This window comes from Onthophagus taurus, chromosome 8 (assembly GCF_036711975.1).
Source record: "Onthophagus taurus isolate NC chromosome 8, IU_Otau_3.0, whole genome shotgun sequence".
Taxonomy (NCBI): domain Eukaryota; kingdom Metazoa; phylum Arthropoda; class Insecta; order Coleoptera; family Scarabaeidae; genus Onthophagus; species Onthophagus taurus.
The window spans coordinates 13,212,466-13,356,644 of NC_091973.1; the positions used below are offsets into that span (position 1 = coordinate 13,212,466).

The window sequence follows — 144,179 nt, forward strand, 5'->3', positions numbered from 1 at the left end:
TAGTGGCGAGCTATAGATCTGGCACAGGCACCGAAAATCTTTATGAACCAAGTTTATGGTATTTTAAAGAATTAGATTTCCTCAGAAACCAAGAAAGTCAATTACCAGGGACTTCTACCATGGACGAGCCCCAAGAGACTGAAAATGAAGGCAGGGTAAGTAATCAAATCAGTTATTATTTAAATGCTGTTATTATTTTGAAATAATTTATTTAAAAAGTAATATATTTTTAAGCACAACTGTGAAAAACGGATAATTTATAGTTAAGATATAATGTTGTCCTGCCACTGAACAGCTCCAACAGTATTAAAGTAATTACAAAACTGTGCTCTTACTTCTTTTGCTGTTGTTGTACTGTTTCTCCCTTGAAGTGGTTGTAGTGTTTGTAACGTAGGATCTGCTCTCCAATCAGCATTTGTAAACTTTCCGGTATTTATATTTTCAACATCTATGCCGCCTTGGAAGTAACACTCTACATTTTTATGTCGTAAAAAGTTGTGCAAATAGCAACATGCTAATGTTATAGTAACAGCTTTTTCTGGACATAGATTAATTTGACATAAAAGAATTCTAAATCGAGAAGCTAGTGTCCCAAATGCATTTTCAATAATCCGACGGCTGCGTGACACCCTGTAGTTATAAATTTTTTCTTCCTTGGTGAGGTTTCTCTTGCTGAATGGTTTCATTAAATTCTCCAGAAGTGGGAAAGCGTCATCCCCTACGAAAACATAAGGCAGGAAGGCCCAAGTTCTTTTCTACAAGTTTTTTATAGAAGAAGGTATTTGAAAACACCCCTGCATCAGAAACACGTCCATTAGCGCCCACATCAACCATCAAGAATTCATAGTTTGCATTTACAATTCCCATTAAAACAATACTAAATGAATGCTTATAGTTGAAGTAATAGGAGCCTGTTCCGGGGGTTTAAATATGTGTATATGTTTACCGTCTATTGACCCTAAGCAAAGAGGAAAATTCCACTTCGTTTCAAAATCTTTACTTACAGCTCTCCACTCATTTTCACTTTGTGGTAGCTGAAAGAAACATATTCGTTAGTGTCATTTATAGAATTGCATCTTGAATCATGCACAATTGAAGAGCCCACTGCAAAAAAGACGAAAGATTTCTTGAAATTCCGCCTTTTTGCAGTGGACTCTTCAATTATTATTTATAGAATTGTTTAATAAAGAAAAGTAGGAATATTATAAACCCATTTTGGCCTTTTATAGGATTCTTCTCGGGACGATGGTAACCCAGAAGCAAATGCAGCAGATGAGGAAAATCCAGATAATTCTCAAGAAATAGAAATGCCGGAAGCTGCCACAGGACGTAGAGCTCCAAAATGAAAAGGGACAACCGAGGAATCTCAGACCCGAAATGAATTATTAAGAATGGCTTGCCAACATCTGCGTGGTTCCAACAATGAGGTAGACATTCTAGCGAAAAGTTGGGCACTGGAGCTAGTGAAAATGTCGCCCGAGCAGCAAATTCACGCGAAAAAGGCCATTAGCGACATCTTATATGAAGGGCGTTTAGGAACCCTTCACAGAAATTCTGTAACAATAAATGGGCCAAACTCACGTCTACTTTCATACGGATATTCACCTCATACAAGTAATAGTAGTCTATCTCAATCATACCCTCCATCTCCAGTACAAATCACCACTCTAGAGAACAGACCACAACATTCATCCCAATACGTGTACCCATCACATTCAAATAATACAAAAACTCATTACTCCCCAGCTCCGGTACAGATAGGCAGACCAGAAGACCCATATCCAGACCCAGATTTTATTTAAATATATTGTAGTAGGAGAAAGCCCAACAGTCAAATAACTTCAGTTTTTCAGGTTTTATATTACTTTGTTTATTTTTAGTTCATATTATTTGTATTGTTATTTTAATGAACGTTAATAAAGTAATAATTACTTACCTTTATATATTTCTTCAAAACCTTTATGATTGCGTCACAGGTCTCTATAATAATCTTTCCAAGTGTTTGAGCAGCTATTGCTGTTTCGAACTTTAAACCCTCGTAAGTAAGCCCAGAAGTAAGGTATCGTAAAGTTGCAAATAACCTTTGTTTGGGTGATATTGCTTCTCTCATTATAGTATGTTGTTTTTCTTTAAGTGGTGTTATCATTACCAATAATTCGCCAAAAGTAGTGGGGTCCATTCGTAAATAATTTTTGTAATCTAGTGGTGAACTCAATTGAAGTTCCTTGAGGAGATTTGCGTGGCTAAAAAGGGATCTTTTCTTCAACCACTCTTTCATCCATACTCTCCTCTTCCTCCTTCTTTTTTTAATACCAACATCCTCGGAGGTTATAGCAATTATTATAGCTAAACAGGCCGCTTCGTCAGATGGCATGTTTCCGTATGAACGCAACACATACAACTGAGGTTTGCATAAAATAGCGCACAGTGTATGGCTAACCATGTTTGTACAACACTTTGTTGCGCAACATCAGGTTGCCCAATATGTATGCAGGTGTATGGGGCCTATTAGAGTACAGCCGGTATTCTGGAGTACATCTTCTAGAAAGAATTCGTCTTTCTTTAAATTTTTGTCCTCTTTGATCACTGACTTCATCTGTTGTGGATTAAAGCCTGTAGATTCCCGTTCGTGTACGTCTTCAGTAAAAATATAATATAAATGTAAAAATCAGAGTCCCTGATGATGGCGTAAGCCGAAACCGGTAAGACCAATAATAAATTTACTGTGACCAGAAAAAGTATTGTTATTTTATTTTAATCTACATTATACATATAAAAACTGGACGATATGGATCATTCCTTTGATTAGAATTTCTTATTAAACTAAAATTAGGAAAAGGTTTAAACCTTTTCTTAAAAGACGCACGGCAAAACCCGAAAGTTTCTAGTGTTAGTTTTAGTTTTAGTTCTAATTTTAGTTTAATTCACACCGGCCGTGAAAGCCTTCGTACTTATAGAATTTGTTATGTTAAACGTTTAGAATTGTACAAGTTATAATGGTAAAAGTTTATAATTTTAAAATTTAAAATGTTAAAAGTTTGTAATTTAACTGTTTATAATGATAAAAATGTATTACTTTGTACTATGTTTATAACATTTGACTCTATCCTGAAATCTTTCCGAAAAAATCTGTGATGCTAAGCAAGTGGTGAGTCTTGCCTCACCGTAAATTAAAATCATGTCCGTTTTTTTCGTTACTTAAAACTGCAAATGGCATTTTGAACACTGAGTGCAAACACAACTTCCATATCAACTCTAGGAAAATCACACGTAAATTGAACCAAGAGAACTAGTCGTGTTCTAAGTCTTTTTTACACCTTAAATTACTTAAATCTCCATTTGACTTGTACTTGTTCAATTTTAATTTAATTTTCTCGAAGTTAACTTGATTATGAGCCCACATGGAAAGTACGTCAGAAATCGAATATGGTTTTCAAATGTTATTACCAATGTTTTAAGCCTATATTTCATCTATTCTAGTACCTAAACAAAATGACGTCGTGTCTGATGACGAATAACAATGTTCGAAATACGATGACTCGTATTGCACTCTAAGCACAGAAAACAAATAAAAATAAATTCTTTCATCATTTAAAGAGAAAAGAACTTTCTTTTTTTATTGTTTTAATTTAAATTTTATGATGAACACGGAGAAAACCATAGCATATTTTGAACCAAAGAAATAAAAGCACGTCAAAATTACACCTTTGCAGGTAGGAAAAGAAAATAATAATTCCCCGAAACGTCATTTTTGTCTTAATTATTTTCTTCACGCATTTGTTTCAATTTACAAGACAATCTCTTGGCATAAAAATTAAATAATGTTATTTCAAACATACAACGTCTTTAATCTGTTTTTAGGAATTTCCGAAAAATTTTCTGTAAACTGAACCAAATTTTTAAGAAGAATCAAAACACAAATGCCATAAGAAAAACCAGCAAACCAAAGAACAATGTCCAGTTCCAAAATTTAACAGACATTAACTTCACGGAAGACGAAACAAATTTTTTAAATAGAGGTTACAAATTTTCTTTGACATCAAAAATTAATTTACCAATCTTAGTAGAATTAGATAACATAATTAGGAACCAGCCGGAATATAATAAAATAAAGAACGACCTAATACCATATACATATAAAAGAGGCAGAAAAACGTTTTAAAAAGCTTGATTTATCTCAGGCTCAACAATGGAAAACTCTGAACAACATCGTAAAAAAAGTAAATTAAAAGAAAATAACGCTATATTTACTAAAGCTGACAAAGGGGCCGGCATTGTTATCTAACGTCAAACTTATTTAAGCAAAACCGGAAAAAAGGAAATTTGGCGTTATGTTTAGATACCAAGAAGGTATTTGACTCAGTGTGGCATAAAGGTCTTCTATTTAAACTGCCAAGAACTAACGATTCAATATCCCTAATATTATTAATAAACAGTTTTTTGTCTGATAGAACACTGTGAGTAAGAGTGAACGAAAAATAGAAATTTTTATACTAAATTTCTACCAACAGATATTGAAAATGAATTATTATTTATGGACTTTTGTACCAACATTGAAGCATGGCACAACATTTTAATATTAAAATTTTCGCTTTAGAATCAAACGAAAAATATCGCTACATGTTGATTATCCGTCAATGTATACACACATGTCATTTCTCCACTCTCTCTGGATTATGGACAGGAAATTCAAATATCCGAAGATTGGGGGTATTTATTAGACTATTCTTATACTCAAATAAGCACATTTTTTTTCAGCATGCTGCTTAAAAAATCACACATTAACTGTAAATATATTCAGGCTTTTCTAAATTTATCTACTATTGCAACTTACTTGAGGATATAGCTTTTATATCCTCAAGTAAGTTGTTAAATAAACAATTAAGAATTCAATAAGAATACAACAACAGACATAACTATAAGAAACTATTCACAACTAAAACACTTAAAAACGACTAAACTGAATATCGAAAGAAACAAGGAGAATTAGTTAAGTTAAAATTGAAGAAGCAGTCGAATGATCATAAAGAGTGTTCTAAGAAACACTATAAGTCAAGGGAGAAATGTATCAATTGTCCTCGGTACACCGATGTTTTCGCTCCTTCTTTTCAACCTCTTGGTTTTCCGTTTTCTTTTTATCCTTGTCATTATTAATATCTGTAAATCTTCGCATATTTGAATTTCCTGTCCATGATCCGGAGTGACTGGAGAAGTCACAGCTGTGTATACATTGACGGATAATCTACATGTATCGACATTCTTCGGTCGATTCTAAAGCGAAAATTTTAATATTAAAATATGCCATGTGTCATACGTCTACACGAGGTACACAAAATTGATACAAAAGTCCATAAATGATAATTAATTTTCAATATCTGTTGGTAGAAATGGCTGCAATTTAGTATAAAAAGAATTTTTTAATCTAGTTTTTTCATTAACGTCATCTCCTCTGGCTTCATCATCGAAGACATCCTGTACAAAGAAATATTACTGCTTACTTGTTACACATACTACTAATACAATATTATATTAATTTTGTTACAATAATACTGAACGTGTAGGAAAGTAGAAAGAACCAGGTATCTCTATTAGAGAGAGGGCGTTCTAAAAAGCAGTTAGTAAAAAAAAACAAAGAGAGTTGTTGTTAGTTTTAAGTCTAGTTAATCACGTTAATAGACGTAATTAAGTAATAGATAAGAAACTAGTTTTTTATTGGGATACACGTCAAATTTGGCGACGAAGTTAAAGAGAAACAAAAGAAAAGTCACGGTCAAAAATAGAAAAAAAAAGGCTTTGTGAGGTCCATTAAGCACTATGATGTAAATCATTTCGAGACTTTTGTTGAACGGCTGGAGCAATTATTAAAAATCAATGGAGTAGATAAAGGCGAGGATAATTCCTAATTGAAAAAATACTTTTTTGCATCATTTCAAGTTTTCAACAAGGGTTGGAAACAAACACACTGAAATATGCGAAACAAACCTTACTTTTGATAGCAAGCGGCTTATACTTATCTTGGAAAATACCTATAAATTTTTATTTTAGCCATAATGGTGGACGAGCAGGACAACTGCAGACAAGGGTTAAGATTATTGAAGATTTGATTTGATTTTGATTTAAAATCAACTATTTGTACTTTTGTACTGGTTTTATTATTAAATATTTCGCTTTACATGTTTCGACTTAATAAGTCATTTTCAGAAGCGCTACAATTGACAATAAGAATGACAATAAAAATTGTTATATAATTATGAAATAAAGTTAACTTACTTGTCAAACATAGATATGTCGTGCAAAAAACATCGCATAAATGTGGAAATTAGCACATCAAAACAAATTATTAAAGTGATATTTAAAACAACAATTGCAAATCTTAATTTAAAATTATGAAACTAACACGTTAAAATGTAAAAATATAAAGTTTAAAATTAAAAACAACGTTATACGAAAAATTACAAAAATAAAATGGTTGAAATTGCAAGAGCAACATCAATAACAAATGCACATGTATTAATAGTTGAAAAAGTAATATAATTTTATATATAAGGTGTTATTATATAGTGTGAAATAATAGATGAAATAAATGAATTTTCATCATAATATAAACGAGCCAACACCATAAAAAATTTTTGTTTATAGAGAATTAAAATATTGAATAATTTAAAATGATTATGCAAAATTTAATAAGTAAGGGAATGGGGTAATAACATTTGTATTCTAAATTATTAAAATATTTTGGGATTAGGAAAAAGGGTTAGGGTGTAGAAAGGAGTTGGGTATTGTCATTCTTATTGTCAACTGTAGCGCTTCTGAAGATGACTTATTAAGTCGAATTAAATGGATCCATGTTGCAAGTTCGGAAAATTTATAAAAAAGAAAATAAAAACTTCTTACTTGCTAATATTTTTAATTTATACGGGACTAGTTTTGAGCCATTAAGCTCATCCTCAGCCGAATTGTCAAAATCACTATTAAAACAGGAAAATCAATATTTGAAACATTTGCAAAATCCTTACACTACATAAATAAAATGTTTACTATTTATAATTAAAATTAAACGACACATCAAACGCACAAACAACAAGAGTTAAAATCTGAATCTGACAGATTTAGTTAAACCAGTGAGGATGTTGTTCATTAGTTTTTGAAAGCTTTCGGGTGCGTTCTTTAACCTGAAAGGCATCCGCAGGTATTTATAATGCCCGTTGTGGGTCGTAAAAGCGGTTCTAGGACTATCGTTTACAGTAGTAAAATTGGGCATGACCCAATGAGGATGATCGATCGGTTGACGATGTCCTCGATGTTTGGTAGACGATTTGCGTTAATTGTCTTCTTCTGTAAGTTGCGGTAATCTATTATTCTTCTTCTTCTTTTAGCGCTACAGCCCGGGGTGGGCTTTGGCTGGAAAATAATATTTCTATTGCAAATTTTTATTTAAATAGCCTAGTCTTTCACTTATTTCTCGTATAACTTTAACGAAAAGTGCTTTGATTTTTTCTGGCGTATTCTGATTATCTTTCTCAGCTTTTAATGTTGTCAGGATAACGTGCATAAGTGGTATAACCATAGAAATGCTGTTCTTTGAGTTACTCAATTGTTTAGTAAGTTCTTCGAAAGGTGTCAACAATTTTAACAACAGGTCAATTGTTGACAAATCATCTAGAGAAAATGATACAAATTGTTTTGTAGTTAAGTATAAAAGTAAAGAATCCTTTATTTTAACAAAACGCTCCAACATGTAAAATGTTCTGTTCCACCTGAAATTAAAATTAGTTACACAATATCTGATTTATACACAATCGTTGGCTTACCTAGTGGGACAATCTTCAATTGTTGACAATGGAAATTGCTTCATTCTTATTTCCTGTATAGCTTTTAGTTCATCTTGTGCTACTAGGGCATGATTAAAATGTGTTGAAACTTTTTTCACCTTTTCAATTATTTCTTGAACCCATTCTTTCGATAATATCACATTTTTAATACAACACTGTATTTAATGTGTTACATTCCGAAATTTTATGTTATGTGTGGGTGACTTGTTTATGTGTAATGGGTTATGAGTTGCATACATTCGGAAACTTATTTTTTTTTTATTTACTTTGTTTACATTTTGTTTGTTTATAACATTTTATTGTACTCTCTTTCAGCAACATATTCTGAGTATTCCTTTTTTTTCTGTTGATGTTATTTTGCGCAGACGTAATTTTTTTTTGATATTTTCGATATTGGGTATAAAAGACCGTTCAAGTTTCTTCTTGAGCTCTCTCTTTCTTACTATATTACCAGAGCAATACGTGTTCGAGTGTTAAAAGAAATTTTGGTTGGTTCGCCATTTTTGGTTTTGGTGTAAAATTTTGTTTCTAATCCATATTTGTGGGACTCATCACTCGAAATAAAGTTTTGGAAAAGTGTTTTTCTTTTACCAAATTGTACGGAGATTCCGGATTTCAACGTATTTCATTACATTTTCTTCTGTCCTCTGGTTAAACCTCGAACATCAGAGGTTTTTGTTGAGGGGAGCAACTTTTGGCATCTCTTATTGGAACAACTTTTTGATTGGTATTTTGGGAACCATTGTCCAAGGGTATAATTTCCATTACATCCTAAGGATTCTAATTATTTTTTTTTGAACAAAACAAAGAATATTACCTTACCTTTCCTGAGTCACCAGAATTTGTTGCTGAGGATTTATTTCGAATCGGACCGGTGATCAAGACTTGGAGTAAAGGTCAGATAGAACAACATACTATTATTTTGGTCATTGAAGAATTTGTATCATATATTTTTTAATTTTTTTTGATTTTCCTTAAGAAAATCTTTAAATTAATTAATCTTTGGAAAATCAAACTTTTTCAATTTTTTTTAAATATCATTTCATTTTTTTTGTATATTCTTGTTTGGCGATTTTTTTTTTAATTCTATTTTTGGCGTTGATTTTTTTTTTATAATTTTTGATTTCACGTTGAGCTCAACCATACGGAGTCAGACGCGGGTTAATTTTTCATTTTTTTTTGGTATTTTGATTTAAATTTCCTTTTAGTTTTGACTTTCATTTTTTTTTTAAAGCTCACAAACATCAATATAGTCTTTTTTTGTTGTTTGAACCTAAAACTTTACCGTTTTATAATTTTGTTATTAGTTTTTTTTTTTTTTTACTTACCTGTTATTTACGGGAGTTTTAATAAATTTTGTCTGCAACTTAAAACCTATTTTTTTTGAGCGTTTATGTTTTGTTGTGTTATTTGTTTATATCACCATACTCCATCATCTCACGTCACAGTTCGTGCTGTACGCGGGGTTAACTGTGTGGCGCCATATAAATACCCCTCCCTTTTTCACTGAGCCGGTCCAGGACTCGCGTACATCTCAGGGTGATAAAAACTAGTTTTGTCCTTGTTGAAAATTACGTTATTTTTTTTTGTTTTGATTTAAAATCTTTTAACGCATTTGGCGTCATAAATGAATCACTCAATTAAAATCAGTGAAACCAGATATCTGCATTGCTTTAATCATGTTGCTGCCATGATCGCGTACCACACAGTGAACAGCATCGTGTTTTACACCCCATTCTTCAAGGATGGATTCAATTTTTGTCGAAATAACTTGACCCATGTGACGTCCTTCCATTATTTCACATTTCAAAATAATTCTTACTCTTTCAAAACCTTCGTTTACACCATGAGCAGTCAAACTAACTAATAAAGTCCCAGAACTTGTATCAGACCAAACATCAGTTGTAAAGGATATTTTCTCAACATCTTTTAATAATACTTTAATTTTATTTGCCACGCTGTTATATAAATCATCACATACAAGCAACGTAAAAAACTGACGGCCCCTCAATTTATATCATGGTAGTATTGTATTGATCAATCGTCGAAAACCAGCACCTTCAACGAAGTTGAATGGCAAGTCTTCCAAAGCAATCATTTCGCCTATTAGTCACTAAAACACGACCTGTAATTCAGTTCCTAAAATAAAAATTATCTTTTTTTAAAAAATTTGTTTCTTTGAAACGAAAACGAAAGTGGCGCAGTCAGTAGGATCGTGTAAACGTCGCGATTAAGTGTTTCGATAGTAGTTTTTCAAAACTTTAGTGACGCGACGGACAAAGTGATCGTCCACGGAATTAACAAAAGAGTTGTGAAAGTGAAGAAAATTCGTGATTTGGACCCAAGGCCAAAAAAACAACCCCAAGGATTCCTATATATCCTCTAGATAGGATATCCTTTCCTATCTTCTTTCCAATCTCCGACAAAACCCGACGACTAGAATACAATTTCCCCTAGTCCAAAGGAAAAAGAAAAGTTATCTTTTATTACCTTTTATTCTTGTTTAAAAATTTCAACTTTCTGAATAAATCAACTTATCACTCCTATTGATAATCATGGTTGTTCAAAATTGTCGCATTAATAGAATCTCTGTTAGCCCTGTTCATTGAGACTCGCGAGGAGTTCATTTCTGTCCACGTCGATCTTCAAAATCAGAATAATGTCAAATTCATTTTTGTTAAAAATAATTAAAAGTAAATTCGAATGCGAAGCAAAAGGGTTAATAGCATCTCGTGAACTTAATAGTTGGAGCGATATAAAAAATTTTTTTACGACTCAATTATTCGGATCAAAGAAGTGAGGACTCTTTACTCACCGATTTGATGCAATTAACACCACAGTATAATGAGAATCCTTATTCTTTAGGAGATAGGATTAGAACCGTGTAAATTCTCACTAAATTAAAATTAACTATTAGGGATCAAGCAGAAAAACTTTGGATTTTCAAATCCGGTGTTCGAGGATTCAGTGGACTTAAAGGCTCTATTTTCAGCTGCACTGGTAGTGAAAAAATAAGAACAGCCATTTACGTGCCTAAACACGTCCAGGCCTTATGCTGTCACAACATACAGGAGGGGACATAACGAATGTTAGAATTCGTTGTACCGTCAATCGTAGGGATACGGACATCAGGTTTTCTTCAGTTTACCTTCCGTTCGAGGGCCAGGCCCCTTCCGAGGAGTTGGTGAGTCTGGCAGAGGACGCTAGATCAGGTAACTGGAATCTCGTCATAGGCTGTGATTCTAATGCGCACTCCGTGTTCTGGGGCTGTACCGAAGACAACAGCAGGAATAAGTCACTTTTAGACTTTATTTTCAGCAACAATCTTGATTTACTTAATCGGGGCTCAAAGTCAACGTTTGTTACTGCCAGAGGTCAATCAGTGAGTCACACAGGTGATCACCTTCGATCTTGGTATAAAAAAGATCGGGAAAATCCTGAAGCGCAACCCTAGGAATACTGATGTGAACAAGTTCAAGTCGGTGTTTGAGCGATATAAGGTTAATCCGGCCCAATTTGAATAGGGATGTTAAGGAACGATCAATGGTCTTGACAGATTCCCTGACAATTGTGTATAAAAAGGCTTGTCCACTGTCTGGAAGCTGATTCAGGACGTGCCACTCTGTGGTGGTGCACTGAGCTCAGGGACCTTAAGAGAGAGGTCAGAGCAGCCTTCAATTAAGCTGTAATAATTCGGGAATTATTTAATGGTTTTAGGAATAAACCATACGAATTATATATTCCTGGCGTGCAACCTTTTCCTTTTAGAAACCAAAAATCACGTCTAGCGTTTACGACCAACGTCCGGGATGGAGACCAGACGTCGTGATAAATTTTGGGCAAAATTATGTCTACGAAATTTTATGGGGAAACGTAGATAACGAAGAAGTCGTTAAAAATAAAATAGACGGTAGACAACGTAAAGTTTGATGGGTCCCACAGTTTGGAAATTATGTGATGATTTTTGGGATTAGCTAGCGGCGGATGTTATCTTCTGGCCCCGTGGTCAAAAATTGTTCCTTTCCCCAAATTCCCTCATTGGCTCAGAAAATTATTGTAAAACATCCGTCCCGTATGGATTATCCTCAGGTGTCGGGGACATCCAGGCGATAGAAACGCCTCAAGAAGGTTTTTGCACCCCTCCAACACCCGAGGTTACTTAAGAGGTTGCAAGACCTTTTTCTACGGAATGACAATCACAATCACAATCGAATCTAATTATAATCATAAAGATCATCTAAGAGATTTTTGAGTCGAAACCTCATCAGCGCTCCGTTAGACAGTAACTTAGAATTTGCTTTAATGTCAACTCTAAGTTCCGTCGCATATCGATATTCTTTGCACTTCGGGCATCCGTGTCGTGTCGGTAATTTGTGTCTCCACTGAGGATTTGCTGCGAGTGTGGTGTTGAAACCTTCTTGGTTAAATTCCGAGAAGCCACCAAAAGGGTCTAGGTTTGCGATCAACGTGCCACCGAATCGGAATACAAGTCCTGAGTAAATCTGTTTGACAGATTCCGTTATCACCTATCTGTCAACGAGAATTAGCTGTCGGCGTTAGATTCAGAAAGATCTCCTTTAAGTAACGTCGGGTCATAAATAACATAGATACATTTAAGATTCATTTTGTTTCATGTCAATTCTTTTTTTTTGTTATTTTGTTAATATAGTTTAAGTGTGGTTAGAACACTTGTCTTTTGATTTCCCTTTTACTGACAGCGCCTGAGTGCAAGAACCCACGGTTCTGAAATAGTAACGCGCTTGTCATTTAGTTTTGATTGATTTGCTAAGATCAATTAGGGGTCCTTAAGACTAAGAATTAGAAAGCGCGAAATACTGTTTCTGGTGGTAGCGCATGGATGTTTTACACTCGATGTTATTTTTATCCAAATAAATAAGTAGATGTTTATTACAAAATAAAGTTTAATTGTTTCTTTTGTGTCTAGCGCTACTTGATGTATGTATGTATGTACAGGGGTGCGTAATTTTTACGCGCACTTAGGTCCCAGTGGGCCTCTCAAGCGCTACTTGGTATTTAGATAAAAATAACATCGAATGTAAAACATTCATGCGCTACTAGATTAAAATGTTAATTTGTTTTTTGATGGAGAAAGAAATGAATTTTTAAGAAAAACAAAATACTATCGTAAAAAGAATGTTTTTAGGATGTCAATAATAAAAAAAAATTTTGGCATTCCATTTATAAAAAAAAGTTGACATTCGCCATTTTGACATAATTCGTCCAATTGAAAATATATCACCATCGTGTAGAGAATGTCCTAAAACATATTACTGAAAAATATTTTGAAAGTAGTACCCATAGAGTGGCTTAAAAAAAAATAAAGCGCTTATTCTGAATCAAGCTGTATAGTAGCTCATGGAGACATAAACCACACACCGACTGCAGAAGACTGGCTGTTAGCTGAGAAGATCTGCATGCAGGACAAAATGAGGTGGTCAATAAACAGCTTTTCACCGTTAAAAGCTCCTGGAACTGATGATATCGTACCCGCCCTACGGCAGTGGGGATTGGAAGAAATGATACCTCACCTAAGGAACATCTTTCAGGGATGCCGGGCGCTTCGCTACATTCCCAGTTGTTGGCGTGAGGTTTTGGTGAACTTCATACCTAAACCGGGTAAGCAAAGCTACTTCCTTCCGAAGTCTTTTAGACCAATCAGCATCTCCTCATTTTTATTAAAAACTTTAGAGAGACTGTGCGATCGTTACATAAGGGATATCTGTCTTGTCGATAGACCCTTAGATTCTAATCAACATGCATACACCCAAGACAAATCCACACTGACAGCTCTTCACTGTGTGACCAGCTTTGTCGGGAGGGCGTTGGACTCCAAAGAGTTCGCCTTGCGAGTATTCATAGATATAGACTTTGATAAGACGACCTTCGTTGGTATTAACGTGGCTTTGGTTGAGCATAATGTTCCTCCTACCCTCTGTGGCTGGATAGAGAACTCCCTCAGACAAAGAATCGTCAAGCTAAGGTCTGGCAATGTCACCCTTAAAAAGGCTGTAACGCGAGGATATCCTCAAGGAGGTGTTCTTTCACTACTTTTATGAAACCTCATTCTATAGAGCCTTATTAAACGCCTCAAGGAGGCTAAATTCGTTACCGTCGGCTATGCTGATGATCTAACTATCCTTGTCAGGGGAAAACATGTGGGGTGTTATTTGACAGGATACAAGAGGCTCTCAATGTAGTCGAGAAATGGTGTGAAAGACAGAAATTATCGGTTAACCCCAATAAGACTGACTTAATTCTTTTCACACGGTTGCGGAAAATGGGTAATCTTTGATTGCCCTTGTTCACTAAATGCCCACTGAGTTTGTCTAAAGAGGTTAAATATCTGGGTACTACTCTGGATAGCAAACTATCGTGGAAATCACACCTATATAATAGAGTCGAGAAGGCTAGTGTCGCTGTTGGTCAATGCCGAAGTGCAATTAGGAAGGCATGGGGTTTGTCACCCAAATCTGCCCTCTGGTCCTGATACGACCTATGCTTACTTATGGTGCAGTAGTGTGGTGGTCTAAAACCTTACAGGTCACCACCACTACCGCACTAACAGAATACAGAGACTTGTGTGTACGTATGTTACAGGTACCATGAGGACGACCTCTACATTTATACATTCAGGAGGTGGCGCTGATTGCCATGTTGCGACTACGGGAAGTAGGACTTTTCAAGGGAGAGGAAACCGGAGAAAATGCAGCGCTTTGCAGGGAGGCGTTGATAAATACACCTCTATTGGCATGCTGTACGGACTACATACCGGCTAAATTCATATTTTCAAGGAAATACCTCACCCATTGTGGTTCCACAGAAGTAGAAGGAAATAACACTCTTAAAATCTACACTGATGGTTCTTGTAGACGGACTGGTGCAGGAGCGTGAGACTTTTCTAATGATTTACGGCTACGTCTTCTCATATCAGTTGGAGAAGGCATCACCGTCAAGCAGGCGGAAATAGTCGCTATAAAATTTGCTGCTGAGTACATTGTTAGCTCTAATTACAGTGGTAAGACCTTTACAATCTTTAACGATAATAAACAATCTGTTTTAGCTCTAAGCAGGGATAAATTTACCCTTGCGGTGGATAAAAGGACACTCGACTCACTTAGGAAATAAGCACGCCGATAGGCTGGCAAAAATTGCCGCTGGGAAAGTGTCCTGTTCCCCTTTGCCGACAATTGTCCCTTCTATGGTGTCTCATATTGAATTAATTAAAAGCCTATCCCGTAAAAAGTTCTTTGACTGGTGGAATAGAGTTAAAGGGTGTCAGCAGCACAGAAATTTGTGAGGCTGGGTAAGAGCGCCTTACGGGTTATTATGGGACTTGTCACAGGTCACTGTAAGGTAAATAAACACCTTGTAACGAAGTTACATTTTTTTTTTACTCCGAAAAATTAGCAACGACCGAATATACTTTCCACATTACCCCGACCTTTTACAGTTTCCGTCCAATTTTTAAAAATCCAAAAAATTGATACCTTATCACCGCCCACTTATGCAACTTTATTCGCATTTTTGTTAATTTCCGTAATTAAACTTCAAATTTTCATAATCATTCATTTAAAACCGTTAAACCTTTTCCCGAAAACGTTTCCTGACCGAGTTTCAAATAAATAAAAGCAATTAGTGGAAATCGCCGAACGACGTAATTACCGAAAGCACATGGTTTCTAAAAATTATTATTGAAAATAATTAAACACCGCAACGAAGTAAAATACGAGGTAATCAGTGTGTTACTGTCATAGAAATATATATATATGTATATCAAAGAAATTGTATATATAGAAGCAGTTGTAACCACTAAAACTTAAAGCCAACGCAACAGGCGATTTGTTTACTAACAATTTTTGTCGAAACCAGTTGAAACAATGAACGTGCACAGATCGGACCAGCGGCTGATTATCGCCGAACATTCCCGAATATTATTGCCCCTAGAATAAGGCATGTGATTAAAATAAATAAACCTTTAATGATTAAAATCCAAATACATGAAATTCCTCTTGATTTTGTATTTATTTTATTGTTAAGTCATTTAACGTTTCGAACTATTTACATAGTTCATCATCAGAAATCACTTTGTCGAGTATCCCTATTGATTAATTTATCAATTCTATCGGTAAATTGTGTATATTTCCATAATCTTACATTTTATAAATTTTTCAAATTATAAAACATTTCAACGTGTTCGTATGGACTTAGCGACTATAAGAGGATCTTTCTTATAGTCGCTAATTCACTTTCATTACTCCAATATCTGCAGTAATGTTTATTTACAAATCCATTTAAAGAAAAAGTGCATTCATCACTAAGGCAGATATTTTTCACAAAAACGTTGTTATTATTAATAATAGTGGTCACTTCTTCACAAAACTGTATTCTCCTGTCAAAATCGTTTTCAGTTAGCTCTTGATGTATTTTCAATTTATAAGGATGGAATTTGTGAAGTTTTACAACTTTATGAACAGAACCCAAGGATATACCAGTTGCACGAGATACCTGACGCAAAGAAGTATTGGGGTTGATACCGACATGACCCAACACTTCCAGTTGAGCGGTTTCATTCAAAACTCTCGACTCATTATGTTTTATGTTGGCAACGGACCCAGTCTGAGTGAATTTCTTCATGAGATTCAGGACGTATGTATGAGATACGTTCTTATCTGGATGCCTTTCATTAAAAACTGCGGCAGTTCGTCGAGCACATTCATTTTGGGATCCATACATTAATACAATTTCAATCCTTTCCTGCAAACTGTAAACCATTATTGCTGTTTTATTTAAATAACTTTGTTAAGTGGATAACACAAAGTTGTTTAAGTAATAACCAAATAAACTTATGTTTAGAATTGCACTTTTATTTTATTCTTTTCTCGCACTGTGAGCCTGCCTATAACTCGTTTATAGAAAGAGAAAAATTTCGTCTCTTTTTTTCCTTTTTTTTTGCCATTCGAGTCAAGAGTAATTTTCATATAGGTTTTATGTAAAATACTTTCAATAAAATTTAGTTTAATTCATAATTATACGTGTTTAGTTTTCTTAAATATTTCCGATTGCTCCGAAATAATAAAGGTTTAATGGTCGTTGTAAAAACGAACATGGTAATTTAATTTTATAAATTAATAATAAAAGATTACTTATTCTTGCTTTTAAGAAGGTGATTAAAGTTTTTAATATTAATTAAAGCGGGAAATACAAAACAAAGATTTTCGCAAAAATTTCGAAAACGAATCGATCAATTTAAAAAAATAAATACTAACATGTAGTACCTTAAAAGACCTTTAAAATGAGGTATCACTTGACACCCCTTTCCATTTAAGATTTTTAAGGGGTTGGTTTCTGGCGGCGGGGGGTTGAAATGAGTGAGTCAATTTTTGCATAAAAAGTTGTCCCCCTTGGTTTTATTCTTTACCTATTTCAGCGATTCTCTTTTTAAACTTCCGGATTTACAGAAATTGAGGTGGAAAGTTTTGAAATGAACACCCTGTATACAATTTCTTTGATGTATATAGAAGTTTTACTCCCCACCATTATTTAGTTGAAATGAAATTCAGCGCCATTAGTGGAATGTACTAGTACTTCTTTCGATAAGCCGCGAAATTTAGATGGATAATTTTTATATAGTATAGTGGTTTTGTTTGTTTTTAAATATTTTTATATTTATTAATTAAATATTTTTATTTAAAATTTACTGAATATAATATATATATATATATATTATAATAATAAAAAAGAAAATTAGAAATCTAAAAAACAAAACTAATAAAAACATTACAAAAAATATATATATATTACACTATTTCTTATTAACAGTAAACTTTTTTCGTTTTAAACAAATTTTTTGCGCTTGTTCATATAAACTATTGGTGCAGTTTACTCTGGTAATTTTCCCTTTTAAAATATTATTTTTTTTTTACAAAAATTGAATAGTATAGTTTTTATAAAAATATTAAGAATATACTCTGTTATGTGGTCCTTATGCTGACAAATAAATGTAAATGTTACACTATTTTTTATAGCAGCTTTAATATATTTTAAAATGTGACATCTTTAAAAGTCAGCCTTTAACACAAAGCAAATTATGTCGTAACATTTTTTTAGTGTATCTATAAATGTTGATTTGCAAAACGTCAATTTTGCGTTTTGAAATTCTCTGTGTACAATAAATTGATTGTCAGCCCTACTCCTATCTGGACTCTTATCAATAATGTGGCTCCGACAAAACCCACAACGAAATTTTTGTACACTTTTCCGTGCCACATACCCGACAACATAAGTAAATACATTTGCTTGTATTGAGTTAATAATTTGCCCGTGCACGGAAGGTAGTTGACATTCTTCCTTCTCAAAAATAATATAATACGACTGGCTTTAGTAGTGTTCTACTTTCATCCTCTTCACAATTTGACCCAGCCAACCGAGGAGATATAATTTTCCTCACTAGCAGGGATTTAAATGAGTCCCCAAATCCCTGGAATGTGGGATTAATATTCCTCCCCCTTATTTGTCTTATTTGGCCAAAAAGGTTTTCTAGAGGGTCCTAGTTGATTTGCCTCGATACAAAATAAATAGTTTTTCTGCTTTCAATTATTACTGAAATATCTAACATTCTCTTCAATGTTAATATCCAATAATGAAGGAGGCGTTGCGTTTGTACCTTTTATTCGGTCAACAAAATACATATTATTTAACTCTCTGATGGCGTCTAAAAACAGAAAAGTTGATGAACATTGCATTTTACTATTTTATTACCATACATCTGAAAAAGTTTCGGTGTTCACTCGATTTGGTCGGAACCATCTTGAGCGGTTTGCCTTCTTTATTACTTTTTAAGGTCCCATTCACCCAGTCGAACACATTATCAAAAAATTTAAAAATTTGGGCAGTTTGACAAGCCTCTTTTGGCATAATGGCATTTTCATCCCTGCTCACTTCATCTGAAAGTACACAAACAAAAAAATTTCGTGCCATCATTGTGATGGTAGCTGCCATTGTGTGGCTCAAAACTTGAGCACAGTTTGCTACTTTCATTTTTTTAATTTTGTCTTCTACAGCACGCTCTTCTATGATTTTGCACATCTATGTGATAAGTTATTTGTATGTGGTTCCAGTCCGCCACAACCTTTTCGCTATTGTTGAGCCACACCAAATTTTTTTTTAACAGTTGATTCCTGATTCCTTTCAGTAGATATGGTGGATCATACAGCACAACAATCTCTTTATTATTGATGGTAAACGATTGGTGTTCAGCTTCATTTTTATATGGGTTCTCAAAATTGGTAAGAAGTTTGAGTGCTCCCTGATTTGAAGTACCTTGATCGCAAACCGTCACTATAATATCAAGCCCACAATTTTTCAGCCGCTGAATGACGTCGCGAATTAATTTAGCGAGGGTATTGCTGGTGATACCTCCACTGGAAAATGTATACACAATGGGTTGCTTCCATTTTTTTATAATCCCTTGAATCATAAAAACTAAGGTACGATCAGCAAATTTTGTGGTTTTATTATAACCTATGTCTTCTAACCCAACAAACGCGTCTTCTTTTGAATTATAATTGATGTTGACATCCAAAAAAACTTCGTCAAACATTAAAACTGCTACACGTTCTTCATCTTTTTTTTCTTTGACATCACACCTCAGGTTTTCAAAAATTATATCAATAAGTCCTCGTATTTGAATAGATTGTAGAAGCCTGGTAAGAGTACTATCGGCCAAACCTTATTTACTACATGGCGTAAGGGACAGAAAACAAATCCCCCGCACGGTCGCTTTGCCGAGTACGGCCGAAGAATCGAAGACTGGAGGGGCGTACTCATTTTCTCTCGAACCTTTGCTCTAGCCTTGTCGTCTCTTCAACCCTGAAGTGCCGGGCGCCCGATGCTAGCTTAAAGTCGAGCGCGCCTTGGATTCGAACAAAAATACACAATTTCGTTTTTACAATTCACATAACTGTACCAATGTTATGACGTAGTCGTTTTTAAAAATTCATAAAATAGTCAAATATATTCATTAAAATAAAATAATTGAACTTTAATAAGTGAAAAAAATTGTTTCTTAATTTTAAATACGTTTCTGTACTGTATATCTTCGTAAAGTTAAAGAATTTAGTTAAAATTCGATGTAAAAATCGTCTCTTAATTTCCATTAGTAATATTTTTTTTCTAATCTCATTTAAAATGGCATTTTAACCGTTTAATATTATAGAAAGTCTCAATAATTTCAAGCCATTTACGACCATCAATGCGTTTACGCACCGTTTCTTCACATTTTTTTGCGTATTTTTGACATAAGGCTTTTGCGAATTTTTTTTTCTTGAGTTAATATATTTTTTTTGTAATAAGTCTTAAAATTTTACAATAATTTCTCACCTTCATCGTAAATGGGTAAATAATAAACTTTTTATTTATTGTACACTTTAGTAATGTTAAAAAATTTATTACCTTATTCACATAAGGTAATATAAAATTTCTGTTGAAACTACCTGTAAACTGAATTTTATAGATTGTTATTTATGAGCATGATAATATTCCATATTATAATGAAAAACCATTTGATTTTGAGTATATAATTCATTTATTTACAAAGAAAATTTTATTAATAATAAAACATTTTATTATATATATATATATTTTTTTTTTTTGCGCAGAGGAGGCGAAAATGCCTTACGCACCCCGGCCTACTGATGGCGCCTATAGTTCGTGGGTCGGAAAAATCGTATTTCGGCCGGGAGTGTGGGACTACAATTAATTAGCCCCTGCTACCCACTAAATACCCCCCTCTGTTCTCCCGGACCACCCGGATTTCTGCGGAAGTCGTTATATCCAGGATTCAATTGCAAGAAAAAAAATATTGATGGTTACTATTAATTTTATTAAGGTTGTCTTAACTTACCGGCTTTGGAAGGGGCTCTTCATCCCACGGGATGAAGAGTTTTATCTTTTTCGTCTTGAGGACCACAGCCAGGTATGCGCTTATTGTTTCTCACTTGATATTGTCGGTCAGCATTGAAAAAATTAAAAAGATTTCATCAAATATTAAGAACAGTTTAATAATAAAAATTATACCTACTTAATAATGAATAAAATTTGTTATGTCAAAATTTAATAATGGGTGTATAACCTGTTATTATTTTGACATTCTTCTAATCGGGATGTCATTGAGCCGACCAATCGCTGACATAAATCCCCGCCACGAAGACTATCCCATTTCCGCATAACGTATTCTTCTAAAATATAATTATATATATAAAACGTTACAATAATAATAAATAAATATTAAAAAAAAAAGTATTAAAAATATATTAAAAATAGTTTATTGTAATTATTATTGTAACGTTTACTTTTGATTGAAAATTATTATTTGTCAAAATTTAACGAAATTCCTTAATTAAATCATTCATAATAAAATACAACAAAATATTTATTTTAATCCAATTCTGGGAAACATCCCCGTCTCTTTAAATGTCTCGCGGTAAGATTTTACAAAGGGTTTGCGATGGTCATAAAAAATGAGATAACGCAATTACCTAGAATTTTAATTTTTTGATGGTATTTATTCTTTTAAGTTTCGTTTGGACATCACTTTGCTTTTGGCGATCGTGAGCGGTTGTTGATAGTGTTTTGCTATTTTTTGCTGAGCGTTTTCTTCTTTATATTTGATTTTGATAGTCTTACGACTGCGTTATTTTTATATTAAGATAGTATTAATTTATTGTTATTTTTCGTAGCGGTTTCTTGTTTTTTTTTTGCTTTTGATAGTGTTAATTCATCAAATTTACAACCAAGTGAATTTGTCGGTAAGATTGAATAATTTTGAATATTATGATTATATAGTAAGCTTAATTCCGATTTTATCATCTACCAATTATAATTATTTTGACAATGTAAATACACAATAGTTTAACTTTTAATAAAATAATTTTGTGCTTTTGATCTGCCCATCAATTTTGTTTTTAGAAGGCAATAAAATCTATGTGGATTTGAAGTAAAATTTGCTCGATTTTTAATGAAACTTGGGTGTATTTTAAGGAGCTCTATAATAATCAATCTTACCGACAAATTCACTTGGTTGCAAATTTGATGAATGGGTATTCCGGCCTCGGCCAGAGCACATATTCGCAGTCTTTGCGCAAAACTACTTTCCGGTTGACCTAACACCTTCATCGTGAATACTTAACACTAAATTATCACTACCTTAATACTCTAATTTAACACTATCAAAAGCAAAAAAAAAACAAGAAACCGCTACGAAAAATAACATTAAATTAATACTATCTTAATATAAAAATAACGCAGTCGTAAGACTATCAAAATCAAATATAAAGAAGAAAACGCTCAGCAAAAAATAGCAAAACACTATCAACAACCGCTCACGATCGCCAAAAGCAAAGTGATGTCCAAACGAAACTTAAAAGAATAAATACCATCAAAAAATTAAAATTCTAGGTAATTGCGTTATCTCATTTTTTATGACCATCGCAAACCCTTTGTAAAATCTTACCGCGAGACATTTAAAGAGACGGGGATGTTTCCCAGAATTGGATTAAAATAAATATTTTGTTGTATTTTATTATGAATGATTTAATTAAGGAATTTCGTTAAATTTTGACAAATAATAATTTTCAATCAAAAGTAAACGTTACAATAATAATTACAATAAACTATTTTTAATATATTTTTAATACTTTTTTTTTTAATATTTATTTATTATTATTGTAACGTTTTATATATATAATTATATTTTAGAAGAATACGTTATGCGGAAATGGGATAGTCTTCGTGGCGGGGATTTATGTCAGCGATTGGTCGGCTCAATGACATCCCGATTAGAAGAATGTCAAAATAATAACAGGTTATACACCCATTATTAAATTTTGACATAACAAATTTTATTCATTATTAAGTAGGTATAATTTTTATTATTAAACTGTTCTTAATATTTGATGAAATCTTTTTAATTTTTTCAATGCTGACCGACAATATCAAGTGAGAAACAATAAGCGCATACCTGGCTGTGGTCCTCAAGACGAAAAAGATAAAACTCTTCATCCCGTGGGATGAAGAGCCCCTTCCAAAGCCGGTAAGTTAAGACAACCTTAATAAAATTAATAGTAACCATCAATATTTTTTTTCTTGCAATTGAATCCTGGATATAACGACTTCCGCAGAAATCCGGGTGGTCCGGGAGAACAGAGGGGGGTATTTAATGGGTAGCAGGGGCTAATTAATTGTAGTCCCACACTCCCGGCCGAAATACGATTTTTCCGACCCACGAACTATAGGCGCCATTAGTAGGCCAGGGTGCGTAAGGCATTTTCGCCTCCTCTGCGCAAAAAAAAAAAAATATATATATATATAATAAAATGTTTTATTATTAATAAAATTTTCTTTGTAAATAAATGAATTATATACTCAAAATCAAATGGTTTTTCATTATAATATGGAATATTATCATGCTCATAAATAACAATCTATAAAATTCAGTTTACAGGTAGTTTCAACAGAAATTTTATATTACCTTATGTGAATAAGGTAATAAATTTTTTAACATTACTAAAGTGTACAAAAAATAAAAAGTTTATTACTTACCCATTTACGATGAAGGTGAGAAATTATTGTAAAATTTTAAGACTTATTACAAAAAAAATATATTAACTCAAGAAAAAAAAATTCGCAAAAGCCTTATGTCAAAAATACGCAAAAAAATGTGAAGAAACGGTGCGTAAACGCATTGATGGTCGTAAATGGCTTGAAATTATTGAGACTTTCTATAATATTAAACGGTTAAAATGCCATTTTAAATGAGATTAGAAAAAAAATATTACTAATGGAAATTAAGAGACGATTTTTACATCGAATTTTAACTAAATTCTTTAACTTTACGAAGATATACAGTACAGAAACGTATTTAAAATTAAGAAACAATTTTTTTCACTTATTAAAGTTCAATTATTTTATTTTAATGAATATATTTGACTATTTTATGAATTTTTAAAAACGACTACGTCATAACATTGGTACAGTTATTTGAATTGTAAAAACGAAATTGTGTATTTTTGTTCGAATCCAAGGCGCGCTCGACTTTAAGCTAGCATCGGGCGCCCGGCACTTCAGGGATGAAGAGACGACAAGGCTAGAGCAAAGGTTCGAGAGAAAATGAGTACGCCCCTCCAGTCTTCGATTCTTCGGCCGTACTCGGCAAAGCGACCGTGCGGGGGATTTGTTTTCTGTCCCTTACGCCATGTAGTGAATAAGGTTTGGCCGATAGTACCTCGTGATGGTAGTGAGAAAAATCTGCTTAAAAATCCATAACTATTTGCAGATTGTTTGTACAATGTTAAACAAAACAATTTATCCTGTACAGAGTACCTTCGTCCTTTTTTTTTTTTATTTAGACAAATGTAATTGTGATTTACAAAAGTTTAATAATACAGGATTTAGATTTCCAACTGCACACAATGGATTGTTTAAAAACATTTCTTTAGCTTTGTGCAATCGTTGTTTTAATGTATAATTTCTTTTCCTTAGAGCAGTATTTTGCCGTTTTAAACTCTGAAGTTGACTTCTAATTTTACTTTGGTTACCAACTGAGATTATTAATTGTAATATGGAGAGCCTTAATAAATTCGGTTTCAAAACGAATTTTACACTACGAACTATTTCACACAGATGAACCCCTTACCTCCAGTGTTGAAGAGCCTTATCAAACTACATAAGGAGGATCCGTCCTATTATTACCAACATTAACACTCCCACAGAAAAAATAGCCAAACAAATTCAAAGTTTCCTGTACAACAACTTTAAAGATGTTATTAAACACAAAGTAAAAAATTCTATGGAACTCATCAAGTTACTTCAAGATGTGGATATTAGTGGAAATTCCTTGCTTCTGTCATTTGATATTAAGAATCTATATTCAAACATTCCAAGAAAAGAATCTTTAGGTATCATTGAAGCCTATATCTCCAATAACTTAAACAAGTTTAACAATGTTCAATACCAGGACGTTTTTAATTTGATATCAGTTATTAAGAAAACTTGCGAGCAAAATTTCTTTCTATTTAATAATGAATTTTATCAGATGCAGGATGGCCTTCCTATGGGCTCTCCTATTTCAGGCATCATAGCAGATATCTTTGTTAGTAATTTCGAGGATATCCTATTTTCTAATAAATACTCCTTATTTACTAATAATGTAATTTTTTACAAAAGGTATGTCGATGATATTCTCATTATTTATAACGGTAAAAAATCACATATTGCAGCCCTAAATAACATATTCAACAACATTAACAACTTAGAGTTTACCTTTGAATTAGAGAATGACAACTACATACATTTTCTCGACCTAAAAATTTCAAAAAACTCTGAAAACAACAAACTTGCTTTCGATATTTACAGGAAACCTACTACTACCAATGTCATTATTCCTAAAAGTTCTTTTTCTCCTCAACAACATAAGTATGCTGCTTTTCACTTCCTCTTTAATAAGGCCATCAACTACCTTCTCCATAATGATAGATTTAATAATGAAATTATTAACATTTTAAAAATTGGTTCTGATAAGGGATATTCCATTCCAGAACTTCAGAGTCTATACCTAAAAATACATAATTCAAAAATAAATAAACTAATCTACCCTCACGTCACAAGGAATAACTCATACATCTCCTTACCATATCACCCACACCTTCACGGTAAAATATCTAAAATCTTTAATAAATATAATGTTGATCCGGTATATTGCCGCGAACGGCCATGATTTAAGACAATGCCCCGAAAATCGGTCGTATGAAAAATGCTAACTAAGGGTTGAACACTACCGCGACCGATGATCGGCGGACATTGAGGGACAATGGGGGAAATCGCGAACCGGCCACCGTAGAGTTAAGAGTCAATTGTAGAAAGTAGTATTTGATAAACATAATTTTGGGAAATAAGTGAAGTTTAATTGTTCAACCCCGCAACAATCCATCCTATCTCATAGCCTTGTCGGAGGGTGACGACGATAAATAAAAGGGTAAGTAAGATTTTAATTATTTAATATCTACGCGATACCTTTCACAAAGAACAAAGATCAAGCGAGTAACCCCTACTGCATAAGAAACAACCCCTGAACGTAACATTTGGTGGAGGCACTTAGTGATCCAAATTTAAATTAAATTTTTTTTTAAATTCAACTGTTATAATTTTTTCATATATATTTTTTTTACGTTATGGCTCAGGAAACAGGTGCCAAACCGAAAAAGATTACCTACAGACGAGTAGCTAGTGTAGCTGATATACAGTTATAATTGGAAGACAGTGCTTTCAGTCGAAGTAGACGAACTCCTAGATCCCCCCCAGTAACAATGAGCACCCCACACTTAGAGAGCGAACCATTTTTTAGCTCAACTAGTGTGCGAAGTGAAACACAACCAATTTTTACGAGACCCCAAATCCCGCCACCACAACCACCATTAGTTTCTATTAGTAATGTCATAAGTAGTATATTGCCAGTTGAAATACCTTTTGATGATGCAGATACGTCTAGAGCTTTTAATAGAACAGTATCACAAAATTCGCCTGAACCCCCGTCTAATGTAAATGTTTATGAAACTCCAACTAGTCGGATACAAAATCCTACTAAAAGAGTTACAATAGTTTCTCCCCCTAGTAATATTACACAAATTAATTCATTTTTACCCCATAATAGTACAATCTCACAATTACAACAAAATCGCGCTCCGATCACACCAAAATTTACACAACCACCATATTTCGATCCACGTAAAGATGACCCCATCAAATTTTTAAAACAATATCACTTGACAGCTCAAGCAAATGCGTGGAATGACGACTTAAAATTAATTTATCTTAATAATTCTTTGTTGGGAACTGCGTCTGTTTGGTTCCGAAATTTTGCAAAATACAATCCAAATGCCGTTTGGGCAGATACGTTAAAAACTTTTAAATGTAAATTCATTGGACCTAATTATGAAGACAACTTAAATTATAGATTAATGACCACACGCCAAAGACCCGACGAACCCCTTTTAGAATACTATTATGCGGTGATAGATTTGTGCGACGAAATTAATCCGGGTATGCTAGAATGTGAAGTAATGCATAGAATTGTTGTTGGGTTGTTACCTTATTATAAACATATGTTTCATATTAGCCGTCCTAAAAATTTAAACGAAATGGAACAAATAATAGATACTATAGCGGAAACAGAACGGGGTAGTAATAATCATTATAATTATAATTTGCAATCAATAAGTCAATCACTTAATAATAACATAAATTTAAATCAAGAAAAAGAAATAAATTCCACAATAAGTAATATGACAACGGAAATTACGCAACTTGTGTCGAAAGAAATAAAATCAGAGTTGGCACGTATTAAACCGGATTCGTATCGATCAAATAACGAGCGAAGACCTCCAGTTAACAATAATCAGCAATTCCGTAATACACGAACAACGGATGGTCGTCCAATTTGTTATGTATGTAAAAAGCCTGGACACATTGCCGCGATTTGCAGATATCGTAATTCGAATAACCAAGGTCAAACTAACAGAAATAATTTAAACCAAAATGGACAGAGCACTCAGAGGTCCTAAACTCTGTCCTGTCAAAAAATAAGGATACTCGGACCTCCTTATCTTACCTTATTAATCAAACCGACAAATTAATGAATCATATAATACCTTCTCTGAAAAACTGCTCTATACTAACTATTAAGGGTTTTGTAAATAACATATATACAAGAATTATAATAGATACTGGCTCGGAATATAATTTAGTCAATAAAGCGTGCGTCAAAAATTTTGAACAATCAGTTCAAGTGCCCAATTTACGATCAATTGGTAATTTATTGGTTTCACCCATTGGAATTACTGATGTTACGATCATAATTTTTGGAAAAGAGATTAAAACTCCGGCTTTAGTTATAGATACCCTGCCTACATGCCTGTTATTAGATTGTAAATTCTTGAAAGATAATAACGTTAAAATTAATTTTGAAAATAATACAGTTTCAATTGGTTCCGAGAATACAATTAAAGAGCATTTACTACCGTCGAATCAGCAAATAAATGTCTTAGATGAACAAAATTCCGAGAGGTTAAGCTTCGTTATCGCGAGTCCTCTAGAAGTATGCGACCTTCCAGTAAACACAACCCGAGTAACAGCTGGGATAGTTCGAAAAGACGTTGACTTGTTTTCTTTGCCGAGAGATTGGTGTCTAATAAATACTAGTACGTCACATTTAAAAACGTGTAGTAAAAAAGATAGACAGTTCAAAAACATATTTAAAACTATTAAAAATGTAAATCGTGTGATGGATGTTGGTGATATATTAACTGCAACAAATAATAGTTTTCACATGTGTTATTTAATAATTAAAGCAACAACTCGAGATAAACTTAACAGGGAATCTTTTCAAAATTCCTTAGAAAAATTAAAACGATATTTGTTAGACAATAATTTCAGTAAAGTCGCGTTCACCACTAACTTGGGCGGTCTCAAACCAAATAAACTTGAAAAAATATTTAACGTTTTATTTTCGGATACAAGTATAGAAACAGTTATTTGTAACAATAAAAACTGCTCTACGAATCAAATTCTAGAAACCGACATAAATGTCGAAAGCAACAACACTTGCGGGTGGGATAATTTACCAAAGAATGATGTTATAGATAGTAATTATAAGAACAATATAATAAAAATAAAATTGAAGAACGATTACGTACTAAAACCTTAAAGTGAAACTTGTTGCATGGTAGAGTTTTCAGAAAACCATGAGAAAAACAATAAATTTTATACATTTGTCAGTAGATATAGTTTATTAGGAAAAAACCACTTAGAAATAGTTGATAATTTTCAAAACTTAGGGGAAGGGCATGTTAAAATTTATAATTATGGGTTAATACCACGTAAGTTAGTGAATAGGAGTGTTATTGGGTACTTAGATGGAAGTAGGAGTTCCGAACTCGAAGAATTAAATAATAATAGGGAAATAATAGATTCGTATTTAGCGATAGAGTTAAGTTCTAATATAGTTTATAACATTAATAAAGAGCTGGATAAAGCGTTGATAGATAGACTCAAAACATTACTTGACCAAAATTCTGACATAATGTCGTGTGATTCGTCGAAACTGGGGTTAACTAAGTTAACTCAGCACAAAATTGAAACTGGAAATAAACCTCCAGTGAAAACACGTCCATATAGAGTTAGCTTTAAAGAACGGGACATTATTAAAGAACAGGTAGACGAAATGCTCAAGCAAGGAGTAATAAGACCACCAGATAGTGAATATGCGTCACCTGTCGTTCTGGTAAAGAAACCAGATAATTCATACAGATTTTGTGTAGATTATAGAAAATTAAATGCTACAACTACGAAATGTTCCTATCCACTTCCGTTAATCGATGACATACTGTACTTTCTAGCAGGTCACACTTATTTTACAGTACTAGATTTAAATAGTGGGTATTGGCAGTGTGAAGTAATGGAGAGTGACAGACATAAAACTGCTTTTATAACATCAGATGGACTTTATAAATTTAATAGATTGCCTTTCGGTCTTTCCAATGCTCCAGCAACTTTCCAAAGATTGACGGACACAATTTTTAAAGACTTAAAATGGAAACAAGTGGCGATTTATCTTGACGATATAATCGTAGTTAGCAAAACTTTTGAGGAACATCTTACAAATTTAAATATCGTATTTAGTCGTATTAGAGGTGTCGGGCTAACTTTAAAAGTATCAAAATGTCACTTTTGTAATAACGAGCAAAAGATATTAGGTCACATAATCACCCAAACAGGTATTTTACCTGACAAAGCCAAGATTAATGCTATTTTAGAATTCCCAACACCCAAACGAGTTAGAGATGTTCAAAGTTTTTTGGGCCTTTGCAATTTTTACCGTAAATTTATTGAAAATTGTGCAAAATTAGCTGCATCATTGTATAAAGTAACCAGTTTAAAATCTAAATTTTATTGGGGAGAAAATCAAGATCAAGCGTTTAATAAACTTAAAGAAAAACTTGCTAAGCCTCCTCTATTACACCATTTTCGACAAGATGCTATTACTGAATTGCATATAGACGCTAGTGGAGAAGGTTTAGGGGCAATTTTGTTACAAGCCGATACAAATAACGATGACTTACATCCCGTCGCATACATTTCTCGCAACCTTACCGCTTCTGAACGAAATTACACGATCACTGAACAAGAGTGTTTAGCTGCTGTATGGGCAATTGAAAAATTACGTACCTGTCTGTGGGGTTTATCCATGTTTACTATAGTCACGGACCATCATTCGCTTTGTTGGTTACACTCATTAAAAAGTCCAAACAAGAGATTACTACGTTGGTCACTAAAGCTTATGGAGTATAACTACAACGTCATCCACAAAAAAGGAATTCACAATAAGGATGCTGATGTTCTTTCGAGATATCCGTGTAATATTGCGACAAATATCGACGAACTACAAGCCTTGGAGGTTCCAACATTTATAGCTACATCTATTGATCTACAAAAATTACAAGAAGAAGATAAAAGAATTCAAGAAATAAAGATGGCTATCTCAGACAAAAATGTTGGAGGTCCATCGATTCAAAAAGTTGCTCAAAATTACATATTAAAAGATGGAGTTCTTTATAAAAGAAATTTCAAAATACACGGTCAAGAATCATTTTTAGTAATCCCAACAAATCTTCGTGAAGAGATTCTACATACGAATCACAAGGATCCGATTAGTGGACATCTAGGATTTACACGAACATACGATAAAATCAAAAAACGCTATTATTGGGATGGTATGATGAATGACATCCGGGAGTATGTCCGCGGATGTCCTGATTGTCAAACTAGAAAGGGGCCAACCAATCAAAAACCAGCCGGTTTACTACAACCAATTCAAGTCGGACAACCATTTGAGCGAGTTGGTATTGATTTATTGGGCCCACTACATCGAAGTTCGAGTGGAAACACCTTTATAGTGGTAGCAACAGATTACGCAACACGATGGGTAGAAGCTAAGGCACTACCAAGTGGGAAGGCTGAACCGGTAGCTAAATTTATCATTGAACAAATAATCTGCAGACACGGATCCCCTAAACCATTACTCAGCGATAGAGGCACAGTCTTCATGTCCAATTTAGTGACAGAAATTTTACGACTGATGGGCACTGAAAACACATACACAACAGCATACAAACAGTCAACGAACGGTCTCACCGAGAGGTTCAACAAAACTCTCATTGATATGATCAGTTTATACACATCGACTTCTCAAAAAGACTGGGACGTTTTCCTACCTCACTGCATCTTCGCTTACAACACCGCGAAACAAGAAAGTACTAAATATAGTCCATTCAAACTAGTGTATGGTAGAGAACCGGTGTTACCAACCGACGCTCAATTAATATTGGATATGTCGACCGAATACGGGTTACAAACTCAAGACGTAATAATAAAAGTAAGACAAAATGCTAAGGACAACATTCACCGACAACAAGAAAAAGACAAACGAAGATATGATGAAAAACATCGTGACGTAAGTCTTAACGTGGGAGACATAGTTCGTGTGAGAACACCACTCAGGCAGGTTGGAAAAAGTGATAAGCTTCAACCGAAGTACTTTGGACCATACAAAATCGTAGAGAAAAGAAATAACTTGAACTATGTCATAGAATCAGGTAGCGGAAATAAGTGCAAAAGGGATGTAGTACATGTGTCGCGCTTGGCCCCGTACCATTTAAAATGGAAACCATAACTCTCAGCGTAAAGGCAAAGGTTGGATAATAAAGTATAACAAAATATATTTTGTTTCAGTTGAAGAAAAACAATTCATGTTAGATACAAAGACACCTTTATTATCCACCTTTAGACAAAATTTACGAAGTTACATTATTAAGACCAACTCACTCCTTACCTCGTATGTGTAAAAGAATTATAACTGTAGTAAATACTACTTATTTTGTGGAGGAGGGAGAGGAGAACACGTGGATATTTGTAGCCCCACGAACAGAAATTGTAACAATCAATTGTAGATCTAAGCAACCAATTAATATAAAATTGTTAGGTACTGGCCGTATCTCATTGTCCCCAAATTGTACCTACTGTACCTGCTAATTCTGAATTAGTTACTTTAACACCCGTAGCAACTAAGCAATCCAAACTGCATTCAATATTTACCGACTTGTTTAGTCTTCAAACATTCCCACAATTTAATAGTAGTAAAAAATTTATTGTTAGCGATTTAACCACAACTGATCACCAGAAATCACAATCATACTTGAATGACAGTAAAGCTATAACTCAGGATGCTAAGAGATTGGATCAGATATTAATAGAAATAAATGAACAAAATAGAAAAGAAACTGTAAGGGTTCACCAAATCGTTGAAAGCAGTTTATTATACTGTATAACTGTAGCAGTAATGATAGCCATCGGATGGGTAATAATAAAGTACATTAAAAAATGTAAAAAAGTAGAAAATACTCTAAAAGTTCGATATAATAAAGGCAATGTAAAACTGGGAACTTACGAAGAAGGAGTATTTGTATTGCCCGATGGTAGATCCTGCAAAGTAAATTTAAAACGAGCGACCGAACCCAACAATGTGTAACTAATCTTTAGCTCTTAATGTTGTAGTTATGTCCTACCAAGTAAATGACAGTTAGTTGTAATAGTTAAGTTGCTGCCGTTATGTTGTTTTATTGTTTCATGTACACCACATCGGTCGTGAGGGAACTCTCAAAACCTCCTATATTGGATGGTAGTCACTGAAGTGAAAATCACTCCGTAACGTTGAAAACCCCAGCTTGAGGATAATATGGAGGGACAATGGTACCAGATCTCGTAACTATATCACATCCTCAGCTGTGTCTACATCGAGGAGAAGCAAAGAACACTTCGGCTACTTCACCTAGTCAACTCAACACAAGACTACCTACAATAATGGGAGGAAACAGGAGGGACCGATCGACTGATGAGAATAAACTTTGTATGAGTAAACTTATGAATAACCTTGACAAAATAAAGTATGTTCGAATAATGTAAAATGTAAAATCATGCCCACCATTGTTAACCTTTTTTACAAATATGCAGGAGCATATTTGTCAGAGGGGAGGGAAATGCCGCGAACGGCCATGATTTAAGACAATGCCCCGAACATCGGTCGTATGAAAAATGCTAACTAAGGGTTTAACACTACCGCGACCGATGATCGGCGGACATTGAGGGACAATGGGGGAAATCGCGAACCGGCCACCGTAGAGTTAAGAGTCAATTGTAGAAAGTAGTATTTGATAAACATAATATTGGGAAATAAGTGAAGTTTAATTGTTCAACCAAGCAACAATCCATCCTATCTCATAGCCTTGACGGAGGGTGACGACGATAAATAAAAGGGTAAGTAAGATTTTAATTATTTAATATCTACGCGATACCTCTCACAAAGAACAAAGATCAAGCGAGTAACCCCTACTGCATAAGAAACAACCCCCGAACGTAACAATATACAACAGGCAATAAGCTTGTTCACATTTTAGTCAATAACAAGCATAGATTCGAAAAAAATCAAAAAAGCGGCATTTATAAAATTTCATGTAATAATTGTAACAAAGTGTATACAGGGTGTCTCAGCGAGACCGGTCATTAGACGTTTCTGGGGTTTTGGCCAAAATAAAAATTTGAGAATTCAGACTTAAGTATTATCAATTACGTTCTTTTCGTCTAAAATATTTTCAGATTTCGAGCACTTTCGATTATACCGGAAGTCGCCACCTACTTTATTTTTTTAAATGGAACACCCTGTATGTTTTTACATATGTGGATTTGTCTGTTTTGAAGGTTTATAAATAACTTTACTTTTTGCAATTTGATTCGGCCGTTCTCGAGTTATTCGAATTTTTCTAGAAAAATCTGCTCCAGCGGACATTTGTTCCAAAAATCATAGAACACTGGTTTTTTGAGATATCAATTTAGGATTCAGAACATGCTTAAACAACATTATGGAGTATGTTTTGGTGCCTAGAACGGCTGTCTAGATCGTTTGTTCACTTTACTATGACACGTTAATTAATTAGGGTTTTTTGAAAAATGCTCACATATCATATCGATATTGACCTAGTGTGCCATGGAAAACAAATGTTTAATGACTTATTGACAAACGTCAAAGTCTGATTTATGTTGTTTGATGCTTGTGAGTCTAAACCAGTTCAAATGGATATTAATAACGTAAATAATGTTTATACAAATGAAGAAATGCGACAAAGTTCTTAGTAGAACTTGCAGAATGTTTAATGAAAATTATCCATATTTACCTCCGATGACAAAAGGTAAATTTAGAACAATAGAAGCAAATTTATTGCATTTTGGACGAATTAATCAAGTGTTAAACTGACCAAAAAATGTAGTAGATAATGCAACGGAAGAGGTGAATACCTTGACTTATTTCGAGCCCAGTCCCAACATCTCAATTCGAGCTGCCAAAGAAGATCTGGGAATCATACTATGAACTTGGTCGCGCTTTTCATGCATAAAAAATAAATTAAGAATTTCTTGATTTGTGTAAATATTATTTTCGTTGTTGTTATCGATTTTAACTCTTTTCAGAACTAATATCAAGGGACCTAACAGATAATTATTAGCTCACATGCATCAAGTGACGTAAACAAGTGAGTCTTTGACAAGAACTCATTGAGAAGGTTTGTTTTTCATGGCACACTAGGCTAAATATCCATATGATATGTGTGCATTTTTCAAAAAACCCTAATTATCTCACAAACTATTAATGTTAGGTATGGGACATATGGGATATAAAAGATGTAGAATGAGGCACCAAAGACGATTAAGTAATAAAATATGGGGGGTGCCATTTAAAAAAATGAAGTTATGGTACTTCCAAATTTTGAAAAGTTAACGTCCCATAGTAAAGTGACCAAACGTTCTAGACAGCCGTTCTCGGCACCAAAATATACTCTATCATGTTGCTTAAGCATGTTCTGAATCCTAAATTGATATTCCAACGAACAATCGAATGTTCTCTGATTTTTTGAACAAATGTCTGCTGGAGCAGATTTTTCTAGAAAAATTCGAATAACTCGAGGACGGCCAAATCAAATTGCAAAAAGCAAAGTTATTTATAAACCTTGAAAACAGACAAATCCTAATATGTAAAAATATACAGGGTGTTCCATTTTAAAAAATAAAGTAGGTGGCAAGAAATCTGAAAATATTTTAGTCGAAGAGATCGTAATTGATAATACTTAAGTCTGAATTCTCAAATTTTTTTTTTCGCCAGAACCCCAGAAACGTCTAATGACCGGTCTCGCCGATACACTCTGTATAGGACAGACGGGGCGGAGTTTGGATGTGAGATTTAAAGAACACCTAAAAAGAACAGAATCCACAGTTTATAAACACATAAAGGAAAGTAATCATGAAATTGACATATAACGTTGCTGAAACATATCAATAAATCTAAAAGAATGGATTTATATGAAGAATATTATAATAAATCACATCTAGAATCCGACCCTGAATCTGTTTTAAATGAATTTACGGCTTTCAGTGGTAATAGGTTGTTTTCGAAGTTTATGTAGTTTGGTTTTTTGATTCTCCCACCTCACATCTTTACACGGGAAAGTTTGCTTTCTTTGTTTGTCATTCATCCGTCGATTCATTTGTAACTGGTTTTAGACTGTTTTAACCTATAAGTTGTGCGCGCCGCTAATACTGCGATAATTAGTTTTTATCATTGCTGTAAGTTTAGAGTGTTGGATGTATTGTTTGTTTTAAGTTAATGTTTTATGTATTTGATAACTTTCAGTTTTATAATTGACAATTTACTGAAGAGTATTTTTCCTCCTACATCCAAGGTCAAGGGTTTATCCTTGGCTTACTTCACGTAGTTTAACACGTTGCAGGATTTAGTCGATGTAGTATTTTCATATAATTATTTCAACTGTAACTAGTTTAGATGGACTCACCCACATGTATGACTAGGATTTCTATGATTATAACAACATTGTTCGATTAATTGACGGTAAGATTCAGTGTTCTTAGATTTAATAACTTAAATGTAACCATTTGCTAATGTTACCCGCCGATTTACTATAGTTTTTTATTGTTTTATTTTTTTACTACTTTGTAGTCGCACCTGAAGACGCTTAATAAGCAAAACATATGTCGTGCTGATTGAAAAATTAAATAAATTTTACTCGTTGTGGGCTTCTAGAGTTTCTTTAAGGTTCTCGAATTTACCTGCAAACAGAACTTTTTCACTTTTAATGGAAAATTTTATAGAATGAACGATGGTTCACTTATATCGGAAATCCTGGCCGATATATTTGTCAGCAATTTTGAAAATGCCCTTTTCTCAGATAAATATAATCTTTTTACACGCGACATCTCCTTCTACGCCAGATACGTGGACGACATTTTCATAATTTTTAAAGGTAACCCAGCTAAACTTTATGCGTTTACAACTATTTTCAACAACATCGCAAATTTAGATTTCACCACAGAAAGTGAAAATGACTCCGGTATGCTTAACTTTCATGATTTACAAATTCAAAGAGACATTAATTCCAACAAGCTTTTGTTCAACATTTTTACTAAACCTACCAATACTGATATTATGATCCCAAAAGATTCTTTTAACTGTAGACAACATAAACATGCTGGGTTTAGATTTTTATTTAATCGGTTATACAACATTCCACTTAGTGACGAAAATCTGGTTATTGAAATGAGTAGAATTGCCAAAATGGGTCTGAACGAAACTTACATAAATTCAACATTATTCCAGCCTTCATTTCTAATAATAATAAACCTTTGCTACAATTATTTAATAACAAACATAAATTTAATAGTCTAGAACTGAGTGGTATTTACAACATTCATTGTCCGGAATGCGATTTGATGTACATCGGACAGACGAGTCGTAACATTAAACTTAGATTTAAAGAACACTCCTCCAAGAAAACTTCCGCAGTTTTCAAATACATAGAAGAATCTAAACATAAAATTTCCATAGATAATGTTAAATTAATTAAGAGGGTTTGTAAATCGCGTGAGATGGATTTATACGAGGAATACCATATTAGTGCTAATAACGGCGGTTCCCGTAGGAACGAAAATATTGAACAAAATCCCTTCAGGCATTTTTTATCATTCATGTAAACATTTATTTCTCTCCCTATTTCAACCATAATTTTTTAAATAATTTTGAATTTATTATTCTTACCGCCCCCATTTTTCTTACTTCCCATCTTTTTACGCATGCTCAACTTTGTCTTACTTTCTTACCTGCAGTACAACGTAAACATGTGAAGTGTTAAGAATAAATTCATTTTTATGTTTCTTGGTAAGTTTCACCCCCATTTTTTCTTTTCTTAATTGTTGATTTTCTTTGTTTCTCTTCCAGTTTTCGTTCCATGAAGAACTTTTTCTCTTATTTTAATATACTTTAAGATTTCTTTTCACATTTTCCGGTTTTTTAGTTTTACATAAACCACTTTTGACGATGAACGTAAGTCGCCATCTGTTCTTTTTATTTCTCAAGTTTATTCCTCGTTTTATCTTTTTAAGAATTTTTATTTCTACCTAAACTCCATAATTTAGAATTATCCTTTCACTAATTTACAATAATGATCATTTATCCCTTTTCATACTCCGCTTAATTTCAACATAAAAAGCTTTTTGAGTAGTTTTTTGAAGGAATAATTAATATAAGAATATAATCTCCAGACCCCCTTTTTTAATATTTTCCCTCCTTTCTGTTTTTACCATAATGGTCCACCGCTGTTGACTTTGATGGTTTTTCATTTTTTGGACAGTTTTAGTTTTTATTATTCATCCTCGTATTCTTCCAAATTGACGGTAAATATTTATTTTGTAATTGATAGTTATATTTTTTGATATCATAGTAATTTTAATTACCTTTTGACATGTTTTTTTCTCTTTTTGTTTATTATTCTTAGTCGTGTCCGAGGAAGACAATGTACTGTCGTAACATGTAGCACCGAAATAATTTACTAAATTTAACAATTTTCATCGTCTTTTGGGAATTTCTATTATCTTTTTACGATGAACTTAAAATCAATCCTAGCCAAAAAATTCTAGAAACTAAGCATGCAAACATACCATTTAATTTACATAAACAGAAATCAAAATACAACAGAGAACCCTGACAAATTAGAAAAGTACCTACTGTCAAGAAACAAGGACAGTTTATCTTAAATCACACAAATTTATGGAAGGAGTAGAAGTTCCAAATGCAGTTGTTGAAGTCAATAATTACGAATGTTTGATAGAAATGACTAACTTCAACGAATATCCAGTTCAGATAGAGTGTGAACCAGTCGAACTTGAAGATTTGGAAACAATTCAAGATACTTCGATCGAAACTAACGAACAAGAAGTAAAAAAAATTCAAAGGGAAAACATCAACACAAAAATTAGGATAGACCATCTAAATCAAGAAGAACAGCAAATGATAAAAAGTTTACTATACCAATATCCAGAAATCATTCATTACGAACGGATACCTTTAACCTTCCATTCGCAATACAACACGAAATAAGACTAGTAGATCAAATACCGCTGTATCAGAAAGCCTATAGGAAACCTTACAACCAACAGCAAGAAATAAAAATCCAAATAAACAAGATGTTACAACAGGATATTATTAGGGCAAGTAACTCCCCTTGGGCAAGTCCGATATCGTAAGTAGCGAAAATAAGTGGCGTATTGTTATTGACTATCGGAAGCTAAATAAGAGAACGGTCCAGGATCGTTATGTATTACCAAATATAACAGAAATTCTACAGAAACTTAGTCGAGCGAATTATTTCACCAGTCTCGATTTAGCCAGCGGTTACCATCAGATTGAAATCAATGAATCCGACAGATTCAAGACAGCCTTTATAACAAACCAAGGACAATATGAATTTAATAGAATGCCGTTTGGACTTTGTAACGCACCATCAACGTTCCAACGAGCAATGAATAACATGTCGAGAGGTTTAACTGAAGAAATTTGCCATGTTTATTTGGATATCATAGTTTTTATCACATCTTTGCAGGAAAATAAGGAACGTCTAAAACAAGTTTTCGAACGACTAAAACACAACGGAGTAAAAATTTCTCTAGATAAATGTAACTTTCTAAAGAAAGAAATTAATTATTTAGGTCATACTATTACGGACCAAGGAATTAAACGTCTGTGAAGTTAGCACCTCATTTTTTTAAAACTTCAAATTTCTTGAGCTCCCATTGAGTTCTATAGCTCTCTACCATTTTTATTAAAAATTCCGCAAAAATAGGCAAAAACATCGATATCGACTTTTTGGGGTGCTAAGTTCACAAAACGAGATCACAAAATTTGCAATAACTATTAAACGAATTCACGTATCTAAAAACATTATTAAAATATCTTTTAGAACTCGTGAGGTGCTATTCAGAACTCCTGCCAGAAATCCCGGAACCTTTCAAAATTTTCACCCCTCCGGGACATTTACGAAATGTCAATGTAAACACTTAAAATCGCGCACAGTTTCTTAAATATTAGTTTTACGCCTTCGAGCTTTAATCATTTTCGTTAGAACTCGTGAGGTGCTACCTAGAACTCCTATCAGATCTCCCGGAACTTTTCAAAATTTTCACCCCTCCGGGACATTTACGATATCTCAATGTGAACACTTAAAATCGCGCACAGTTTCTTAAATATTAGTTTTACGGCTTCGAGCCTTAATCATTTTCGTTAGAACTCGTGAGGTGCTACTAAGAACTCCTATCAGAACTCCCGGAACTTTTCAAAATTTTCACCCCTCCGGTACATTTACGAAATCTCAATGTGAACACTTAAAATCGCGCACAGTTTCTTAAATATTAGTTTTACGGCTTCGAGCCTTAATCATTTTCGTTAGAACTCGTGAAGTGCTACCTAGAACTCCTATCAGAACTCCGGGAACTTTTCAAAATTTTCATACCTCCGGTACATTTACGAAATCTCAATGTGAACACTTAAAATCGCGCACAGTTTCTTAAATATTAGTTTTACGGCTTAATCAACGCCTTAATCATTTCAATGCTTATTTATAATTTTTAAACTGTAAAACGAATTTATTTATTTGTTAACGCTTTTTAGATTGATAAAAGTACAGGGTCATCCACGACGACCGTTCATTAGAACTTTACAGGGTTCTAGTCAAAACAAAAATTTGAAAATTCAGATTTAAGTATTATTAATTGCGTTCTCTTCGACTAAAATATTTTCAGATTTCTAGCACTTCCGTTTATACCGGAAGTGGCCACCTACTTTATTTTTTTAAATGGAACACCCTATATATTTTTACATATTTGGATTTATCTGTTTTCAAGGTTTATGAATAACTTTACTTTTTGCAATTTGATTCGGCCGTTCTCGAGTTATATGAAGTGGCCTTTTGAAAATTTGCAGACTTCTGATGTTTGATGCCAGCTTTTTAGTAAAACATTTTCAGGTTCCGGGTACTTGCGGTTACACCGGAAGAGGTGACAATTTTCATATTTCAAATGGAACACCCTGTATTTCATTAAATTTTTGAAATTTTTGTTCAATTTTAGGCCATTTGTGTGTTGCAGCCGACACGTATACGCAATTATTTGGTTGCGCTCTCCATAAATTATTATCACATTCAAATAATCCTCATTACTAAATTCCAAATGTGGCATTTCTTGAGAACAGATCACTACAAAAAGTAACCTAGTCATCACACCAACAGAAGTAAACCATAGCTTCAGCAAATGTCTAACTGTTTACTCTTTCCTTACTGATCCTCTGATAATACATAACCACAACAACATTCCACAACACCAAATTTTTTTACGGCGGTCAAACTAGATGATTTATAAATAATAAAAAGTAACGTTGTAGTTGACATTTTTGATTGAAAAATGTAATAAAACTTAGGGTGTTCCATTTGAAATATGAAAATTGTGACCTCTTCCGGTGTAACCACAAGTACCCGGAACCTGAAAATACTTTAGTAAAAAAGCTGGCATCAAACATCACAAGTCTACAAATTTTCAAACTTCCACTTCATCCGGTTATTCACTAGGTCGCACTAGGTATTCATGACACACTAGGTTAAATAGCGATATGTGCGTGCATTTTTCAAAAAACCCTAATTATCTCCCAAACTATAAATGTTAGGTATAGGACATATCGGATATAAAAGATGTAAAAAGAGACACCGAAGATGACTAAGTAATAAAATATGGGGGTGCCATTTAAAAGTTATGGTACTTCCAAGTTTCGAAAAAGTAACGTGCCATAGTAAAGCGACCAAACGTTCTAGACAGCCATACTCGGCACCAAAACATACTCCATCATGTTGCTTAAGCATGTTCTGAATCCTAAATTGATATCGCAAAAATCGAGTGTTCTCTGATTTTTTGAACAAATGTCTGCTGGAGCAGATTTTTCTAGAAAAATTCGAATAACTCGAGAACGGCCGAATCAAATTCCAAAAAGTAAAGTCATTCGTAAACCTTGAAAACATACAAATCCAAATATGTAAAAATATACAAGGTGTTCCATTTAAAAAAATAAAGTAGGTGGCGACTTCCGGTATAACCGGAAGTGTTAGATATCTAAAAATATTTTAGTGGAAGAGAACGCAATTGATAATACTTTAATCTGAATTTTCAAATTTTAATTTTGGTCAGAACCCTGTAAAGTTCTAATGGACGGTCGTCGTGGATGACCCTGTATAGAAATAAACAAAAAATAATAATAATAAATTTTGAATTGTAAATATTTCATAAAAAGTAGGAGTATATTATTTAAATTATTTTCGGTTCCAAAATCGATTTTTAATAACGAAATCGACCAGCCCTAATTTGACTTGTCGCCACCTATTTGTTTAGTAGACGCCAGACGCCACTGAGAACAAGTGGAGGGGAAAAATCCTCCTCTGTATATCACCTCATTTGGTTTCATATTAAGAAACGTAACGGCTTGGTCGATTTACGTTTCTGAAATATTCGTTTATTCTTTGGTTTGCATTTTTCTTTGGTTTTAAATTATACTTTTGTTTTGCGTTATTCTTTGAGTTTATAATTTCTTTCGTTCCGCATTTTTGTTTTGTTTGAATATTTCTTTGGTTTTGAGTAAATTATACTTTTATTTTGCATTATTCTTTGAGTTTACATCTTTCTTTCGTTTCGCATTTTTCTTTTGAAGCGAATCTTTAGTTGGTTTTCAATTATACTTTCGTTTTGCGTTATTCTTTGAGTTTATAATTTTTTTCGTTTCGCAGTTTTCTTTTGATTGAATATTTCTTTGGTTTTGAGTAAATTATACTTTTATTTTGCATGATTCTTTGAGTTTACATCTTTCATTCGTTTCGCATTTTTCTTTTGTTGCGAATCTTTCTTTGGTTTTAAATTATATTTTTCCTTTTGCATTATTCTGAGTTTACATACTTCTTTCATTTGGCATTTTTCTTTTGTTGTGAATTTGTCTTTGATTTTACGTATTTATTTCATTTTGTAGTTTTCGTTTAAAACAAAATGTATAATCGCGAAACCTTACTTTTAATTTTGTGTAAACAGGAATATCGGGTTGTTGACGGGAGTGGCAAAGCATATCCACCTTCCCATGAGGTGTATAAGGATATATCGAATTGCATGACAAAAGAAGGTTCTATAATCTCTGCCAAATATGTATACACAATCTTAAATACAAATAGAAATGGCATTACAGATTATGTGTTGAATGTTTTCGATGTACCAAGTAATAAAGAACTCAAAATGAATGCATCAAATGATGAATCGTTCAATATTTCTTCTGTGTCTGCTGTTACCACAGAAAATAAAAGCTTTTCTTTGGTTATCGCAAACGAAGTTTGGAAACAAATTAAACCAAAGCAGAAAACATACGGGCACAAAAAATATACGGTACTTACCCCAGGGAAATGGACGCATATATTTTCCACAAAAATTTGGGAGCAAGCAAAGCTTCTCTGTGCATTAGCATTTAAATATGCAAAAGTATTTAAGAGTAATGACAGTAAATGTCTTTAAGGCTTATTGCTCCGAATGTGGCGCAAAACTTTCGGGCCATTTGTTGCATAAACCACAAAAACATTCAGATGTTATTTTTAATTGCACTTTAAGACATTTTCAGATGCATTGTTTACATACGAAAAAAAAGGCAGTTGAAAGGGCATCTCCGTTTACAAATTGCATCAGAACTTGTTAAATGTAGAACTGATGCAAGCACCTGGCGAACAAGTCAAGCCAAAGAATTGATAACTGAAAATGATTACATCCCACCTCCAATGCTTTATAGTGCAAATGTTTTGAGAAAAGCAAAGCAACAGGAAAGGGATCGTCGTCTTGAGTTGAAACAATCTAATCCGATTCTCAATCTAAGCTTGGCTAAATACGAATCCCTTGCTTGATCCTTTTTTCTGTATGTACTGGACAGAAGAACAAAAACTATTATATAAAACAATAACAAAAAGAAATGTGCATAGCTTTTTAGCTATTGATGCAACTGGTAGCTTTGCAAAAAAAATTAAATTAATTAATAATGAAAAAAGTCCACATATTTACCTATTTGTACCATTTTGTTAACATCATAGCAAGATGGGATTGCCTTCGCGGAAAGTCTACAAAAGTTAGACAATTTTATTTGCGAAGCATTAGTCACATATACAAGATGGAGGACCTTCATGAGATAAAAACCATGCTCACATCTATAGTAACAGTTGCGTTAAGCGAAGATGTCGGCAGAGATGAAAACAATGTATGCCTGCCATATGAAAAACATTTAAAATTTATTAATGATAATATAAAAGGCACGATAATTGAAGATAATTCTGATGACAGTATAGAACTAAAGTTAACATACGCCACCACGCCACAACAATAAGAAAAATGCTGACACCGCAAAAGATAAATACCTGCCACCACAACGATAAGATGCTGACACCGCAAAATAAATAGTATATAAGTCGCGTTTATAATCAATTGTATTAAGTCTTTGTTTTAATGTAATAAAATGGGCTTCACTCTTGACTGCGAACAATAAATCGCTTTTTAAAAAATTCCCAATATTTTTGAAAGTGATAAATGGCGCAGTCAGTAGGATTTTGACAATCGTGCGTGTTATTCTGTGTTGACTCTCAAATCGTGTCAATATACGGAAAATGTGATTCATTGAACTTAGTTCTTTGTTGTGAAGACCTGCACCCGTTCAGCCGAGGATTAAGTTACAATCGCCCACATCTCTGAACAAGGAGGAACCTGCCGAGAAGCAAGCCATCTCAAAGCAACGACCGGTTTCCAGGACCTCAACCGAAACAACCGAAAGAAAGAAACAAATGAAAACAATTTGGATAACTTTACTGTAAGTACCATATTTATTTTTCGCAATCCCTTCGTGATCAACCCCTTTAAAAACCCAAAAACTGGATAACTTCAACGCATTACGTATCTCTATTGAGGCTATAGAAGAAGAAGACGTAAACATGGTGAGAGAAATTTCAAAGGTAGATCAAGACCTAATACCTGTGTTTGAAGGAGACAAAATCACCTTATCGAGGATTATTTACCAGCCGAACCGCAGAATGCGAACGAGCGAAAAATGGCGAAAAGATTGTTATTAATCTTTATGGGTAAGCTAAGAGCGAAAGCCCGAGAAGCCGTTGATGCCAACGAAACGCCCACCTCATGGCCAGAGTTGAAGAACATCTTAATCCACGCATTCGGGGATAAAAGATCGGAAGAAAATTCTTACTTGAATTGGGTTTGGACATTGGCTTCTTCAGGAGATCGAGTAAAAAACGTCGTTTTAATAACGAATAGAAAAAAATGGCTGCTGTTTATTAAAAACAAATGAATATATCAACAAAATGGCATAGCAACAAAGGCTGCTAAATGGGTTGCCTAAACATTATTCTCCACCCCAAAAAAAGAGATTTTTTTTTTAAATTGATTAACAAATGTAAAGAATGCAGAAATAAATATAACAATATAAAATCAATTAACAAGTGAACATTCATAATAAATTTCGAAAATACAATACAAAATAAATTTGTTAACGATCGATGGTATCGGTTGATCGGTAAGGGACATAGTTTAACAACAGGGCGCTGCAATCGTCCATGTTTTGTTCGGATTGTCGCTACTCTGACGATGCCATCGGGCCCGGGGTGAATTTCGAGAATACGAGCGCAATTCCATTGTAACGGAAGTGTGTTTTCATTTACCACAAGTGCCATATCGCCTACTTGCAAATTCGGAGAAGTAGTGTTCCATTTATGGCGCATCTAAATGGTATGTAAGTATTCGCTCTTCCAACGATACCAAAAATCCTGACACATTTTTTGCAGTAGCTGCCACCTATCCAATCTATTTGAAGGAATTGATGTAAGATCTGGATCTGGAACGGTCCCGTTCAAGGGCCCTAAAACCAGAAAGTGCGCCGTGGTAAGCGGCTGTAGATCATTGGGATTGCAAGGAATTGGTGATAGCGGTCGAGAGTTTAATACCGCCTCAATTTGTGTGAGGACGGTAGATAGTTCTTCAAAAGTGAGTAGTTGCTTTCCAATCACACGCAGCAAATGAGTTTTAATCGATTTCACTCCAGCCTCGGACAGTTCGTTGAAGTGAGGGCCGTCAGGAGGGTTGAATTTCCAGTTCAGGTTCAAACGGGTTCCAGCCGCTGAAGCCATCTCTTTGAGGTAATTATTAGTGCCAATGAAATTCGTTCCTTGATCACTAAACAATAAGGTACATGTACCCCGTCTGGCAACAAGTCGCCTTAAAGCAGCAATAAATGCATCTGTACTAAGATCTGAAACCAATTCAGTATGTATAGCTTTGGTAAAGGCACAAACAAAAACACAGATCTAGGATTTTACGGCTCGAGCTCCTCGACATCTTCCGGGAATGGTTAAAATCGGACCAGCAAAATCCACATCTGCCGCATTGAAAGCCTTTAAATTGGACACTCGGAACGTTGGTAAATTGCCCATAAAAGGTGCATAGGATCTTGGCTTGGCACGGAAACATTGTAGGCATCTGGATAAGACCTTATGGATGACTTATGGATTCCAATAATCCAAAACTAAGCGCAGACCGGGATGAAGAAATTTTTTATGATTGTCTTCGATAATCAATTCGCTGAAACGTGATTCCCGAGGTAAGAGTATAGAGTGTTTATGATCAAAAGGGATTTCAGCATTACGTAAACGTCCACCTACTCTTAGCAAACCATCGGTATCAACAAATACGGCTAGTTTTCGATATGGTTTGGGAATAGTTTGGTTTCTTTTAATAATTGAAAAGATATCAGAGAAAAAGCGGGTTTGAATGTGTTTAATCAAAATGCATAAAGCACTTTGGATTTCGGAAGGAGATAAGTTGGTTGTTTTATAAAATTTCTTTTGTCGATGTTGATCAATTCTTCGGACATAACAAAATTCGTTGTATTTTTAAGAAAAATGAGAAACGATTAAGTAATTTATCCAAAAAATGCTCTTCTATGTCAATAGTCTGAATAACAGATGATTTTTGTTCGGTATTAACGTCGGCGGTGTCAATTTTAGATGTACAGCATGTTGGCCAATTATTAGGAGATTCACTGAGCCAACTGGGTCCTATCCACCATCGATTGAAGGACAATAATTGTTCAGGAAGTAATCCACGTGACCCACAGTCGGCGGGATTTTCAACAGTAGGAACATATCTCCAATGAGCAATACGTAAAACCTCCTATATTTGACTTACTCTATTTGCTAGAAATACTTTCCATCTGTTTGGCATTGACGATAACCAGGCGAGAACTACTTGCGAATCCGACCAAGCAGTGATGGATTGAAAATCAATCGTTGGAATCAAAACCTTATTTATGTATTCAAATAGAGAAATTAACAGCGTAGCTCCACATAGCCCCAGACGTGGAATTGAAATAGTTTTCAATGGTGCGACTCTGGATTTGGCACAAACTAAGGAGGTTTTTACGGTTCCAGAAGTTGTCTCAGCTCTGATGTAAGCCACAGCACAGTAGCCAGTTTGAGATGCGTCACAAAATAAATGCAGCTGATATGAAGTGTTATCGTCTAAGAGGATCATGTGTGGAACACGAACATCAGATAATCGTGGTAAGTTCTGTTTAAATTTAATCCAAGTTTGAAAAATCGAAGCCGGAGGTAAATCATCCTAACCAGACTTTACTTGCCATAATAGCTGCATAAGATGTTTGGCTTTGAATATGCACGGAGTTAAAAATCCAAGAGGATCATAAATTCTGGCTATATCCGAAAGTATTGAACGCTTGGTACATGCTGATTTGCTTAATATCGCACATAAAAACGAATTTATAACATCGAAAATTCAGTAATATGTGAACAATGTCTTGTAATTTTGATTTGATGAACAGCAAATCATTTAATGATATTCCTGTGGAAGAGTCAGCAGAGGCGTCAAGAACCACTCTCAATTTGGTGGAGGAACTTTCTGGTTTCAAAACGCAATGGTGTGGAATATAATACGATGTTTGAATATGAATTTGATTTGGTGGAACCGGTGTCATGTGTCCGGAAAGCAGGTAATCTCTCATAAATTCTGTGTAACCTGAATTTAAAACAGGTGATTTTAACAGACGAGCTTCTAATGACATGAATTGTTTGAGCGCATTTTGATATGAAGTTCCAAGAAATTTTACGTCCCTGCGAAATTGCAAAGAAACCATAAATCTACCAGTTTCAGTGCGGCAATATGTTTTTTGAAAGTAATCTTCACATAATTGCTCGTCCCTATTTACTGATGATGTTTCAGGAATGGTTTCTAATTCCCAAAATTTCTGGAGTGATTGATCTAATGACAAATCAACCGTAGACAATCAAGTTGAGAGATCAGCATCTGAGGTTTAGGGCAATATTGAGCGCCCCATCAGTACCCAGCCAAAGACAGATTCAGCAGCTATAGGATCATCAGTACCTCCCATCACGCTACCACCAGTTAGTATCTGTGGATCTAATTCAGCTCCAAGTAAAAGATCAACTTCTTTAGCGTCGGAATACTGAGCATCATGGAAATTTAAGTTCTTTAGGTGACGATACGATTTAATGATAACATCAGAAGACGGTTGTTTCGAACAAATGTTAGGAGTTATTACTGCTCGGAACTCAAAAGATGGATTGCTCACATGGTATGGTTGCACCAAACAATCAACTGATCCCTTGTTGCAGACCGATTTCATTGGATTCAATCCGCTAATCTCCAATGAAGTGTTACGATGAAACAGACGAAGCCGTTTGGATAATCTTTCAGTGATGAAGTTAGTCATACTTCCAGAATCTATGAGCGCACGTACGGTTTGAAAGTTTCCATAATGGTCTTTAATTTTTATAACGGCAATTGGTAAGATAGCTGAAGTTTCTTTGATTTTAGATTCCTTTATTAAGTGAACTGATCCGACCATGGAAGATTGTGGTGTTGATCTTTGAAGATGCAGCAAAGTGTGATGATTTTGTTGGCAATGGAAACATCGACGCTGAGATGGGCATTTATGAGTGTGATGTTGACAGCTCAGACAATTACGGCAGAGATTATGTTCCCTCGCAAAGGTAGGTCTTTCTGTAGCAGATTTGCCTTTAAATGTTGGACAACGATAAATAAAATGCAATTCTGAACAAAGCAAGCATTTATCAAGCTTTAGATTTTGTTCAACTTTCAGGTTAATCATCGGTTTGACCTTTCGATTGACAGGAGATTTTTCATTCGATGTGCACTTTACCGAGTCCAAAGCTTTGGCTTGGTTTTCTAGAAAATCGACAAGTTGTTGGAAGGAAGGCAATTCTACATTACTCTGCTCTACTTCAAATTGCGTTTTGATAGTATCATTTAATTTTTGTAGAAGAATATTGAACAAAAGAAAGTCTCAGGTATCCACTGGAAATCCCAACATACGAAAGCCTTCAACATTTTCTTTAAAAGTGTCTACCAGGAGCCGTAAGTATTTAGGAGATGTTTCACTGCAAGGCTTCATTGTCATTAACTCATTGTAATAGATGGTAGCTAGATGTCTTTTATTCTGGTATCTTCTTTTTAAAGTATTATAAGCAATAACATAATTGCTGTTTGTTACGGGCAACGATTTCAAAAGATTCAGAGGTTCATCTTTTAATGAAGTCAACAAATATTGAAACTTGGCAACGTCGGACAAAGATTCGTTCTCATGAACCATCGTTCTAAACAAGTCAAAGAACATTGGCAATTCTTATAGTTGCCATCGAAGATAGGAATGATAATTTTGTTGAGTTTCGGAGAAGACTTTGGAAGAGGTGCTGAAGTAGTTGGTTTATTTTTGAATATGAGTGATTTGATGGAGAAGTAGGCAGTATCAGCCTGCTTGCGTACCTCATCATGCTGGGAAAAATCATCATCGGAAATCAACCCAATAATTTGATTATGTACCTCTTGAAACTGATCGAATGTACGGTCAAAAAATCTCTACTCGGGCGGAAAATATGCACTGATCGCCTTCGGTGACAATTTTTTGACCGCAAGTAAGAGTTTCATTCAAACGATTCGGATGACCAGTTCGCTTCAATAACAATGTTTGTATTTTTTCGGCTGCAGCTGTCATGATAGGACGGATTTGAAATTATAAAAAATAACAAATAAATCGAAGATTGAAAATCCTTTAATTGTGATGAAATGTGGACAAGGCCAATAATGAAATAAAACGATGATTTAAGGTATGTAAAACAAAAATAAATAGTTGAGTATAGGCTAAACTTATATAAGTTTGAAAAGTCAAAAATCAGGTTAACGATGATATAATTTTATTATTCGCAATTGGTGCTACAATGTTTCGACAGCTTAGCTGTCTGCTTCAGGCACGACTAAAAACGTAAAGAGAAGGTGAAGAACATCAAAATCAAAACAAAAGACAAGAAAATAATTACCGTCAGATATGTGAGGACCTTGTGAGATGTATAATGTTGAAACGATTTACTTAAAGTCACACAGTCAAAAAACATCAAAATATTGAACAAGTACTAGGTTATGTTTAAAAAAGAGGATGGTCACAAAATTTATAACGGGGTCTCATCCTCGAGATAACGTTGTTTCTTCACCTCAACTTCAACTCTTTCAAATCAAGGTCTTAAATAGAGACAAAAAACAAAAATTGAAAGGAATATACATCAAAATAGTATCACAAAGTTACAATTATTAACGAGAATTCCAACGTAAAGGGACGCCTTCATTCGTTGTAAAGATGGCCGCGTGGAAAACCCGGTTGTATTTCCAAATTAAATATTATTATTTTTCGAGAGTAAACGCTACGTCGGCGAATGTAGACTAACAATTTTTTTATTAAATTAAAACAATATAGATGTTGCAATTATGCGAAAATAGGGATCTCGAGATGCGGCGTCGGACGTCCGGATCACCTAGAGCTAATACGGAGGTATCACCAAAAGGCCCATCAACGCCCGCTGGCCAAAGACACACCTCGAGGACCTGAAGGATCCGGCTCGAAAGACAAGAAAAATTTGAAAATTCTTACTTGAATTGGGTTTGGAAATTGGCTTCTTCAGGAGATCGAGTAAAAAACGACGTTTTAATAACGAATAGAAAAAAATGGCTGCTGTTTATTAAAAACAAATGAATAAATCAACAAAATGTCACTCTACATTTCGGAAGCGCAAAGAACCCTGAAAGTGTAGCAAACATTGAAAGATTTCATTCGACACTCTTAGAACATCTTAGATGTCTAGAAGACGATCCACAAGTATCAAGCGAAAAGAGAGTTCGTATGGCAGTAATAGCGTACAATAATGCCATACACAGTGCTTTGAGTATGACACCTTTTGAAGTTCTGTATGGTCATACGAAAACCAGAAACCCAATGGACCTATTTTACGGAACAACAACCTACCAACAGTTAGTTTCTAAACATAAGGAGAAAATGGCCCTCTTATACAAAAATATACAGCAAAAGGACCAAAATCGGAAGGAAAAGACACAAGAAAAACAAAAAGTAAATGTCAAAACCACAACATGGAAAATAGGAGAACGAGTTTAAACCTTATTTTGGACCATACAAAATCATTAAACTAAATGACAACTGTTGTTAAGGCATTTATAATTGTTATAATTTTTATTGTTGTTTTGATTAAATGATTTTCCTAATTTGCATTTATATTTTTTTTTGTTGTTTTCCAATTGGTGACATGTGGTCAAAGTACGACGTTCGGGCCGTGTTATTTATAAGATGAATTTGGTAAAACCGGATATATTCGGCTTTATGCCTCAAGCAATGTAACATCGTCAAAATTATATTAAAATTTAGTAAAATAAATTTCAAGAGTTTAATTCTATCACAAAAACAAAGAATAAACGAATCAGCGATTAAACACTAACCTAAAAATGGTCCTTCGAGCCGGATATAGAGAGCGTGGATTAAGGGGAGTTATTTTTTCAATTTGCCAAAATTTTTGCAAATTATCGTTTAGTAAATTATTTGCAAAACAACAATGCGTTAAAGAAACGGACTCCGAATGATAAGGGAAATTCTGCCATTCATCCGAAAGTACAGGGTGGGCAAATTTGGGTGTTATTATAGGCTATCTCAGAAACTATAAGAGATACGAAAAAAGTAGGTGCCATGTTCCGTTCTCTTTTTTCGAGACTAATTCAATCCCGCAAACATCAAACCTCTATCTTCTTTTGTTTTTAAGTTATAGCCAAAAAGTCAAATTTTCGTGATTTCAAAAAATGCTCATATTTCGTTTATTTATCAAAATATAGGAATGGGGTTGATACGTTCTTAAGACATTTTTTAAGTGGAATATACTGCCGTTGAAAAGTTTTAAATATATTTGATGATTTTTGAGATACAACACAAAGTTGTGTTTTTTTAAATACAAACTATACTTGATTATGATGTTAAAGAACAGAGCATATTTTTAGCTTTCCAATGATGTATCGCATGTATGGTGTATTTGCAGAAAATAAGCGATAATTTTCAATTCGAAAATAGTAAGCGCTAATGTTCAAAATTTTGATTATAGTAGGCGGCTCCGGACAGTAAATACTACCTAGTGGCTATAATATATGGTTTTGCACGAATAGGACAGAATAAAGTTGGTTTTGTACCATTATTCAGGATAAGTTGGTTTTGTACCAACGAATAAAAACTTTGAATAGTTAATTTAAATTTCTCAGCATCTTATCCCTGACTTTGTTCACTAATAAAAAATGATTAGCATTTAAAGTTTGTTTATTAAAAATACAAAAAATGTATTAATTAATGAATAATTAAATATGGACAACTTCAGGAACTAAGGAGTCATAAACTGTCATCTTCTTCTACTCAACTTACTGGTTGTAAGATTAGAACAGTTCGGTATCAATGAATGAAATCTTCGGTAGTATTTTCCCAGTTTTCCCCACAACATAAGATGTAGAAGTTTTTTGATATCAGCAATCTTTTCTTTTGAAATTGGGTGAGATAGAGGAAAATTATGAATCATAAACTGGGAGCGGACTTTCCATTGAAACACCGTTTGAATGGGGATATGAAGACTTATGTATCATCTTCAAAGCGGACTCCAATGTATTCTATATTTAATTTTATCGTTTTATTTAAAGATAATGCGGAACTTCTTAAACGGGAAACTCGTTTCGCAAAATTCATGAAATGATAAGTAAACTCACGTTGCTATAGTAACTAAGTAGTATTTAGCATTTTCCTCGCCTACTATAATTAAAAATTAGAATTTTAATCTTTAATATTTTAAAAATTGAAAAATAACGCTTATTTTCCGCAGAAACATCATGCGTGCGATACATCATTGGAAAGCTAAAAATATACTCTTTTCAGTAACATCATAATAAAGTATAGTTTGTATTTAAAAAAATACAACTTTATGTTATATCTCAAAAATTATCAGCTATGTTAAAAATTTTTTAACGGCAGTATATTCTACTCAAAAAAGTGTCTTAAGAATGCATTAACCCCATTTCTCTCATTTCAAAAATAAACGAAATATGAGCATTTTTTGAAATCACTAAAATTTGACTTTTTGGCTATAACTTAAAAACAAAAGAAGATAAAGATTTGGTCTTTACGGGATTGGATTAGTCTCGGAAAAAGAGACCGGGACATGGCACCTACTTTTTTGTATCTCTTATAGTTTCTGAGATAGCCTATAATAACACCCAAATTTGCCCACCCTATACATAACCCAGCTTAGTTTTTTGCAATAATAATGACTTGTTTGGCAAACGAATTTGTCCTACACATAGCAAAGCAAAGAAATGGGAGACTCCTATTAAAATATCTATATCTCCGGATATATTAAAATTAGAATCCGCTAATTTTACATCGGGGGGAATATTTAAACATTGTTTATCAAAGGAAACTGTAGGAATCGCAGTCGTAATATTTTGTAACACTAAACAAGTTAATTTTGTTTGATAATTCGTACAATGAGAACGAATTGAAACGGTTGTGCGATTTGTAACATTAGTACAATTCGAACCTACACCTAAAATTGAGTATTTCACGGAATCGAAACTTAATTTCAGCAACTTAGCAAATCTTTCATTTATTAAATTATTCATTGAACACGAGTCCAACAAGCAACGTGCGATATGACTGTTACCGTCTGAATCAAAAACCAATACTTGGGCGGTTGAAAGTAATGTAATATTATGTTGTTTATTATTTTTAATACTACAAGCAAAACTAGGTGAAACATTTGAATTCGAAGTCGAAGGTCTATTTATTACTTCAGGTGTTACATTCTGTTCAACGTTTCTAGGTGTTCGCGGAAAATGTAACAGTGAGTGGTGAGGTTTATTCCAAGTCCTACAATTAAATTTAGAAGTACGTTTTTTCATTATTGAATGTCTTAAGCAATTAGAGCATAATTTCAAATCCTTTACCTTTTGTACGCGATCATAAACTGTAAGCGAAATAAATTCACTGCACTTATCTACGCAATGTTCACCTTTACATAAGTAACATACTGGCATTTTGTTATTCGCGGTGACTAAGGTTAATTGTTTATTTTTTAAAGGGTGTTTATTTGAAACGCTGAGTTTGTCCAGCAAACTATCAGAATCGACGTTAGTTAAAAATTGCACTCTTTCCTCCAAAAATGAAATTACATCATTTAGAGACAAAACTTTCGTAGGCTGATACTTTTTAAAGCTTTCTTTAGTATCCTGATCAACTTTATTTGAGACGGTGTAACTAATTAAAGCTGCTGCTAATTGATCATCGGTAATATTCATATTCGTTAGAGATAAAATACTCTTATTTAAATTATTTAATAATTCTTGTAAATTTGATACATTCGGCTTTGAAAAACTTTTTAAATTGAAAATATTACAAACATGTGATTGAAGAATAAGCTTTGGTTTATCATACCTAGCTGCAAGAATATCTAAAGCAATTTTATAATTATCATTAGTAGGCTGAAGGCCAGCAATATCGTTGGCAGCTTCACCCTTTAAGCAAGATCGCAAATATAAAAATTTTTGAAACGGTTGTAAATCAGTAGGATCTACGATTGATAAGAAATTTTCCTTGAAAGATAAATATTCTTGAAACGAACCGTTAAAATGCGGTAAAGACAATTTAGGTAGAAAAACATTCTTATTTTCTAAATTCGAAATATTTGAAACATTAGCAACATTCGAAACTATCGTATCATCTGTATTTTTTATAAAAGATTTTGAAAGAGCGTTCGCAGATGCTACCAGCTTCACATATTTTTTCGTGAACTCCGTAATTGAAATAAAATCGCTAACGTCTTTAACAGTTCATTATCTATATCAGTAAAATTTGGAGTTACTTCAGTCAAAAATTCCTCAAAATCGGTTAAATTCTGAATTAAAGTGGAAGCTTTACCAATAAGCGACTTTAGTTTCGACATATTTGTTATAATAAATTAAGGAAATTTGGAAAATTGAAATAGGAAATAAAGAATGCGGCCTTTTCCTTTTCTTGGCCTCGTGGTTACAATGGCGTTGAATTGGCGTTGAATTCGGCGTGGAAATTTTCTGATTTGGACCCCCCCGATCATCGAACACACCGCCTTTGGTAAAACCGGATTGTCCTTAACCTCTAGTTTTCCCAGATCGTATAAAATACTTTATTGTTATATTTACATGTACATATATATTTCATATTTACATATAATACAATTAATAGAATAGATTGGCAATTTTCTTGGAGCATAGCTTCAACGACTAGTTTTCGCTTAACCCATATTGAACTAATCTTTTCTATAGCCATTGCTCTTTCTAATTTTTACCTAGGTGTTCCATTAACAAGCGTGCGGAATGCGTAGCAACGCTATATGCCGCTCTCCTGACCATTTGCTGGAAGGCATGGTCTGTCACCCCCAGCTGCTGAACGGCTTTCTTCAGGGTTTTGTGTTCCTCTGTCTTCACCACCTCTCCCAAACTGCATACTGTAAATATGGCCATCTGCACAAGGCAATGATGTGCCGCCCTTAGTTCTTCTACTAGGTTTAAGTTGCGGGGGATTTGATCTACGTTCTTGTGGTCCACCTCCATCACTGAGTTAATGCAGTATTTTGTTCGTTTTATTTTTTCCGCAATCCCCAAATTTTGGAGGTGGGGGACGGAGACCTCGAGGATGTATATCTTCTTCTCCTTTCTCTTTCCAATCTCTTGTTCGACGAATATGTATATGTCTGGTTTGTTGTTTTGTAGCTTTTTGTCCGTAATAATCTGTTGTCCCGCTCTTAGTGAGATTATTTTTTTTTCCCATTTGTAGTCTGAATTTATTGCTGCCTTACCATATTGCAGTAACCTTACTACTTCTTCCGGGGCTTTCGTTGCTGATAGGATGGATTTCAGCAACCAGTACGCCGCATGGTCGTGTCGCGGCGTGTAAGTGTGGCCCTTGCATTTTGTGAGGACATGGTAAGCATTGTCTCTCACTCCACACCCAAACCTACATGGATCCTCCCCTCTCAACCTGTATATTTGTTCTTCTGCGGCAGCATTCAGTAGTGATAATTTGGAGGAGTCCATATAAAATGTCTCCGCTGCTGGAAATGATATTAAGTCTTTCAGTTTTATTACACTTTTTGGGTAACTCGTGGCCTTGCCCCAATTTTCCAGCCTCCATTCGGTGTCCTGATCTTTTATGCTTTTTATAACCGTTTTGATGTCTGTGATTTCCTCAATTGAGTATTTCTTCCTGATGTATTCGTAGTCTCCTAGAGGGGTTCTACAGCCCCTGCTTTTTAGGGTTTCGAACTGTTTCCTTGCCTCCGCCAGCTCCTCATGCTCGGCCAGATAATAATATCTTCGGGTATACTGGATCGCCGTTTCCACCTCGATCGATCTGAATCCCATACCGCCTAACGATGGTGTCAGGTACATACGCTGGTTCGAAGTTGTACCGCTTTTAACATTCGCGTTGACAGCAATCTTCCGGATTTCCGTGTCCAGTTTTCTGCATTTCGTCAGGGTTGACAACACAGATTCTTCCGGGTATATATTCCCCATGACGTATATGGCTGCCGGTACTACCACCGTGTTAAATAGTTTTCTCTTTTGGGATGCGTTTAGGCCTGAGTTCATTATTTGTGCCGCTTTTTCTGTAATTTTTGTTGTTAGTAATTCGTAATTATTTTGCGAGTCTCTTTCTATCTGGTGGATAAGCAAATATTTGTATGCTTTACGAATTTGTGGTATATGATCTTCATCTAGTTGCTCTTGAGTTTTCATTCCTGTATTAAGTGTACCACATTTGTTATAATTCAGCTCCAGGCCCAATTCAGCCGCACCATTTTCTACAATTCCTATCGCGGTGGCGCTTGCCTCTTTTGATGATGTCTGGATCTTAATGTCGTCCATATAAGCGATAGTTTGTATTCTGCCGTGGCATGATTTTATTAATTCCACGTTTCTATTTAGATGGTGCAGGATTCCTGACGTGGCTAAAACAAAAAGAAGTGGGCTGAGGCAGTCTCCTTGTAGGATCCTGGTGTGCCATTTAGTTATCGCCGCTGTTATGATATTTTTGAGTTTGGAATCCACCGGTAGGGCTTTAACTAGTCGACGTAGAGCGTGGTGGCTGACGGAGTCGAAGGCCTTTTTAAAATCAAACCATACCGAATAACGCTTTTATAACCTTTTCTGCAAGTTCGGCTAGCAAAACAGCACCCGAAAGCTCTAGTCGCGGCAATGTAATTGCTTTTAAAGGAGTGACTCCGCTCTTAGAACACAGTAAACGTACGTAAATTTTGTCATTTAGCAAACAGCGAATATAAAGACACGCTCCAAAAGCCCGATTACTAGCGTCGCAAAACCCGTGTAATTCTACTCGAGTATAAGTCGAAATAAATGCGCATCGGTCAATGGTTATCTTAGAAATCTCGCGTAAGTTTTTTGAGAAATGTATCCAATCTTGTTGTAAACTTAAAGGCAAACTTTCATCCCAGGATAACCTTTCTTTCCATAAGTCTTGAATTAACATTTTACCCTAATCTCTTTGGGATGCACCATCCACAAAAACTTGTTAACATCATCACCAGAATACCCAATAACCCCTCCAAATATCACCAAAACATAAGCAACATCAAGAGATGTCATTATATCGTAAGCGGCACTTTCATTTGAAGACATCGCCTTTCCAACTAACGCTATATGACTATTATTCCACGTGTTATTATCAACCAGAGTCGTCCGATTAGCCATTCCAGCTATTTGATAACCATAATCCCACCAACTCATTATGCGAGCATCATCACCAGTATTTTGAGATAACCAAAAGTAAGCTTCCCTGAAATCATCGAGAATTTGTCTCGAACCATCGCCACCATAAGATGCCAAAACGACACTTGGACTTGAATAAGCATTACTGGTAACCCAGGTACAATATACAGCAAAGAGCATTAAAAGCAACATGATTATAACCAAAATTATGCTGCGTAAATTTGGTCCAATTGCATCTGATTCGCGTTGTTGTTGCTCGTGTTTCATTTTTGGTACACGACCCGCTTTATCGTAAAGTTTACATCCAGAGCTGCTTTCTTCAACTTCTTGTCCGTCGGTTTCCGAGATAACCTCTTCTTTAAAGAACAAATCCAATAACCCAGAAAATGCAATTCCACTTAACACACAAACCACGGGTGTTAAGGTCAACATCAATCTCACCATAACCCCAGCGAAATAAACAGCGCTCAAAGCGTACAAAACAACGAATACTATTTCGTCGTTTATGTTTTTAATGCAGTACCAAAGACCGGCTGGGAAAGTAGTTACCAAAATGTGTAAATCAAAAAAAAATGAGAACCATGTTGTCGGTTGATGTTCCGAAACGGAAGCTATAATGGGAATGTGAATTTTAGCGTAACCCGTATCCCATAAGGAATAGAAACGACCACTCCAAGGAGCAATGTAACCCGCGTAAGTAAGAATGACAACCGATAAAAACACAACCCCCGCAGCGCTTAGTACACCAAAAATAAAGATGGGTTTAAATTCGGATTTTGAAAGAACGCTTTGAAGATATTTCAAGACAGCAACTGCTACTGATAAAGCAAAAACACCAGAAGCTGCCATATATTCACTTGTTCGGATTGGTTGGAATCCGACGAATCCGACGTCGTTTTAGTAATCTCTTCCTGTTCGTTAAATCACATCGTTTCGAAAGAAATATGTTCGTTAATAAATTTCACATCTCCGAAACTGAATCGAAATATTTTAAATGTTTCGAATGTGGTTGTTTTCTTAACATGGCTCCGATACGGATAATTGATAGGAAATTATTGTGCGGAAGATGTCCGACATTAAGTTCGTCGACAACAAATGTAGTTTCTGTGTTCGTACCAAAAGGGTCGAACCTAAAAACAGGTGCTGGTAAGCCAAGTAAAAAAATGAGTTTAAAATAAATGAAATTGTATTAATAAAACAAATTAAACTTATAATGTAGTTAGGTTAATGAGCAAAATTGAAAAGATAATAAAGAAAATAAAAAAAAAAAATTATACATACAGTAAATGCGGTGCGAAAGGTGCGGTATGAGAGGTGCGTGAATCGAGCGAGCGGGTAATACAGCAAAAGACCTGATATGCGCGAGCAATACATGCGGAATACCACAGAGTACACAGAGGCCGGACTCCGGCTAATAAATTGGCACTCCTATCTATCGTTGTTCAACAAATGAAAAATTCGTATGGTACTTTCTCTCTCCATAAACTGAAACTGTGTAGATGGCGCAATTGTCGCGTTACAGTAGTATTTAAACAAACCAATAGATGGCACCATTTATTTCAAAATTTTTAACTCGTAGAGTTTATTTGACTTATGGTATGCTAGAGTTTTTCATGGGTTTTCCTCTAGCCTTGAAGCAAATGCTTTACCATTGTACAAAAACGCACCCATGAGCATGAAAACGATTAAATATTTAAAAATTTATAGTTGTAAATTTTTGTCTATAAATATACATAGATTTCTTCTTCTGAAGTTTGCAGTTTTATTTAATAATATTTTATTAGTTTTTTTTAATAACAAGTCCAAAAAAATCACTGTTTTCATCTTAAAACTTGTTCAAGTTTTGAGATGACAATTTTTGCTTTTTTGGAACTTATTATTAAAAAAAAATTTAAAGAGTAATGAGATTTTTATTTAAACGAGCATTCAAATTCCCGCTCGTATTTATCGATCGACTACACTACCGCCATCTACACAGTTTGAATTCTCTAGAGAGAGATAGAATATGAGGTCCAAATGAGAGCGGTAGGAGCGGTATAAGTTAAGCATCTGGTAATCTGTGCGGAATACTTAAAATCACAAAAATTCATACAAAAATCTCGATCGATGCGCGATCGATTGCGCGTGAGCGAACAATCACCCGCCGAAAAACAATTGTTTTTAATTTACAAAAACAAACAAAAGAGAAAAAATGATACATAATGAATGTTAAATTGTACAAACTAGGGAACAGTGCAATAAAACAAGAAAATAAAGTAACAATGAAAAGTAATTAATTCTTAGCAAAAATGATCGCTAAGTCGAATGATCCGTCGATATGTCCATCGGCAACGGACATATCTTCGATACCGGCCGTTGCAGTTGACCTACAGTTGGCTTGTACCAGTTCCCATCGTGACAATCTGCTGTGTGGTACATTCTGAAAATCTACATGAGGTATTTCAGTTGTAAGGTATGACTAAGTGTTAAGTTAAATAAATGTTATTAATATTAAGTAGGTTAGGAGTAATAAGGCTATTTAATAAGGTTAGTACAACAAACATGACAAGGTTTGTTGTGCTACCAATAACAAAGGTTATTACACAGTGTTCAGTGGTGATAATAATAAGAAATGACCTTGAGATCATTAGGATCGGCGCTGAGTGGGTGAAGAGGTCGAGAATTTAAAACGGATTCAACTTGCGTGAGAAGGGTATAAAATTCCTCGAAAGTTAGTACTCTGTATATCACACATACTCTGTATATGTGATTTCACGGACTTAACTACAGCTTCGCTAAGTCCATTGAAATTAGGCGATGCAGGAGGGTTGAAGAGCCATTCGATCCCAAGTTTACCACCCGCCTCCTGTGCCAATCGATTCATTTCATTAAATGCACCAATAAAATTAGTTCCTCTGTCTGAAAAAATACGGGTACAGTAACCACGGCGTGCAATAAATCTACGAAAAGCAGCCATAAATGCTTCGGTGCTTAAATCGGAAACCAATTCTAAGTGAACGGCCTTGGTGGCAGCGCACACGAAGAGACAAACATACGATTTGAACGTCTTGGCACCACGACGTTTACGGGCGATAGTAGCGAATGGACCGGCGTAATCAATTCGAACTGTGAAAAATGGTTAGCTACTATAGCGGAGAGTGTACGAAAGCCAGGATGTAAATGCTCTTGATGCAGCTTTTCGACAATCAGTTCGCTCAATCGACACTTCTTTGGCAATAGAATGGGATGTTTAGCCTCGTAAGGTATTTCAGCATGTCGAAGGCGACCACCCACGCGAATTAAATTTTGTTGACATATAAAAGGTGATAATTTACGAAATGATTTTGTGATTATTTTACCAGTCTGGATCTGGTCTTTAAGTTGGGAAAACGATTCAGATTGTACTCGACGTGCGAGAACATAAAGAGCGGCTTGCTTTTCGCGAATTGTAATTGATAAATTGGAATGGTTATTTTCTTTTCGACAACCTGCAACAAATCTTAGAATATAAGCAATTATATTTTGTATCTTACTTAAAACGGAGAAGCGATTCATTAAGGTATGTAAAAAGTTTTCTTCTATTTGTTCTGCAACGTTTACGATAACCACTCGTTTTTCTTCTGATATGCTCTCATCCGGACATGTAGGTGGTGATTTCGATGGCCATTGCGAATGATCCTGTCCTGCCCGTTCCACCATAATTTACATCGTATCATCTCGGAAGGTAAAAGTCCTCTTGAACCAAGATCGGCGGGATTATCTTTTGATTGTACATAACGCCAACGATTTCCAGGTAAAATATCCTGAATATGACTGGTACGGTTCGCCACAAAAGTTTTCCATCGGTGAGGAGACGAATCGAGCCAGTTCAGCACCACCATTGAATCAGACCATGCGAAGATCTCAGGTTGAACGATACCGGAGATATTTGATAAGATAAATTTCGTCATATTAGCCAACAGGACGGCGCCACAGGGTTCCAGTCGAGGTAACGAAATAGTTTTTAGCGGGGCTACTCTAGACTTGGCACAAATCAAACTGATATTAATATTGTTATTAGGCAAAATGTATCGAAGGTACGCCACCGCACAGTACCCAACTGAAGATGCATCAGAAAACAGATGGAGCTCAACGTGCAAATCTTTAGCGGGAAGAATTAGCCTGGGAATCTTCAACTGTGACAACATTGGGATTTGAAACTGATATTGAGTCCAATAATTTTGAATTTCTTCGGAAGGGAGATCGTCCCAATTCAATTTTTCTAACCATAATCGTTGCATGACACATTTTGCTGCGAGAATACATGGCGTAATTAAACCAAGGGGATCAAAGATGCATGCGATATTGGATAATATAGCCCTTTTACTACAGATGTGATCACGAGGTTGATAAGAGAACCCAATATTGTCGTTATATTGCTCCCAGTGGAGACCCAGAACCTTAACGACACCATCTTCGCTATTATCTAATGATACCGGTTTTACACGAAGATCGGCACTAACGTTTTTTAATAGTTTAGGTTCGTTACTTGCCCACTTAGCTAACTTAAAACCAGTTTAACAATTGTAGATTCAATATTCATCGTTCAATATTTATAGAACTATTAAAACTCTAGGTTAACGATGAAGCTATATTTTATTAAAATTTATTTCGGTGCATGGGTTCCCCAGTTTCAGGAGTCTTAGCTGACATTTTCGTAAATAATTTTGAAACAGAACTGTTCTTAAATAAATACATTTTATTTACCAAAGAAATTGCTTTTTACGCTAGATATGTTGACGATATTTTTATTATTTTTAATGGTACCCATGCTAAATTATCCGCGTTACACAATATCTTCAATAATATAAATAATCTGCAATTCACTATTGAAAAAGAAAACAATAACACACTTAATTTTTTTGACTTTCAAATTATTAGAAACAATACAGATAATATTTTACAATACAATATTTTCCGAAAACCAACCACCTCAGATAGTATTATTTCAAATAACTCTTTTACCTGTTATCAACATAAAACAGCGAGTTTTAGATTTTTCTTTAATAGATTGTACAATGTACCCCTTAATGAGCGAGATACCATCTCAGAAATTCAAAAAATTATAAAAATAGGAATAAACAATAACTTCACTATCGCCGAAATGCAAAACATATATTTCAATGTCCACAATTCACACATTAATAAAATAGTATACCCACACAACAAATATACACAAACATTCTTATCTATACCTTATCAACCTTCTTTGACTAAATCACTTAATCGCAACTTATCTAGATATGGCATTACAGCTTCTTTTAAATCCGAAAATTTAAAAAAAAATTTACAACCACCTTTTCAATAACAAACATAAATTTGGAGAGAAAGAAATTTAGTGGCATTTATGAAATAAAATGTTCAGAATGTGACATGTTATATATTGGTCAAACGGATCGTAATATACAAACAAGATTCAAAGAACATTTAACGAAGGATAACTCAGCTGTTTACAAACATATTCACAACTTTAATCATAAAATAGATATCAATAATTTAAAACTTATCAGAAATGTCCACAAATCTAAGGAGTTAGACCTTTTAGAAGAATATTACATCAACATCAACAATTACAATAATCGCCTTATGAATGACATTAATGATTTGAATAACTTTAGATATTTCACTAAATTCATAAAATAAGCTTGTTTTCATATTCAAATTTCCCAGCTTCTTAAAAAACTCCAACGTCAACGCATGCGTTACCTCCTTTCAGATCATCTTCTCGTTCTTGTTCCAATAGTCCAAATTTATCAACCATCTGAGACAGATGGACTCCAAATAAATTTTTTCTTTTGATAAGTTTTTTATAATAATTCGACTTTTTTTAACGATGAAACACGTGAGTCATAATAACTTTTTAGAAAAAAAATTTATACTAACCTTGAAATTTTCAGAATTTATTATAAATACACCTATCCCCCGATTTACATGGTAGATACGTTCCTGAGAAAAACGTGTAAATCGAAAATTAAAAATTTTCAAGTCAAAACCGTGTAAATCGAAAAGCTTGCAGAAGATGCATAATTTTGCTATTTAACAGTTGTGATTTTTTTCAATATTTTTAGGTGTACACAGAAATAAAAATAAAATGCATTGACAGGTTAAAATATGTAATATATTTTAAGTCAGCACATAAGCTCGGGATTCCCCGTGAGATGTGTACACAGCGCACGTGTTCAATCACAGTAGCATTTAGTAAAGTGCGATAAAAACAAAAAAAAAACTTATTTGGAAAACCGTGTAAAAGCGAAAACGTGTAAAACAAGTACCGTGTAAATCGGGGGATAGGTGTATATTATAACAAGTCCTTCAGGATTTTAAATTTTTGGTTTTTAAGACAAACATTTTAAGGCTTTCGAATTTCAATTTGAATTTTTTGTTATGGTTTTGTAATATTTGTTAATTCTCCAGTTTTCAATCCGATTGTGGCTTTACAAATTCCAACTCCTTTAATTTGACAGTAACTTAAATGTATATTTTCCGTTTAATTAATTAATTAATTATACATAATGTACTTTCAGTCGTGCCTGATGAAGGAATAAGTTATTCCGAAACTTGTTGCACCGAAATAAATTTTAATAAAACATAACTTCATCGTTAACCTAGAGTTTTAATAGTTCTATAAACTTAAAACCAGCCAACAACATAATGTTTATAATTTGATTTTGTAAGTCCAACGCGTCACGAACCGAAAAACTTCCCGTTACAACATCATCAACGTACATGTCGTGTAATAATACGCGGGAAGCTTCAGGAAACTGTGCTGCATTAAGCCGCGCAAGCTCTTGGATAGTACGCAAGGCCAAGTACGGAGCAGAAGAAACTCCGTAGGTAACGGTATTTAATTGGTATTCATTAAGTTCACCACTTTTATAATCTCTCCATAAGATGCGCTGATAATCGCGATGATGGGGAACTATTAAGATTTGTCGATACATTTGTTGAATGTCACACATGAAGGCAATCGGGTAACATCGAAACTTGATTATAATTGAACTTATATCGTTTTGATGTTTGGGACCAGGCAACAAAAGATCGTTCAACGAATTTCCGGTAGAAATTTTTGCAGATTCATCAAAGACCACACGGACTTTGGCTGAGGAATTAAGGACATAATGATAAGGGATATAATAAGCGTTCTTGTTGTGGTGATCTTCTTTGCTAATCAGAGACATGTGGTTCTTTAGAAGATAATCGGTCATAAATTCTTTGTACTTCTTGAAAATTTCAGAATTTTTAATCAACCTTTTTTCTAAATATATAAAACGTCGCAGCGCCTGGGAATATGATTCACCTAATTCTAGGTTAGTATTTTTAAAGGGTAGAGCTACCATAAATCGACCATCAGCGGTACGGCTGTGCGTTGATATGAAGTGATTCTCGCTTTGAGTATCTTCTAGAGTAACTGGAGTAGTTTCCTTTATCTGTTCAAGCTCCCAAAACTTCTGAAGGCAGACGTCAGTCGATGGTTCAATCAAAAATGACAATTGAGATGTTGGAGAAGGTAAATCAGCGGATTTTCCCATTAAAAGCCATCCGAAAATTGATCCCAAAGCTGCCGGTTCATTCATGGCACCAGCACGACGATCACCAGTGAGGATATAAGGGACCAGTTCAGCTCCCAATAGCAAATCGATAGGTCCTGGCAATGTTTGGGTTTTATGAATGACGAGATCTTGTAAATGTGAATACTTAGAACCATCAACGGCTACAGTGGGATGAGTTGAGCATATGCGTTGACTTATGACAGCTGTGAATCGTAGTATAGGTTGGTACACATCGCATGGTTTAACTTAACATTCAACGGAGCCTTTATTACAAGTAGAAGACATGTTGTTCAAGCCCTCAATGGGTACAGAGTGAAAACTTCGAACAAATTGGAGTCGTTTTTGAAGGTATTCTGTGATGAAGTTGATCATGCGGCAAGAATCGATCAAAGCTCTTACTCTATGGTATCTTCCAAAACGGTCTTGGATGTCCAACTCAGCAACAGGTAGAAGAACAGTCATAAATGTATTAGTTACAGAGGCGACAGTATTTTTAGGAATTGAAGAACTGACATCAGGTGCAGTTGTATCATGTGAAGAGTTGTTAAAATGTAACAGTGTATGATGACGCCTGCGACAGACTCGACATGTTTTATTGGAGTTACATTTACTGGTAGTATGGCGATAGCCCAAGCAGTTTTTACAAAACTTATGATGGGAAATGAATTCGAATCTTTGCGAATGTGTTTTTTCTAGAAACTTTTCACATTGATATAGATTGTGATTAGATTGACATAAGATACAATTTAAATTCGATTTAATTTCAGTAGTAAAGGTTGATTGAATATGTTTCGTAATTAATTTGCTCCCTTTTGCAGAAGAAGTCACCTTAACGGAATCTAAGGCTTTCGATTGATTCTCTAAAAATTCCATTAATTGCTTATAAGTTGGAATTTCAATATTACTGTGTTCTACTTAGAATTTGGTCTTGATTGAATTATCCAATTTTTATAGGAGTATATTAAATAACATAAAATCCCAAGACTCAACCGGGAATCCTAAAGTTTTTAAACCTTCAACGTTTTCAGAGAACGTATCAATTAACAGCCGATACGCCTTTGATGAACCTTCTTGTTTTATTGTGACACATTGAATTTCGTTGTAATATAATGTAGCTAAATGTCTCTTATTTTGGTATCTCTTTTTTAAGGTGTCGAAAGCAATGGAGTAGTTTGCATCAGTCATAGGCAACCCTTTGATAAGGTGTAAGGGTTCTTCGGATAATGACGTCACAAGGTACTGATATTTCGCAACGTCGGATAAAGTATCGTTATCGTGCACCAAGGATCGGTATAAATCGTAGAAACTCGGCCAAGATTTGTAATTTCCAGCAATAATGGGAATGGTGATTTTATTTAACTTCGGTGATACAACGGATTTGACAGGATCTTGCGTGTCAGGATTGGAAGAGGTGATTTTATGTAAAGTGGCTTTGGTACGAAAGTAAGCAACTTCAGCTTTACGACGTATGGCATCATGAGTATCGAAAGCTTCTTCTTCAATGAGACCAATTATTTGATTATGAAGAGTTTTAAATTCTGTGTAAGTGTCGTCAATTTCAGAAGCGCGTGCCATAAAAACCAATTTTAAATCTGCGGATTGGTCAATGGTATAAACAGCACCCGCCGTTTCAAGGAGGCTGTTTAGAAGACCGTTACGGCATAATGTTAATCTAGTAAGCTTATCAGGTACGGCCATAATAAATTTAAAGGAAAATAATAAATCAAAAAATTTTCGAATAAAAGATTTGTATAACAACCCAAAATCGTCGATTAATTGTTTTCTGGATGGTTGTAACTGGACGGGACCTGTGCACAAGAACACCGCGCACGTGGCAGAGAGTCATCCTGCAAAAATAATCAAGCCTTTTGAAAAAATGAGGATTGATATCGATGAACCATCGGTTTATCGAAGATTATTACTACACGGTGAAAAAGTTTATGTAGCCACAATTAAAATTTCTTCGGCGAATTTATGGTATTCTGTTTTTGGTTTACATGAGCAAACAGAATATTGTAACTATAAATACGATGTTTTTTTGAATCAAGCCGATGTGACTTTTTTTCGTTCTAATCAAACTTTGGATTATCAAGATTGGTGTACATTTATTGAATCTCAACCCATAGCGAAACATGTATCACGGGCTGTTTTTTCTAAGGATGAACCTATTTATATACATTTTTCGTGCATTCGCACATCTAATTAATAACATATCAACCGGACAGTCACCACACGAACTATACCATCACGGCCAGGATGAAGTTGTTCTATTCTAGCTAACAGCCATTTACATGTAGGGGTGTTATCCGATAATAATACCATGGACCCAATCTTCAACTCTGATTCTTTTGTCGAAGACCATTTCAATCTTTTTTGAAGTTCGGGTAAAACTTTTCTTGACCATCTGTTCCAAAACTTTGCTATCAGCAACTGTTGGTATTGGTAGCGGTCCAAACGATTCGCCGGAATATTAGCCACCGAAGGTTCTGGCAATGCTGTTAAAGGTTTGCCTATCAGGAAATGGCCAGGGGTTAAAGGAAGGTAATCGTTAGGATCGCTAGATAACGGAGATAGAGGTCTTGAATTCAAGACTGATTCGATTTGTGTCAAAACAGTGAGTAGAACACACTCTTCGTAATTTAAATGGCAATCGCCCAATATTTTATTCAAATGAATTTTGGTCGATTTTATGTTAGACTCCCTCCAGAATACCTTCAAAATGAGGCGAACTTGGTGATATAAAATTCCAATTAATACCCTCGTTAGCAAAGAAATGAGAAAGTTTATTTTGTACATCTTTCGCTTGTAAAGCTACATAAAGCTCTTTTATGGTTTTAGCAGCCGAAACAAAATTTGTAGCATTGTCGCTCAACATTTTAGTGGGCTTTCCCCGGGGTCTTGAAATGAATCTTTTAACTGCATTTATGAACGCTAATGTGGATAAATTGGTTACCACCTCTAGGTGTACTGCTTTTGTTACCATACAGATGAAAAGACATATATAGGCTTTAATTAATTTAGAATTTCTGGTGCAAAACAAAGAAAATTTTTGTCACGAAGGTGAAAGAGTAAGACAATTCGTTTAACCGAATTGTCACGATTTGAAAGTTATTGAATCTCTATTTTCTTTGTTAAAAAAAAAAAATTTTTTTGTTTTGCATTCCGTTCGAAAATCAAGTTTCTTTTGTTGGTTTTTTTTTTAAATACTTTGTTATTATTTAGTATTTTTGAATAGCTTAGCTATTCCAAGGCGGCCGGTGTGTTAAGGCCTTTATAATTGTTGTTATAATTTTTATTGTTATTCCGTTTAAATGATTTTCCTAATTTGAATTTATATTTTTTCACAATCACCAGTAATCGCAATAGCATGTTTACGGAAATTAATTAATATTGAAAATAAATCATTTTGAACAACGGGACCTAACATTTGGCAATCATTTATTGAAAGAGATGTTGTGGTTTTAGCGCTACCATCAAATACTACTCGTAACTTTGTTTTTTTTTTTTTTTTTTTTTTTTTTAATAGGCCCATCGACATCTAAGGTCATTAAGGCCATCGTAGTGATTAGACGTGGATCTCACTTGTAAGATCACTCTTAAATGTAACTGTGTACATGAACAGGTGAAGTGTAAAAGGACGGACAAACAAGTAAGTAAAAATAAAAACTATAATAAATTAGCAACAAGTGTAAAAGGACGGACAAACAGGTAAGTAAAATAAAACTATAATAAATAAGCAACAAGTGTAAAAGGACGGACAAACAGGTAAGTAAAATAAAACTATAATAAATAAGCAACAAGTGTAAATGGACGGACAAACAGGTAAGTAAATAAACAAACTCTATGATAAATAAATAAATAGTTAAAAATGTAAGTGGACGGACAAACACGAAGGTAAATAAAAAGAACTCTATAGTAAATAATTTAAAGGACACAACTAGACATATAGTTAATTAATTAATTAAATTTTACTGCGCAGTCCTGCCTCTTTTATAAATGACAACACCTTTTTTATGTTTTGCGAGGATATATTGAAGGGGGCCTCGATATTTATGTTTATGCGGTTCCTCAAGTTTGTAAAACGACGACAGTTTAAAATGATGTGTGTGACGGTCAAAAACTCGTCACAGTCGTCGCATCGAGGTTGCTCCTCTCCCTTTAGAAGGTGAGAGGAGGTCAGGGCCGTGTGTCCCAGACGGAGTCGGTGGTATATAACCTGGTCCTCCCGGGACAGAGAGATTGGAAATCTCCAGCCCTCCACTTCAGGCTTTACCGCTCGAAAACCCCGGTTGCCCGTATCGTCCCACTCCTGTTGCCACTTCCACATTATTCGTTGCTTAATGTGGCTCAAAACAAATTTTAGATCAGGAGCGGGTTGTGTCTCGGGATCGACCGTCGGGACCGTCGGGACGTTCCCGGCGTCCTCGATCCAGGGCTCCGGGCCTCCCGCCTCTACAGAAGTTACCACGGGCAGGGTCCAATCCATCTCGCGCTGTAATTCGGCTAATCGCACGGCACACGGTCGGGTGACAGTCGGCCTGCGCTCGTACGGCAGCCCTACCTCAAAGATACACCCGTGAACCGGGTGGTGCGGCCGCGCGCTTATTTTCGAGGCATACGACAATAGCGCCTTTTCTCTCCTTTTCCACAGGGACGGCACGCCACACTCGCAGTATAAGCTGCTTGTGGGGGTTGTGGGAAAGGCCCCGATGGCATATCTCAGTCCCAGGTTGTGGATAGTGTCTAGCTTTTTAAGCAGGGACTGTCTCGCCGACGCGTACGCCACCGCCCCGTAGTCCAGGATCGGCAGCACGAGGGCATGGTGCAGCCTCAGCAGGACAGACGAATCCGCACCCCACCGAGTATTGGACACCATGCGCACTGTGTTCAGCGCTTTCTTGCCGCGGGCCAAAAGGTCCTCCACGTGATGCGTCCACCGTAGTCCTCTGTCGAGGATGACGCCTAAGAACCGCATCGATGGTACGCACTCGATTCGCGAGTCGGACACTCGCAAGCTAGGGTCCGTATGTTCGCGGCGTAATCTGCAGAAATGTACGGATTTGGTTTTATCTCTGGAGATTTTAAAACCTCTATAACAGGCATTTTCGTTTATTTTGTTGATCGCCGTTTGTAGCGTACGCTCCATTACCGCCATGTCACTCCCGCTGTAAAAAATGGCCAAGTCATCGACGTATAGGCACCTGCCGACGTCGGCATCCAGACCGGATGTGATGGAGTTCATGGCTACCAGGAACAACGTCACGCTCAGGGTGGAGCCTTGCGGTATACCGTTTTCTAAAGTTTTCAGTTCCGACAGACTGTTGCCTACCCGAACTCTGAAGTTTCGGTTTTCGAGGAAAGACGATACGGCCACGGGGAGTTTTCCCCGAAAACCCCAAGCGTGGAGTTGCTCGAGGATGCCGTATCGCCAGGTCATATCGTAGGCTTTTTCGATGTCGAAGAAAACGGCAACCAGATGCTCTCTCTTGAAGAAAGCGTCCTGAACGGCGCGCTCCAGGAGGACCAAGTTGTCGGTGGTAGAGCGACCCTGCCTGAAACCAAATTGATGGTCGGCGAGGAGTCGCTTACTTTCCAGCACCCACACGAATCTGGAATTCACCATTTTTTCGAACAACTTACTAAGACAACAGATAAGACTGATCGGTCTGTAGCTGTTCACCGACGTCGGATCTTTGCCCTGTTTCAAGATTGGTACGATCAACGAAGTCTTCCAGGACGGTGGAAAGGTACCGGAAGACCATACGTTATTGTATAGGTCCAGTAACAGTTCCAGCCAGTCCTCGGGAAGGTGTTTGACGAATTCGTACCGAATCCCATCTTGGCCGGCCGCAGATGGTTTTGCCGTCTTCAGAGACTCACACAGCTCTTTCATCGTGAAGGGTGAGTTATACGATATCTCACCCTCACTCCAGAAATTTAGAGGGGTTGATTCTCGAGTTCTTTTATTTCGCCGGAAATCGCCATCGTAGTTGGACGAGGAGCTCGTCCGCTCGAAATGTCGGCCCAGGGCCTCGGCGATGTCCTCTCTGTAGGTCAGAGAGTTGTCATCGTCCAGAATTTCTGATATGGGGCCGTAGTATCCGGCCCCCTTGATGGCTCCGATCTTTCTCCACACCTCGACGGGGGAGGTTTTGCCGGTCAGGGAAGAGACGAAGTTTTTCCAACTATTTCGTTTGGCCGCGAGCATAAGACGTCTCGCTTTGGCCCTCGCTTTTTTGAATTCTATCAGACGCTCAGGCGTGGATAGATTCTTAAAGCGATTGTATGCGGCTTTCTTTGCTTTAACGGCTGTTTCGATTTCGGGGTTCCACCAGGGAACGGAGCCCGTCCTCACACGTCCGCTACTGCGCGGTATCGATTCCTCTGCGGCGTTTTGAATGGCACGCGTAAAAGCGGCCACGTCGTGTTCCACGTCACCGTTGAAGGTCGGTTTCCGGAGCCGGAGCGCGAATCGCGTCCAGTCCGCCTTCTCGAGAATCCACTTTCTCGGTGTTTCGTGGTTTTCGGTTTGACCAGGAATCGATACTATTATGGGGACGTGGTCGCTAAAGGATAGATGCTCCGCCGTGCTCCAGAATAATCTTGGAGCTATCGACGGAGAAGCGATGGACAAATCGACAGCCGTTAAAGCGCCCGACCTGGCAGCCAGGTGTGTGGGATCGCCGGTATTCAACAGAACAAGTCCCTCGTCCTCCAGGAGTGTTTCGATACTGCTCCCCTGGGCGTCTCGGCGGTTGCAGCCCCACATGGGACTGTGGGCGTTGAAATCGCCCAGAAGCAAAAAGGGACGGGGAAGCTGAGCTATAAGGCTACGTAAGTCGTTTAAAGTCCATTCAGGATTTGGCAAGTAAATACAACAAACCGTGACCCGAAATGGACTCCGCAGACGGACCGCAACGACCTGTAGGTTGCTGGTGACGGCAACCGGGATCGCCACGTGCGGTCTCTTGACTAGTAGCGCCACCCCCCCTTTCGCCCGTAGGTTACGGGGGCAGTCGACGCGGAAAGTTTCGTAGCGTTTAAGATTATAGCTCTGTTCCGGTGCTAAGTGAGTCTCTTGAAGACAAACACACAAAGGGTCATACTGGTTCATTAGGGACTTTAGTTCGCAATAATGTCGAACCAATCCGTTACAGTTCCACTGAATGATGTTGGTTGTGGATTTATCGAATTTTAAAGGATTTAATTTTATTTTGAACCAGCTGACTGAGACGTATAAACAAATAAATAACAAACAAGTGTAAATAAACTATAAGAATAAATAAATAAATAAATAAGTGTATAAATAAAACTATACAAATAAATAGATAAAATAAAATAAAATGTAAAAAGACGGAAAAAACAGGAAAATAAATAATGCTCTATAATAAATAAATAAAATAAAAGTGTAAACGGACGGACAAACAGGTATGTAAATAAAAGCTCTATGAAAAATAAATAAAATAAATGTGTAAACGGACGGACAAACATGTAGATAAATAAATGTTCTATAATAAATAAATAAAAGACAAAAACAGACATTTATGTAAATAATATCTATATTAAAACAATCAACTTTCCTTTGCAGGAGAAGCTGACGGGGGACCCCCTACGGACGATCGGCGCGACGGCGTCGGTGACGCTTTCATCGCCATAGATCCGCCTGGGGGTTGTCTAGGCGGTGGCTGTGTGCCGCCACCTGCGGTTGCGTTAGGGGGCGTCGTAACGTTACGAGGCCTTCCCTTCTGCCATCCCTTCTTCTTTTTGCGATTATTGTCGGTAGAAGTTTCCGACAAATCGTCAGTCGAAGAGCTTAACGCTCCTTCACGTTTCCTCTTTTCAGACTCCGTATGGGAGAACTGACTTGAGGTTTCCACGTTGTCGGTGAGATCCACCGGCAGGGGAATTTTGAACACCCCTAGATTTCCGGAAGTGCTGGTCGAGGGTTGAACCTTCGCCTTTACTTCCGATTTAATTAGCGGCTTGATGGCGGCTACAATCGCGGGTATTAGGTCTTTAATCAGACTATCATACTTGGGCATAGAAGCGGTTGCAGACGAATACGACACTCCCTGAGTGGGCGTGCGTACCGGCGTTTGTTGGAGTTTTCGTTTTGCCTCAACGTACGATAATTTATCCTTCGTCCTTATTTCTTGTATCGCCGCTTCTTTTTTGAAGACGGGGCAGGATCTGGACCGAGCTGAATGCGGTCCACCGCAATTAACACAAACGAGGGGATCCTCGCAAGGTCGTCCCTCGTGGATAGCTTTCCCGCATACACAAATTTGTAAGGCCTCACATCGAAGGGATGTGTGACCATATCGTTGACACTTAAAGCATCTCATTGGAGCCGGTATGTATAGCCTGACATCCAATGAGTAATAAGCGGCCTTGACTTTTTTCGGCAAAATAGGGCTATTAAACGTCAGTATATGATTGGGGGTGTCGCTGAGAACACCCTCTCTTTTAGATTTGATTCTCCTCACCTCTATTACTCCTTGTGACCTCAGTTCCATCTGGATTTCTTCCACGGAGCAATTCAACAAATCAGGACAGTAAACAATGCCTTTCGAGGTATTCAAGGCTCTATGAGGGTTAACCTCCACATCAATATCTCCTATTCGCACGCTGGCCATGACTCTTTTGGCTTGTGCCGCAGACGCGGTTTCAAGCAACAAACCTTCTCTGGTTTTCTTAATAGATTTAAAATCTCCATACAAACCGTATAATTGTTTCTGTAGGATAAAGGGACTTAGTTTGTCAAAAGACAAGCCATTCAAAGCCTTGACGACAAGGAACCGGGGAGTGACCTCCTTTTCCGAGTTCGTCAAGTTGCCCGTTTTTTTAGAGGCGGGCGCCTCTTGAATGGGTTTTCTCGTAGGATTTTCCATTCTATTGGGTTCACCAGCGCTTCGTGTAGAAAGGAACGGGCTGAGGATGGTTGGGAACGGGTATACCCTCGGTTAAAGAAACCTACCCCAGTTCCCCGGGGCCCAACCCTCATTTTATCGATTCCGGATAAACACGGACGAATCGATACTCGTTCGGGGCAATGCGGATTCCGACCTCCGCATCCATTCTACACTACCTGATCAGGGCCCGAAGTGGCTGGCCTCTGACACGTACCCAGTCCCCCCTCGGCAGAGCAAGCTCACATCAGCCTCCTCCACCCCCGGCCGAGACACCGGAGGCTTCGTCAGCACTCCCAGGGTTTCCAAAATACGTGCCAATCACATAAAAACGAAAAGAAGACGAAGAACAAGAGACGTAACAAGCCGGTGCCGTGCCGGTCCTGGCAAAAAAACAGACTATAGAAGTCCGGCTGGTTGGTCCGCGTCGGGTTAACCCGATACTCGCCGAAGCGAGCGTTCCCCTATCCGCCACCTGGGGACGCGCCCGGTGGGGGTCCAGCTCCCCCGCGGGTCGTAACTTTGTTGTTAAGCTATTTGTTTTAACAATCTCGTGATGCGGCATTTGAAATCTTTACAGTCTATTTTTGACATATGGCCTAGAGCTTCATATTCTTTCATGAATGACGACTACATGTCCCTTATATCGGGTCGTCTCATCAACCTCTTTTCTAACAAAAAGAATCTGTTTATAGCTAAATCGTACCTACATTTTTTGCAAATTATCGTTTAGTAAATTATTTGCAAAACAACAATGCGTTAAAGAAGCGGATTCCGAATTATAAGGGAAATTCTGCCATTCACCCGAAAGTACATAACCCAGCTTAGTTTTTTGCAATAATAATGACTTGTTTGGTAAACGAATTTGTTCTACACATAACAAATCAAAGAAATGAGAGACTCCTATTAAAATATCTATATCTCCGGATATATTAAAATTAGAATCCGCTAATTTTGCATCGGGGGGAATATTTAAACATTCTTTATCAAAGGAAACTGTAGGAATCGCAGTCGTAATATTTTGTAACACTAAAAAGTTAATTTTGTTTGATAATTCGTACAATGAGAACGAATTGAAACGGTTGTGCGATTTGTAACATTAGTACAATTCGAACCTACACCTAAAATTGAGTATTTCACGGAATCGAAACTTAATTTCAGCAACTTAGCAAATTTTTCAGTTATTAAATTATTCATTGAACACGAGTCCAACAAACAATGTGCGATATGACTGTTACCGTCTGAATCAAAAACCAATACTTGAGCGGTTGAAAGTAATGTAATATTATGTTGTTTATTATTTTTAATACTACAAGCAAAACTAGGTGAAACATTTGAATTCGAAGTCGAAGGTCTATTTATTACTTCAGGTGTTACATTCAGTTCAACGTTTCTAGGTGTTCGCGGTGTGTATCAGGTGTTGTACATTTGGCAATCATTCATGAAAGAATATGAAACTCTAGGCCATATGTCAAAAATAGACTGTAAAGATTTCAAAAATTTCAATTTTTTGCCGCATCACGAGGTTGTTAAAACAAATAGATTAACAACAAAGTTACGACTAGTATTTGATGGTAGCGCTAAAACCACAACATCTCTTTCAATAAATGATTGCCAAATGTTAGGTCCCCTTGTTCAAAATGATTTATTTTCAATATTAATTAATTTTCGTAAACACGCTATTGCGATTACTGGTGATTGTGAAAAAATGTATCGACAAATTTTAATTAATCCATCACAGCGTAAATATCAATGCATCTTATGGAGAGAAAATCCATCTCATAATGTAAATTGTTTTAAACTAAACACGATTACGTACGGGTTGACTAGTTCTAGTTATCTAGCTACGAAGTGTCTACAAACACCTAGTGTTCAAAATAAAGATAAATTTCCTATTGCGGCTAGTAGCGTTTTAAATGATTTTTATATGGACGGCTGGATTTCAGGCGCTTCCGATTTAGAAAGTGCGTTACAATTAAAAAACATGCAAACAAACAACAAAAAATTGTCTCATTTGCTTTAGGAATAAAGCCAAGCTTTTGGAAACCCAAATGGGTGATTTGCCAGCTTTTAGGTTAAAACCATTTATGTGTAACGAATACAGGGGTCGATTACGCCGGGCCTATAGAAATTTACTGATTATATAAACAAATATTCTAAATTAGTTAATACGAAGTAATATTTATCAACTCGAAATTGTTATCGTAATTTTTCTTTGTTTATCAGAGATTCTTCTATTTTTAATTAGAACTTTATCATTAATATTGAATTCTATGTGTTTTCTGTTTTTCTTGTCTTGTTGTCTTTTTCGATACTCGGCTTTCTTTAGTAGTCTTCCTTTTATCAATGTTAACTTATTCTCCATTTGCATCCATCCATCGTCTTTCCATGGTCTTTTCATAGGATTTCCTGTCATTAAATTATAAGGACTTTCGTGATGGGAGGTATTAGGTGTATGATTTATAACTTGCTCTATCGTTCGAATTTTAGACATCCATATGTGATGATTTTCGGATAAAAGGATTCTAACGTATTTTATTACTTCTTTAATGATTCGTTCACTTGGATTACCTTGTGGGTGGCGAATGCTACTATAGATTGGTTTTATTCCTTTATTTTGTAAGTATTCTTTGTATCTTGAATTGTTAAAATATCATTTCCGGAAGTCCGAATTGATTAAAGAAATCAGTAAGGATATTTAAAGTAGTTTCTGTATCACTTCTTTTGGTTGGTATTAATTTTGTAAATTTAGTTAATACATCATATATGATAAAAATATTTTTAAAACCTTGACTATTTTTCGGGAGATTGCTTAGATAGTCTATAGCTATTATTTCTAATTTTTTAGTCGGGATTATATTTTTAAAATCACATAAGGTAATATAAAATTTCTGTTGAAACTACCTGTAAACTGAATTTTATAGATTGTTATTTATGAGCATGATAATATTCCATATTATAATGAAAAACCATTTGATTTTCAGTATATAATTCATTTATTTACAAAGAAAATTTTATTAATAATAAAACATTTTATTATATATATATTTTTTTTTTTTTTTGCGCAGAGGAGGGGAAAATGCCTTACGCACCCCGGCCTACTGATGGCGCCTATAGTTCGTGGGTCGGAAAAATCGTATTTCGGCCGGGAGTGTGGGACTACAATTAATTAGCACCTGCTACCCACTAAAAACTCTTCTCCCGGACCACCCGGTTTTCTGCGGAAGTCGTTATATCCAGGATTCAATTGCAAGAAAAAAAATATTGATGGTTAATATTAATTTTATTAAGGTTGTCTCAACTTACCGGCTTTGGAAGGGACTCTTCATCCCGCGGGATGAAGAGTTTTATCTTTTTCGTCTTGAGGACCACAGCCAGATATGCGCTTATTGTTTCTCACTTGGTTTTGTCGGTCAGCATTGAAAAAATTAAAAAGATTTCATCAAATATTAAGAACACTTTAATAATAAAAATTATACCTACTTAATAATGAATAAAATTTGTTATGTCAAAATTTAATAATGGGTGTATAACCCGTTATTATTTTGACATTCTTCTAATCGGGATGTCATTGAGCCGACCAATCGCTGACATAAATCCCCGCCACGAAGACTATCCCATTTCCGCATAACGTATTCTTCTAAAATAGCTCGGTCCCGAAATCGTTCGTCAAATTCCCACCCGCGTACCATATAACCCCACACCTCTTCAATGGGATTTAAATCGGGCGAGCGTGGAGGCCATTTTAATCGTTCTACGTTATTATTGTCTTGAAACCACTCCTCGACTAACCGAGCGGTATGAATGGGGCTGTTGTCTTGTACAAATGTTAGAACCTCCACCTCATCCTCAGGATATACTGCCCTCACACTTGGAATAAAAATTTCTTCCAAAACCCCAACATAATGCCGAGCAGTAAATGTTGGGGGCGAAACTTTAACTAACGCTCCAGGCCCGGCATCGCTGATCCAACCCCATACACCTGATAAACAGTTATTGTGGTAATTGTAGTAATTCGTCAGATATCATCATCATAGAGTAGTTACAAGGTTCTAGAGCTTACCAAGTGAGACTCGTTCACTGGTTGCCATCGTAACGACATTTTCGGCGTCATATCTCGTCCCACTACGACGCCAAACTCGCTGTTTCGAATTTTGGGATGACAAAAACGTCTTTTCATCCGAAAATATGACACCTCGCCAATCCCGGTTTATATTTTCTTCACAAAATCTCAATCTGTGCTGGGCATTCTGGGGTGACAGCTGAATTTTTTCTGCCGGTATTCTAGCCCGCAAACCTATAAAATTATTAAAATTGTTTAGTCATTCTGCTATTTTCTATGTATTACTTTAAAATACCATTCTCGTTTAAACGGTTTCGAATGGTTTGAAGGGAGCAGTCGACTATTAATTCCTGCCGGATAGCTCTTGATGGGTAAGTTGGGTGCATACGAGCATAATTGACAATTCGCTCATCTTCATCGGCAGTTGTTTTTCTTGGCACTACTCGTGTGCTCTTTAAACCCCTCTCGCCATTCAAAGCGCCTCGCCTTATCCATTTGTTTACTGTCCATCTCTACCAACAAAGCGAAAAATAGAACCACAAAGAATTTCATGTTTTCAAAAATAATTCAAGTAACCCTTTTGATTAATGTATTCCATTATTCTTGGCAAATCAAAATGATTATTATAGAGCTCCTTAAAATACACCCAAGTTTCATTTAAAATCGGGCAAATTTTACTGCAAATTCACACAGATTTTATTGCCTTCTAAAAACAAAATTGATGGGCAGATCAAAAGCACAAAATTATTTTATTAAAAGTTAAACTATTGTGTATTTACATTGTCAAAATAATTGTAATTGGTAGATGATAAAATCGGAATTAAGCTTACAATATAATCATAATATTCAAAATTATTCAATCTTACCGACAAATTCACTTGGTTGCAAATTTGATGAATGGGTATTCCGGCCTCGGCCAGAGCACATATTCGCAGTCTTTGCGCAAAACTACTTTCCGGTTGACCTAACACCTTCATCGTGAATACTTAACACTAAATTATCACTACCTTAATACTCTAATTTAACACTATCAAAAGCAAAAAAAAACAAGAAACCGCTACGAAAAATAACAATAAATTAATACTATCTTAATATAAAAATAACGCAGTCGTAAGACTATCAAAATCAAATATAAAGATGTCCAAACGAAACTTAAAAGAATAAATACCATCAAAAAATTAAAATTCTAGGTAATTGCGTTATCTCATTTTTTTATGACCATCGCAAACCCTTTGTAAAATCTTATCGCGCGACATTTAAAGAGACGGGGATGTTTCCCAGAATTGGATGGTAACAGCTGACAAACTCTAAACGAAAATTAAAATAAATATTTTGTTGTATTTTATTATGAATGATTTAATTAAGGAATTCCGTAAAATTTTGACAGATAATAATTTTCAATCAAAAGGAAACGTTACAATAATAATTACAATAAACTATTTTTAATACTTTTGTTTTAAATATTTATTATGATAATAAATAACATAAATAATAATAAATATATATATAATAAAATGTTTTATTATTAATAAAATTTTCTTTGTAAATAAATGAATTATATACTCAAAATCAAATGGTTTTTCATTATAATATGGAATATTATCATGCTCATAAATAACAATCTATAAAATTCAGTTTACAGGTAGTTTCAACAGAAATTTTATATTACCTTATGTGAATAAGGTAATAAATTTTTTAACATTACTAAAGTGTACAAAAAATAAAAAGTTTATTGTTTACCCATTTACGATGAAGGTGAGAAATTATTGTAAAATTTTAAGACTTATTACAAAAAAAATATATCAACTCAAGAAAAAAAAATTCGCAAAAGCCTTATGTCAAAAATACGCAAAAAAATGTGAAGAAACGGTGCGTAAACGCATTAATGGTCGTAAATGGCTTGAAATTATTGAGACTTTCTATAATATTAAACGGTTAAAATGCCATTTTAAATGAGATTAGAAAAAAAATATTACTAATGGAAATTAAGAGACGATTTTTACATCGAATTTTAACTAAATTCTTTAACTTTACGAAGATATACAGTACAGAAACGTATTTAAAATTAAGAAACAATTTTTTTCACTTATTAAAGTTCAATTATTTTATTTTACTGAATATATTTGACTATTTTATGAATTTTTAAAATCGACTACGTCATAACATTGGTACAGTTATTTGAATTGTAAAAACGAAATTGTTTATTTTTGTTCGAATCCAAGGCGCGCTCGACTTTAAGCTGGCATCGAGCGCCCGGCACTTCAGGGTTGAAGAGACGACAAGGCTAGAGCAAAGGTTCGAGAGAAAATGAGTACGCCCCTCCAGTCTTCGATTCTTCGGCCGTACTCGGCAAAGCGACCGTGCGGGGATTTGTTTTCTGTCCCTTACGCCATGTAGTAAATAAGGTTTGGCCGATAGTACATCAATAGTTTGTGGCATCTCAAACCCAGGTTTAATCCTTTTATTTAATTCTCTAGCATCCAAACATAATCGTAAACTATTTTCAGACTTTCTTACAATGACTATTGGGTTTATATAACACGAGGTTGATCTCTCAATGATCTGTTGTTCTATCATTTTTTCAATTTTATTATTAACTTGATCTCTATAATGGAAAGGTATAGGGTAATTCTTACATTTTAATGGTTCTTCATTATCAATTAAAATTTTATGTTGGTAATTTCTAGCGAATGTGATCTGATCGTTGAATGTAATAGAGTTTTGTAATAGAATTTCTTTTAATCTTTCTCGATACTCACTTTTCAAATCTAACAAATCTATCAGTCTATTTATTTTAATACTTTTATTTTTTTCGGTAATAACTTCTTCTGAGTTATCCCTGTCAAAATTATTTTTTATTAAATTATCTCTGTGATAATCATTCATGATATTATCATCAGAATCATAATTATTTTCAATTTTTTTATTTATACAATTAATTAATCCTTCTCTTTCACTATCTATTCTCTTTTCTTCTACTTTCTGTTGTTCTACCCCTTCAATAGTATTTTCTATTACAAAATTTTCATAGATGATTTCCTTTTCAAAATTTATTAATTCTTTATCAATTACTAATTTTTTATTCTCAAAATTCAGGATCATTTCATGCTTAACAATGTTATCTATGCCAATTAGACATTCAAAAGACATTCCTTCATATAAATAAAATTCCATTAAATAACCTTTCCCATTTATATCAACCGTTGTAAATATTTTCTTGTCAATTGTACCCATTTTCTTTTTATTTGCTGATAAAATTTCTATTTTCTTAATTTTCTCTATAATGTTATTTAAATTAGTTATCTTAGTTGCTACCGATGTATTTAAAAGTGAAATTTCTGCTGCAGTATCTAATATAGCTCTAATGGTTAAATTTTGAATCTTAATTTTTATAGTTGGTATAATATTATAAGTTGTTGGTAATTTCTCATTATAAAAATCTAAAAAATTATGTGGATTATCATAGAATTTTTTATTATTATTATGATTAATATTGAAGTAGTTTAGTGCTTTTATTATTATTTCTTGTGTTTCATCGAGGTTTTTTTTTTCCGTCTCCTCATAACTAATATCCTCGGAGGGTCTGTGAATTTCAGCTATAGTTGTCAATCGGGGTGAAAATGTATTGGATTTTCTATTCCAATCTCTTTCTTCATTAGTGGTGGTGATCATATTTAAGTATTTCTCGTATTCTCTTCTAGGTGGCGTAAATTTTAATGGGTTAGAATTATTATTTATCCATCTCTGAGGATATGAATTTGGGCCATTATTATTATTATGATTATATGGATTATGGAATCTTTCATTTCCGAATTTATTATTTCCTGACCGGTAATCTCGATTTTGGAAATGGTTGCGTTGGTTCGTATTGTTGCTATAATTTTTATTGAAGTTATCATGTTTGGGATAGTGATTATTATCCTGACCATTTTTAGGATGATTGTAAATATTATGTGTAACGTTATTGTAGTTTTTAGGTTTAGAATAGTTGTAGTCTCTGTAATATTGGTAGTTTTTATTGTTGTTATTATTATTATTAGGATTTAGTTTGGTTAAATTATTATAGGTGTCTAACCTTCGTAAGATTTCAATAAGTTCATTCATGTTTCTAACAGTTTGACACAATACAGAGTTGTTATCGGTTGTTCTGAAATGACTTAATAAGTACATTGCGATAGTATTTTCATCAAGTCCATCGATGTATTTGCATTTATTATAAAGTTTACAGGCATAATTTTCTCTACTACCACTATTATCTTTATACGTTCCCGCTAATAATTCGACTCTTAGTTGGTCTTATTGGCTTCGATTCCAAAATTGATTGATAAATTCTCGACTAAAATCTTGAAAAGTCGAACATTTCTCACTTACCATTTCGAACCATTCTAATGCTCTGTCATTGAGTGTAAGTCTTACTAGATTCATAACGGTTTTCTCATCTTGTAAATCTTGGGTAAGTTTCTGTATGTTTTGCAAGTAGGTCATGGGATGGATTTTATAATGATAACCGTTAAATTTTGGCCACATCTCAGGCTTTAAATATGGGATGGTGGATGGTGAATCTACGTTAATAACGTTATTTCTGGTTGTTTTAATTTCATTTACTAATTTTTTTACGTTTTCATAATCGTCATATTCTTTAATTTTTAAATGTTCTATATTTTCGGAATTTTGTTTATTTAACTCACAGTTACTAATGATTTCTTGATTCATTCTAGTTTGTTGTTCACTTACTTGTTTAAAATTATAGTTAGTTTGTTGTTTTACCTCTTGTATGTTGTGCATATTGTCTTTTATCTGTTCCGAATATCCATGTGTTTGTTGTTCTATAGTTGTAATTATTTGGGAATTATTTTCTTGACGTATGGTCTCAAGATTTTTGTTAACTTGTTGGGTTATTTTCCCATCTAATATTTCTGATATATCATCTAATTTTTTGTTGAGTTGTTTTTCCATTTCTTCCCGATGTTGTTTTAGTATTAGTTCATTTTCTTTTTTATAAATGTTGAAGCTTTCGATCATTAAGTTTCTATTTTCTTCATTCAATTTTCTGATATCTTCATTTCTTTTAATTTGGTTTTGTTCATCTCTCATTCTGATTTCTTCATTCATTTTTTTCATGATATCTTCATTCATTTTTTGTATTCTTTCATCTCTTGTAATCATGAATTCCATCATTTCCTTCATCGTTACTTGTCTTCCTTCAACCGTTTCTTTTTTATCACCACTGCTTGTAGTAGCTGTCGTGGTTGGTTGTATATTTAGGTCTGTGTTCTCTTCTTTTCTACTTTTAGAGACAGATCTTGATCTCGTCGTTCTTTCTGCCATTTTTTTTTAAATTGCCTTTTTTTTTGATAGTTTTTTTTTAAACCTGCCCCACGTATTGGGCGCCAAATTGTAATGTTTTTCCAAATGGACCGCAAATAGTCCCTCTTCTTTTGAAAAGAATTATTTTAATGAAAACAACATTACTGAATTTTATAATAATTTGTTTTTTTATTAAATTGAAAAAAAATTTAAATATTTAAACAGAATTGTCGAATTATCTCAGGGTTAAAGGCAGGTTCTGGTAATACTGTCAAGACAAACATGTGCACAACTTAAGGTGCAATCAAATTGATATGTTGTCGACAAAATAAACAAAATATACTGATTATATAAACAAATATTCTAAATTAGTTGATTCGAAGTAATATTTATCAACTCGGATATGTTATGGTCTTAAACAACTCGTCAAATATTAAATTAATTAGGAAATTGTAATCGTAATCTCAAAATTTATATTGAACTTATCAAGAACTTCTCGTATTGAAGGTAAGAAGAGTCTTTTTCTTTAAAAAATGTAACAACAAAAACAATAAATTATAAAAAAAAATAACTTAGCCAATTTGTTTCTATGGGAACCTTGGAGGTCAAACTCAGAATAATATTTTCTTCGTGACAGGAACAGTTGGATTCAGGATTGAGAACCAATTTTTCTCTTCTCTACTGATGATGGTTTCTACCAGAAACGGAACCAATTGCTTTACTTGATCAGGAGCGAATTTAATCGTTTCTTCGAAATTATTGAATAAGAACGGATATTTTTCTTTAATAGGAACAGGATGAATTGTTTTTTCAGAGTTGAACAGGAACGGATATATTTTTTTAAACTCGTTAACACGTTGATTTAATTAATTTTCAGCAGAGCAAAAAAAAAATATGTGCGTTTCTTTAGACAACAGGAAGCACACCCTTTTCATCCAAATTTCAATATCACTTCAAGTGATAGTTTAGGATTAGAACATTAAAGAACAATAAAATGTACCGAAATTCACTAGCTATAGTATCTAACATTATTTTATAATTGTTAAAAAAAAAAAACTCTTCTACGATCAATACGATAATCAAACAAGACTAAACTACTGGTAAACGGTTATTATTACAATATATATGTCATTATTAGCCTATCGAAACACACCCATTTACGGAATGTATGCGAAAGACAAATTTATTAAACCCAAAATTGATCAACAAAAAAGAATTTAAATAAAATTTTTTAAATCAGCAAAACAAAACTAAAAGTTATTATGATTAAAAAGATGTAAAGTTGCGTAATCATTTTAAGACAGGTAGTTTGATAAGATATCAATTTAAACCCAAAGATATCTGTCAACCTGGCATAATAACTAAGACAATTGGGCCACGTTCTATAAAATAAAAAAGGAAGATGGACGATGTATTATTCGCAATATGATTTATTTGAAACCCGATAAAAGCTCAAAAACCATAGGTTACCAATTTAATAATTTACGAACTAATAAATTTGTATACGATAATACATGTGAAAATACTATTAATGATACGTTAAAAGCCGTAGTTATAGATAATCAAAAAACTTCAAGTTTTGGCAGAACTATTCGACGCCGAATAGATATACTGCGGAATAGTTTCTAGTTTTTATTTTATTATCATTTAATAAAGTTTTCTTTTAAAATTAGTTTAAATAGTTAGTTTCAAGATAGTTAGTAATTACTAACTATGTAAACTAATTAGTTTACAGTACGAAAAGTAAAATAAAGAAAGGTAGATGTCATATTTAAATGTAAGTTTAAGTTTGTTGTATAAAACAGGTTTTGAAAATAATAAAAGTTCAGTTCATCTCCAGACGTGGTTTGATTCACATGACAGCGTTTGATGTTAAAGATGATATTCACAATAACTGGGAGCTCACTGAAGCTGGAAGCGACTCCAGGTTTTCTTACGCTCGCGTAATATTGCGTATCAAATTCTCTCTGCTAATGCATTGCGCATCTCTATTTCAGATTTTTAACAGCAGAGGTGCCATCTTTGTGTAGAATTAATTATAGAGAAGAATTAATATTAAGACTTGGTTTAGTTTTAATTGTTATTCAGCGCTAGATGATTGTACATTTTTGTTTAACTAAAAGTAGAACTAACTCTATGTAACATGGGTTTCGTTGGTGAATTTATCGATATTTGTGAGATCTATTAACGTTAGGGGTGGGGATGCGGATATCATTAATCCGTACCGCGTTTCCTCTTCCTCTTTCGTTATCGATCCATGGTGTAGTACACTGGTGTAATTTTTAGTAAAGCTTAACCGCATGGTTGTACAAGATTTTTATTGAAGAATCTCATTAATTGGTTTTGGAGATCTTCTTGTCGTAGAACAAATCGACAAGAAGATCTAAACTAATCTGGTCAATTGTTATTGGCGTGATTTGTTCCGGCGTTCCTGGTTCCGTTTTAATCAACACGGCTACACGTTTAGTAACTTAAGGTAAAAATATTCTACTAAATATTATTTTCAGGGTTCGATCTTTTAGTTGTTTTGTGCATTTTTATTGATTTGTAAATTTGAGGACCCTGATAAATTTTCCATTCGAGTTCGAGACGCCATTTTGGACGCCCTCTAAAACAACATAGTTACATCCGTCTCAAGGCAATGTTTGTATATAAGGGGTTGTCTAGGTTTATACGCAACCATACCACAGAATAACCAGAAGTGACACTGGCGGTATCTCACCAAATCTGACGTCTTATTATTGCGAGGAAGCAAGGTATGGTTGCTATTGGTGGTAAATTAAGTTGTCTCTCTCATTCATTGTGCGTTTATCGCGCCTACGGATCCTCGCGATATGATGGCGGATTTTAAATCGAGGTCATAAAATGAGATGCTGCCAACATCAAAAGAATCGACGTCAGTGTCACATATGGTTATTTTGTGACCATACTGCGCATTACGTAATTGGCGGAAAATAATACCGGGAAATAATTCAAATTTTTAAAATAACGAATGCTGCTTTATGTTTAAAAAAATTTTTTTTTTATACTTTTCCTTAAGATGAGATGGAATGAAGAGTATAAAAATGTACACATTTGTTTGAAACAAAAAATTGTTATTGAGATATGAGATGGTGCAAAAATGCACCACTGGTAAGATAAGTGAACAACAGCACACAAAAATTTTGATTATCATTTATTAACTAAGTAATAAATTAGTCGTAAATAAATAATAATACTAATACAATTAAACTAAGATTAGAACTAAAACTAGAACTAACACTAGAAACTTTCGGGTTTTGCCGTGCGTCTTTTAATAAAAGGTTTGACGTTTCGGATGCCATGTTGCAACCTTCTTCAGAAACTGGTTCGAAGTGACGAGATCAAAAAATCGGTAACTATATATAAGTCGGAAAAACTAATTAATAATTAGTTAACGCTAATTACAAACTAATTAATAACTACTTGCGTCGCGTCCGGTGTGAGGCGGGAAGAGGTCTTCGTGTTCACCACCATCTTCCATGTTCTGCTAAGCTCCCAGCCATCCTCTCTGTTGACGTTATTTTTATGTCGGTGAATCTCTATGGCTTCTCTTGTCAGTCTTTGGTAGTATCTGTTGTCCCTAGCCAGCACCTTTGTTTGTTCGAAGTCTATTCGGTGCCCCTCTGCATGGCAATGTTCCGCAACCGCCGACTGCTGGATCTTCTTCAGCCTTACATCCCTCTCATGCTCCTTGATGCGGCACTCGACGTTGCGTCCAGTTTGACCAACATAAACCTTCCCACAACTACAAAATAGTCGATAGACTCCCGCTCCTTTTAATGGAGTTAGTTTGTCCTTGGCTATCGGGAGTGTGTTCCGAATTTTGCTGACCGTGCCGTACCGCACTACGATGTCGTTCTTCTTGAGGTGCCTAACAATTCGTTCCGTTACACCTGAAACATAGGGAAGACAGATAAATCCAAGTGGTTTTGTACTTACCGTGTCCTCTTTCTGCTTTCGCTGCTTGATGGCCTGGTTGATGTCCCTCGAAGTGTATCCATTCTTCTGCAGCACGCCTCGTAGAAAGTGTTGCTCCTTCGTCAAGTTCTCTCCTTCACATAGTCTCGCTGCTCGCTGAAATAATGTACGGATCACGGACCTCTTCTGTTGGGGATGATGATGTGAACATGCCTGTAAATAGCTGTTGGTATGGGTCTTCTTTCGGTATACACCAAGTTCTATATCTCCATTTGTCGTCCTGGTGACCAACACATCTAGGAAAGGTAGTTTACCGAATAGACTTCGAACAAACAAAGGTGCTGGCTAGGGACAACAGATACTACCAAAGACTGACAAGAGAAGCCATAGAGATTCACCGACATAAAAATAACTTCAACAAAGAGGATGGCTGGGAGCTTAGCAGAACATGGAAGATGGTGGTGAACACGAAGACCTCTTCCCGCCTCACACCGGACGCGACGCAATTAGTTATTAATTAGTTTGTAATTAGCGTTAACTGATTATTAATTAGTTTTTCCGACTTATATATAGTTACCGATTTTTTGATCTCGTCACTTCGAACCAGTTTCTGAAGAAGGTTGCAACATGGCATCCGAAACGTCAAACCTTTTATTAAAAGACGCACGGCAAAACCCGAAAGTTTCTAGTGTTAGTTCTAGTTTTAGTTCTAATCTTAGTTTAATTCACACCGGCCGTGAAAGCCTTCGTACTTATAATACTAATACAACATTATACTAACAAATACCTACTTTAGTATAAAGTTTAATATAAAAAATATTTAAACTAAAATTGGTGCAAAAACGCACCAATGGGATTAACAGTATAACGATTTATTGTGATAGACCGTAAAACACTCTACATGTAAATGAACATTACACTTACTACACATATATATAGTATGTTTATGGCATATTTTACATCTTCTACGAGCTTTAGAGGCGTGATTCTTTATTAAATGGCCATTGGAAGATTCAAATTCTCTGTTTGACCTCGTGTTTCGTTCAGTATTAGGTGTTGCGTTTTCACATTTCATTAGTCGAACTGCAATATGTGATTTAAAATCCAATTGTACCATTTTAGTATTATTGACAGTATGTATTGTATAATTTCCACGCGTTTATTATGACACTATCCAATGAATTAATAAATAGTGGCCACCACCACTTCTTTCCTAATACTCTTGTTCTATAGTTGGCTTTCCGTTATCGTCTAAATCTACACCACCCATGAATTTATTATATTCTGATATCGCATAAGGTTGATTAACTAGGTGTTTCCTTTTGTTTCTTTCTGTTGTACCTCTTAATTGATTGTATTGGCTCCACATTCAAATGGTTAGTAATTACAGTGACAATGGAGTTATCATTCAATCGTACTAAAGAAATTTTTGAACAGGTATCATAAGCTGTATCAAAAAAACCTCTTTCGTTCTTTGAAGTACATTTTATGTTTTTTAACGGACAATTTCTGACTTTTTTTCCATTTTATATCAAATCTATTTTCTTTTTCCTTCATAAGACGGCGTTGTTTCACCGCGAGGAATTCATCGTCTGAGGAATTGTATTCGTCTGCATTGGGTACTTGTACTTCGTAAGTACCGGCGATGTCTGTCCTGAGGACAATTCGTAGACGTTAAATTTTCGTCGTCTATACACTCCTCATCTGTTAGGTAGTCAACCGGAGGAGGAATATAAACAGCATCCACGACGGCTAAAGTCAATATCGAATAAAAATAAATTTTAAACCACAACAAAATAATATAAGAATTACCTCCCTTTCTCTCTATTTCCAGTTCATTAACAATTTCTTCTAGAGAAGCATCTAATTCCCTTTTTGTGAGAAACCGAGACATTTTGCACAAAAACACACTCTTAACGCAGTATTCCATAAATGACTAAATTCGTTCGGAACTTCACCTAACAGACGCGTCTAAACTGGTTTCAAATAATACGAAAGATGATGCAATCCTTATATCTCTTCATACATCGTCCCAATGGTGCGTTTTTGCACCATTAATGTTTCAAGTCGTATTTTCAGAATCCATATTTTTATTTCGCGTTTCAAGATATATATGAGGAAAGTATACACTAAAAACTTGCAAATGAAAAAATTTTGACGAATTTTATGCACTAAAAATAGTTTTATTTTCATTGTATATTTTGAACAGAAATGTTCAATAGAAAAGAATTGATGTAAATATGGTTTAAATAGCAAGAATTATGAAATATTTTAATATGTATAGCCTAACAACCTTATACTGTTATCGTACAAACAGCTAACACCTTTAAATTTGGAAATGTATGGCTGTAAAATAATTTTAAAAACGCTAGTGCGTTTTTACACCAGTGGGACTAAATGGGTTAATATATTTAGTGTGGTATATAATTAACTGCGATAGGAAAACGGAAAATAATTCAACTTAATTTTTGATATAAATTCACTTATCACAAAATAATTGAGGAAAACTAAAGTAGTAATTGATTTATGTTATACCAGAGAAGACACTTCAGCTCTCACTAAACATGGCCTTGAGAATGACCTTAAAATCAAAGTATTGCAGTATAGGAACCTATGTATATGTTACCGGCAATCTGTATAATTCGGTATTATATACAATACCTAGGCAATTTATAGAATACCTAAAACGTTTAGGTAATATATGAAATATTATTAATTTTATACTTTGCCTAGGTATTCTATAAAATACCGAAAGTAAGAATAAATAAATATATTTTTTTACTTACTCAATTCTGAGAGGCCAGTAGGTAGAGCTACGTCTTGTTTTTACAAAATTATTTTGTTTCCTAAGTTTTTAATACATATTACTTGATTACTTATAAGCAAATGACATTATGTTAGTTAACCCAGAAAAATTTTAAGTGTAATGTAATTTAATTGTGATTTTACTGTAGTTACAGAAAGGTACTAGACTTCTTTTTTCTGTACAATAACTTATAGATTATAAAAAGTTTATTATGAGTAAAAATTGATAAATACAGACCAAAATCTATTTATTTTACACATTGCCGGTCGACCAACAGGTACTCTATGTAATCCCTAAGAATTGTATACATTACCTAGGTAAAGTATCTAAGGGACAATAATCTTCATAATATTTCATACATTGCCTAGTAATCCCAGGTATTTTATACATTACCTAGGCATTGTATAGAGTACCCGAATTATACAGATTGACGGTAACATATATAAAACTTGTGTCCAAGGTAGATGAATGAATGTAAGGTATACTTACGCGCAGAAAGTGATGATGCGCGGAAGCCAATTAATGGCGCGATTTTTAAAAGGTTAATGAGAAGCGAGTAACCCAATATACATTACTGGATTTAATTACGTTACTCAAAAATAAATTAAAATCATTCAAAGAGCACATAACACGCGTTTGTCAATCATCTCCACACACAAAATAAAATCTTTCTTTTAACACTCATATCTTAAATAACTATTCTATAAGTAGAAAGGTAAAATAAAACCAGCTTATTATCTTAAAAATTTCGGCATATATTAAGGTTAGCAGTCCCTCTTAAAAATCGATGTTTTTTTTTATCGGTAGGAAATGACTCAAAAGATGCGTTAATGAGTGCGCAAAAATCCAGTACTTACCGAAAAATCACTTTAAAGTTGCGATTTGACGTTTCTTTTTGGAAGTTAAAAGCAATGTTAAATATGCATTTTCGTATTAGATAGCAACAAACTTGTATCCGTAATTTTCTATCTACTTTCTTAGCTGATATCTTTCTTATTATTACGCTTAATTCTTTCTCTATCTAAAACCGGTCTTTGTCTGTCGATAAGTAATACTAAGATCAATCTGTACTTAAAGTACAAAGCGGTGGCTCTGTACTTAGATTAAATAGCTTAAAATTACCAAACTTCAAGCCTTTGTGCAATTGTTATCAAACCGAATTTTAAAAAACTATTATAACATTCAGAAAGAGCGCTCTTTAAATTATCTTAATCCGGGTTTTCGTTGGTAAATATCTATCGGCGTAATGCTTAAATCGCCCTTAATATACATCCCTACACGCAAACACGCTTAATTACTATTCCTTTAACCAACTTTCTTATTTGATAGGGAGAAAACTATAAAAGTATAGATCTATCCTATCTACAATTTTTTGCTCTTTCTAATGGTGTATAACACGCGGCGATCGCTGCTTGGTTATAGGGGTTTTTCCTGGTGATATAAGAAAGTCATTGATCCCAACAATGTTTAAAAGTAGCTAAAACGTGTGAATTTGGTAATTTTTTAACAAAAACGTCCAAAAATAGTTTTCCTCATATCAAATAAGAAAGTTGTTTAGAGGTAGAGCAATTAAACGTTTCTGTATATAGAGATGTATATTAAAGGTGATTTAACCATGATGCTAATAGATATTGACCAACAAAAACCCGGATTAAGATATTTGAAGGAGCGTTCTTTCTGATTGTGAACACAGTTTTTTAAAGTTTGGTAATATTAAGCTTAATATCAACATATCGGCAAACGAGGACCGACGATTTCATAGAGAAAGAATCAAGCTTTCAAATGGTGCATTTAGTTTTCCGCTATCTCTAATAATAAGAAAGGTATCAGCTAATAAAATAGATAGGAAATTACGGGTAAAAGTTTGTTGTTGGAAGGTTTGTTGCTATCGTCACATGGGTTATTAATTTATTTTTATTTTGTAACCATGTATAAACATGTCTTTTTTAATAACTATTTTAATTTAAGTAAACTACTATTAAATAAGCTACTATACTTATTTATCATTTATATTTACAACATAAAGATATTTCAGTCGTTTGACAGATCAATTGATACACAATCTATTAACACAAAGTGTATTAACACACATTTGGTAGAAACAATTCTATCTAACGACAGGTAATTATCGTTATGCATTGATAGCCTAAGAAATAAGGTTTTCATCCGAAAATATGTTGTAATCTCAAGAAGTTTAGTGAAAATAATTTTTTATTTAGTGCGTGGGTATAAATTAAACAATTTCAAGTTAGGATTTAATACGAAAATGCATATTTAACAGTGCTTTTAACTTCCAAAAAGAAACGTCAAATCGCAACTTTAAAGTGATTTTTCGGTAAGTACTGCACTTTTGCGCACTTTTTTTTATCATTAACACATCTTTTGAGTCAGTTACTACCAATTAAAAAAAAAATCATCGATTTTTAAGGGGACAGCTATTCTTTAATTATTCCAAAATTTCTTAATTTTATTTTTTCTTTGTACGTTATTAATACTAAATTTTTTGCTTTAAATCATGAAGTCTTATACATACAGGACATGATTCTTACTATTTGTGTGATCACTTCTTCAGGTAGACTCGATGATTGTGTAACCATGTCCGCCACTCTTTTAAAAATAAATAGTTCCGTTGACAACGATTTTTTATGATACTTATTAAATGCATGCCAGATTTCTTTTACCAATATGTACAATTCTTCTTTTGGGTATAACAAGTGTCCTTTTAATAATGTATGTGTCCATGAAAATTCCTTCTTGTTAATATTCATTTCCTGCTCTAGGTACAATTGATATTTGCTTTCGTATTTGAAGGCTACAACTCGTCTTCTACCTCAAAATCTTCATTTTCTACCTAAAATTCGTCAAAATTCTCTAACAGTTGAAGGTAATCGTCTTGATTCTGTAATTCTGTAACGAATGAAGTAATACTGGCCACAATATCTTCCTCTGGTTTGCCAACTTGGGTTTGATTCTGTTTTACAACATTCAAATTGCCCATGAAGTCAGTCACAAACATCCTTGTGGAGTCCGGTTCACAACAGCGAGTAGAACGCACACGTAGTGTTGTGTCCCAGCTTAATCGAGTACTTTAGGTGGTTTATCTTTGGTTGAGAATTATTATTTTTCGCTTATTGGCATAAAGGTTAGTACCGATTCTTTCGGTCTACTTTTTTCAAAGGGTTCAGTTTTGGTTTCTCTACTAATTGAATTTTTACGAATTGGTTGGTTACATTAATTCTCCTGGTTTATGATGGTTGACCTTGAGTGCTAGTCGGAGCAGCGGGGATGGCCGAAGAGGCCGGGTCCAAGGTCTATAGAACATAAGGTTACCTAATTCTCTATACCTCTGTAGTATCGATTATTACCCCGCAGATTGATGTCACTGGTTCGATACAGTCAGAGTAAAAGATAGCCTATACGTGCCTATACAGTGGTACAGTCTATATAAAATATTTAAACCTCGCTTCGTGTTGTGTTGTTCATAAAACCAGCTACTTCACTGACCCACCTTGCCTCTCAGAGGAGGAGAATCGGCATTGGGTAAACTTATGTTCTATAGACCTTCGCCCGGGTCTACTGCAGAGTTGGGCCAGTTGGTTGACCTCACAGCAGAGAAGCATGTTGATGTCGCGACGATTATTTCCGTGGACGGAGGTATGCGAACGAATTATTCTACTGTTGTCAAATCGTTAAGCACAAATACCGAAAGTAATTCGTCATTTGCTTCGGTACTAACAAAAGGCGTAAAAAACAATTTCCCTGATAGAGAACAAGCAATAATTTTTGATGCAATTGAGGGTAATCAAAAAAATTATTTTATAATAGGGGTCGGTCAGTTAATCAGTCCGCGTAATGTTTTGTTGGCATCGCGGGTATCAAACAATATAATATGCATCTGACGCGTCTGCTGGTGGAAACCTTCGTAAAAGAACAACAGGGAATTATGTTAAATAAGCAATTTATAAAGGCCAGACGTTTATCTCCTGCCAAACGAATAATTATCTCAAACGTATCCCCCTGCACACCTCACGAGGTGATAGATCGTGAATTAAAACAAATGGGATTAAAAGTCGTCTGTCCAATTAATTTTATTGGTGCGGGAGTTAACAACTCGGAATATAAACACGTCCTTAGTTTTAAACGTCAGGTTTATATTATTTTGGAGGAGTCGGATCCTTGGCCTGACTGCTCTTATTGAATATAAACAAAATCATTTTAGAGTCTTTTTATTAACTGATGAATTAAGATGTATTGCTTGCAAAAGTTTAGGGCACGTGGCTAGGAAGTGTCCTGTCAACAATGGAAACATATCTTCGGCAACTACTATAATTGCCGATATTCAGGTCCACGCTGGTGACAATACTGCTAAACATCTGGACAAGACACCAACCAGCACAGAATCAGAGGAGAGTACAATCCTCCCTATTAAAACTAAAATACGACAGGTAGAACCATTGAGACACTCAAAGAATAAGTAAGCGAATCAACCCCCAGAGGACAAGCAGTCGATTATAATGACTGAAAGTCCAAAACATTTGCCAGAATGAAATTTCCTCTACTTCTGGATCTGAATCATTAATCAGTGACAGTAATCTAGACGTCGGTCCTCACAGCGCAGATACAAAAGTTGTGGATGACAGAAAATTCAAAAAAACAAGACGGACGTAAGCAGGGATGATTCACATCTGTATACAGAGTTACAACGAATTTTTAATGATGATATTTAAGTTATTAATTATGAAAAGTTTTATAAGATTCTAAAGGAGGTCAAAGGCAAACAGGAAGCACATCTGGTTGTCTTATCATACACTAACGATTTGGACTCCTTTTTGGAGGTATTGATGAATGCTATTAGACCAGCGGAAAGACCATTAAGTCGATAGCTGTAATAAAGATTTATTTCTCTCTGCTATTAGAATAGTTAAAAGCAATACATTAAAGGGAAGAATGAAACGGTTGGCAAAAAAAAATAAAGCCTTTTCACAAGGTGATGTGTATCTTAGCACTTCCCAGGAAGAATATTCAACAGACACATCTGCCGGGATTCTTTTATAAAAACTTTTACTTACTTTATTTAATTAAAAACAAAATAAAGAAAAAGGAATGATCGGTGGTAAGAATTCAAAACTCAAGATTCTACAATGGAATTGTCAATCTGCTCTTGCAAAAAGAGAAAGTATCGACTTCTTATTATCGGAATGTTCTACTGACATTGCAATGTTTTCAGAAATTTGGTATAGAGATGGCAGTAGTGTTACGAATAGACATTTTGACATCATACGGAAAGACAGAAACGTTACCCCGGTTACGGCGGGGTTGCAATATTTGTTAAAAAAGGTCTCCAATATAAAATATTATCATTTAGTACGCAAATAAAACGAACTAGACGTTTGCGGAATTACATTGATGCAGTCGAATATATCAATTGTGTCAATTTATCGAACTAGTGACTGCCGGATATCCTTAGAAGATTATCTACGAGTAGTGTCTGAGGTGCCGTTTCCTTGCATTGTTGGTGGGGATTTCAATGCTCATCAACAATGCTTTGGTTCACACATAAATGATAACGCGGGCAATGTTTTGGTAAAAGCTATCGATGAGGTGGGCCTTGTTTACTTGGATTATGGATCACCAACACGTTTAACCCATCCTGGTCAAGGACTATCTGCAGTCGATTTAACTTTGGTATCATCCCCGATCGCTCCTAGAATCACATGGGAAGTCTTAAACGACTCCTATACATCCAACCATTTTCCACCATTTTCATAATGATGACGCTCTTACTCAACTACGATAAGAATTCAGTACAGCCATCAAGAAAATGGAAAATTGACACAAATAAATTTTCGGATTACTCAAAACATATTAAGCAAACGCTAAGAGACTCCTCTTTTCCGAATGATGTGGAACAAAAATATGATTTTGTCATTGAATGTATACATTCTGCCTCGGACAAAGTGCTTTCGAAGAGAAAGCCATTCAAAATCAAAAATTGTAGGCCTCCTATTCCTTGGTGGGATAAAGACTGCCAAAGAGTAGTTGATCAGAGAAGAGTTCTTCTAAATGAATACAAGGCAAACCGAACGTTGGAGGGTTATTTGAAGTATAAAGAAAGCATGACGTACTCTAAAAAACTCTTAAAACAAAAGAAGAGGTGCGGTTGGCAACGATACTGTGAAAATCTCAATCAGAATACTTCTGCAGCAGAAATCTGGAAGTCCATAAAAGCTTTTAAGAGGACGTTTGTGGGACGAAATACTCCACCTCCGAAATTTGTAGGCAAGGTATTTCATGATTTAACACCTCAGCCTAGATGAAAACAAGATTTTACGTAAGATTAAGCAAAAAATTAAAACTAATTCACTCATTGTTACCAATAACCTCTGTATATTGAGAAAACTTTAAGATTTTTTAACAAAAACAAATTTATAGAAATCAAAGGGAATTCTAATTCAACTTTTCATACTAAAGTTAAAAAAATAACAAAGGTACAAGATTTTCTTAAAGAAAATAATATCAACATTTTCAATTTCCTACCAATGAATCCAAAAATTCCTTTAGTTTATTCCTCATTGAAATAACTATCCAATTAGACCTATAATCTCGTCAATCGGTTCTAGTACATATAACTTATCAAAATTTTTAATTCAATTTTTTAAACAAGTAATTAATTTTAAAGCAGATTACACTATCAATAATTTACAAAATTTATCATTGCCTAAAAATTATACTTTATTATCATTTGATATTACTAATCTTTCCACCATCCCCATTGAAGAAACTTTACAGATAGCTAAAACTATACTTACAGACAAAATTAATTCAAGCGAGATCGAACATGTTTATAAACTATTAAAGATTTGCACTGAACAAAATTTTTGCCAGTAGATCCATGGGATTTCCCTTGAGCGGTCTCTCTTTAGTAACACCGTTAATAATAATATTATTTTATGGTGCAGATATGTCGATGACGTATTAGTAGTTTGGAATGACAACAGTTTGAATTTAATTTAAGATTTTCATTCTTACGTCAATACTTTACTACACAAAAATATAAAATTCAACATAGAAGTTGAGAACAATAGTAAACTAAATTTTTTAGACAACTGAAAACATGAAATGATGTAAAAAAGTGTTTTTTCAATTAGGAATTATAATATTCAATCTATTTCTACCCAACAAGGGTTATTGATTTAGTAAAAGACTAAATTATCCTCGTCTTTATCGAGTCCATTGCTTTTTAATAATAGCTCCAACCGTTTAACATAAGTCTCAACATGATTTACACCATAGTGCTCAATGGACCTCACAAAGCCTGTCATTCTTTTCTATTTTTGACCTTGAAGATTTCTTTCTTTTGTTTTTCTTTATCTTCGTCGCCAAATTTCATGTATATCCCAATAAAACACTAGTTTCTTATCTATTACCTAATTACGTCTATTAACAAGTGTCTTTGTTCTTTTTACCAACTGCTTTTTAGGACGATCTCTCTCTAATGCAGATTCCTGGCCCTTTCTAGTTCCCTACACGTTAAGTATTATTGTAACAAAATTAATATTATATTGTATTAGTGGTGTGTATAACAAGTAAGCAATAATATTTCTTTGTACAGGATGACTTCGATGATGAAGCTAAAGATGACGTCAATGAAGAAACTAGTTTTAAAAATTCTTTTTATACTACACTGCAGCCATTTCTACTAACCGATATTGAAAATTAATTATTATTTATGGACTTTTGTATCAACTTTGAGTACCTCGTGTAGACGTATGAAGCATTGCACAACATTGTAATATCAAAATGTTCCCTTTAGAATTGTACGAAGAATGTAGCTACATCTAGATTATCCGTCAATATATACACCTTGCACTTCTCCTGTCTCTCCGGATTTTGGACAGGAAATTAAAATATGCGAAGATTGGGAGTATTTATTAAACTGTTCTTATACTCAAAATAAGCACATATTCTCAGCATGCTGCTTAAAAAATCACACATTATCTGTATATATATTCAGGCTTTTCTAAATTTATATACTATTGCAACTTACTTGAGGATATAAAAGCTAATAAACACTTAAGAAGACAATAAGAATACAATAATAGACATAACTATAAGAAACTATTCACAACTAATACAGTTAAAACGACTAAACTGAATATCGGGAGAAACAACAAGAATTAATTAAGTTAAAATGGAAGAAGCAGTCGAATGATCATAAAGAGTGTTCGAAGAAACACCATAAGGCAAGGGAAAAATGTATCGATAATAAAATTAAAATTAACGATCAGAAAAAGATTGTTGATGACAAAATCGGTGATAGATTATGCCCACCTCCCCCTATTTTAGATAAATTCGATCACCATGACGAACAGCGAATAATAAACAATGATTTATTAGAACCACCGATGCTTTGTGGCATAACCGATGAAAAAAATTATGAGAATTTCCAAGATATTAATAAAAATAATAATAAGCGTTGTTTTACCCCAGATTTAAATGATTCTAGTCCGGAAAACTTTTCGTCAAAAAAAAAAAGAAAAGGTGGGAGGCCCAACAGTTCGTTACTATCATGGAGTTTGTCTACAACATAAACGTTGGTTTCTAATGAGGCTAAGAAGGGTTATACGAGTGGATACCTTTTAGTGGCTAAACAAAGGTTACTTGAAAACAGTACGTTTTCGGATACCCCGCTGAGATTAATCGAAAAATCCAATGAACAGAAGAAGGAGAAGAATCAAAAAATAGTGGAGAAATGTAAAATAAGGTCGAAATTGAAAACTGAACCTATGATTAAGTGTTATGGCAAGATGATGACGATGATGAAATTCAGGATAAGTTTAAGGAAGATAAATTTAAGGAAAATAAACTTATTGAAAATAAATTTAATGAAAATAAACTTAATGAAAATAAGTTTAATGAAGATAAGGTTAAAGACAAACTGAAACAAGAAAAATTAAAATTGGGTCAAGATAAACTAAGTCAAAAAAATGTTGGTGCAAATCTTCAAAAAAATTTTAAAAATGAAATGAAAGAGATTGATTATCGTTGTCTATCAAAACCGGATGATTTGGATAAAAAGAGAGTTTTAACAGCAATGGGAGGGTTATTTTACGCAGGAGAATTAAAAGCGGTTGAATCGCCCGACGTTTACTCCATAACTTTGAACGGAGACTTTCTTTATTTTAGATTTTAGAAGTTTATTCAAGAAACGAAAAAGAATTAACGGTCGGAACAAGAGTAGTTGATTATAGGAGTCAAAAATATCGTTGCCTTTATCCCGGAAATGTGGCAGAACCCGATTCATCTACCTCAACATTTCTTTCTGTCTATTTCGACGACGGCGATAACGGAAAAATTCCATTGAAAGACATCCGATTAATCCATTCGGATTATCCCTTCATGAAATATGACCCAAATTCTTTATCGAGCTTAAGCAAGAGTAAAAGAAGAACGTTAACAATAAAAGATTCGAGCGGAAAAAATTCGACTCCACCAACACCGAATCAAAAATTCAGGATCATTTCGAAATCCAGGAGAAGCACCAACCGGATTCCTCGACGTTTACTAATATTAATGATGACAAGGATAAAAAGGAAATGGAAAACCAAGAGATTGAAAAGAAGGAGCGAAAACATCGGTGTATCGAGGAAAATTGTCAACACAAAAATAGGAAGCATAAGAAACATAAGAAACATCTTCATAAAGACGAGAAAAGCGATGAGAAAAATGTTGAAGTACTCAAAATTACTAATGAAGAAATCGATTTCGATTCGAAGAAAAGTTTCGAAAAAATTGATTCGAAAGAAATTAATGAAGAAAAAGATATTAATGATGAAAATGATTTTAATGTAGAATTGTGGTTGCAAATCCCGAAGATGAAATTACCATGGAGAACATCGAGGATACTTTGGATGAAAGCAGCAGGTATTTCGAAATAGACTAGCTTAAACAATTAAAAATAAAAATAAATTAATTAATTATAAATACGAAGGCTTTCACGGCGGGTGTTAATTAAACTAAAACTAGAACTAACACTATCACCAGAACTAACACTAGACCTAGAACTGGAAACTTTCGGGTTAAGCCGTGCGTTTTTTGAAAAAATGTTTGACGTTTCGGATGCCATGTTGCAACCTTCTTCAGAAACAAGTTCGAAGTGTCACTTTGAATTTGTTTACTGAAAACATTTTTTCGAAAAACGCACGGCTTAACCCGAAAGTTTCTAGTTCTAGGTTTAGTATTAGTTCTAGTGATAGTGCTAGTGTTAGTTCTAGTTTTAGTTTAAATTAATTAATTAACTATTTTTTCGTCGATTTCAGCTTTTCTTTTCGACCGCAAGTTCAGATAGAGCCTATATTGGAATCATCGAAGAACTTTGGGAGATTTTAGGCAATGTGAATTGCCATGTTCAATGGCATTATCACCCAGAAGAAGCAACCGAATACGATATTAAGTTCCAAACTCCCGTAAGAATGAATTTATTTTAATTATTTAATGTAATTAGTTTAATTAAATTCATTTTAGGGTGTATTATTTGAATCGAATCACCAAGATGAGAACGATGTCCAAACGATTTAAAGGAAATGTGACGTTTTGCAATTAGAACAGTATTTTTAAAGTATTTTTAATGAGGATTAAAAAGATGGAAAAATAAAATTTGACGTTGACAACCGAAGTTACTCAAAACTTTATTGTTTAAACTAAATATGGAGTATTTGCACTCCTTTTAATGCAAATTTTGTGAGGATGTCATATTTATTAAGTATAATAGTTCATACCATTAAGTAATTAAAAAGTTATTTTAAAATTAAACGAAATGGTTAGAATTCCGATTATAAACGTCAACTTTAATTTACAATTTTTAAAAAAAATTTCATTAAAAATCTTTTAAAATGAATGCAAACACGATTATTTTATCTTAGAAAAACAACAAAGATCAAAAGAAAAAAATTAGTAACATGAAGAATTTTTGAGATAACCCCATCGTGTTTGGAGTCATTCTAGAAGACTTTTCGTGAAGATTACGATGCAAAAATGTTAAATAAATAAACTCACGGCATATCTTAAAATAGGCATGATGTGGGGCCGATATCTTTGCTTGCCGTCCAAAGTTATGGGTAAACGTCGGGCGGTTCAATCGCTTTCAATTCCCAACGATCGTCAATCTCGTAAAATCATATTCATTATTAATTACAGCATTAATATCTTTTTCTTCATTAATTTCTTTCGAATCGAAATCGATTTGGTCAATATTAATTTTGACTATTTCAATATCTTTTTCATCGCTTTTCTCGTTTTTATGATGATGTTCCCTGTGTTTCTTATGCTTCCTATTTTTGTGTTGACAATTTTCCTCGGTACACCGATGTTTTCGCTCCTTCTTTTCAATCTGTTGGTTTTCCATTTTCTTCTTATCCTTGTCATCATTAATATTATTAAACGTCCAGGAATCCGTTTGGTAACTCTCCTGGATTTCGTAATGATCCTGAATTTTTGATTCAGTGTTGGTGGTGGTTCTTTCCGCTCGAATCTTCCGTTGTTAACGTTCTTCTTTTACGCTTGCTTAAGCTCGATAAAGAATTTGGATCATATTCCATAAAGGGATAATCCGAAGGAAGTAATCGGATGTCTTTCAATGGAATTTTTCCGTTATCGTCGTCGTCGAAATAGGTGAATCGGGTTCTGCCACACTTCCGGGATAAAGGCAACGATATTTTTGACTCCTATAAGCAGCTACTCTTGTTCCGACCGTTAATTCTTCTTCGTTTCTTGGATAAACTTCCAAAATCTAAAATAAAAAAAGTCCCCGTCCAAAGTTATGGAGTAAACGTCGGGCGGTTCAATCGCTTTTAATTCTCCCGCGTAAACCAACCCTCCCATTGCTGTTAAAACGCTCTTTTTATCCAAATCATCCGGTTTTAATAGACAACGATAGTCAATCTCTTTCATTTCATTTTTAAAATTTTTTTTGAAGATTTTCACCAACATTTTCTTGACTTAGTTTATCTTGACCCAATTTTAATTTTTCTTGTTTCAGTTTGTCTTTAACCTTATCTTCATTAAACTTATTTTCATTAAGTTTATTTTCATTAAATTTATTTTCAATAAGTTTATTTTCCTTAAATTTATCTTCCTTAAACTTATCCTGAATTTCATCATCGTCATCATCTTGCCATAACACTTAATCATAGGTTCAGTTTTCAATTTCGACCTTATTTTACATTTCTCCACTATTTTTTGATTCTTCTCCTTCTTGTGTTCATTGGATTCCTCGATTAATCTCACCAGGGTATCCGAAAAGGTACTGTTTTCAAGTAACCTTTGTTTAGCCGCTAAAAGGTATCCACTCGCATAACCCTTCTTAGCTTCATTAGCAACCAACGTTTATGTTGTCTATAAACTCCATGATAGTAATGAACTTTTGGGCCTCCCACCTTTTCTTTTTTTTTTTGACGAAGAGTTTTCCGGACTAGAATCATTTAAATCTGGGGTAAAACAATGCTTATTATTATTTTTATTAATATCTTGGAAATTCTCAAAATTTTTTTCATCGGTTACGGCACAAAGCATCGGTGGTTCTAATAAATCATTGTTAATTATTCGCTGTTCGTCATGGTGATCGAATTTATCTAAAATAAGGGGAGGTGGGTATAATCTATCACCGATTTCGTCATCAACAATCTTTTTCTGATCGTTAATTTTAACTTTATCATCGATACATTTCTCCCTTGACTTATGGTGTTTCTTCGAACACTCTTTATGATCATTCGATTGCTTCTTCCATTTTAACTTAACTAATTCTTGTTGTTTCTCCCGATATTCAGTTTAGTCGTTTTTAAGTGTTTTAGTTGTGAATAGTTTCTTATGGTTATGTCTGTTATTGTATTCTTATTGTCTTTTTAAGTGTTTATTAGCTGTTATATCCTCAAGTAAGTTTCGATAGTATATAAATTTAGAAAAGCCTGAATATATTTAGTACTTATTAATGTGTGATTTTTTAAGCAGCATGTTGAGAATATGTGCTTATTTTGAGTATAAGAACAGTCTAATAAATACCCCCAATCTTCTCATATTTGAATTTCCTGTCCATAATCCGAAGCGACTGGAGAAGTGACAGGTGTGTATACATTGACGGATAATCTAGATGTAGCTACATTCTTCGTTCGATTCTAAAGGGAACATTTTGATATTAAAATGTTGTGCCATGCTTCAATGTTGATACAATAGTCCATAAATATGGACTTCTATAAATGACTGCGATTTAGTATAAAAATTACTATTTTGTGTTCATTCTTACTCGTAGTGTTCTATCAGACAAAAAACTGTTTATTAGTAATATTAGGGATGGTGAACCGTTCATTCCTGCCAGTTTAAATAGAAGACCTTTATGCCACACTGAGTCAAATGCCTTCTTGGTATCTAAACGTAATGCCGAATTTTCTTCTGCCGGTTTTGCTTAAATAAGTTTGACGTTAGAATCTTAAAGGGTGAGTAGTGGACATTTTTGATTTGAATCCAAACTGATATGGTGGAATGAACGAATTGACCACAGACAGTAATCTGTTCTTTATAACAATTTCAAAGGTTTTTTCGATCACGGATAATAGAGTAACTGGTCTGTAATCCCTCGGAGAGAGTAAGTCGTCTTTTTTAGGAATACAAATTATTGTTTCCCATTTTTCATTCTTTAGGAAAATATCTGTTCTTGATACAATAATTAAAGATTTTTATTATGTATATATGTACCTCATCATCCAATCTTCTTAAAATATTCCTTGTAATGTTATCCGATCAGAGCGATGAGTTTTTACCATTGTGTAAAGCTATACAGGTTGTCCCGTATCTTCCGCATCAGAGCATTGTACGGTTGTAGGATACATTATTCTGAAGCGCTCATTCTAATAAAATGTTTTCGAATTTTTTTGTTTATAATAACCGCACGGGAACAGTTTAAAGTTATCCGCTATTGTCCAATAGCGGACGACTTTGAGTCACCGAAAAAGTTTATTTCTCTTTCCGTGTCGAATCTATTGGTGAGTACAGGTGAGAAACAAGTTATCATCGGCAAAGTGGACCTGCCGAGGGTGGCACCGATTACCTGAGTCTGATTTGCGATCTGCTGATTGGACGAAAAACAGTTCGTTTAAACAGTTCCTGTGTGGTTGTTATAAACATTTCGAAAAAATTTTATTGGAAAGATCGCTTCAGAATAATGTATCCTACAACCGTATAATGCTCTGATGCGGAAGATACGGGACAGCCTGTATATGTATGTTGTTGAAATTCATTTTACCATTGATCTACTTCCTGGAATTTGTTTTTCGAAATCATCATTTTCCAAAAATTCGTAGCTTTCTTCCAGATATATGAGTTGCCGCTAAATCAATCTCTGAAGTACACGTGGTACCTGTGTGTTGGTCAATAAGCGCGTGTGAAGTTATATTCTTTTTGTGATTGGTTAATTTTTTAATTTAATGAAATATTTTTTCCCTTTGGAATGATTTATTTTATCACATGCTTCAATATATTTTGACGATTTAAATTCCCAAATTAATTTATGAATTGTTTTATTAAAATCATTGAATTTCGTTTGAATTCGGCGTTCTCAGTTATCCTAATCTCACGATACATTCTTCTTTTCTCTTTTATTAGTCTTATAATGAATGGTGGCGGTGGAAACGTTCCTTTTGGGTCGACCACGTTTTCGTTGTGACCGGAAAGACATTTCCCCTAAAGGGAATTTTTATTTATATTTAAATTTTTAACTTAATTTTTATTAAACTTAAAATATATAATATAATAGCTATAGTATATAATAATATAAATATGTGTTTAATCTCAATTAAAGATGAAATTTTTCTTTCAATTAATAAACTTCCTTTTTAAGCATTCCTTTTATTTTTCTTCTTTTATTTTCGTAAGTAAATTAGCAAACGTTGCTGACCGAAGTCATCGCACGCACCGAAAATTGCGTAATGCACACCGCGCGCAATGTACGGTTCGCGACCTAAATTAATTGCTTTGAATTTGTATATAAATCCAAATATTGTATTAATAGAACAGTATATTCGAACAATTCTTATGTTCCACAATTTGTATGCACATCACCAATAAATTTAAAGTATTATTGATATCTTAGTAATGCTCGTCTCCTTCCTGGATTAAATCAAATTTCTGAAGAATCTAAAGAACAGGTTCTTTTATAAAAAACAAAACGTTTTTTTTCTGTTTACTACAGTATCGTTGTAGTCGCGCGTTTTGATAATAAAAAGACCAAGCCATAGAAATTAAATGATAATCAACAGAAGATCTTAACTTAAGGTTTTAACAAATTAGCAGGAAATTTTATAATCAACAACTTCGATCTATCATCTTTGAGATCATGAACAACACTGTTTTTAATCGGTATATATTTATAATTGTTTTCACGACCCAGCTGTTTAGCTTTCTTAAACAGATCTGCATTAAAAACCGTGTTCATTAATAAATAAATTATCTGTCAGATTTTGTATCTTTATGCCAGTGGGCACAAGTGAAAAATCGATCACGTGTAATACGAGATGTGAATTTAATGATTACATTCTTCACAGGAGCACACAAGGAATCGGAGTGATTTCGCATGGGCAATCTATGCACAGCGTCAATATCTGCTTTGACCAGTGACAATAGCATTCCCAATCTCCGAAACAATTGAGCTTAGATCTTGCTTAATCTTTTCAGGTATGCCAAACAAGATCAAGTTAGTAAGTCTGAAATACTGGTATAGCCTTGTAGGCATTCACTGTAAGTATTATTTATGGAAGATTATCATAATTGCACCTCCTCTAGTTTTTGTAATTTGGAAGCGCCAGTTTCTGTATTGAATGGCTTGATCTGTCTTCAGTTCGGTTTCTGTAAGTAGGGCTACATAACTGTCATTTTGTTGTAGACAATTAGGATTAGATGTTTTTGTTGTTGAAGCTGTTGATATTAGCATATATTACTTGAAGATGATTTTATGAGATGTTATTGTATTCATTCTCCTGTTCGGCGGTCGATGAATCTGATGGTTGCTATATGTAGCCAGGCTCAGTAGGTAAGATCTCTGTTATTTGCATCATCGTTTGGTTGCCGTTGATCGGGGCCATTGCGGGAGGGAAGTTTGTATCCAGACGAAGAAGCATCAGTTAGTGTACGCACAGTTACTGGAAATGTTTAGGAAGATATCGACGTTAAAGTTTTCGGTGAAGCGCGCTCTGAGTTTCCCAATCAGTTCTTATCTATTTGAGTTGATAGGTTTATTACGTACAGGCTGTCCCAAAATCCGCATAGGTTATCTCCGAAACTAAAAGAGATAGAAAAAAAGTTGCTTACATGTCATGATCTCGTTTTTCGAGAAACTGCTAATGCCGAAAACTCCGAACAGCTATCGTCTTTTGTTTTCGCCTTATCGGCAAGAACTGAAAATTTTCGAAGCGAAAAACTCGAAGAAACTTTTAAAGAAACTCACTTCGAACCAGTTTCTGAAGAAGGTTGCAACATGGCATGCGAAACGTCAAACCTTTTCTTAAAAGACGCACGGCAAAACCCGTAAGTTTCTAGTGTTAGTTCTAATTTTAATTCAATTCACACCGGCACTGTCTGAAAGCCTTCGAACTTATATATCAAAAATTGTTTCGAACAAAAGATGTTTAAAGTTGATATCTGTTTTTGTTAAGACTATGTACTGGTATGATATTGATGGTGTTAATCGGGCATTAATTAATTGTCGATTCTAATAAAAATTATTAGGAGGAAAAGTTGTTTAGAATTCAATTTTCATGAATGAATACAAGTTTTCACTTATGAAATCGTCGCTAATTATCCTTACGAATGCGCCTTCATCTGCATTAATAAAAATGACTGTTAGGTTCTAATTTTTTGAAGATAGAAATGAATACTAAAAGAATAAATATAAGTAAAAGAGGTTTTTCTTTTAAACATACTATCATTAAAATCTAATTAGGTTCGAATTAACCCGATTAAGTAATTTTTAATAGCCTCGTTAAGACCTTAATTACTATTCCGCACATATAATAACCTCCAATTCTGTATAAATTCACAAAATAATTGAGGGAAACTAAAGTAGTAATTGATTTATGTTATACCAGAGAAGACACTTCAGCTCTCACTAGACATGACCTTGAGGTTGCGCGCGCAGCCGCCTCCTCTTTCGTCACGAAACACTCCCGCTCTTACGTCTCACCAACAAAACTAAAATCAAAGTATTGCAGTATAGGAACCTATGTATATAAAACTTGTGTCCAAGGTAGATGAATGTAAGGTATACTTACGCGCAGAAAGTGATGATGCGCGGAAGCCAATTACTGGCGCGATTTTTAAAAGGTTAATGAGAAGCGAGTAACCCAATATACATTATTGGATTTAATTACGTTACTCAAAAATAAATTAAAATCATTCAATGAGCACATAACACGCGTTTGTCAATCATCTCCACACACAAAATAAAATCTTACTTTTAACACTTATATCTTAAATAACTATTCTATAGGTAGAAAGGTAAAATAAAACCAGCTTATTATCTTAAAAATTTCGGCATATATTAAGATTAGCAGTCCCTCTTAAAAATCGATGTTTTTTTTTAATCGGTAGGAAATGACTCAAAAGATGCGTTAATGAGTGTTCAAAAATGCAGTACTTACCGAAAAATCACTTTAAAGTTGCGATTTGACGTTTCTTTTTGGAAGTTAAAAGCAATGTTAAATATGCATTTTCATATTAGATAGCAACAAACTTGTATCCGTAATTTTCTATCTACTTTCTTAGCTGATATCTTTCTTATTATTAGAGATAGCGAAAAACTAAATGCGCCATTTAAACGCTTAATTCTTTCTCTATCTAAAACCGGTCTTTGTCTGTCGATAAGTAATACTAAGATCAATCTGTACTTAAAGTACAAAGCGGTGGCTCTGTACTTAGATTAAATAGCTTACCAAACTTACCAAATTACCAAACTTCAAGCCTTTGTGCAATTGTTATCAAACAGAATTTTAAAAAACTATTATCACATTCAGAAAGAGCGCTCTTTAAATTATCTTAATCCGGGTTTTCGTTGGTAAATATCTATCGGCGTCATGCTTAAATCGCCCTTAATATACATCCCTACACGCAAACACGCTTAATTACTATTCCTTTAACCAACTTTCTTATTTGATAGGGAGAAAAATATAGAAGTATAGATCTATCCTATCTACAATTTTTTGCTCTTTCTAATGGTGTATAACACGCGGCGATCGCTGCTTGGTTATAGGGGTTTTTCCTGGTGATATAAGAAAGTTATTGATCTCAACAATGTTTAAAAGTAGCTAAAACGTGTGAATTTGGTAATTTTTTAACAAAAACGTCTTTGTGCAAGTCTATAACTTCAAGATATACTTCTATAGTTTTCCTCATATCAAATAAGAAAGTTGTTTAGAGGTAGAGCAATTAAACGTTTCTGTATATAGATATGTATATTAAAGGTGATTTAACCATGATGCTAATAGATATTGACCGACAAAAACCCGGATTAAGATATTTGAAGGAGCGTTCTTTCTGATTGTGAACACAGTTTTTTAAAATTCGGTTTGATAACAAGTGCACAAGGGCTTGAAGTTTGGTAATATTAAGCTATTTTACGTACAGAACGGTGTTCTTCATCTTTTATTGATCTTCATATCAACATATCGGCAAACGAGGACCGACGATTTCATAGAGAAAGAATCAAGCTTTCAAATGGTGCATTTAGTTTTCCGCTATCTCTAATAATAAGAAAGGTTAATAAAATAGATAGGAAATTACGGGTAAAAGTTTGTTGTTGGAAGGTTTGTTGCTATCGTCACACGGGTTATTTATTTATTTTTATTTTGTAACCATGTATACACATGTCTTTTTTAATAACTATTTCAATTTAAGTAAATTACTATTAAATAAGCTACTATACTTATCACTTATATTTACAACATAAAGATATTTCAGCCGTTTGACAGATCAATTGATACACAATCTATTAACACAAAGTCTATTAACACACATTTGGTAGGAACAATTCTATCTAACGACAGGTAATTGTCATTATGCATTCCCAGTATAATGCGATACCTCTGATAGGCAATTTTTTGATGACAAAACATTGTGGCCGCAGGCAGGGGCATCATAATCCGTGTTCCAGTCTCGATCGAATAATGGCCTTGTAAAGTGTGCTCAGCATGAGTGGGTCCCACCCCATTTTGTTGAAGCAATAGATCTTATGAGCTTAATGTCGTCTATACATGTCTTTGTTGTTTCGTTAATATGTAGCTTCCAGTTAAATTTTGCGTCAATGTGAAATCCCAGGTACTTAAAATTTTCTATCCAAATTGGTGTTCATCAAATATATATTTGTTCTCAAACCACCAGTCCAATCTGTCCGCTAGGATGCGTTCAAAACTCTTTCTGATGCATGATAACAGGGCGATTGGCCGGTAGCTGGATGCTTCCTTTGGATTTTTTCCAGGTTTCGGAATAGGGACAACGAGAATCTCACTTCACTCGGCGGGCATCATCTTATTATCGCTCTATATTTTGTTGTAAATACTGGAGGTCAATTTTATATTCCGTTGGAAGATTTTTTATCACGGTAGTGGAAATTTGATCACTTCCTGTAGCTGAGTCTTTCTTGTTATCTATGGCTCTTTCTATCTCTATAATTGTTATTGAGCCTAGACACCCATTATTTACCCCTTCGTTTGGTATGGCTCTTTCAAAATTAAGTTCATCTGCGGATGGGACATACGCCGGGCATAATATGTTTAAGAATTCTTCATTCCATCCATTTTCCGTTAGTGGTCCCGAGCACGAGTCAAACACTGCTCTCTTATACATCCTGATGTTTCTCCAGATGTTACCCATGGTCATGTCGCGATTCCATCCATTCGACATCCAAAATCCTTTAAAACTAAAAATTCGTGATTTATATCGTAATCAAATGCAGGGTTTAAAGAAAGATTAACTGACCCAGTCGATTTTGTAGAGCCAGCTATTCCGTTAATAACTACTTGTTTATTTGTATTAATGTGTTCATTTGACAGTAAAACTTTTGAAAAAAATATGCTTACCGATGCCCCCGTGTCTATAAGAAAAAATAAATCATTTGCTTTATATCGCATACGCGCATAGTTCATACCATTCATTGAGTCGATTTAAAATTACATCGTCATATTTCGTTTTATTCACGAAAAAATCTTTCATCGGATCGTGAATTATTTTCTTCCGATGTCATGTTGTCCGCATAATAAGAACTTTGATTTTGTTGCATTTGTCCACGGTTGGATTGAGAAGACGAATAATAATTGTTTCGATAATTAAAATTACCTGAGTGTGTAAAATTTTGATTTTGAAATGGTTTATAATTTTGAAAATTTTAAAAACCTCTGTTTCCCTGTTGGCATTGCCAGCAAAACCTCTCCTACCTTTCTTACCATCATGTAATGATGGTTCTTGCGTTAAATTCACTAGTTAACTTATCCCATATCACTTTTATTTGTGATTGTATCTGTGTGCTTGTTCTCTATCTTTTGATACTTGCTAGTAAGCAAGCATCAAAAGTGGTATAAAGTTGGTATAGTAATACCAACCACTTACCAACCACACAAATTTGGTGTTCAAGATTTCCATACCGTCTCAATTGTAATCGCTTCAACGGACGGATCGTTTGAATTATACATTTTGACCATATTATATGATAATCGATCATAATATATTTTTAAATCGTCAACACAAATATAAATTCACTTTAACTATAGCCATCGAGATATACCATATTTACTGGAGTGCGTGCTTTGAACTGGAACATAACGGCAAAAAGCTTCAGTTCCGTACATAATTTACCGTACATTTATTATATATATATATTTTTTCCTAAACTATAATAACAACTTAAACATGTATTATTTGGTATTTTTCATCATTATTGAATAACATTATTTGAATTACTTAGTAAATATTGAATAAATTCATGCTGAATTATATCCATTAGTTAGTATATACTATTTGCATTTCTTGCCGTTATGGGGTGGGCGAACATGCTGGCGAATCGGACCGTTTTCTCGACCAAGCGAATATCGTGAGCACGCACTCCAGTAAAGTATATGTATCTCGATGACTATAGCTTTGTTTATTTACTGTCAACTGTCATTGACACTTGACGAAACGATGTTGGTAGACGGCAAACACGCTTTCCGGAGAATCAGGATCGCCAACAACACTTAATTCTTCGATCACTTGACCAGGGTTCCAAGCGGTGTGGTGCAACAGGTCACCCGCTGACAAACCGTCCACGGTGATCGACTAATCAGCTGACTAACTGTTCACAACCGGCCCTCATTAAATTGAAACGCGGCCTTCAATGTATTAATGAGAGCGAGTCTGTAAAGAAAATTGGAATTCGCGAAGATTTCTTTTTAAAAAATAAAATGAAACTTCCTTAAATAATTTCCCAAGGGTGTGTGCGAACTTGGAAAATCAGTTCATAGATGACGCTAATATACTAAAAAAAAAATAAACAGTTACAAATTGAAATGAAAAGTTTTATTTATTTGTATAGTATTTTATTATAGAATCGTTTTCACTTCACAAGTAATGTTTTAAAGTTTAAAATTTATTCAAAAAGGAATTCGTCAACAGATTTTTAAATAAATCTAAAATTAAGAACTTATATTCTAAAGTTTCGAGTTGATGTAACATTACTTATCCTCTTAAACCTACTTTCACACCTATTACTAATGTTACCAATTAAATCCAAAGGTAAAAAGTCTTTTTTAGAGACTTCAAATTTTGCCGAACAATTATTTGAAGGTCTTCTGGAGAAACATATTGATTAACATAGTATCACGAGAACTGTCACTTACAAAAGAACTGACTAAACTGAACTTTATACAGAATTATGAATGAATTATGGAGGTTATTATATGTGCGGAGTAGTAATTAAGGTCGTAATGAGGTCATTAAAAATCACTTAATCAGGTTAATTCAATTCAGGTTTATTTAATATATAAATAATAACAAAAACAAAACAAAATAATTAAATGCCATTAATCAACACACACAGCGACGAAATTAATAAAATAATAAAGAATTTAAAACACTGAGCAGAACTAGCATAAAATTGGGCCGAAATTCAAAAAAGATACAATTCAATAAGTGAAGATGTTATTTCCTTCAATAGAGGAGAATTTCTCTTAAAAATACAGGATGGAAAACCTCATGTAAAAATCTTACTACTTCATTAAAAAATAGAAACATTATATCTGAACATAAAGAAAATCAATCACGAAATTTTTCAGTCAAATATGAAAATTCAGAATTATACTCGGCAATAATTTGCAATGTGGAAAGGAAGGTAAGGAAAGGATGTTAAGGAAGGACTTTATTTCATGTCCAAACATTATAAAATAATCGTACCTCCACCAGCACCATTACCGTGGGCCAAACACAAAACTGCGAAGAAACAACAATCTGCTGTAAATGCAAGGAAAAACATAGTACAGACAAATGCACCACAACTTTACTTACTCAAACTAACTCTATGTATATTCTGCGGGATGGTGAACACGGCCCGCATTAACTCCTTTGTGATTTATTCCACTAATACTGTAAAAATAGGAGCAAAACCCCTTTCACGTTACAGGTATATGGTAGATTTAAGTCGTCGCCTTGCTGAGCCATGGATGAGAAATCAACTACTACATTGCGTCGAAACATTCGTCAAGATATTGCTCTTATTCTCAATGTTCAAAAAGATGTGGCACCTGTAATTCCTCAAGAGAAAAAGAGAAAAACGTGCTATTTTTGCCCTTGTCAAAAACGACGGATGACAACGACGTACTGTGGACAGTGTAGACATTCAATCTGTGGTGAGCACCGAGAAAATATATGCTAAGAATGTAGTAGCAACTAACTAATTTATATTATTTTTTACTGATATTTTGTTATCGTATTTTATTATAAAGTTCGCAAAAAACATGTTGCATTTATATTTTTAAAGATAGAGATAGGTTTTTAAATAAATATTTTTGTTAAAATGTGAGTCTTTCTTAGCGTCGTAAATTGTACGATAGTCCTGTATTCTATGGTTAAAAAAAATGTTTTTTGAAAAATTCTCGTCTCCCAGGATTACTTAACAAATTGCTTTTTAATGCTACAACTAACAATTTAAATGAAGGCCTTCAGCCACAAACCAATGAACGTATAACGTACAGGAGGTTGATTTACATTCCTGAATTGACTGATAAATTAATAATAATAGTAAATAAAAATAAAAATAGTAGAGTATTACCCTTTCAAAGTTTATAAAGTTTTTTTTAAATTGAAACATAAAATTTCCTTTGAAAATCAATCTAATGCCATCTATTGTGTACCTTGTGGTTCATGTAATCAATGTTAGGTTGGTCAAACTGGCCAATGATTAAAAAACATTTAAATCAACACAAAGGTGATGTTAGAAATTCAAAGAGAGGTTGTCTTTAGCTCACCATAGCTTGGATACTGGTCACTTATTCAATTTGGAGGAGACCAAGATTTTGGATAGGGAAACAATTATGAGAAACGCTTATTTCTTGAAATGTTCCACATTGTGAATAAAAATTATAATTCAGTCAATTTGAGGACTGATGTCAACTCCCTGAGCAATGTTTATTCGTTAATTTTTGAAATTTATAACAAAAATAGTTCTGATTCCGTCCCTCAACCCTCTGATTAAATTCACTTAATTCCGTTTGGTTTTTGGTGCTTTTGAGGTAAATTTTTAAATTTACATTTTAGTGTTTTTCACGTTTTCACGCTTCACGTGGAACACGTGTTTCATTTAAAACTTGTTTTTTCGGTTATTCGTTGACCGATGTTCGACCTTTGTGGTTCTCACATGGACTTAAGATGTGCGTCGTGGTTGATTTCTGATATTTTTCGCTGTTTCAAGTATAATTTGTGAGTTTTTGTAATGTTTAAATTCATTTGTTTAAATTCAAGTCCTGAAGAAGCTTTAATACAAAAGCGAAATATTGGCATATGAAAATATAATTGTGGTTTCAATAGTCCTCAATCCTATCCTGGAAATAAATTTATTATTCGAGGAAATTTATAAGGCTTTCCGATAAGTATTGAAGCTGCAACCAAACACACACATACTCGTCTAATGCGCATAGCGCGCGCCGTTTGGGAAGCGGGGAAAAAGCGACGTTTTCCAGGCTCGTACTCGCATTATCGAAATCATAATAAAGAGAGTAAGAATTTATTCCATTTATTTTATTTTTAGTCATTTTCGAAAGTTATTTCCGGTTACTTACGTTATTTTAAGAATCTAAATACGTCATTCTTCATCATTTTTCGAAAGGTAAGAAAAAAATATACACTTGAGTTATCTTACCATTTCCAAGAAATTTCACTTTCTGTTTAGTTTTATTCCAACTCTTCCCTTTGGAAGCATTCTATTTTGGTTTTCTCATTTAATTTTTTTCCTCTTTTGAAACTTTTCCATTTAGTTTCAACCATGGCTGACAAACTTGCTAAATTAACTTTAAAACGTACTATTTTTATTATTTAAATTTCTGAAACCCTCACATTCGGACGTGCCTTAACTACCAATCGTGTTAATCCTATGCAGGATCAAGTTTTTACTGAAAGAGCAAGCGATCTTTCCAATATCTACGATAATTTTAAAAGGGCACACAATTCAATTATTGATCTCTGTAATGAAGCCGATTTCAACGCTCAAGATGCCATTCATTGGACATTAAGTACGATTTTGTATGTTTGAGTGAGCATTGGTTGACGGAATGTGAAGTATATAATGGGTTAACTCTTGGCACTTGGTCACTAGTTTCCGGTTTTTCGCGCTCTATAATGATTCGTGGAGAAGTTGCAGATTTTGCGAAAAGAGACCTTGCAGAGCTGAACTGTGAGCTATCTGCTGCCTACTGTGAGATTTTTGATACGGTTATTGTTTGCTTGTACAGATCACCAAACGGGAATTTAGAAATTTTTCGTGATACTTTGGATCGGGCATTATATCTTTTATATAACCGTAAAAGGGTTATTATTGCCGGTGATTTTAACTTAAAATTTTGTACGTCCGTTTCAAGGGTGACCAATGTTGTGGAGCTGTTTGCATCATATGGTTTTGTGCAGACAATTTTTGATGATACTAGGCTGACTAATTGCTTGGATAATATATTTGTTAATTTTTCAACGGATGAATACTCGGCTGGTGTTGTCGCTAATAATTTGTCTGATCACCTAGCTCAGCGCATTGGAATGCCAGTCCCCAAACGTTGTAATACTGGGTATGTCTCTAGAATGATTAGGCCAATAACGTTGCTTGGTGGTTTGACTTTCTTTAACATTATGCATGGGAAATGTTGGGATGTATTGAGAAATCCACAGCTAAATGCTAATGATAAAGTTGACGAAAACTTAGTTGCTTTTAATTCTGCCTTTCCTGAAAAACAAGTAAGGGGCAGAGGTCAGGACACTGATGTTTGGTTTGGTTGCGGTATGACTTTATATGTGCACTTTACAATCAATTTAAAACGAACCATTTGCTGAATCTACGTAATAAAATTAGATATGAATATAGAAATGCCATAACAACCGCTAAAATTACAGCTACTAGTGATTATATTTGCAACTCAAATAATAAAATTCAGGCAATGTGGAAGATAGTAAATTCTAAGCGCAGAAAAACCAAAAAAACCGATAATGAGAAATTAAATGCTGATGCTCTAAATGCTTATTTTGTAGATATTGCTGAGAATATTGTCAAAAAGTTGTCGCATACGTCAGATATTGCAGTCAATTTATGCAATGTCAGTGTTGCTTTACATCTGAATTTCTCTCTATCCTCTGTAACACCAAATGAAATACGTAAAATCTTAACATCTTTGAAATCTAGCAAAGCACGTGACATGTATGGCATTTCTACCAACTTCATTAAAAATAATATTAGCTTGTTTGTTTTCCCGCTTGTCAGACTGGTGCCCAATTAGTATTCTTCCAATTTTTTCCAAGGTCTATGAACGTGCTATCTATGATAGAATAATGAATTTTGTCGAGCATAACAACTTACTACATGTAAATCAATTTGGTTTTAGAAGGGGTCAGCTTTGTTAACCTATGCCTAGATAGTTTCGCAAGGAATGAATATTGTGCCGCATTTTTTTTAGATTTGACACGAGCTTTTGATACAGTTTCACATCAAATACTACTTGATAAGTTAATTAATTTTTACGATTTTGATGAACAAAGTGTTGAACTAATTAAATCTTATTTGACAGACAGGTCACAGCAGGTCAGGGGTGAGGAAGCTGTGTCTGGTAAGCGCAATATAAAAATGGGAATTCCTCAAGGCTCCATGTTGGGGCCATTGTTATTTTTTTTATTTTTCAATGACTTCCCTACCTATCTGGGTGAAGACGTGCATTGCTTATTATATGCCGATGATGCAACCCTTGTTTTAAAAGGGGATAATTATGGCGAGGTTTTGGATAGGGCTGAAAATGATGAATGAATTAATATTGAAAAATTTACGCCGTAAATACTCACATCTGGGTCAAAGAACTCTCCAATTATTGGTCCAACAACAATATTGGATTTTATCATCCCGGAGCATCATTTGCCGAATTATATCCAGATGTATCCGATGTTTTCGGTGTAAACTTAAATCATATGCATCGTTTATGGCCGATATTCGTCTTTGTCGACTATCAGAGGTCAAGCCATTTACAACAACCGCTGTGGATTTTTCCGGCCCCATATGCACCACGTTCAATCGTGGTAGAGGTTCGCGGTTTGTAAAATCTTATATTTGTATTTTAGTTTGTACCACCACGAAGGCGATTCATCTAGAGCTAGTTTCAGATCGCGTCGAGGACGATGCTCTACACTTCTTTCGGATCAAGGGACCAACAACAAATTGAAAGAATTCGCCCAGTCTTCAGAGGAAAAATTAGAATTAACCTAGGTATTTCATCCTCCAGGAGCTCCACATTTTAATGGCCTCATTTGCTAAGAGTAATTGGTGATCAGCGGATGGTTCCTATTAATCGTTTGAACAGATGACAACTTATAAAACGAGCCGTACAGGACTTTTGGAATAGATGGAAACAAGAGCGAAATGGAATGTCCGGAGATCGGTGATATGGTCTTGGTGAAAAATGAGCAACTTCCTCCATTCCATTGGAATCTCGGACGAATTGTAAAATTACACCCCGGATCTGACGGCATTGTTAGAATCGTAACAATTAAGACGAAAACAGGATATTTGACAAGGCCAACGGTCAAAATTTGCCCGCTGCCAACCAAAGAAAATTAAACTCCTAAAACTAAAATCTTCCGGACCAGAGATTTTTTTCCGGGCCATTATACGATTTTCCTAATCAAATTTTTATAAATGAAATGTTTATAATAACCGCACGGGAACTGTTTAAAGTCGTCCAATAGGAGATACTTATTAAATAACAACGTTAATACTAATGTTTGCAACAAAATGAGAGAAAATAAAGTAATAATATTTTAAACTATAACAGCATTCCCGCGTCGTCACAGCGCTGCTACAAGATACTCAACTACGTGCCCAAATGAGCCTCAGTAAAAATTTAACGATGAAAATAACAGATGACGAAATGAATCAATGAATGGATTAAATATTGATTGAGTTAATGATGGAATTAATGTGAATATTACTTAAAGAACTTCAATGTATTAATGAGCCAATTCAATTTGAATGAGCCTGTAAAGACAATTGGAATTCGCGAAGAAGATTTCAAATTGAAATGAAAAGTTTTATTTATTTTCATAGTATTTTATTTTAGAATCGTTTCCACTTCACAAGTAACATCTTAAAGTTTAAAATTTATTCAAGAAGGAATTCGTCAACAGATTTTTAAATAAATCTAAAATTAAGAACTTATATTCTAAAGTTTCGAGTTGATGTAACATTACTTATCCTCTTAAACCTACTTTCACACCTATTACTAATCTTACCGATTAAATCCAAAGATAAAAAGTCTTTTTTAGACACTTCAAATGTCGTCGAACAATTATTGACAGGTCCATTTCTTATTAATTTAACTACACTACTTGGATTTAGGTAATAATTAACTCTTCGCTTTTCCTCGGAAGTTTGAGCAGCCCTCAATCGTCTTCGAAGAGTTGTGTGTTCTTGACAAATGTCCATCACCTTGGCATATGTTACAGCTGCAATCAAAAGAGATTTCGGATCCAAAAAACCTAGAATCATTATTATTAATTCCACCGGAAACTCTAAAAAGAAAGGTATAACTTGGTTCGTGTAGATCTTCTTCTGGATAGTCTGGAAAAACATATTGATTAAGGTAGTATCACAAGAACTGCCACTGACAAAAGAACTGGGTAAACTGAACGTTATACAGAATTGGAGGTTATTTATATGTGCGCAATAGTAATTAAGGTCTTAATGAGGCTATTAAAAACTACTTAATCAGGTCAATTCGAACCTAATTAGATTTTAATGATAGTATGTTTAAAAGAAAAACCTCTTTTACTTATATTTATTCTTTTAGTATTCATTTCTATTTTCAAAAAATTAGAACCTAACTGAGCGACGATTTCATGAGTGAAAACTTGTATGAAAATGAAAATTGAATTTTAAACAACTTCTCTTCCTAATAATTTTTATTAGAATCGACAATTAATTAATGCCCGACTAATACCATCAATATCATACCAGTACATAGTCTTAACTAAAACAGATATCAATTTATTTTATTAGAGATTATTTATTTAAAATTGAACTTTAAACATCTTTTGTTCGAATCAATTTTTGATATATAAGTACGAAGGCTTTCAAGGCCGGTGTGAATTGAACTAAAATTAGAACTAACACTAGAAACTTACGGATTTTGCCGTGCGTCTTTTAAGAAAAGGTTTGACATTTCGGATGCCATGTTGCAACCTTTTTCAGAAACTGGTTCGAAGTGAGTTTCTTCGAAAGTTTCTTCGAGTTTTTGCCGATAGGGCGAAAACAAAAGACGATAGCTGTTCGGAGTTTTCGGCATTAGCAGTTTCTCGAAAAACGAGATCATGACATGTAAGCAACTTTTTTTCTATTTCTTTTAGTTTCGGAGATAGCCTATGCGGACAACGATTTTGAGACAGCCTGTACGTAACAAACCTACCAACTCAAATAGACAAGAACTGATTGGGAAACTCAGAGCGCGCTTCACCGAAAACTTTAACGTCGATATCTTCCTAAACATTTCCAGTAACTGTGCGTACATTGTGATGCTTGATCGTCTGGATACAAACTCCCCTCTCGTAACGGCCCCGATCAACGGCACCAAACGATGATGCAAATAACAGAGATCTTACCTACTGAGCCTGGCTACATATAGCAACCATCAGATTCATCAACCGCCGAGCAGGAGAACGAATACAATAACATCTCATAAAATCATCTTCAAGTAATATATGCTAATGTCAACAGCTTCAACAACAAAAACATCTAATCCTTAATTGTTTACAACAAAATTACAGTTATGTAGCCCTACTTACAGAAACCGAACTGAAGACAGATCATGCCATTCAATACAGAAACTGGCGCTTCCAAATTACAAAAACTAGAGGAGGTGCAATTATGATAATCTTCCATAAATAATACTTACAATGAATGCCTACACGGTTCTAGCAGTATTTCAGATTTAATAACTTGATCTTGTTTAGCATACCTGAAAAGATTAAGCAGGATCTAAGCTCAATTGCTTCGGAGATTGGGAATGCTATTGTCACTGGTCAAAGCAGATATTGACGCTGTGCATAGATTGCCCATGCGAAATCACTCCGATTCCTTGTGTGCTCCTGTGAAGAATGTAATCATTAAATTCACATCTCGTATTACACGTGATCGATTTTTCACTTGTGCAAAGTCATATCGAAAGAATAGTGATAACCCCTCGTCTGGCATAAAGATACAAAATCTGACAGATAATTTATTTATTAATGTACACGGTTTTTAATGCAGATCTGTTTAAGAAAGCTAAACAGCTGGGTCGTGAAAACAATTATAAATATATACGGATTAAAAACAGTGTTGTTCATGATAGCAGAGATGATAGATCGAAGTTGTTGATTATAAAATTTCCTGCTAATTTGTTAAAACTTTAAGTTAAGATCTTTTGTTGATTATCATTTAATTTCTATGGCCTGGTCTTTTTATTATCAAAACGTCCGTGGTCTATGTACGAAAACCACTAAGTCCCCTCGCACACCAACGCTAAACGGCTACAACGATACTGTAGTAAACAGAAAAAAAAGGTTTTGTTTTTTATAAAAGAGCCTGTTCTTTAGGTTCTTCAGAAATTTGTTTTTTTTTCCAGAAACATTGTTTTTTTTACAATTTAATCCAGGAAGGCAACGAGCATTACTAAGATATCTGTTTTTGATTTTATCTGGTTCGCGCTGGTTAACACGAATTCTTTTAGTTTTGATTTATTCGATGTTTATTAATTATTTATATTAGACGATGAATACGGCGTGTACGGTCGCGAACCGTACATTGCGCGCAGTGTGCATTACGCAATTTTCAGTGCGTGCGAAGACTTCGGTCAGCAACGTTTGTTAATTTACTTACCCTAATTAAGTAAAATAAAAGGAAAATTAATTTATTAATTGAAAGAAAAATTTCATCTTTAATTGAGATTAAACACATATATTTATATTATTATATACTATAGCTCTTATATTATATATTTTAAGTTTACAAATTCATATATCTGGAAGAAAGCTACAAATTTTTGGAAGATGATGATTTCGAAAAACATAAATTCCAGGAAGTAGATCAATGGTACAATGAATTTCAACAACATACATATACAGGCTGTCCCGTATCTTCCGCATCAGAGCATTATACGGTTGTAGGATACATTATTCTGAACCGATCTTTCCAATAAAATTTTTTCGAAATGTTTATAATAACCGCACGGGAACTGTTTAAACGAACTGTTTTTCGTCCAATCAACAGATCGCCAATCAGACTCAGGTAATCGGTGCCACCTTCGGCCGGTCCACTTCGCCGATGATAACTCGTTTCCCACGTGTACTCACCAATAGATTCGACACGGAAAGAGAAATAAACTTTTTCGGTGACTCAAAGTCGTCCGCTATTGGACAATAGCGGATAACTTTAAACTGTTCCCGTGCGGTTATTATAAACAAAAAATTTCGAAAACATTTTATTAGAATGAGCGCTTCAGAATAATGTATCCTACAACCGTACAATGCTCTGATGCGGAAGATACGGGACAACCTGTATAGCTTTACACAATGGTAAAAACTCATCGCTTTGATCGGATAACATTACAAGGAATATTTTAAGAAGATTGGATGATGAGGTACATATATACATAATAAAAATCTTTAATTATTGTATCAAGAACAGATATTTTCCTAAAGAATGAAAAATGGGAAACAATAATTTGTATTCCTAAAAAAGACAACGACTTACTCTCTCCGAGGGATTACGGACCAATTACTCTATTATCCGTGATCGAAAAAACCTTTGAAATTGTTATAAAGAACAGATTACTGTCTGTGGTCAATTCGTTCATTCCACCATATCAGTTTGGATTTAAATCAAAAATGTCCACTACTCACCCTTTAAGATTCTAACGTCAAACTTATTTAAGCAAAACCGGCAGAAGAAAATTCGGCATTACGTTTAGATACCAAGAAGGCATTTGACTCAGTGTGGCATAAAGGTCTTCTATTTAAACTGGCAAGAATGAACGGTTCACCATCCTTAATATTATTAATAAACAGTTTTTTGTCTGATAGAAAACTACGAGTAAGAATGAACACAAAATAGAAATTTTTATACTAAATCGCAGTCATTTATAAAAGTCCATATTTATGGACTATTGTATCAACATTGAAGCATGGCACAACATTTTAATATCAAAATGTTCCCTTTAGAATCGAACGAAGAATGTAGCTACATCTAGATTATCCGTCAATGTATACACACCTGTCACTTCTCCAGTCGCTTCGGATTATGGACAGGAAATTCAAATATGCGAAGATTGGGGGTATTTATTAGACTGTTCTTATACTCAAAATAAGCACATATTCTCAACATGCTGCTTAAAAAATCACAGATTAACTGTAAATATATTCAGGCTTTTCTAAATTTATATACTATCGAAACTTACTTGAGGATATAACAGCTAATAAACACTTAAAAAGACAATAAGAATACAATAACAGACATAACCATAAGAAACTATTCACAACTAAAACACTTAAAAACGACTAAACTGAATATCGGGAGAAACAACAAGAATTAGTTAAGTTAAAATGGAAGAAGCAATCGAATGATCATAAAGAGTGTTCGAAGAAACACCATAAGTCAAGGGAGAAATGTATCGATGATAAAGTTAAAATTAACGATCAGAAAAAGATTGTTGATGACGAAATCGGTGATAGATTATACCCACCTCCCCTTATTTTAGATAAATTCGATCACCATGACGAACAGCGAATAATAAACAATGATTTATTAGAACCACCGATGCTTTGTGCCGTAACCGATGAAAAAAATTTTGAGAATTTCCAAGATGTTAATAAAAATAATAATAGCATTGTTTTACCCCAGATTTAAATGATTCTAGTCCGGAAAACTCTTCGTCAAAAAAAAAAAGAAAAGGTGGGAGGCCCAAAAGTTCATTACTATCATGGAGTTTATCGACCACGTTTTAGCGGCTAAACAAAGGCTACTTGAAAACAGTACCTTTTCGGATACCCCGGTGAGATTAATCGAGGAATCCAATGAACACAAGAAGGAGAAGAATCAAAAAATAGTGGAGAAATGTAAAATAAGGTCGAAATTGAAAACTAAACCTATGATTAAGTGTTATCGAAATGATGACGACGATGATGAAATTGAGGATAAGTTTAAGGAAGATAAATTTAATGAAAATAAACTTAATGAAAATAAGTTTAATGAAGATAAGGTTAAAGACAAATTGAAACAAGAAAATGTTGGTGCAAATCTTCAAAAAAATGTTAAAATGAAATGAAGGAGATTGACTATCGTTGTCTATTAAAACCGGATGATTTGTATAAAAAGAGAGTTTTAACAGCAATGGGAGGGTTATTTTAAGCGGGAAAATTAAAAGCGATTGAACCGCCCTACGTTTACTCCATAACTTTGGACAGGGACTTTTTTTATTTTAGATTTTGGAAGTTTATCCAAGAAACGAAGAAGAATTAACGGTCGGAACAAGAGTTGTTGCTTATAGCAGTCAAAAATATCGTTGCCTTTATCCCGGAAGTGTGGCAGAACGAGATTCATCTACCTCAACATTTCTTTCTGTCTATTTCGACGACGGCGATAACGGAAAAATTGCATTGAAAGACATCCGATTACTCCCTTCGGATTATCCCTTCATGAAATATGATCCAAATTCTTTATCGAGCTTAAGCAAGCGTAAAAGAAGAACGTTAACAACAGAAGATTCGAGCGGAAAAAATTCAACTCCACCAACACCCAATCAAAAATTCAGGATCATTTCGAAATCCAGGAGAGTCACCAAACGGATTCCTCGACGTTACATAATATTAATGATGACAAGGATAAAAAGGAAATGGAAAACCAAGAGATTGAAAAGAAGGAGCGAAAACATCGGTGTACCGAGGAAAATTGTCAACACAAAAATAGGAAGCTTAAGAAACACAAGAAACATCTTCATAGAGACGAGAAAAGCGATGAAAAAAATATTGAAGTACTCAAAATTTCTAATGAAGAAATCGATTTCGATTCGAAGAAAAGTTTCGAAAAAATTGATTCGAAAGAAATTAATGAAGAAAAAGATATTAATGATGAAAATGATTTTAATGTAGAATTAGCAGATGATGTGGTTGCAAATCCCGAAGATGAAATTACCATGGAGAATATCGAGGATACTTTGGATGAAAGCAGCAGGTATTTCGAAATAGACTAGCTTAAACAATTAAAAATAAAAATAAATTAATTAATTATAAGTACGAAGGCTTTCACGGCGGGTGTTAATTAAACTAAAATTAGAACTAACACTAGCACTATCACTAGAACTAGCACTAGACCTAGAACTAGAAACTTTCGGGTTAAGCCGTGCGTTTTTTGAAAAAATGTTTGACGTTTCGGATGCCATGTTGCAACCTTCTTCAGAAACCAGTTCGAAGTGTCACTTCGAACTTGTTTTCTGAAAACATTTTTTCGAAAAACGCACGGCTTAACCCGAAAGTTTCTAGTTCTAGGTTTAGTATTAGTTCTAGTGATAGTGCTAGTGTTAGTTCTAGTTTTAGTTTAAATTAATTAATTAACTATTTTTTCGTCGATTTCAGCTTTTCTTTTCGACTGCAAGTTCAGATCGAGCCTATATTGGAGAGATTTTAGGCAATGCGAATTGCCATGTTCGATGGCATTATTACCCAGAAGAAGCAACCGAATACGATATTAAGTTCCAAATTCCCGTAAGAATTAATTTATTTTAATTATTTAATGTAATTAGTTTAATTAAATTCATTTTGGGGTGTATTATTTGAATCGAATCACCAAGATGAGAACGATGTCCAAACGATTTGAAGGAACTGTGACGTTTTGCAATTAGAACAGTATTTTTAAAGAGGATTAAAAAAATGGAAAAATAAAATTTGACGTTGACAACCGGAGTTACTCAAAACTTTATTGTTTAAACTAAATATGGCGTATTTGTACTCCTTTTAATGCAAATTTTGTGAGGATGTCATATTTATTAAGTATAATAGTTCATACCATTAAGTAATTAAAAAGTTATTTTAAAATTAAACGAAATAGTTCAAATTCTGATCATAAACGTCAACTTTAATTTTACAATTTAAAAAAAAATTTCATTAAAAATCCTTTAAAATGAATGCAAACACGATTATTTTATCTTAGAAAAACAACAAAGATCAAAAGAAAAAATTAGTAACATGAAGAATTTTTGAGATAACCCTATCGTGTTTGGAGTCATTTTAGAAGACTTTTCGTGAAGATTACGATGCAAAAATGTTAAATAAATAAACTCACGGCATCTCTTAAAATGGGCATGATGTGGGGCCGATATCTTTGCTTGCCGTCCAAAGTTATTGGTAAACGTCGGGCGGTTCAATCGCTTTCAATTCCCAACGATCGTCAATCTCGTAAAATCATTTTCATTATTAATTACAGCATTAATATCTTTTTCTTGATTAATTTCTTTCGAATCAATTTCTTCGAATCGAAATCGAATTGGTCAATATTAATTTTGACAATTTCAATATCTTTTTCATCGCTTTTCTCGTCATTATGATGATGTTCCCTGTGTTTCTTATGCTTCCTATTGTTGTGTTGACAATTCTCCTCGGTAAACCGATGTTTTTGCTTCCTCTTTTCAATCTCTTGGTTTTTCATTTTCTTTTTATACTTGTCATTAATAATATTATTAAACGTCGAGGAATTCGTTTGGTGACTCTCCTGGATTTCGTAATGATCCTGAATTTTTGATTCGGTGTTGGTGGAGTTGAATTTTTTCCGCTCGAATCTTCCGTTGTTAACGTTCTTCTTTTACGCTTGCTTAAGCTCGATAAAGAATTTGGGTCATATTTCATGAAGGGATAATCCGAAGGGAGTAATCGGATGTCTTTCAATGGAATTTTTTCGTTATCGCCGTCGTCGAAATAAACAGAAAGAAATTTTGAGATGGGTGAATCGGGTTCTGCCACACTTCCGGGATAAAGGCAACGATATTTTTGACTCCTATAAGCAACTACTCTTGTTCCAACCGTTAATTCTTTTTCGTTTCTTGGATAAACTTCCAAAATCTCAAATAAAAAAAGTCCCCGTCCAAAGTTATGGAGTAAACGTCGGGCGGTTCAACCGTTTTTAATTCTCCCGAGTAAAATAACCCTCCCATTGCTGTTAAAACTCTCTTTGTAACCAAATCATCCGGTTTTAATAGACAACGATAGTCAATCTCTTTCATTTCATTTTTAACATTTTTTTGAGGATTTGCACCAACATTTTCTTGACTTCGTTTATCTTGACCCAATTTTAATTTTTCTTGTTTCAGTTTGTCTTTAACCTTATCTTCATTAAACTTATTTTCATTAAGTTTATTTTCATTAAATTTATTTTCAATAAGTTTATTTTCCTTAAATTTATCTTCCTTAAACTTATCCTCAATTTCATCATCGTCTTCATCTTGCCGATAACACTTAATCATAGGTTCAATTTTCAATTTCGACCTTATTTTACATTTCTCCACTATTTTTTGATTCTTCTCCTTCTTGTGTTCATTGGATTCCTCGATTAATCTCAGCGGGGTATCCGAAAAGGTACTGTTTTCAAGTAACTTTTGTTTAGCCGTTAAAAGGTATCCACTCGCATAACCCTTCCTAGCCTCATTAGCAACCAACATTCGTTCATGTTGTCGATAAACTCCATGATAGTAATGAACTTTTGGGCCTCCCACCTTTCTTTTTTTTGACGAAGAGTTTTCCGGACTAGAATCATTTAAATCTTGGGTAAAACAACGCTTATTATTATTTTTATTAATATCTTGGAAATTCTCATAATATTTTTCATCGGTTATGGCACAAAGCATCGGTGGTTCTAATAAATCATTGTTTATTATTCGCTGTTCGTCATGGTGATCGAATTTATCTAAAATAAGGGGAGGTGGGTATAATCTATCACCGACTTTATCATCAACAATCTTATTCTGATCGTTAATTTTAATTTTATCATCGATACATTTCTCCCTTGACTTATGGTGTTTCTTCGAACACTCTTTATGATCATTCGATTACTTCTTCCAGTTTAACTTAACTAATTCTTGTTGTTTCGCCCGATATTCAGTTTAGTCGTTTTTAAGTGTTTTAGTTGTGAATAGTTTCTTATGGTTATGTCTGTTATTGTATTCTTATTGTCTTTGTAAGTGTTTATTAGCTGTTATTATCCTCAAGTAAGTTTCGATAGTCTATAAATTTAGAAAAGCCTGAATATATTTACAGTTAATGTGTGATTTTTTAAGCAGCATGTTGAGAATATGTGCTTATTTTGAGTATAAGAACAGTCTAATAAATACCCCCAATTTTCGCATATTTGAATTTCCTGTCCATAATCCGAAGCGACTGGAGAAGTGACAGGAGTGTATACATTGACGGATAATCTAGATGTAGCTACATTCTTCGTTCGATTCTAAAGGGAACATTTTGATATTAAAATGTTGTGCCATGCTTCAATGTTGATACAAAAGTCCATAAATAATAATTAATTTTCAATATCTGTTGGTAGAAATGGCTGCAATTTAGTATAAAAATTTCTATTTTGCGTTCATTCTTACTCCTAGTGTTCTATCAGACAAAAAACTGTTTATTAATAATATTAGATTTGGTGAACCGTTCATTCTTGCCAGTTTAAATAGAAAACCATTATGCCACACTGATTCAAATGCCTTCTTGGTATCTCAACTTAATGCCGAATTTTCTTCTGCCGATTTTGCTTAAATAAGTTTGACGTTAGAATTTTAAAAGGGTGAGTGGTGGACATTTTTGATTTAAATCCAAACTGATATGGTGGAATGAACGAATTGACCACAGACAGTAATCTGTTCTTTATAACAATATCAAAGGTTTCGATCACGTATAATAAAGTAATTGGTCTGTAATCCCTCGGAGAGAGTAAGTCGTTGTCTTTTTTTAGGAATGGAAATTATTGTTTCCCATTTTCCATTCTTTAGGAAAATATCTGTTCTTGATACAATAATTAAAGGCTTTTATTATGTATATATGTACCTCATCATCCAATCTTCTTAAAACATTCCTTGTAATGTTATCCGATCAGGGCGATGAGTTTTTACCATTGTGTAAAGCTATACAGAGGGTCCCGTATCTTCCGCATCAGAGCATTATAGCGCTCTTTCTAATAAAATGTTTAAAATGTTTTCGAAATGTTTATAATAACCGCACGGGAACAGTTTAAAGTTATCCGCTATTGTCCAATAGACGATCAAGCATCACAATGTACGCACAGTTACTGGAAATGTTTAGGAAGATATCGACGTTAAAGTTTTCGGTGAAGCGCGCTCTGAGTTTCCCAATCAGTTCTTGTCTATTTGAGTTGGTAGGTTTGTTACGTACAGGCTGTCTCAAAATCGTTGTCCGCATAGGCTATCTCCGAAACTAAAAGAAATAGAAAAAAAGTTGCTTACATGTCATTATCTCGTTTTTCGAGAAACTGCTAATGCCGAAAACTCCGAACAGCAATCGTCTTTTGTTTTCGCCCTATCGGCAAAAACTGAAAAATTTTCGAAACAAAAACTCGAAGAAACTCAGTTCGAACCAGTTTCTGAAGAAGGTTACAACATGGCATCCGAAATGTCAAACCTTTTCTTAAAAGACGCACGGCAAAATCCGTAAGTTTCTAGTGTTAGTTCTAATTTTAGTTCAATTCACACCGGCCTTGAAAGCCTTCCTACTCATATATATGAAAAATTGTTTCGAACAAAAGATGTTTAAAGTTCAATTTTAAATAAATAATCTCTAATAAAATAAATTGATATCTGTTTTAGTTAAGACTATGTACTGGTATGATATTGATGGTGTTAGTCGGGCATTAATTAATTGTCGATTCTAATAAAACTTATTTGGAAGAAAAGTTGTTTAAAATTCAATTTTCATTTTCATACAAGTTTTCACTCATGAAATCGTCGCTAATTATCCCTACGAATGCGCGTTCATCTGCATTAATAAAAATGGGTCAGTTAGGTTCTAATTTTTTGAAGATAGAAATGAATACTAAAAGAATAAATATAAGTAAAAGAGGTTTTTCTTTTAAACATACTATCATTAAAATCTAATTAAGTTCGAATTAACCTGATTAAGTAGTTTTTAATAGCCTCATTAAGACCTTAATTACGCACATATAAATAACCTCCAATTCTGTATAAAGTTCAGTTTACCCAGTTCTTTTGTAAGTGGCAGTTCTCGTGATACTACCTTAATCAATATGTTTTTCCAGACTTTCCAGAAGACAATCTACACGAACCAAGTTATACCTTTCTTTTTAGAGTTTCCGGTGGAATTAATAATAATGATTCTAGGTTTTTTGGATCCGAAATCTCTTTTGGTTGCAGCTGTAACATATGCCAAGGTGATGGATATTTGTCAAGAACACACAACTCTTCGAAGACGATTGAGGGCTGCTCAAAATTCCGAGGAAAAGCGAAGAGTTAATTATTACCTAAATCCAAGTAGTGTAGTTAAAGTAATAAGAAATGGACCTGTCAATAATTGTTCGACAAAATTTGAAAAGTCTAAAAAAGACTTTTTATCTTTGGATTTAATTGGTAAGATTAGTAATAGGTGTGAAAGTAGGTTTAAGAGGATAAGTAATGTTACATCAACTCGAAACTTTAGAATATAAGTTCTTAATTTTAGATTTATTTAAAAATCTGTTGACCAATTCTTTCTTGAATAAATTTTAAACTTTAAGATGTTACTTGTGAAGTGGAAACGATTCTAAAATAAAATGGTATAAAAATAAATAAAACTTTTCATTTCAATTTGAAATCTTCTTCGCGAATTCCAATTTTCTTTACAGGCCCATTCAAATTGAATTTCAAATTTTTACCGAGGTTCATTTGGGCACGTGGTTGACCATCTTGTAGCAGCGCTGTGACGACGCGGTTATTATAAACATTTCGAAAAATTTGATTAGAAAAATCGATTCAGAATAATGTATCCTTCAACCATATAATGCTCTGGTCCGGAAGATTTTAGTTTTAGGAGTTTCATTTTCTTCGGTTGGCAGCGGGCAAATTTTGACCGTTGGCCTCGTCAAATATCCTGTTTTCGTCTTAATTGTCACGACTCTAACAATGCCGTCAGATCTGGGGTGTAATTTTACAATTCGTCCGAGATTCCAATGCAATGGAGGAAGTTGCTCATTTTTCACCAAGACCACCAATCTCCGGACATTCCATTTCGCTCTCTGATGTAAAGTGCTGTACGGCTCGCTTTATAAGTTGCCATCTTTTCAAACGATTAATAGAAACCTGGTGAATCCGCTGATCACCAATTACTCTTAGCAAATGAGTCTTTACAACCCTGACTCCGGCTTCTGCGAGGCCATTAAAATGTGGAGCTGCTGGAGGATGAAATACCCAGGTTAATTCAAATTTTACCACTGAAGACTGGGCGAATTCTTTCAATTTGTTGTTGGTCCCTTGATCCGAAAGAAGTGAAGAGCATCGTCCTCGACGCGATCTGAAACTAGCTCTAGATGAATCGCCTTCGTGGCGGTACAAACTAAAACACAAATATAAGATTTTACAGACCGCGAACCTCTACCACGATTGAACGTGGTGCATATAAGGCCGGCAAAATCCACAGCGGTTGTTGTAAATGCCTTGACCTTTGATAGTCGACAAAGACGAATATCGGCCATAAACGGTGCATGTGATTTAAGTTTACACCGAAAACATCGGATACATCTGGATATAATTCGGCGAATGATGCTCCGGGATGATAAAATCCAATATTGTTGTTGGACCAATAATTGGAGAGTTCTGTGGCCCAGGTGTGAGTATCTACGGTGTAAATTTTTCAATATTAATTCATTCATAATTCATCATCAATTGATTCATCATTTTCAGCCCTATCCAAAACCTCGCCATAATTATCCCCTTTTAAAACAAGGGTTGCATCATCGGCATACAATAAGCAATGCACGCCTTCACCCAGATACGTAGGGAAGTCATTGAAAAATAAAAAAAATAACAATGGCCCCAACATGGAGCCCTGAGGAATTCCCATTTTTATATTGCGCTTACCAGACACAGCTTCCTCACCCCTGACCTGCTGTGACCTGTCTGTCAAATAAGATTTAATTAGTTCAACACTTTGTCCATCAAAATCGTAAAAATTAATTAACTTATCAAGTAGTATTTGATGTGAAACTGTATCAAAAGCTCGTGTCAAATCTAAAAAAAAATGCGGCACAATATTCATTCCTTGCGAAACTATCTAGGCATAGGTTAACAAAGCTGACCCCTTCTAAAACCAAATTGATTTACATGTAGTAAGTTGTTATGCTCGACAAAATTCATTATTCTATCATAGATAGCACGTTCATAGACCTTGGAAAAAATTGGAAGAATACTAATTGGGCACCAGTCTGACAAGCGGGAGAACAAACAAGCTAATATTATTTTTAATGAAGTTGGTAGAAATGCCATACACGTCACGTGCTGTGCTAGATTTCAAAGACATTAAGATTTTACGTATTGCATTTGGTGTTATAGAGGATAGAGAGAAATTCAGCTGTAAAGCAACATTGACATTGCATAAATTGACTGCAATATCTGACGTATGCGGAAACTTTTTGACAATATTCTCAGCAATATCTACAAAATAAGCATTTAGAGCATCAGCATTTAATTTCTCTATGATTCAAGCAGATCCACAACATTGGTCACCCATGAAACGGACGTACAAAATTTTAAGTTAAAATCACCGGCAATAATAATACCCTTTTACGGTTATATAACAGCTATAACGCCCGATCCAAAGTATCACGAAAAATTTCTAAATTCCCGTTTGGTGATCTGTACAAGCAAACAATGACCGTATCAAAAATCTCGTAGTAGGCAGCAGATAGCTCACAGTTCAGCTCTGCAATGTCTCTTTTCGCAAAATCTGCAACTTCTCCACGAATCATTATAGAGCGCGAAAAACCGGAAACTAGTGACCAAGTGCCAAGAGTTAACCCATTATATACTTCACATTCTGTCAACCAATGCTCACTCAAACATACAAAATCGTACTTAATGTCCAATGAATGGCATCTTGAGCGTTGAAATCGGCTTCATCACAGAGACCAATAATTGAATTGTGTGCCTTTTTAAAATTATCGTAGATCGCTTGCTCTTTCAATAAAAATTTGATCTTGCATAGGAGTAACACGATTGGTAGTTAAGGAACGTCCGAATGTGAGGGTTTCAGAAATTTAAATAATAAAAATAGTACGTTTTAAAGTTAATTTAGCAAGTTTGTCAGCCATGGATGAAACTAAATGGAAAAGATTCAAAAGAAGAAAAAAATTAAATAAGAAAACCAAAATAGAATGCTTCCAAAGGGAAGAGTTGGAATAAAACTAAAAAGAAAGTGAATATTCTTGGAAATGGTAAGATAACTCAAGTGTATATTTTTCTCTTTTGCTTTCGAAAAATGATGAAGAATGACGTATTTAGATTCTTAAAACAATGTAAGTAACCGAAAATAACTTTCGAAAATGACTAAAAATAAAATAAATGGAATAAATAAAAGAGAGTAAGACTCTTTATTATGATTTCGATAATGCGAACACGAGCCCGGAAAACGTCGCTTTTTCCCGGTTCCCAAACGGCGCGCGCATAAGCGCATTAGACGAGTATGTGTGTGTTTGGTTGCAGCTTCAACACTTTTCGGAAAGCCTTATTAATTACCTCGAATAATAAATTTATTTCCGGGATAGGATTGAGGACTATTAAAACGACAATTATTTTTTCATATGCCAATATTTCGCTTTTGTATTAAAGATGAAAATACTTTTTCTACTTTTTCTGTATTATGCATAATACACGCCGATGAATTCCAGAATCTTCCAATTCAAAATTTTTAATACTTTATTTCTGTTTTAATTGTTTAATCGTAAGAAATTTTAAATTGTAATCTGAGGGATATGGTTATCTTTCAAAAATTGACGAATTTTCCTGAGGATGAGGACTGGATCCTCGAAACATGTAGAATAGAGAATTTAAATAAATATAACATTGAAAAAGTATAGAAAAAGTATTTTCATCTAAATCAACACGATGTTAAGAAAAACCACAAACAATTATTTGTATTAAAGCTTCTTCAGGACTTAAATTTAAACAAATGAATTTTGTGGATATATATGTATGTATCCACAATATAAATTAATATTTTAATAAATAATAATATGACTACACTAATATAACTACATTCACAGGATTGATAGAATCGATTGATTATTATTTTGAATGATAATAATATTAATTATTTTATATAGTAACGTTCTCCTTTGTTTTGTACATGTCGTGTGCACAGCATGCTACAGCCACTTCCCCTCCTATACAGATTAATAAAAAGAGGAATATGGTGATTAAAGAAAAAAGAAATCATATTTAAAAATTGAAAGTAACTTTTTTTTGAATTTTTATATTATGAGAATTGATTGCCTCGCTGTGGTGACATATGTAATTTTCTTTTAAAAGAAATGCTGGTTTAAGGTTGTTGATGTTAACAGCTACTTCCTTGTTATTTTTGAAAATTACAAAATATTTCGGAAATGTTTTTATCACTTTAAATGGGCCTTCATATCTTGGTGTTAAAGAGGGTTGAATCCCATTAATTTTGACAAAAACAAATTTTGAAATGAATAAATCTTTATGAATAAATGGTTTTTGGTTGGAATAAAAAACTGTGTTTACTGGTTTCAAACAAGAGAATGTTTCTCGTAAACTAGATAGCAATGGATCAGATTCCAAAGGGTGTTGAATATTAACAAAAAATTCTCCTGGAAGCCTAAGTGGTTGACCGTATACAAGTTCAGCAGATGAACAACCTAGGTCTTCCTTAAGAGATGATCTGAGGCCTAGGAGAACCAAGGGAAGATCATTGTTCCACCTCGTAGTGTTACCTCTGGCAGTTATGGCTGTTTTTAAAGAACGGTGAAACCTTTCTAAAATTCCGTTGCTTTGGGGATGGAAGGTGGATGTATGAATTTGACGTGTTCCTAGAAGGGTGTGAAATTTTGAAAAGAGTTTTGATTCGAATTGTCGTCCCTGATCATGGGTTATAGTGCTAGGAATGCCAAATCGGCTGAAATAATGCCGAAACAAAGTATTCGCAATAGAAGAAGAACCAATATCTTTGAGAGGAAAAGCTTCTGGCCAACGCGTGAAACGATCTATTACGGTGAGCACATATGTGCAGCCAAGGGACGGAGTGAGAGGACCGACCAAATCAATGTGGATATGATCGAATCTTAATTTTGGTATCGGAATTTTACTAATAGGTGATTTTGTGTACTTTTGAACTTTTGTTTGTTGACATCGCAAACAGGTTTTTGTCCATAACTGAATGTGTTTTGTCATGTGAGGCTAAAAGAATCGTGTTTTGATGATGTGTGTAGTAGCGCGAATACCAGGATGTGTTAAGTTGTGAAATTTGTTGAAAATTGTTTTACGAAATTTTTGTGGTATGTATGTTCGAGGATTGTTTGTTGAAATGTCGCACCAAAGCTTTACATCTGAATGTGATGTTGTTTGTTGCGATAGGTTATATTTAGTAGTTTGTGTCTTTGAGTATTGTTTGTTTAGTAAATGTGTTAATTCTGTATCGTTAAATTGCGCGGTTTTTAAGGTTTGTGTGTCAGGGTACTGTGAATTTAGAGAATCAATATTTGTTCTGGACAACGTGTCCGCTACAATGTTTGATTCTCCTGTAATGTACCTGATATCTGATGTGAATTGTGTTATGTAAGTAAGATATCGTGTCTGACGTGAGTAGGTAGAAAATGAGGACACTTCTGACGTCACAGCATGGCATGAGGATACTTCTGACGTCAGAGCCCCCTCCAAGCCCCCCCACCCCTTAGGGCGGGGGTTAGGATGAGCGTTGACGAAAGTGTAGTCCCCACCCCCCACGTGACCATTAGAAGTGCCCCCATTTTCAGAGAGAGAGAGAGAGAGAGAGAGAGAGAGCGAGTGACTTACCACAGCACCACCACCACCACCACCACCCCACCAGCAGCACACATCTTATTTATATCTAAATTTATGATAGCTAAATTTTTAAAAAATCTTCTCCAATCGTCTCCACATCCTTTAAACGCTCCAACAAAATTTCCTTGAGCGCGAGGAGTATGGAACGTCCCCATCATTGTAGGGGGGTGTTATGTAAATTCTTCTACATCCGCGGTTTCTTTTCTATTGAGATGCTGTTTTGGCTATTGCAGGTTGAAATACAAGATGGGTACCATCTGATATCGCCAATTCCTTCACTTTAAACCCTCTGTGGAGATGGCGAATCCCTGAACATCCAATACTTTTTTATCACGTTGTGCCTCAACATTATACTGCTAAGACGGCGCTGTGATTGCGAAAATATAGATGAGATGATAATAAGAGATACTTCCCTCATCCTCCTTTTTTTCGCTAGCATCGAAATTTCTATAACAATAAAAAATAGGATATAATAATACTAGGACGAGAAAAAAAAAAAAATATTGCTTACCATTGATAGCATCTAAAAATCGATATCAAATACTATGACGGGTGAAATTGGGGGAGGAGGTTGTTCCGAGGGAGATGCAGGAGTATCTCTCCAATCTTGCCCTTGAGGGTAGTACACCGTGCTTTCGCTTCCATTCCCCTCATCCTCATCCTCCTCATCAACCTCCTCCTCCTCTTCACTGCCACTAATCATGTACACGATTTCTATATCAATAAAAAATAAAAAATAAGAGATAATTATAGTAAGATGAAAATTTTACCGTGATAGCATCTAAAAATCGATATGAAATACTATGATGGGTGAAATTGGGGGAGGAGGTTGTTCCGAGGGAGATGCAGGAGTATCTCTCCAATCTTGCCCTTGAGGGTAGTACACCGTGCTTTCGCTGCCATTCCCCTCATCCTCATCCTCCTCATCAACCTCCTCCTCCTCCTCCTCCTCCTCCTCCTCCTCCTCTTCACTATCACTAATCATGTACACGATTTCTATATCAATAAAAAATAAAAAAATAAGAGATAATTATAGTAAGATGAAAATTTTACCGTTCGATGCTATCGGTACCAGCGCCGGTGTTGGTGGCGGTGAATCTTCTATATAAATTATATCTATAACATCAAAAAATGAAAAAAAAAAATAGGGTATAATAATAGTAGAACGAGAAAAAAATATTGCTCACCGTTTGGTGTCACCACCACCTCTGCTGCTGCTGCTGCTGGTGCTGCTGGTGCTGCTGCTGCTACCGGCAGCGCTGGTAATAAATTATAATAAAAACATTTTTAAAACAATAAAAGTATACTCACCAAATGCGGGTGCGAGTGGTACTATCGCCTCATCATTCACAAACGTTACTCGGATCGAGTTTCCATATGCCCGTACTAATCTGCTCCGAGTAAACATTTCGAGACGATGCTATTTTCTATTCGAAACTTTAATTTTTGCGTCTATATATATTATATGGATGCGGGCTCCCCCACTCATTAGAAGCAGATGCTGCAGTTTTTTTATTTATAATTTATAATGTCCCCACGGAAACGTGATTATCGGAGTGTCAGAGGAAATAAATCTCTTATCATCATTACTGCTCAATGAAATTTTATTTATATTCACCGAATATAATTGATGATTATTTGAACGAATACTATTAAAATTGCTTAATTTAATTGAATCGTTAAATAGAGCGTTTTCGAAATCTTTAAAGGTTAATAATTTTGAAGCGGTTCTTCCAATTCCTTTTACTTTAGGTGATATTTCTTTATTATTAATCTTTAATGTGTATACTTTAGCTCTTAATGCAATAAATTCCGTTAGAATATCTCCCTTACATTCATCCTTAAATTTACCTGGAACTTTTTTATTGGTTGAAGGAATTTTCCAAATGTTATTAGAAGATAGATCCGAGGTATCAAATAAATCAATATTATCGCGAATAGCATCATAAATAGAATAATTTTTAAGCTTGCATTTAAATTTATAAATTAAGGAATCTGTATCCATATACATAAGTTGAACATGAAATTTACTATCTAGAATTTGTTTAACAAAATCGTAGTGAAAGGAATACATTAATGTTTTCGATAGCTCCAATACAGTAAAACCTATATAAATAGGTTTATTAAAAATTATTTCTGTTTTTTCTAATTCAATTGAAACGATGTTTTCACTAAAAATTTTTAAACATTTAAATTCGGGTTTTGATATATATTTTCGAGCGCTCCTCCAATTATTACAAATAACAATTTTCCTTTTTTTTCTATCGTTCTCCATAGTTTTTCCGAAATGTGCATTAATAATTAATTTAAAGAAATTTTTATCGAATTCATTGTCGGCCTTCATTCGCAATTTCGTATTTAAATCTATAAACTGCTTTAGCCAGGGTGATTGTCTAAATTTTAAAATACGTTTTACATTATCAATCTTAATACCCAATTTAACAGCTTGTTTTAAATTAATATAGTGAATTATGTATGAAAATTTATTATTAAGCGTACATAGTAATTTCAAGATGGAACTGTTTGGAGGTTTGATATGTTCAGGGAGTAAGGGAAAATCACTGTAAAAATCGTGTAATTCTCTTGGCACCGATAAATCCGCTTCTACGATATATCCATATTCAGAATCGTCGGCAACATTTAATACATTAAAATTTGTATCATATAACCAGCTAAATTCATTAATCGGCATATATTGGCTTTGAGCCCAACCATATAAGTTAGTTGCATCCCAATACATTAAGTATGTATGAAAAGGATCTCCATCGAAATTATTGGGATCGTATGGATTATTTGCTTTAGCATAGCGATGAATGGATTGAGTAATTCCGCCTCTAATTCCTTTTTCAATAAATAAAATCATATCAATATCTTTAAGGAGCTCCAATTTTACATGAGTTGATTTCAGGGATGCAGCCCAACTTAATCCTGGAGCAGTGTAAAATGCTGCAGCATCTAATCCATAATGATTAATCGTTAAATTACGAAAATTTTCAAATACATCACACAAAAGAAGCACATCCGTTTTTAAATATAAATCTGAATAGTCTCCTAGTGTTTTACAATCGAATGTATTCCAAACATCGAGTGCATGCGAATAATCATCATCGGTTATTCCCTCATTCGCGAGAATTGAAAAGAATTTCTCTTGTTCAGGTAAACATGTTTCATTGAATTTATCAAAATTGTCTATATAGTCGTAAGGATATACACCTTTTCGCGTAGTTAATTTGAATTGTTGAGGGTTTGGAAACCCTGCTTTAGTATGAATTAATTGTTCAGTTTTCAAATTACCGACAAGCTCGCTTAAAGATGCAGACATAAATCTGTAACTATCCAAAAATACAAATTTTATTTGGTTAATTTTCACTGATAAAGAAATGTATGTTTCATGGTTAACAGGAATCACGTTGATTTCATAGTTTTTTGCAAGCTCCAAAACAAAAAGGTGTACATCGTAACCGCTTAAATTATGAAAAAAAATAGGGATGCTATAGTCTACTTTGATTTGTAAATTACAGTTGGAACATAAAGGAGATATAAATTTTCCTGTAAAATGATCATGATGTTTGACTTTGGGATTTGTGTTTGTAAAATTACAAAAGCAGATGGGACAGTTATTTGTGGAATGGAATGCGTTCTTTTCAGCTCGCGTCATGGGGTGCATACGATTTGTGGTGCCGGCTTTTAGGATTAAGTAAAGTTCATTACTTAAAAGTTTTAATTGTTCAATGAACCATATTTGAGGATCTTGTCCTCGATACATTTTAAAACTATTGTAGCACTCGTTAAACGAGCAAACGATGTTAAATGCAACACTGCATGCTTCATGTAATTGATAATTTAACATACACGACTTTAAGTTCGAATTAGAACAACCATCAATTTTTTTTAGTAAAGATTCAAAGTCTGCGTAAATAACGAAAGGTTTCCTAAATAATGCTTTAAAATTTTTAAAATGCAGAGTATTTTCTTCCGGAATTGTTAATTTAACTGCTTTATGATCACTACAACTTAATGAGTGTTTATGTAGTAGATCTTTTGAATTAAAATGGTTGAGACAACGATCGCAAATAAATAATTTGTTTCTATTTTTGGTAATAGATTTAAATAATAGTGGAGCTAAATCGTGTATTAAGCAGTAATGATGCAAATTATTTTTTTCCAAAAATAGTAAATTACAATGGTTATCTTTTATTTGTTTTGTATGATAGTATGGTCCTACTAATTCTAAAGCATCATTGAATCCGAAAACATTAATAGACATTGTAGGATTCTGTTTTTCAAATTTACTAATATCCCATAATTTAAGAGGAAAATCTAATCCTTGCAAATTAAAGATCTTTTCAATATTGTAATAATTATATGATCGTGCCTCTATTGAGTTGATTTTATATATAGAAGCCAGCATACAATAAATAAAACACAAATTATCGTTTAAATTTCGAATATTAAGAATCGCTCCTTTTTTCCTATTACTCAAGCTACTAGGCAACTCTATATAGCTACCTCCATGGATGGGCGAATATTTATTGATGCAGACCAATAAATAATTGAGGGAGAGGAATGCCCAACCAGAACCTCGCTCAGCGAATTCACTCATCTCAATAAAAAAATAATAATAGCTAATTAATATGCTTTTATAAAACATAGAAAGAAACTCACCTGACCCAAAATTATCTCGATAAATTCATTTAAGATTGTGTTGATACATGAAGATTGTAATATTACCCTGTGAGGTGTATTAAAATATTTGATATCCTGTTCTTCGCTCGTGGGAATAATAAAATTACTTGATAGTTCTACATTTACTTTTACTCCACTCATTTTTTTTAATATGTTTCGGATTCTTGATTTAATGAGTGGAATACAATCTTCCAAAAATTTTTGTGGATCTATATGCGTTAAATTGACGATCGCTCCCGTTCGTAATCGAGATTCGAATGCTGAAGCGATATCTTGCCATCTCACCCGTTTACTTCGTGCCCTTCTATTTAACCCTTCACCCCTTTTATTTAAAAATTGTAGAGAACGTTTTATTTTTATATCGAGTTGTCTTAACTCGCACAGTATTGTTTGATAACGCTTATAACATGAAAGTTTACTATTACTGATACGCAGACATTTATTAATTAAACGAATATTGGTTTTATTAAATTTATCGATATTTTTAAAATCTTCTATAGTTTTCGATTGTTCAACCATTAATCGCACAGTTTTTACTAATTGATTTGAAATATTTTCCATTGCTGTAGGTTGTTTATATAGCGTTTAAACTAAAACTAATGATTTTCGTATTAACTCGTTAATCTTATATACTATTAAGCAAGTATTTTTCCTTCCCCTCTCTCACTCCAACAAAAAAAAAAAAAAAAAAAAAAATCGCTTGGAAAGTTTATGTGGGAAGGATTGCGGTTATGGTAAATAAAGTCATAATATATTTTTAAATTATATTTATTTTAAGAATTCAATTTAACATTTAACGAATTTAAATTCATGTAATGGATTTTTATCTTTGGAAACATATTTCCGGGAGTGCAACAACAATCCAATTCTTTCATATTCCCCTGAATTTACCATTTCCGCAAACTCCTCGTCTACATGGTTTAGATATCGTTCCGGGAGAAAAACAACATTATCTTCAAGCTCCACCAGTAATGAAGGGAATTTAGCGTTCACCAAGCGTTTCATGGTAATAATTGGATATACCACATCTAACTCCATTTCCGTGCAAGATAATTTTGGTTTTAGCGAAGGTAAATTCGCGTTAATAAGTTTATCCTCAAATTTTTGCTGCGAAACAGACGATGTAGATTCATCACTTTCATATACAACATTTTTCTTATCTTTTTTCGTATACGGTATTGTTAGGCTATTCGCCGATTCACAAGTTTTTTTTTTATTTGAAACTTTAGGCATTTTTAGCGTGTAGAGCAACGATGATGCTTATATTATGTCTACTTTATGACTGTATATATATTACCGAAATTTACCCTGTTTATATATATGTTGGTGTGACCATGAAATTTTTCTATAAATAAATCAACAGGATGTAATGAATAATTAAACATGTATAAACTTGTTAGAAACGCGATCTCATAAACATCCAGCTTGGGGAAAAATAGATCAACTATTTTTATAACAGATGCATCCTCCCGTTACCGATAATTTGCATCCTCCCGCTAACGATGATAAGGTGTGAGCATGAAATTTTCTAATAAATAAATCATCAGGATGTAATGAATAATTAGACGATAAATATATCCTGTTAATTAAAGATGTATAAACTTATTAGAAACACGATCTCGTAAACATCCGGCTTCGGAAAAAGAAAATAGATCAACTATTTTTATAACAGATACATCCTCCCGTTACCGATAATTCGCTATCAATAAAATGTGTAATGCATTCTATCAATTAGCTACATCCTCCCGCTAACGATGATAAAATGTGTAATGCATTCCATCAATTAACCACACAAAAAATATATCGATTAACACCCGCATCCTCTCGCCAACACTATATGATTCAACGACAACACTCAGATCATCGTTATCTAATTTTATTTTATTGCTATGCAAAAAATATATTAATTAACCGCCTGCATCCTCCGGATAGCGATAATTCGAGTTATATAAATTCTTTATAATATGTACTAAGAGTTATTATGTCTACAATGTCATCGTCATCGTCATCGGATGCGGATTTCGTCCGATTTGAGGAAGAATGTAAGTTTTTTCTTTTTCGTTTATCTTATGAATTAAATATTGATTATTTAAATTTGATTTTTTTTTAGATTACAAAAACGATTACCTTCAAGCGGGGGAAACAAATTTTATTCGCAACCAAAAATGCAAGTTTTTTTTCTTTTTTCATTTGTCTTATGAATTAAATATTGATTATTTAAAATCGATTTTAGATAACGAGAGGATAGCGAGAAGGAGTTCCAAGTCTCCAAGCGGCGATGGTGAGAGTAAACGTAAGTTTTTTTTATTTTTTTATTTCATGAAATACTATTCTTTATTGTTTTTTAGTTGGAGCGATAGCGAATCCGCGGCGCTCTCACATGTTGAGGAAAAAATAATTTTATGTATGTAAATGTAATAATAAAATATATATAGTGGAAATAAATTTTTTTTATTTTCTTAAATTTAAATGTATATATTAATAATCTAAACTTATTTTAAAAAATATAATATATCGTGGAAATAAATTTAAAAGTATATATATTAATAATCTAATCTAAACTTATTTTTAAAAATTTACATAAAGTTTTCATGTTTTCGAATGCACAGTTGCTGTTTATGTTGCGATGATGATGACAGGGATTTTCCTGTTTCCGTAAAACAGGACACGTCTTATTTATATCTAAATTTATGATTACTAAATTTTTAAAATCTTCTCCAATCGTCTCCCGCAATAACCTCTCTTTTTGATGCCCCTTCACAAAAACCACCTCCACATCCCTCAAACGCTCCAACAAAATTTCTTTGAGCGAGGAGTATGGAACGTCCCCATCATCGTAGGGGATGTTATGTAAATTCTTTTCTTGCCATACAACATCCTTGGCTTCTTTTCTATTTAGATGATGTTTGGCTATTGCAGGTTGAAATAGAAGATGGGTACCATCCGATATCGCTAATTCTTTCACTTTAAACCCTGTGGAGATGGCGAATCCCTGAACATCCAACACTTTTATTACGTTGTGAGTTGACATTATAATGCTTAGACGGTGCGATTCCGAAAATATGGGCGATAAAATTACTTCTACTTCATCGATTCGTTTTTTGAATCTTAACCGATCGTTGCAGACTTCTTGCCAGTTCGGCGCATCAATTTCAACTAACTCGATCTGTACAACAAACGCCCATTCAGAAAACTTTACGCATGTTCTTCCAGCACGTTTTTTATTTCTTTTTTTCCCCCTTTTACAACACGCTTCAGCTTTCCTATACAGATTCTCCAACTCTATAAGTTCGAGTGCACTCATTTAATTTCGATTTAAGTCTTTTGGTTTCTTGTTCACATGAAGAACAATACCAGCTACATTTGGAGGTTACAGATAAATTTACAAGAGCCTCCACTCGCGGTAATAATTCACTAATATTATTGCTATTAGCACATTTCCCGCTCCAAACGTAAACCAGCGTTTGACCTAAACAATTGATTAAATCTTGTCTTGCTTTAAAAAAAGCAATTGGTTTGAAAAAACGGAGCTATTCCCAATTGAATTTGTGTACTGGTGTTTTTAACATTATGGATGAGAGAAGTCGATCCATTTTTATAATAACTTAAATTAAAATGTTCTATTGTATCGATAGCGCCGATAATCATGCTAGCGATAAGACACAATATAAAATTCATACAATCTTTTGCACTAAACCTGTTAATGGTCTATATTGTACGATGGTATCGTGAATAATGAGGCAGAATACGGAAGTATTTTTACTAAAAGGTAGATCCGCTTCAAACTCTAACTTTATATCAACTGAAGATGATTTTACGCTTTCTAATTGTTTTGAGCAATCGATAACGAAAAGTGGTACATCATGAAAGAGATCAAAGTCTATTAGCGGTTCTCCAACAATTTTATTCGAACCATAATAACTTTTTCTGAAGTTTGTATACATATTATAAACGTTACCATAACGTTTTTGTATCATGGATAGATTTAAATTATCGTATGGATATTGAGATGAATTTAAATGTAATTTAATATTATTGATGTTTGCATGTTGAAAATCGGATGCATCGAATTTAGCATCATGTTTTGTTTGAAACGCTATTATGACGTATCGCGGTCTTTCCAAACTAGTACTCGATTTTACGGACCATATATCCTTTTTCGTTTCGCGTAGAGAAGGTAATTCAAATAATTCCCATTTTCTGAATGGAATCAATATAGGAGAGTCCTTATTGAGAACATTTAATAATTGCAAACGATATTTATCGTTTACAGTTATGTGTCGAATTCTCCAATCAATGTTGGTGATAGTGATTTTCATTTTTTTTGTACCATCTTTTACATCATTTTTATAGCAATTATCATCGCTTCGCGATCTTAACAACACCAATTCCTGTCGAGCGTTAA

General features: G+C 34.3%; 8 protein-coding genes and 2 long non-coding RNA genes across 10 annotated transcripts in view; 1 reads left to right on the forward strand and 9 right to left on the reverse strand.

Moving 5' to 3' along the window:
- Positions 1–47,163: 47,163 nt before the first annotated feature.
- LOC111418510 (uncharacterized) lies at positions 47,164–48,348 on the reverse strand. The gene is made up of 2 exons (XM_023051055.1): positions 47,824–48,348; positions 47,164–47,727 (listed from the first exon to the last, which is right to left on the reverse strand). Exons 1-2 carry the CDS (start codon positions 48,346–48,348, stop codon positions 47,164–47,166), a joined length of 1,089 nt encoding a protein of 362 aa, XP_022906823.1.
- A 1,349-nt stretch (positions 48,349–49,697) lies between these two features.
- Positions 49,698–50,228, reverse strand: LOC139431181 (uncharacterized). The gene is made up of 2 exons (XR_011641490.1): positions 50,101–50,228; positions 49,698–50,036 (listed from the first exon to the last, which is right to left on the reverse strand). It is a non-coding gene; the product is annotated as an uncharacterized lncRNA (long non-coding RNA).
- Positions 50,229–58,605: 8,377 nt separating this feature from the next.
- On the reverse strand, positions 58,606–65,674 carry LOC139431202 (uncharacterized). Its single transcript, XM_071198839.1, has 6 exons — positions 65,485–65,674; positions 64,355–65,415; positions 61,366–62,167; positions 61,157–61,306; positions 60,983–61,111; positions 58,606–58,787 (listed from the first exon to the last, which is right to left on the reverse strand). Exons 1-6 carry the CDS (start codon positions 65,672–65,674, stop codon positions 58,606–58,608), a joined length of 2,514 nt encoding a protein of 837 aa, XP_071054940.1.
- Positions 65,675–66,160: 486 nt separating this feature from the next.
- LOC139431203 (uncharacterized) lies at positions 66,161–66,910 on the reverse strand. Its single transcript, XM_071198840.1, has one exon. It carries the CDS (start codon positions 66,908–66,910, stop codon positions 66,161–66,163), a length of 750 nt encoding a protein of 249 aa, XP_071054941.1.
- Positions 66,911–72,783: 5,873 nt separating this feature from the next.
- LOC139431204 (uncharacterized) lies at positions 72,784–74,103 on the reverse strand. Its single transcript, XM_071198841.1, has one exon. The coding sequence runs from the start codon at positions 74,101–74,103 to the stop codon at positions 72,784–72,786; it is 1,320 nt and encodes a 439-aa protein (XP_071054942.1).
- Positions 74,104–78,071: 3,968 nt separating this feature from the next.
- On the reverse strand, positions 78,072–78,550 carry LOC139431128 (uncharacterized). Its single transcript, XR_011641438.1, has 3 exons — positions 78,480–78,550; positions 78,185–78,418; positions 78,072–78,103 (listed from the first exon to the last, which is right to left on the reverse strand). It is a non-coding gene; the product is annotated as an uncharacterized lncRNA (long non-coding RNA).
- Positions 78,551–79,440: 890 nt separating this feature from the next.
- On the reverse strand, positions 79,441–82,288 carry LOC139431205 (putative uncharacterized protein DDB_G0282499). Its single transcript, XM_071198842.1, has 2 exons — positions 80,606–82,288; positions 79,441–79,491 (listed from the first exon to the last, which is right to left on the reverse strand). Exons 1-2 carry the CDS (start codon positions 82,286–82,288, stop codon positions 79,441–79,443), a joined length of 1,734 nt encoding a protein of 577 aa, XP_071054943.1.
- A 40,701-nt stretch (positions 82,289–122,989) lies between these two features.
- Positions 122,990–124,790, forward strand: LOC139431206 (protein winged eye-like). The gene is made up of 5 exons (XM_071198843.1): positions 122,990–123,295; positions 123,492–123,842; positions 123,890–124,239; positions 124,300–124,315; positions 124,641–124,790. The coding sequence occupies exons 1-5, from the start codon at positions 122,990–122,992 to the stop codon at positions 124,788–124,790; spliced, it is 1,173 nt and encodes a 390-aa protein (XP_071054944.1).
- An 11,814-nt stretch (positions 124,791–136,604) lies between these two features.
- LOC139431207 (uncharacterized) lies at positions 136,605–138,854 on the reverse strand. Its single transcript, XM_071198844.1, has one exon. The coding sequence runs from the start codon at positions 138,852–138,854 to the stop codon at positions 136,605–136,607; it is 2,250 nt and encodes a 749-aa protein (XP_071054945.1).
- A 4,594-nt stretch (positions 138,855–143,448) lies between these two features.
- Positions 143,449–144,179, reverse strand: part of LOC111420345 (uncharacterized) — a 1,215-nt gene continuing 484 nt past the window's right edge. The window contains exon 1 of the mRNA XM_023053320.2: positions 143,449–144,179. This exon is cut by the window's right edge and continues 484 nt beyond it. Coding sequence (XP_022909088.2) covers positions 143,449–144,179 — 731 coding nt within the window.

Excerpts from the sequence above, each read along its gene's own strand:
- LOC111418510 (XM_023051055.1), bottom strand. The coding sequence starts at position 48,348 with ATGGTCGGATCAGTTCACTTAATAAAGGAATCTAAAATCAAAGAAACT. Across the intron at positions 47,728-47,823 it reads CTGAATCTGTCTTTGGCTGG|AAATTTTGGGAATTAGAAAC; the intron begins GTACTGATGGGG and ends CAATCACTCCAG.
- LOC139431202 (XM_071198839.1), bottom strand. The coding sequence starts at position 65,674 with ATGACTGTTCTTCTACCTGTTGCTGAGTTGGACATCCAAGACCGTTTT. Across the intron at positions 61,307-61,365 it reads AGATAATCCCGCCGATCTTG|GACAGGATCATTCGCAATGG; the intron begins GTTCAAGAGGAC and ends TGGAACGGGCAG. Across the intron at positions 58,788-60,982 it reads TAAAGACCAGATCCAGACTG|CACCTGTTTTTAGGTTCGAC; the intron begins GTAAAATAATCA and ends TTGGCTTACCAG.
- LOC139431203 (XM_071198840.1), bottom strand. The coding sequence starts at position 66,910 with ATGGCCGTACCTGATAAGCTTACTAGATTAACATTATGCCGTAACGGT.
- LOC139431204 (XM_071198841.1), bottom strand. The coding sequence starts at position 74,103 with ATGGAAAATCCTACGAGAAAACCCATTCAAGAGGCGCCCGCCTCTAAA.
- LOC139431205 (XM_071198842.1), bottom strand. The coding sequence starts at position 82,288 with ATGAATGAACTTATTGAAATCTTACGAAGGTTAGACACCTATAATAAT. Across the intron at positions 79,492-80,605 it reads AGATGCCACAAACTATTGAT|AGTTTGTCAGCTGTTACCAT; the intron begins GTACTATCGGCC and ends ATTTTCGTTTAG.
- LOC139431206 (XM_071198843.1), top strand. The coding sequence starts at position 122,990 with ATGGAGTTTATCGACCACGTTTTAGCGGCTAAACAAAGGCTACTTGAA. Across the intron at positions 123,296-123,491 it reads ACAAATTGAAACAAGAAAAT|ATTTTGGAAGTTTATCCAAG; the intron begins GTTGGTGCAAAT and ends TTTTTATTTTAG. Across the intron at positions 123,843-123,889 it reads TCATTTCGAAATCCAGGAGA|GATAAAAAGGAAATGGAAAA; the intron begins GTCACCAAACGG and ends AATGATGACAAG.
- LOC139431207 (XM_071198844.1), bottom strand. The coding sequence starts at position 138,854 with ATGTATCGAGGACAAGATCCTCAAATATGGTTCATTGAACAATTAAAA.